The following is a 144,179-nucleotide window of genomic DNA, read 5'->3' as shown; positions in this document are numbered from 1 at the left end:
TATGAAAATGCTTTGTACGAACTCGGAGGAAACACATTCCTGGCATTGATGAAATACCAACAAAATCTAAGAGGGCATCCGCACAAAAGGCAGAGGAAGAACGATACAATCTCATGAATGATATTTACCCACCGGTGATGTTACAGCAGACTTTGAGTACAACACTATTTTTGCAATTCCAAAGACGGAAGAACGGATAAATGTGGAAATACCGTACAATAAGTGAAGACTGCATTAATCTAAAATACTGTGAGAGTACTTTATCGAAGAATGGAAGGGATAATTGAAAGCAGATTAAGCGGGGACTTGTTTGCCTTTAGGAAAAGAAATTTTAGCCCTACATTTAATAATAGAGGGCCAACATAAGAAAAACAACGAAACATGCAATGCATTAGTGCTTTTGGAGAAGGTGTTTGATAATACGCAGGGGAATATAACGTTTTCCGTTGTCAGGCAGTGTGATATTAGCTGTAGGAATAGAAGCGTAATCCACTCCCTTTATGCGAAATACGTGTAGTCTGGAATAGTCAGCAATGACGCCGATAATGAATAAGATGAGTGTTTTGATGTTAGGAAAGTCGTGACCTGCCTCATACCATTAAAACTTCGTGTCGTGTCCATAATAAACACATCAAAATAAGTTTTGCATCACCCCAGTTCCCAGAACTCCTGAAGAAAGACGTTGACGGTGGATGTTGTATCACAGACACAGTACCTTTAACTGTTCAAAGATGTTACTAAACCCGCCCGAAGATGTAAACAACCATGCATGAGCAGCGCCTGTTAGACGGAGGGAGTCCGACAGCCGATCAGTTTGTCATTCCACCAGGAAGGAGGTACACGGTGAGTGTTGTCTGTAGTTCAACGATGCCTAGACGGTCAATACCGCGGTTCGATCGCGTCCGCATTGTTACTTTATGCTCCCAACAAGAGAAATGTCCAGGCGTCTCGGAGTGAACCCAAGCGATGTTGTTCGGACATGGAGGATATACAGAGAGATAGAAATTGTCGATGACATGCCTCGCTCAGGCCGCCCAAGGGCTACTACGCTACCTACGGATTATAGCTCGGAGGAACCCTGACAGCAACGCCACCATGTTGAATAATGCTTTTCGTGCAGCCATAGGACGTCGAGTTACGACTCAAGCTGTGCGCAGTAGGCTGCATGATGCTCAACTTCACTCCCAATGTCCTTGGCGAGGTCCATCTTTGCAACCATGACACCATGCAGCGCGGTACAGATGGGCCCAACAACATGCCGAATGGACCGCTCAGGATTGGCATCACGTTCTCTTCGCCGATAAGTGTCGCATATACCATCAAACAGACAATTGTCGGAGACGTGTTTGGAGGCAACCCGGTCAGGCGGATCGCCTTGGACACACTGTCCAGCGAGTGTAGCAAAGTGGACGTTCCCTGCTGTTTCGGGTGGCATTATTTGGGGCCAACGTACGCCGCTGGTGGTCATGCAAGGCGCCGTAACGGCTTTACGATACGTGAATCCCTAGACCGATCGATAGTGCAACCATATCGGCAGCGTATTGGCGAGGCATTCGTGTTCATGGACGACAATTCGCGCCCCTATCGTACACATCTTGTGAATGACTTCCTTCAGGATAACGACACCGCTTGACTAGTGTGGCCAGCATGTTCTCCAGACATGAACCCTGTCGAACAAGCCTGGGAAAGACTGAAAAGGGCTGTTTATGGACGAAGTGATCCACTAACCACTCTGAGGGATCTACGCCGAATCGCTGTTGAGGAGTGGGACAATCTGGACGAACAGTGCCTTGATGAAGTTGTCGGTAGTATATCACGACGAATATAGGCATACATTAATGTAAGAGGACGTGCTACTGGGTATTGGAGGTACCGGTGTGTACATCAATCTGGACCGCTACCTCTGAACGTCTTGCTGTATGGTGGTACAACATGCAATGTGTGGTTTTCATGAGCAGTAAAAAGGGTGAAAATGATGTTTCTGTTGATCTCTATTCCAATTTTCTGTACAGGTTCCGGAAGTCTTGGAACCGAAGTGATGAAAAACTTTGTTTGATGTGTGTATTATGTTGCCTTCAATGTCAGAAAGATTGCATTCCCGTTATACTTCGTGCAAATCTTCGATAGGACTGCCATATGCGTAGTAGTATGAGTATGGCAGTGTTCTCTATGATGCTGTGTCCGAAATATTATGGGAATGGCAGTGTTTCCAAGGGGGATGGCAACTTTATATTAAAACTACAGAATTCAAAGTGTTAAAGATATAATTTGCTACTGAGATTGTGACTTGCTAGAACACGTTCTTTCTTATAACTTCTTTGCTTTTAATAATAAAACACGCCGCCGAGAACTAGTGCTCGCAATAGGAAATAATCTGGCTGGCACACTGACTGATAGATTTTGTTAATGACTAAGATAAGAGATTTTAATATGTATACAAGCATTAAAGATTAGAGGATTCCCTATGTTGACAAAATCACAACAGTGCTAAAGGTAACGCAAATGACATCGATGCTTTCATACATATGTCCCAAACTTAACTTCGCTACTGAAATTGGGGAAAACAGTTTTCTTAACCACTTGTTTATCTGACGATCACTAAAATTAACGTTGGTGTACGATAATACATTGCGTGCTGCTCCTTGTCACTCAGTGTAACAGTAAAGAGGTTTTTACAGTTCTATGATTTACGGAGTTGTTGGCTTGTCGTTAGATAGCTAGGAAATACACAAAGAGCTAGGCATAGTCAAACAAGCCTTAGCGGATGGGTTATCAGAAAACAAAGTTGTGCGATCGTACAACGGGTAAAGGAAAACAGAACAAAGCAAAAACTTTAAGACGACAATAAAGAATAACATCGAATTTGTTCGTACGAAAAACACCGAGGTGAGAAGTCATTGCCTAACGATATACACATACACAGATGACGGCAGTATCGCGTACACATTGTGTGCGGTGTACTGGCGGAGCTGTCGTTTATACTCAGATGATATGTGTGATTATGGCCCCATCACAGGAACTCATAGAGCTTGAGCGCGGAAGGGTGGTTAAAATTAAATGCATGGAACAACCCACTTCGGAAAACGTTAGGGAATTCAATATTCCGAAATCCACCGTGTGAAGAGTGTGCCGAAAATACCACATTTCAGGCATTACCTCTCGCCACGGACAATGCAGTGGTTGACAACCTTCACTTAATGGCCGAGAGCAATGGCGTTTGCGTAGAGTCGTCATTGCTAACAGACAAGCAACACTGCCTGTAATAACAGCAGAAATCAGTGTGGGACGTGAGTCGAACGTATTCCTTAGGACAGTGTGGCGAAATTTGGCGTTAATAGGCTATGGCAGCAGATGACCGACGCGAATGTCTTTCCCAACAGAAGCACCTCTCCTGGATTTGTGACGATGCTGGTAGGACTCTAGACGACTGGAAAACCATGGCGTGGTCAGATGAAACACGATTTCAGTTGAAAAGAGCTGAGGGTAGGTGTGGCACAGACCACATGAAGCCATGAACCCATGTTGTCAACAAGGCTCTGCGAAAGCTGATTGTGGCTCCATAAAGGATGTTGGCTGCGTTTACATGGGATGGACTGGGTCTTCTGTTTCAATTGGGTGGACTGGGTCCTTTGCTCAAATTGGACCAATCATCGACTGGAAATGGTTATGTTAGGCTACTTGGAGGCCATTTGCAGCCATTCATAGATTTCATGATCCCGTTGTTGTTGTGGTCTTCAGGCCTGAGACTGGTTTGATGCAGCTCTCCATTCTACTCTATCCTGTGCAAGCTTCTTCATCTTCCAGTACCTACTGCAGCCTACATCCTTCTGAATCTGCTTAGTGTATTCATCTATTGGTCTCCCTCTACGATTTTTACCCTCCACCCTGCCCTCCGGTACTAAATTGGTGATCCCTTGATGCCTCAGAACATGTCCTACCAACCGATCCCTTCTTCTAGCCGAGTTGTGCCACAAACTCCTCTTCTCCCCAATTCTATTCAATACCTCCTCATTAGTTACGTGATCTACCCATCTAATCTTCAGCATTCGTCTGTAGCACCACATTTCGAAAGCTTTTATTCTCTTCTTGTCTAAACTATCTATCGTCCACGTTTCACTTCCATTCATGGCTATACTCCATACAAATACTTTTAGAAACGACTTCCCGACACTTAAATCAATACTCGATGTTAACAAATTTCTCTTCTTCAGAAACGCTTTCCTTGCCATTGCCAGTCTACATTTTATATCCTCTCTATTTCGATCATGATCAGTTATTTTGCTCCCCAAATAGCAATACTTCTTTACTACTTTAAGTGTCTCATTTCCTAATCTAATTCCCTCAGTATCACCCGACTTAATTCGACTACATTCCATTATCCTCGTCTTGCTTTTGTTGATGTTCATCTTATACCCTCCTTTCAAGACACTGTCCATTCCGTTCATAGCAACGAAATTTTTGAGGATGATAATACGCCATGTCACCGGGCCACAATTGAAGGGCTGAGAGCCAGATTGACTAAAATAGCCGGCCTGAGTGGCCGTGCGGTTCTAGGCGCTACAGTCTGGAACCGCGCGACCGCTACGGTCGCAGGTTCGAACCCTGCCTCGGGCATGGATGTGTGTGTGATGTCCTTAGGTTAGTTAGGTTTAATTAGTTCTAAGTTCTAGGCGACTGATGACCTCAGAAGTTAAGTCGCATAGTGCTCAGAGCCATTTCAACCATTTGACTAAAATACACTTTTCATGTTTTTGGACCTGACGCCACCTGCAGATAGTTTGCTGAATTAAGTGTTTCACGAAACGGTTGTTTTGGTCCAAATCCCTGTAATTCGATATAAAACGGAATAAGGAAAACCGTCTCTACGAAATCGCAGTGTGCCATATCCAAGCAGCCAGTCAGAACAAACGACCCATGACAAGTGATGTAAACAGTCAGTATGGTTGAATAGTGCAAGAAAATAATGAAATAGTTCCAAAAACAAGGAAACATGTGCGAAATTGTCATAACCGGATGAAAAATATAGAGAAAAGGAAAAGAAACGTGGGTGAAGAGTGTGTTAATTCAAGAGGGAAGCGTGTATCTGCGGAAACATATAAGGATAGTAAATATGGCTTGCGTAAGTTGTAAAATCTAACCGATATAAATGAAATGGGATCATGGCTGTTATTTTTCCTGAAATCAGTAAATACAAAAGCTTACCATTTAATAACATATTCTGACACATGTGGGAAACAGAACCAGTATATAGCTTCCCCGTGGGACTGCCTTGCCCACCACATTCAGTTTAAGATAACAGATCTAAAACTTCTAGAATCAGGTCATTCTATCCTCCCTAATTTCAATGACTACGGTATTTTGAATCTGCTAAATGAAATGCCAAATCATTATTTTCAATAGATTATTATGTGGATGTCATAAAACACTGTAAGGGAAAGAATCCTGTTTCAGTAAAAAAAATGACTCAGACTTTTTTTATATGAAATACAAAACGTAAATTTTCAGTGCGCAAGGAAAGTGTAGATGGTGAAAATGTGCAATGCCTGAAAATTAAATGAATGGCGTTTGAAGTATCTGAACTAGTGAAAATTAAATGGCACTTTTCAAAAAAATGGTTCAAATGGCTCTGAGCACTATGGGACTCAACTGCTGAGGTTATTAGTCCCCTAGAACTTAGAACTAGTTAAACCTAACTAACCTAAGGACATCACAAACATCCATGCCCGAGGCAGGATTCGAACCTGCGACCGTAGCGGTCTTGCGGTTCCAGACTGCAGCGCCTTTAACCGCACGGCCACTTCGGCCGGCTGGCACTTTTCACTAAATGAAACAGAAAGCTGGAAAATTGACATTTCACCAGTGAAAAGGGGCAGAAACACTGAAGGTTATATCTACCGCTCCTTCCTCATGGCCTCTGCCACCAGCTTGTAAAGGAGCAGTTAAAATAATGGAAGTTAAATATGAAGACCTGATGTGTTTGCTACCTTGTATTCCACCAGTTTCATATGAGCCATAGTGCATCTCCAAGAGTCTGAAATAGGTACTACTCTGTCCTATTATTTCTAGGATAAGATATTTATTTTTCACCAATGTCTACTGTATATAATAATGTTAACAGTTTCAAGTAATATACATTCAATAAATTATGTGACTTACTAAACTTTTCTCAGTTTCAATAAAGTGGCAGTTGGGCCATTCTGGCTCTCAGCCTCACAATTGTTCATGACTGATTTGAAGAACATGCTGGACAATTCGAGCGAATTATTTGGTGACCCAGATCACCCGACGTAGGACATAATCGATGGGCAGTCCGGGCACAAAATCCTGCATGGGCAACATGTCGCAATTGTGGAAGGGTATAGAGGCAGTAGGGATCAATAGTTGTGCAGGGGACTTCCAACAATGTGTGCAAATTTTTTGATAGAGTTTTTGTTGCTTTTTAATTAATTCTGAACGACCTACGTTAAGTTAACTTGTTTGAACGTACCTCTGCAATGCCCAAGCTGAGTCAAAATCGTGTCTGTAGATAATAAGAATGAATAACGAAATACTTTTGGTGGGAACGGCCTTCAAGCAGTGGAGAAGTAGCCAGTGGCGGAACGCTGCTGGAGTGAAGTAGAGACGGACACGTTTTGATGGTGTGCTGAAGGGAGCGATTCTGGACACTTTTACGCAAGTTCTTGAAGGAAGATTGACTGTGGTAATGTGAGTTATTCTGTCATGTGGGTGAGTGATGCTGGCTGGTGAACGCCCACTCTAATACTTCAGCTATTGAAGGGGCTCTAATTTTCAGGTGGTTTTGATGTGCACCAATGCAGAACATAATCTTGCCCACTTATTTTACAGAATAGACGGATTATCTCTTGTGTGTTAATGTGTAGATCATCCTGCTGAACTCTGACAAGTTTTGAGGTGACGAATATTTCGTATACAGGGTGGTCCATTGATAGTGACGAAATAAGCATCAAACGAAAAACTACAAAGAACGAAACTCGTCTAGCTTGAAGGGGGAAACCAGATGGCGCTATGGTTGGCCCGCTAGATGGCGCTGTTATAGGTCAAACGGATATCAACTGTGTTTTTTTTTTAAATAGGGAACCCCATTTTTTATTACATGTTCGTGTAGTACGTAAAGAAATATGAATGTTTCAGTTGGGCCACTTTTTTCGCTTTGTGATAGTTGGCGCTGTAATAGTCACAAACGTATGAGTACGTGTTATCACGTAACATTCCGCCAGTGCGGACGGTATTTGCTTCGTGGACCGTTTACCAATTGCGGAAAAGGTCGATATCGGGTTGATGTATGGCTATTGTGATCAAAATGCCCAACGGGCGTGTGCTATATATGTTGCTCGGTATCCTGGACGACATCATCCAAGCGTCCGGACCGTTCGCCGGATAGTTACGTTATTTAAGGCAACAGGAAGTGTTCAGCCACATATGAAACGTCAACCACGACCTGCAACAAATAATGATGCCCAAGTAGGTGTTTTAGTTGCTGTCGCGGCTAATCAGCACATCAGTAGCAGACAAATGGCGCGAGCATCGGGAATCTAAAAAACATCGATGTTGAGAATGCTACATCAACATCGATTGCAACCGTACCATATTTCTATGCACCAGGAATTGCATGGCGACGACTTTGAACGTCGTGTACCGTTCTGCCATTGGGCACAAGAGAAATTACGGGTCGATGACAGTTTTTTTGCACGCGTTCTATTTAGCGATGAAGCGTCATTCACCAACAGCGGTAACGTAAACTGGCATAATATGCACTACTGGCCAACGGAAAATCCACGATGGCTGCGACAAATGGAACATCAGCGACCCTGACGGGTTAATGTATGTTGCGGCATTATGGGAGGAAGGATAATTGGCCCCCATTTTAGCGATGGCAGTCTAAATGGTGCAATGTATGCTGTTTTCCTACGTAATGTTCTACCGATGTTACTACAAGATGTTTCACTGCATGACAGAATGGTAATGTACTTCCAACAAGATGGATGTCCGGCACATTGCTCGCGTGCGGTTGAAGCGGTATTGAATAGCATATTTAAAGACAGGTGGATTGATCGTCGAAGCACCTTACCATTGCCCGCACGTTCACCGGTTCTGACGTCCCCGGATTTCTTTCTGTGGGGAAAATTGAAGGATATTTGCTATCGTGATTCACCGACAACGCCTGACACCATGCGTCAGCGCATTGTCAATGCATGTGCGAACATTACGGAAGGCGAACTACTCGCTGTTGAGAGGAATGTCGTGGCACCTATTGCCAAATGCATTGAGGTTGACGGACATCATTTTGAGCATTTGTTGCATTAATGTGGTATTTACAGGTGATCATGCTGTAACAGCATGCGTTCTCAGAAATGATAAGTTCACAAGGGTACATGTAGCACATTGGAACAGCCGAAATAAAATGTTCAAACGTATCTACGTTCTGTATTTTTAATTTAAGAAACCTACCTGTTACCAACTGTTCGTTTAAAATTGTGAGCCATATGATTGTGGCTATTACAGAGCCATCTATCACAAAGCGAAGAAAGTGTTCCAACTAAAACATTCACATGTCTTTACGTACTACAAAAAAATGGGGGTTTCTATTTTAAAAAACGCAGTTGATATCCGCCATCTAGCTGGCCAACCATAGCGCCATCTGGCTTTCCCCTTCAAGCTAGACAAGTTTCGCTCTTTGTAGTCTTTTAGTTTGACGATTATTTCGTGAGATATTTGGCCTGGTCACGATCAATGGACCACCCAGTATTGTGATGATGAAACAGGCTTGATTTTACCCTCGTCTTGGATGACTATTTCGCTTGTGAATCTGTTGCCATTCCCGTAAAACACTTAACACAATTTCATTGTACTGTGTAAAGTTAACTCTCTTACTGTATAATAACTGATTATCGTAGGATCACTTTCCGTCTATTTAAGATTTACTTTTTAAGGTTCAGTACCGCACTCCTAAAAACGTAACGCTTATAGGATCAGTTTGTTGTCCGTCTGTCTGTCTGTCTATCTACTTGACTGTTAAAAACCTTTTTCTGAGAAACGGTTAGAAGTATCAAGCTGAAATATGTGCCGCATGTGAAGGTCTACGACCGCCATTTATGTCACATACTCGTCTTGCGATACTCTCAAACTCACTCATCAGAATCTGTAGCGTACTTCCTGTTGACTTAGAATCATGAAATTTGGCAAGGTGTAAGGTTTCACAGTATAAGTAAAGGAAAAAAAAATCCGAAAATGGTTAATTTGTAATTATAAGATTGATCATTTCTTATCTGACTCTCTCTCTGTCCTCCCGCATTTAAGACCCCTTTTTCTCTGGAACAGGTGGATGTACCAGGTTGACAGCTGTGTCCCAAACTAAGGCCTCTAGTTTGTTGGCACTTTAATAAAAGGAAGCTTTTAAGTCAGTACAGCCAAAAGATACGATCATTTATGTCATATATATATTGATACTCGCAAACCAACTCGTCAATGTCTATAAGGTACTTCCCCCTAACCTAGAATCCAGAAATTTATGAAGTAGCAATGTTTCACAGTGAAAATAAAGTAAAAAATACGAATATTGTTACTTTGTAATTATATCACACGAAAAGAATCTTTTTTTTTTTGTCATTTGTCATCCGACAGTCTGTCTGTCCATCTGTTAAGATCTCTTCTTGTCAGGAATGGGTTGAGGTATCAAGTTGAAATTTATGTCATATACTGAGGTCTATGGCCCCGTGCCGATGTAATACGTTTAAGCTTCTAAGTCAATATAATGAAAAGATACGGCCATTTAATTCAAAAATTTTACAATCGCAAACTCACTCATTAAAACCTGGAATCAGAAGACTTGGGGAGAAGCAAGATATCACAGAACAATTGAAGGAAAAAATCCTAAAACGATTAATTTGTAATTACACTCCTGGAAATTGAAATAAGAACACTGTGAATTCTTTGTCCCAGGAAGGGGAAACTTTATTGACACATTCCTGGGGTCAGATACATCACATGATCACACTGACAGAACCACAGGCACATAGACACAGGCAACAGAGCATGCACAATGTCGGCACTAGTACAGTGTATATCCACCTTCCGCAGCAACGCAGGCTGCTATTCTCCCATGGAGACGATCGTAGAGATGCTGGATGTAGTCCTGTGGAACGGCTTGCCATGCCATTTCCACCTGGCGCCTCAGTTGGACCAGCGTTCGTGCTGGACGTGCAGACCGCGTGAGACGACGCTTCATCCAGTCCCAAACATGTTCAATGGGGGACAGATCCGGAGATCTTGCTGGCCAGGGTAGTTGACTTACACCTTCTAGAGCACGTTGGGTGGCACGGGATACACGCGGACGTGCATTGTCCTGTTGGAACAGCAAGTTCCCTTGCCGGTCTAGGAATGGTAGAACGATGGGTTCGATGACGGTTTGGATGTACCGTGCACTATTCAGTGTCCCCTCGACGATCACCAGTGGTGTACGGCCAGTGTAGGAGATCGCTGCCCACACCATGATGCCGGGTGTTGGCCCTGTGTGCCTCGGTCGTATGCAGTCCTGATTGTGGCGCTCACCTGCACGGCGCCAAACACGCATACGACTATCATTGGCACCAAGGCAGAAGCGACTCTCATCGCTGAAGACGACACGTCTCCATTCGTCCCTCCATTCACGCCTGTCGCGACACCACTGGAGGCGGGCTGCACGATGTTGGGGCGTGAGCGGAAGACGGCCTAACGGTGTGCGGGACCGTAGCCCAGCTTCATGGATACGGTTGCGAATGGTCCTCGCCGATACCCCAGGAGCAACAGTGTCCCTAATTTGCTGGGAAGTGGCGGTGCGGTCCCCTACGGCACTGCGTAGGATCCTACGGTCTTGGCGTGCATCCGTGCGTCGCTGCGGTCCGGTCCCAGGTCGACGGGCACGTGCACCTTCCGCCGACCACTGGCGACAACATCGATGTACTGTGGAGACCTCACGCCCCACGTGTTGAGCAATTCGGCGGTACGTCCACCCGGCCTCCCGCATGCCCACTATACGCCCTCGCTCAAAGTCCGTCAACTGCACATACGGTTCACGTCCACGCTGTCGCGGCATGCTACCAGTGTTAAAGACTGCAATGGAGCTCCGTATGCCACGGCAAACTGGCTGACACCGACGGCGGCGGTGCACAAATGCTGCGCAGCTATCGCCATTCGACGGCCAACACCGCGGTTCCTGGTGTGTCCGCTGTGCCGTGCGTGTGATCATTGCTTGTACAGCCCTCTCGCAGTGTCCGGAGCAAGTATGGTGGGTCTGACACACCGGTGTCAATGTGTTCTTTTTTCCATTTCCAGGAGTGTATATTATGTATTCCGAAATCAGATACTGGATTGTAAGGCGTACCCAGGAGCAGTTATAGACTCAGGTCACAATATAGTAGTGACGAAGAGTAGGCTGAAGTTTAAGAAATTAGCCAGGAAGAATCAATGCGCAAAGAAGTAGGATACAGAAGTACTAAGGAAGGACGAGATACGCTTGAAGTTCTCTAAGACTATAGATACAGAAATAAGGAAGAGGAATGGACATCTCTAAAAAGGGCCAACACAGAGGTTGTAAAGAAAAACATAGGTGCAAAGAAGGTAACTGCGAAGAAACCATGGAGAACAGAAGAAGTACTTGATTTGATAGATGAAAGGAGGAAGGACAAAAATGTTCTGGGAAACTCAGGAATACAGAAATACAAGTCTCTGGGGAATGAAATAAATAGGAAGTGCAAGGAAGCTAAGACGGAATGGCTGCATGAAAAACGTGAAGAAATCGAAAAATAAATGACTGTCGGAAAGACAGACTCAGCATACAGGAAAGTCAAAACAATCTTCTGTGAAATTAAAAGCAAGGGTGGTAACATTAAGAGTGCAACGGGAATTCCACTGCTAAATGTGGAGGAGAGAGTAGATAGGTGGAAAGAATACATTGAAAGCCTCTACGAGGGGGAAGATTTGTGTGATGTGATAGAAGAAGAAACAGGAGTCGATTTAGAAGAGATAGGGGATCCGGTATTAGAATCTGAATTTGAGAGAGCTTTGGAGGACTTAAGATCAAATAATCAGAAGGGGTAGATAACATTCCCTCAGAATTTCTAAAATCACTGGGGGAAGTGGCAACAAAATGACTATTGACGTTGTTCTGTAGAATGTATGAGTCTGGGGACACACCATCAGACTTTCGGAAAAATATCACCCACACAATTCTGAAGGCTGCAAGAGCTACAGGTGCGAGAATTATCGCACAGTCAGCTTAACAGCTCATGCTTCCATCTTGATGACAAGAATAATATGCAGAAGAATGAAAAAGAAAATTGAGGATGTGTTAGATGATGATTAGTTTGTCTTTAGGAAAGGTAAAGGCACCTGAGAGGCAATTCTGACGTTGCAGTTGATAACGGAAGCAAGACTAATGAAAAATCAAGGCAAGTTCATAGGATTTGTCGACCTGGAAAAAATGATCGACACTGTAAAAAGATGTTCGAAATTCTGATAAAAACGGGGGTAAGCTCTAGGGAGAGACGGGTAATAGACAATATGCACAAGGGCCAAGAGGGAATAATAAGAGGGGACGACCAAGAACGAATTCCTCGGGTTCAATCTGTACATCAAAGAAGCAATGACGAAAATAAAAGAAAGGTTCAGGAGGTGAATTAAATTCAAGGTGAAAGGATATCAACGACACGATTCGCTGATGACATTGCTATACAGAGTGAAAGTGATCAAGAATTACATGATCTGCTAAGTGGAATGGACAATCTGAGTACCGAATATGGATTGAGAATAAACCGAATAAAGACGAAAGTAATGAAAAGTAGTAAAAACGAGAACAGCGAGAACTTAACATCAGGGTTGTTGGTCACGAAGTAGATGAAGTTACGGAATTCAGCTACTTAGGTAATAAAACAACCAATGACAGCAGGAGTAAGGAGGACATCAAAAGCAGACTAGCACTGACTAAAAGGGCATTCATGGCCAAGAGAAGTCTACTAGTATCAAACATAGGCCTTAATTTGAGGAAGAAATTTATGAGAACGTACGTCTAGAGTACAGCATTGTGTGGTAGTGAAACATAGACTGTAGGAATACCGGAACAGAAGAGAATCGAAGCATTTGAGATGTGGTGCTACAGACGAATGTTGAATATTGGGTGGACTGATAGCGTAAGGAATGAGGAGGTTCTGTGCAGAATCGGAGAGGAGAGGAATATGTGGAAAACACTGATAAGGAGAAGGGAAAGGATGGTAGAACATCTGTTAAGACATGATGGAATGACTTCCATGGTATTAGACTGAACTGTAAAGGGCAAAACCGCTAGAGGAAGAGAGAGATTGGAATACATACAGCAAATAATTGAGGACGTAGGTTGGAAGTGCTACTCTGAGATGAAGAGGTTGGCACAGGAGAGGAATTCGTGGCGGGCCGCATCAAACCAGTCAGAAGACTGATCCCCCCCCCCCCCCCCCCAATGTATATATAAATATATATATATATATATATATATATATATATATATATATATATATACACTCCTGGAAATTGAAATAAGAACACCGTGAATTCATTGTCCCAGGAAGGGGAAACTTTATTGACACATTCCTGGGGTCAGATACATCACATGATCACACTGACAGAACCACAGGCACATAGACACAGGCAACAGAGCATGCACAATGTCGGCACTAGTACAGTGTATATCCACCTTCCGCAGCAACGCAGGCTGCTATTCTCCCATGGAGACGATCGTAGAGATGCTGGATGTAGTCCTGTGGAACGGCTTGCCATGCCATTTCCACCTGGCGCCTCAGTTGGACCAGCGTTCGTGCTGGACGTGCAGACCACGTGAGACGACGCTTCATCCAGTCCCAAACATGCTCAATGGGGGACAGATCCGGAGATCTTTCTGGCCAGGGTAGTTGACTTACACCTTCTAGAGCACGTTGGTTGGCACGGGATACATGCGGACGTGCATTGTCCTGTTGGAACAGCAAGTTCCCTTGCCGGTCTAGGAATGGTAGAACGATGGGTTCGATGACGGTTTGGATGTACCGTGCACTATTCAGTGTCCCCTCGACGATCACCAGTGGTGTACGGCCAGTGTAGGAGATCGCTGCCCACACCATGATGCCGGGTGTTGGCCCTGTGTGCCTCGGTCGTATGCAGTCCTGATTGTGGCGCTCACCTGCACGGCGCCAAACACGCATACGACCATCATTGGCACCAAGGCAGAAGCGACTCTCATCGCTGAAGACGACACGTCTCCATTCGTCCCTCCATTCACGCCTGTCGCGACACCACTGGAGGCGGGCTGCACGATGTTGGGGCGTGAGCGGAAGACGGCCTAACGGTGTGCGGGACCGTAGCCCAGCTTCATGGAGACGGTTGCGAATGGTCCTCGCCGATACCCCAGGAGCAACAGTGTCCCTAATTTGCTGGGAAGTGGCGGTGCGGTCCCCTACGGCACTGCGTAGGATCCTACGGTCTTGGTGTGCACCCGTGCGTCGCTGCGGTCCGGTCCCAGGTCGACGGGCACGTGCACCTTCCGCCGACCACTGGCGACAACATCGATGTACTGTGGAGACCTCACGCCCCACGTGTTGAGCAATTCGGCGGTACGTCCACCCGGCCTCCCGCATGCCCACTATACGCCCTCGCTCAAAGTCCGTCAATTGCACATACGGTTCACGTCCACGCTGTCGCGGCATGCTACCAGTGTTAAAGACTGCGATGGAGCTCCGTATGCCACGGCAAACTGGCTGACACTGACGGCGGCGGTGCACAAATGCTGCGCAGCTAGCGCCATTCGACGGCCAACACCGCGGTTCCTGGTTTGTCCGCTGTGCCGTGGGTGTGATCATTGCTTGTACAGCCCTCTCGCAGTGTCCGGAGCAAGTATGGTGGGTCTGACACACGGGTGTCAATGTGTTCTTTTTTCCATTTCCAGGAGTGTATATATATCGACGAAAAAATATTTTTTTAAATAATTTGTTATCTGATTATGTGTCTGTCCTTTTGTCAAGACCCGTTTTTCTCAGGAAATAGGTTGACTTATATCTTGCACACCGTCCTCAGGCCACAAGTAGCCCATCGGGACCATCCGACCGCCGTGTCATCCGCAAATGAGGATGCGGATAGGACGGGCGTGTGGTCAGCACACCCTTCTCTCGGTCGTTATGATGGTTTTCTTTGACCGGAGCCGCTACTATTCGGTCGAGTAGCTCCTCAGTTGGCATCACGAGGCAGAGTGTACCCCGAAAAATGGCAACAGCACATGGCGGCCGGGATGGTCACCCATCCAAGTGCCGGCCACGCCCGACAGCACTTAACTTCGGTGATCTGACGGGAACCCGTGTATCCACCGCGGCATGGCCGTTGCCTACATATATCTTGCCTATATCGATATCGAGAACAGGCAAAAATCGTCGGGATTCTCGATTTCCCTGGACGATGAACTGGCACTACACATAACTGAGTTTGTATAGAACCCTCATTGCGTGAGTTCTACTCGCTCTTATCGGAATTTTTTTGAATCAACGTTACTGAACATAATTCTGTGTTGTCATCTGCATTAATTAAAGGCGTTGGAATAGAATCTTTTTTATTAATTATTTGTGTATCTTTTTATTTTATTAATTCACTAATCTCAGCAGTGGATAGACTATTTGACTGCAGGATCACAGATTCAGATTGTTATTTGCAGTGAGTTAGGTGCTGGACATGAAAGCTGAGCTGTGCAGCTTGACCCTAGTTTTTCTTGAGTCATCAGTCTTCTGACTGGTTTGATGCTGCCCGCCACCTGCTGTGCCAACCTTCTCACCTGAGAGTAGCATTTGCAACCTCAAGTATTTGCTGGATGTATCCCAGTTTAAGTCTTTACAGTTTACAGATTTTATCCTCTATAGTTCTTTTCTAGTTCTATGAAAGTTATCCACTGATGCCTTAACAGATGTCCTATCACTCAGTCCATTCTTCTTGTCAATGTTTTCCATTTGTTTCTCTCCTCGTCAATTCTGCAGGGAATCTTATCATTTCTTGCCTTATCAGTCCACCTAATTCTCAACATTCTTCTGTGGCTTCCCATCTCAGTTATTTCGATTCTCTTCTGTTCTGGTTTCCTCAGTCATTGTATCACTGCCATACAATGCTGTGCTCCAAACGTACATTCTCAAAAGTTTCTTCCTCATGTTAAGTCTTATGTTTCATACTAGCGGACTTCTCATGGCCAGAAACGCCTTTTTCTCCAGTGCTAGTCTGCTTTTGATGCCCTCCTTGCTCCATCCGTCATGGCTTATTTTGCTGTCTAGGTAGCAGAATTCCTTAACTTCGATTATTTCGTTAACTCCAGTTGTAATGCTAACTCTCACTTCTGCTGCTTCTCGTTAGAGCTGTATATAGCCCAATTTCCTGATTGCGAGCAACATCAGGTAAAGTGGCAGTTGGTTAGCTCATATGGAATGCTGGTTCGAGAAACTGCTACTCAGCAGAATATCCGTCATGCAACAACGTAGATGCCTTCGGCCTGCATCCTCTCCATGATCCACTGCCACATTCCAAGTGTCCCTTCAACCAGCTTCACTTCAGTATGCTGTCTCCATAATCTTGATCCTAGCATAGTTTGTTTCTTTGGCTAGTCCTTTAGTTTGAATGATATCTATGAGGTATTTAAATTTTTGAAGTTAAGTGCCATTCAAAACACAGTATTGTACAGCTAGTTCATTATCTTGCTACATTACTCCTCTACCACCCGACACATTGGTGAGATGTGCGACTTACAGGTGGCAGTAAGACAAGGCCACAGGAAGTGTACAGATCTGCTTTCCTTATCAGTCAAGTTGCATACTTGTGGAGCCGGCCGACAAATGGCGATAAGGTAGTGCCAGAGGGAGTGTGCGGATCTCCGCCTTCCTTATCAGTCAAGGTGTATCCGGGTGGAGCTCGAGTTGTCGCTGTGGAGGGGAATGATGGTGACGCAGCACTTTTCCCCGAATCCGGAGATCGCGTCTATATAAAGGGAGTGGGGCCGGCCTTGGTAGTCAGTCGCATCAGGGTAGCCAACAGCAGCAGGCATGGGCATCGAGACGTACGCAGGCCGCGTCGCGCTGGTGACAGGCGCCAGCTCCGGCATCGGCGCCGCCATCACACAGGCGCTGCTCAGACACGGACTCACCGTCGTCGGCCTGGCTAGGAGGGTCGACAGGGTCAAGGTGGGCGTTTCCCAGAAAACACACCTCCCGTAACCAAACCACTCAGTCCGTTTCTTTCTGTACTCTCTCTCTTTCAACTACTAGGTGACACTCATTGCTCTCTTTCTTACCTACACTACTGGCCATTAAAATTGCTACACCAAGAAGAAATGCAGATGATACACGGGTATTCATTGGATAAGTATATTGTACTAGAAGTGACATGTGATTACATTTTCACGCAGTTTGGGTGCACAGATCCTGAGAAATCAGTACCCAGAACAACCACCTCTGGCCGTAATAACGGCCTTGATACGCCTGGGCATTGAGTCAAACAAAGCTCGGATGGCGTGTACAGGTACAGTTGCCCATGCAGCTTCAATGCGATACCACAGTTCATCAAGAGTAGTGACTGGCGTATTGTGACGAGCCAGTTGCTCGGCTACCATTGACCAGACATTTTCAATTGGCGAGAGATCTGGAGAATGTGCTGGCCAGGGCAGCAATAGAAGATTTTCTGTATCCGGAAAGGCCCATACAGGACCTGCAATATGCGGTCGTGCATTATACTGCTGAAGTGCAGGGTTTCGCAGGGATCGAATGAAGGGTAGAGCCACAAGTCGTAACACATCTCAAATGTAACGTCCACTGTTCAAAGTGGAACAAGAGGTGACCGAGACGTGTAACCAATGGGACCCAATACCACCAAGCAGGGTGATACGCCGGTATGGCGATGACGAATACACGCTTCCAATGTGCGTTCACCGCGATGTCGCCAAACACGAACGCGACCATCATGATGCTGTAAACAGAACCTGGAATCGTCCGAAAAAATGACGTTTCGCCGTTCTTGCACCCAGGTTCGTCGTCGAGTGCACCATCGCAGGCGCTCCTGTCTGTGATGCAGCGTCAAGGGTAACCGCAGCCACGGTCTCCGAGCTGATAGTCAATGCTGCTGCAAACCTCGTCGAACTGTTCGTGCAGATGGTTGTTGTCTTGCAAACGTCCCCATCGGTTGACTCAGGGATCGAGACGTGGCTGCACGATCCGTTACATCCATGCGGATAAGATGCCTGTCATCTCGACTGCTAGTGATACGAGGCCGTTGGCATCGAGCACGGCGATCCTTATTACCCTCATGAACCCACCGATTCCATATTCTGCTACCAGTCATTGGATCTCGACCAAGGCGAGCAGCAATGTCGCGATACGATAAACCGCAATCGCTATAGGCTACAATCAGACCTTTATCAAAGTCGGAAACGTGATGGTACGTATTTCTCCTCCTTACACGAGGCATCACAACAACGTTTCACCAGGCAACGCCGGTCAACTGCTGTTTGTTTATGAGAAATCGGTTGGAAACTTTCCTCATGTCAGCACGTTGTAGGTGTCGCCACCGGTGCCAACCCTGTGTGAATGCTCTGAAAAGCTAATAATTTGCGAAACACAGCAACTTCTTCCTGTCGGTTAAATTTCGGGTCTGTAGCACGTCCTCTTCGTGGTGTAGCAGTTTTAATGGCCAGTAGCGTATTAAACGCAAAATAATCATTCCTTTGTTCTGCGTACTGTACTTCTCCTTCCACATGCAGTTTTCTCTGTTTTACGCCTTCCAGTTCCATGTTAACTGTTACAGGTTACAGAACACAATAGCCATTGGCCCAATGACCTCCTAGATCTGTATCTACACTCCACAAGCCACCTTATGGTGTGTGTTGGTGATGCACTGTTAATAACGTTCAACCCTTCTTCCTTCTTCCCTTTGCGAATGGTGCGCGGGAAGAAAGACTCTTGTTAAGCGTCTGTTTGAACTCCAATCTCTCTAATTTTGTCTTCATCATCTTTCCGTGAGATATGCGTAGGAACAAGCAGTTTATTGGTTCATATTTCTACGAACGTAGGTTCCCGAAACTTTAATAATGAAACTCATCGTGAGCATAGTGACTCTCCTGTAACATCTGTCACTGGAATTGGATGAGTATCTCTGAGTAGCTTTCGCGCTTACTAAATGAACCACCGAAGAAATGTGCTCCTCTTCTTTGGGTCTTCCCAATTTCCTATAACAATCCTATCTGTTACCGATTCCATACTCACGACTGTTTTATGATTTATCTTCTATGTGGATGGAGCATACCTTCTGAACATCCTTCCACATAATAAATAGATGTGACTACTTCTAGTGATTGTTCTGCAGTCGTGCAGTAATACAATAATGCGTCTTTCCGCCTATTTATCTGCAGTAAGTTACATTTTTTTACGTTGAGAGCCAACCTCGGTAGGTCTTTCTGCATTTCGCTACAACTTTCTAGTATTTTCTGTAAATAACAGTATTGCTAGAGAAATGGCTCATGGAACTTTCATCGGTATCCACTAGATCGTTTGAACGTACTGTGAAAAGTAATTGCCCTTTAATAATCCCCTGATGTACTCATAAAGTCTGAAGTTCATACATCGTTAAGAATTGAGAATAACCTGTCTGAGTAGCTATAAATGCCATTCATCTGTAAAACTAAGTATACAACCGCTAGTTCGGTATGAAGGTGACTCTACGGCCCTCACATCGATGTATCTGTGCACATAACGAGAGTCAAGACCGTTGTTGTGTTTGATAGAGAAGTCCACGTACTAACAGCACCTATGAGTGAGTGAAAGCCAACAAATCGAATGGCCGTTGATAAGCTGCTACGTGAAAGAATACGTTGCACTCACTGGGAGAGGTAGCTGTAGTGGGGGATGGGTCGTTTTCATGCAGATTACATGGTATAAAGCAAACATTCACACCGACACACTGAAGAGGAATAGTGATTGTTAGTCTGATGGTGGCGAAGGAACAGTTCCGAAATGTGACGGCCACCAACTGGAGGAACTAAGAGTCACAGTGCATAAGCACATTCATCTTCAAAAATACCACGACAAGCGTGCTATGGAGCGTTGATGACTGGACATTGGACAATATTTATGAAGACTGTTACAACCACAGTCGATATTCTTTTAGAAAACTAATGGAGCGTGGTAGCTATATTCGTTCGAAATCTTACAATGAGGCAGGTTAGGCAGGGTGCAGTCCCCCCCCCCCCCCCCCCCCCCAAAGAAAGCTAAACACCAAAACTATAGACTTAGAGTCACCTTCAAAACTTTTGACACAGCTAGAGACAGTGGATCAGTATCGTCTAACTGTCACTTTCAAGAGTGGGCTCTGTAGGCTGGTGGAGCTGTTCTTTTGGACGACTTTAAAGCTCGTTAGCATTACGTGAGTGCCTTCAAAGAAGAATCTAACATTTTGTCTAGGCATATAACTGTGGACCTTCCCCCTAACAGATGGAAGAAGCCCATGTTATTATGCAGACAGCAAAAACATTTGTGGCAGATGAGAACATGTTCACCAAAGATGAAAACATAAGAAAGGAACGCGTGTGGTACAGTGACCAAACGTATTTTTTTATGAACTACCGTTGTAAGTTATCTATATTTGCGAAAACTGGATAAATTGATTTTAAAAAAAATTGTCCTCAAATAAAGTTTACTTTAGATGTCGTGTTCAGTTGCTGAGCAAAACTAACGGTTTTTTGGCCCTGTGTTGCACATGTGAACAGTGTTGGAAATAAAACTTTAAGCTTCTTGAAATGCAAAATTTGAAATAAAAAAATGTATCTAATTAACTAGGAAACTAATTGTGTGCTTAATCAAAACTATATAACTAAAACTCAGTACTGAAGTTCATTCTAAACGTTACGTGGTATGAAAAGAGAGAGGTCTATCACTTTGCAATTCCTGACCAAGACACAAAAACTGCAGTCCGAATGAAGAATGTTTTGCGTACTACGTCAGAGCTACTGCCACCAAAGAGAACCAAACACCACCGTCATGTGGCTGTATATTTCTTTACGCAGGACAACCTTTATGCCACACCTGCTGTTGATTTTATAATCTTCCAAACTGACAAACCGTGGGTCGATTTAAATGTTCGGTGTATCACCATTCGCCTTCACTCTGCTACCAACGATCAATTTCCTGCACCGAGATGAAGTGTTATGTTGTTATTAGCGCGCCAATGAACTGCTACGAAGTTGATGTTCCTGCTCCATTATTTGGCATATGATGCTTTTGATGCTGGATTACTGTAGTGCGGATACACCGAAAATGAGGCAGTATTCCCAGATGTTGCTCTTGTCAAGTCTGTATACTGTTTCATTCGAGTGTGTTTTAATCATTTCGTTGTAACTCCACATTTGCACCTCAGTGATATGTAAGGGCAGGACGTACAATATGGCAATTTCTACTTTGGGTAATATGACCCTATCAGTACTGCACGTGCTAACGGATTATCTCGTTTCTAAGAAATGCTTTTGTTCCCGCGACTGGTGCTATTAGACTCAACACTTAGTCAGGGACCGTACATTAATGCGGTGATTTGCATATAAATGCCCTCCGTGGAGGACAGGACAGACACAACTCCGTATTGTAGAACGGGAGGGTGGTCGAACTCACTTACCTCTGTTGTTAGATTTCCTTCGAAGTAAATGCATTCCCTTACATGTTCATTTCCTAGGTGACCTGTGCTCTTAATGTTTAATTCCATTCTGTGATACTGCATTTAAAATATTACGTCTTCCTTTTTCCTGGATTTTTCCTCACGGTTTCTTTCTGTTAAGCAGTACTGCGCTCCGGTTGTACGGCTTCAGTAACTTTTTGTCAGTTCTGTGTGAATATGCACTGTAAGAAAGGATCTTTTGCAGCAGAAATCTTTTCACGTGAGTGAATCTGCTCTAGATGTCCCTCTTGTCACGGGTTTCTATTGCTCTCTGGACACCAGAATTGCTTTATTTCTTCTACTATGTTTTCCCCATACTGTTGTATTTTCTACTCCTCATCTCTGCTTTCAGTATCTGGGCTGTCATCTCAGTCAACCGACACTGTACCATTCCTTTTTCAATATTGAGTTGTATTTGTTGTTTAACATTTTTTCATTGCTTCTTCGTCACGAAACTACAGCCATAACTGAGATCAGGAGTCAACCTGTATGACACTTTCTTCAAGTGGAAGGTTTCCCTGCAGGTAGGAAATGTAAACATTTGTAAACAGAAACCTTTACCGGACCGCTGTATTTCTGACATTACTCAGTATGTTGGTGGTAGTAGTAATCTTTGAAAGTCGATGGAGTTCTGAGTGAAAAGAGATTTCACTTTCATTTCACTTTTGACTTCGACTTTCACTCTGTAGTGGTTTGCGAACTCTGAGCACTGTTCCTGAGTACAGAGTAGGTAGTTGAGCTGTTCGCGAACTGTCTTGTTTGTTTTTTGACCTTTGACTTTTTGACTGAAAGCCCGATTACAATTTGTGGCCATTTACCGTATTTGTTTACACGGAGCACTGAGTGTAGCGAAGGTAACTAAGTCTGAAGTAGGAGTCTTATCATTATAAAGAGAAACATTTTTTGAATTTTATTTTGTACAATATCAGCTATTACTTATTACCGTTTAGGGATACGCAGTGGTGAAAACACTGTGTACTCATAGTTCAGGTAAGGCATATCGTTCAAGATATCGAAGCATTTATCTACTTCCACTCTAAAGTAGTCACTTCAAGCACTGGCTAAGGATGCATTCGACATTCCTTACTGTGAACCATGCTCAGCTGTTCCTCGCAGCTTTGACTCTTGAACCTTGCGAGACACACCGCTCCATCCGCTGTTTTTTTAATTATTTATTCATATATTTTTCAGGCATTAGCACTGAAGGACGCCCCTGGTAAACTGCACGCGATTAAGGGCGACGTAGCAGACGAGAGCAGCATCGTGGCAGCATTCAAGTGGATCAAAGAAAACCTTTCTGGTGTCGACATTTTAATTAACAACGCTGGCTTGGGCATTGACAGCGATCTGACGTGTAAGTATGCGATTGTATTTACGAAACCCTACAGCTTCGTGTAAGCAGTTCTACTCTCTCTGATAGAGAATGTCATACATTCGATTAATCTGATGTTCTCCTTCAGGCCGAAACAGGATTATTTCTACAAATAACTATGACACGGCCAGTTATGAATGTGTTTAAAAGTTAACGCAGCAGTGATGATCAGATCGATGTCAGAGATATAGGCCTATAGTTTTGCGCATCTGCTCGACGATCCTTCTTGAAAACTGGAACTACCTGTGCTCTTTTCCAATCATTTGGAACCTTCCGTTCCTCTAGAGACTTGCGGTACACGGCTATTAGAAGGGGGGCAAGTTCTTTCCGCATACTCTTTCCGTAGATGCTCACTAGAGAAGCACGTGAACATTCAACCAGCTTCGCCGTTTTCGAGATACTCCTTCAGAGGCTCTGCATAATAATAACCCGCCCTTTGTCAAAGTCACTTATCTCAATAAATTTCCCCAGTTGCAGCTTATATCTTTGCTAGCGTGTTCCTCCGTCCATGTCTACTTCGCTTGCATACTTCTTTTACTGCGTCACGTGCCCACAACGCACCAGGCGGCATCCGGCGTTGCGAGGGGGCAGTGGTCATAATGTTTTGGCTTATCAGTACGTACATCACGTGATCCCGTATGGCCCAAACGGGGATAGTAATAACAAATGAATTTAATTTCCCGTATAAAAAGTTTCTAGCTAATAGTGTTCTGAGTAAAAATTATTGCTTGTTTGTGTTACTGCACTCACATTTACAAGAGGTAGAGTATGTTAAAATTGTACTCTCGCCGATGTTTTCCTCCTGAAAAGCGCTTGTTTGTGTTGAAACAGCTGGCAAGACGGAAGACTGGAAGCGCATCCTGGACGTGAACGTGCTGGGTCTGAGCATCTGCACCAGGGAGGCCGTGCAGGACATGCTGAGCCGGGGCGTCGACGACGGCTTCATCATCCACATCAGCAGGTACGGAGGAATAGTTCTCTCATCTACTTGCCCAGCGTCTGTCAGCCCACCGGACGTTGTACTTGAGAGTAACACGACGTTATTTGCAGTTCACTGGCGTAGCCTTCTCTGTGGTATCCATTACTTGTAGCCTGCTCAACTACTTCAGAACACCATACATATTTAACAGTCTGGACGTAATAATTATCTCATACCTACTCCCATTAATGTCGTCGTTTCCCTCTGTATCTTACTGAGTGCAATATAGACATCCTCTGTAAATTTAATACTGATCTTACCCTCAGCATTTCATGGAATATGGAATGACGAGATACTGTACTCCATTGTCTCTCTTGTATCACTATTCTGTATCATCGCTGTAACATTAGATTACAGCAGTTATCATATGAATTTCCTACTCTTTAGCTGGCCATGTCTACAGATAAAATTATTGAAATTATTGGGTATAAGACCAGTCTATTACGGAAGACACTGTTTTTTATATCACCCATACATGCTTGAGCACCTTTGTAGCATCGTCTAAGGGTTTTATTCATTTCACATCTGTGAAAGGCGGTTTTAAGTGATGACTGATCCAGAAAATCGGATCTAAGGACAGTTTTTGTTTGTTGTTGCCATTACCTTAAAATTGTGTTACACGACTGCGCAGGAGCCTCTGTACATTATCATGTCATCTGCAACTAAATGATGCGGTTGACAAGTTAACACATCACTTCATATCTGAAGTAATTTCGCTATCTCAAGATAAGAGAATGAACAGTCCTTATCCAAACAAGACCTTGCAGAACACACAGATAGTGACCACATGCCATACACAACACATGCCATACACAAAAGAGCAACAACATACACGCGCGCACACACACACACACACACACACACACACACACACACACAACGAAGTGCCACATACTCACCTGCAGTAATGAAACAGTCCACAGAATAGGCAGTATATTAAAGAAACAGGGACATCAAATGGACACAGGAGAGACTGCATAACACAGGAAAAGCTCAGAACACAGGGTACACCCACGGATGAAATCAACATATCAGGCATATATGAGCTCACACGCAACACTTGTCGCTCAATATACATAGGACAAACATATAAGACCTTTACTATTTTCTAGGCATCTTTACGCGCGCATTGTGAGCTCATAACTGACAAGTTCGAAGTAACGCGATAGACAGGCTTACTGCAGACAATGCGCAACAAATCTGCACTAAGCTGCCTCGTACTTTCATTGTCGTTTTAATTTCATTGCCGGTCGGAGGTTGACAAAACATAGCCCTCATGAAATTAAAACTACTTTTGAATCATCCATTGTATGTGCTGGCACTTTTTCACAATTTCATTTTGAACGCTTTCTGCAAAATTCAACAAACTTTGTTTTATTCGATCACTAAACTCAATAATCTTTCCTATATTTAATAGAGAACATTTGAACCAAGAGGTGAAGTACCTGAGCTTTAACGACTAAAATACATTAAAAATGAGTACCATCAAGGTTATTTACCTGTAAATTAGTGTTTTTCTGTACAACAGGTATTTGAAAGTAAAGACTACAGCAGTACAAGCCGATGCATAAACAGCTTGTAACAAACGATAATGACCAGCAGATTCACAAGTCATAAGAGGTATTAGTTCATAAAAACTTAACAATTACCTCATATATGTTTCACAGCCGGGTCCAAAAATCGTGGCAAAAATCTGAATAGTGTGGTAACTGCAGCTTTTAACACCGCTCTCTTAGGCGTATATGCCGAAAATAATGCAACCTGCCCACAGGTTGACCAGTCATGTAAACATACTATTCCATTCTGCTGAGTTTTGATTACTCCACCGAAACACACACGTGTATGACGAATAGGGGAACAGCTTACGGTACCGCAGCAACTTCTATTTCTAGACACATCACTCTATTTGTATTGCATGTATTAACTTATGTCGTTTCAAGGAAATGTTTAGTTTTTTGTCGAACGATACTTCATTTATGTAACTCCTGTGAATATGCTCGTCATAATCGTGTGTTGCAAGGTATTGTTAGTTCCGCAACTTGTGCCTCTGCAGCTTCAAACGCCGACTGTATACAACTACAGAGTTTTACACACAAATGACGTTGATGAACAGACTCATCTCCGAGTCTGAAAATGATTTTCGTTTGAATTTTCTGTCGGTGCTTGTTAGAAAACGACAACAATATTAAACAGGAAAGACTTTCCTGATATCATGCAATATACACACATCAAAAAAAGTTTTGCGTCATCCAGGTTCCCAGAACTCCTGAAGATAGACGTTGATTGTGAATATTGTATTACAGACACAGTCCCTTTGACTGTTCAGGGATGTCACGAAACCCGCCCGAAGATGCAAACAGCCGTGCACGAGCAGCGCCTATTAGACAAAGGGCGTCCGACAGCCGATCGGATCCAGTCATTCCACCAGGAAGGAAATACACGGCTCTGTTGTCTGTAGTTCAACTATGCCCAGACCGTCAATATCGCGGTTCGATCGCGTCCGCATTGTTACTTTGTGTCAGAAGGGGCTCTCAACAAGGGAAGTGTCCAGGCGTCTTGGAGTGAACCAAAGCGATGTTGCTCGGACATGGAGGAGATACAGAGAGACAGGAACTGTCGATGACATGCCTCGCTCAGGCCGCCCAAGGGTTGCTACTGCAATAGATGACCGCTACCTACGGGTTATGGCTCGGAGGAAGCCTGAGAGCAACCCACCACGTTGAATAATGCTCTTCGTGCAGCCACAGGACGTCGTGCTACGACTCAAACTGTGCACAATAGGCTGCATGATGCGCAAATTCACGCCTGACGTCCATGCCGAGGTCCATCTTTGCAACCACGACACCATGTATCGCGATACAGATGGGCCCAACAATATGCCGAATGGACCGCTCAGGATTGGCATCACGACCTCCACACCGATGAGTGTCGCATATGCCTTCAACCAGATAATCGTCGGAGACGTGTTTGGAGCCAACCCGGTCAGGCGGAACGCCTTAGACCCACTGTCCAGCGAGTGCAGCAAGGTAGAGATTCCCTGCTGTTTTCGGGTGGCATTATGTGGGACCGACGTACGCCGCTGGTGGTCAGGGAAGGCGCTATAACGGCTGTACGATACGTGAATGCCGTCCTCGGACCGATAGTGCAACGATATAGGCAGCATATTGGCGAGGCATTCGTCTTCGTAGACGATAATTCGCGCCTCAATCGTGCACATCTTGTGAATGAGTTACTTCAGGATAACGACATGGCTTGACTAGAGTGGCCAACATGTTCTCCAGACATGAACCCTATCGAACAAGCCTGGGAAAGACTGAAAAGGGCTGTTCAGGGACGACGTGACCAACCAACCACTCTCAGGGATCTACACCGAATCGCTGTTGTGGAGTGGGACAATATGGACCAACAGTGCCTTGGTGAAGTTGTGGATAGTATGCCACGCCGAATACAGGCATGCATCACTGCGAGAGAACGTGTTGTTGGGTACTAGAGGTACCGGTGTGTACAACAATTTGGACCAACACCTCTGAAGGTCTCGCTGTATGGTGGTACAACATGAAATCTGTTGTTTTCATGAACATTATAAATGGCGGAAATGATGCTTCTGTGATCTCTATTCCAAATTTCTGTACAGGTTCCGGACCTCTCGGTACCGAAGTGATGTAAAACTTTTTTAGATGTATGTACACTCCTGGAAATGGAAAAAAGAACACATTGACACCGGTGTGTCAGACCCACCATACTTGCTCCGGACACTGCGAGAGGGCTGTACAAGCAATGATCACACGCACGGCACAGCGGACACACCAGGAACCGCGGTGTTGGCCGTCGAATGGCGCTAGCTGCGCAGCATTTGTGCACCGCCGCCGTCAGTGTCAGCCAGTTTGCCGTGGCATACGGAGCTCCATCGAAGTCTTTAACACTGGTAGCATGCCGCGACAGCGTGGACGTGAACCGTATGTGCAGTTGACGGACTTTGAGCGAGGGCGTATAGTGGGCATGCGGGAGGCCGGGTGGACGTACCGCCGAATTGCTCAGCACGTGGGGCGTGAGGTCTCCACAGTACATCGATGTTGTCGCCAGTGGTCGGCGGAAGGTGCACGTGCCCGTCGACCTGGGACCGGACCGCAGCGACGCACGGATGCACGCCAAGACCGTAGGATCCTACGCAGTGCCGTAGGGGACCGCACCGCCACTTCCCAGCAAATTAGGGACACTGTTGCTCCTGGGGTATCGGCGAGGACCATTCGCAACCGTCTCCATGAAGCTGGGCTACGGTCCCGCACACCGTTAGGCCGTCTTCCGCTCACGCCCCAACATCGTGCAGCCCGCCTCCAGTAGTGTCGCGACAGGCGTGAATGGAGGGACGAATGGAGACGTGTCGTCTTCAGCGATGAGAGTCGCTTCTGCCTTGGTGCCAATGATGGTCGTATGCGTGTTTGGCGCCGTGCAGGTGAGCGCCACAATCAGGACTGCATACGACCGAGGCACACAGGGCCAACACCCGGCATCATGGTGTGGGGAGCGATCTCCTACACTGGCCGTACACCACTGGTGATCGTCGAGGGGACACTGAATAGTGCACGGTACATCCAAACCGTCATCGAACCCATCGTTCTACCATTCCTAGACCGGCAAGGGAACTTGCTGTTCCAACAGGACAATGCACGTCCGCATGTATCCCGTGCCACTCAACGTGCTCTAGAAGGTGTAAGTCAACTACCCTGGCCAGCTAGATCTCCGGATCTGTCCCCCATTGAGCATGTTTGGGACTGGATGAAGCGTCGTCTCATGCGGTCTGCACGTCCAGCACGAACACTGGTCCAATTGAGGCGCCAGGTGGAAATGGCATGGCAAGCCGTTCCACAGGACTACATCCAGCATCTCTACGATCGTCTCCATGGGAGAATAGCAGCCTGCATTGCTGCGAAAGGTGGATATACACTGTACTAGTGCCGACATTGTGCATGCTCTGTTGCCTGTGTCTATGTGCCTGTGGTTCTGTCAGTGTGATCATGTGATGTATCTGACCCCAGGAATGTGTCAATAAAGTTTCCCCTTCCTGGGACAATGAATTCACGGTGTTCTTATTTCAATTTCCAGGAGTGTATTTCTTACTTGGGCACGAACCGGCTTTCCGCTGCTTAGGTCACCGTCATATGACAAATGAGTGTCACAGACGAAGATAGAATTACGTGTGACTCACGCTGATATTACTCGCATATATTTCACAGAACACCAGGAAAGTGTTTGCTATTTAATAATGATTTTCATGCTTTTTTGACCATTCGAGTTGGGGTGCTTTCCTAGTTTTTAAAATCTAAATGTCAAATAGTATATTTTTCTGTCTTCGAGCACGTATATAACAGCTGCTCCTTGCGTCCGCAGCTTACTGGGCCACGTGCAGCCATCGAACAGCGCCATAGCGATGTACACGGCGAGCAAGCACGCCGTCAAGACGCTTCTCGAAGGACTGCGGAAGGACCTGGTCGCCAAGAAGAGCAAGATCCGTGTTGGGGTGAGTCCACAGTCCCAAACAGCACACGGCAGTGATATCCGAGAGCAACTTACGACATTATAAGTATACGGGTAATATACAGACATACAAGAACCAAGAGAGAACAATAAGAGTGGGAGGCCAAGAATTAAGCGCTCCTATTAAAAAGGGTGTAAGTCATGGACTGATGCCAAACCCAATCTCTTCCATCGGGTTGTCACGGGGTACAGCGATTCGTCACTCCAAATTACTCGTTTTCAATCAACTACTGTCCGGCGGCGTCGCTGTTTATACCGCCTCAAGCGTAGCTTAGCACTGACTACCGACATGGGTGGCGTAAGACGAGCTGTTCGTCCATTGTTCCCCGTTCTTCTTAACTCTCTACGCACGGCCGTTGTGCTGGCCGGACTGCTGACGGGCTTTGAACTCACGAATGATTCCTCCCACTGGTTTCATGCGAGTTCTTAGAACCACCCTCCTCAAAGCTCGGCGGCCGCTGTCCGTCAGTACGTGACATCTGCTGGCCTTGATTTAGCTGCCCCTTCGGTTTCCACTTCACGATCACATCACCAAATGTCGACTTCAGTAACTTCAGAATAATGTCCCTTATGGATTTTTTGCGCACGTAACATCAAATGACTAGTTCGATTTTTAAGTCATCCTTGTGTAGTAACACATGTCTAAGACTGTGAGTGTTAGAAGTATCACATTACATTGACCTGTGAACAGGAAATGACAAGTGTCGTTTACTAAGAAATAAATGATTTTACTCTTGGCAGTTAGATTACTGTTTTAACCTTTTTTTTTAGTAAAAAAAGTATCTTATCCTTCAACAGGAAGTTTCTCCGGGAGCTGTGAAGACAGAGTTCATCTCGAACTTCAAAGGAGTGCCTCCGAACATATACGACATGATACCCTGCCTGGAGTCTGAGGACGTGGCTGAAGCCGTTCTCTACATGCTGTCGCAGCACCCTCGAGTCCAAGTAAGTACACATGTTTCTTCCCGAGAAGACTGGTACCGTGCATTGACGTTACAGAATTTAATTTCTCAATTCAGTAATAGAGTTTTCCGAGAATAAATATTAATTGATTCCTTCTGTAGTAAAATTCAGTAATTCATCTTAGATATCCTGTCATACACTTTTGTTCGTAGCTGCCTACAGGGAAAGAGTCATTTCATTGAAAAACAATCTCAGCACAACTAATGCCAACCATTTTCAAAAGGAAAAGCTTTATATTACAGGATTCTCTGATAAAAAGTAGGTTACATAAGTGAAACGCGGAGGTAGCCTGTCAGATAATGCTCAGTCGTCTACTTAGATTTCACTTTTCAAAATCAAACGAATACTGCATGCGGCTCAGCAAGAAATAATGGAAGTTCGTCAACAAAAAAATTAGAAAAGTAGTTCTGATGCTAGCATTTAATGATGCTTAAAATGCCTCATATAAGTTTGGGAACGACTGCGAGCTCTCAGGTGACTAATATTGAGGCTGTATGCACGAAAATCCACAGACCGATACGTCTGCTTGGGCCATTCTGGTACACAACATTTGTTGCGCTTTTTCTTTCGTGGTCGCCAACTGCACAGCGAAATTACTCTTCATAAGATGGTAGGCATTTGTTATGTAAATTTTTCTTGTTTACTATTATCCTCTATGAATATACAGTGTAATTATGAGGCTGGCAATTACAACTGATTGCAAAAAAATGGTTCAAATGGCTCTGAGCACTATGGTACTTAACATCTGAGGTCATCAGTCACCTAGAACTTAGAGCTACTTAAACCTAACAAACCTAAGGACATCACACACATCCATGCCCGAGGCGGGATTCGAACCTGCGACCGTAGCAGTCGCGCGGTTCCGGACTGAAGTGCCTAGAACCACTCGGTCACAACGGCCGGCAACTGATTGCAATGAATGCCGATAACTTTACAGTGTAGCCCTACGTGAACATTGCAGTGGCAGTAAATATTGCCTTTCAGAAGAACAATTATCCAATTTGTATTTAATCTTTCTGGAGTGTAGCCTTTATGGAAGTGAAACGTGGCCTATAAACAGTTGACATAAGAGAAATGATGCTTTTTAAATCATTTTGCTACAGGAGAATGCTATCTCATGAATAGATCAAATAACTAATGACGAGGTACTGAACAGAACTGGCGATAATAGAAATTTACGGCACAGCTTGACTAAAAGAAGGGCTCGGTTGATAGGGCAGATGCTCAAACATCAAGGAACAGGGACTCGTCAGTTTGTCAATGTGTGTGTGTGTGTGTGTGTGTGTGTGTGTGTGTGTGTGTTTGGTGGGGAAGTGGGCGGGGAGGGACCGTAGATGGAGCCCAAGCTTTAAGTAGTGTAAGCAGCTGCAAATGGACGCCAGTTGCAAAAGTTATGCAAAGAATGCACTCGCGTGGAGAGCTGCGTCACACCAGTCTTCGGAGTGAAGAACACAGTAACAACGTTGTCTTCAATGCGTTGAACGAGAGTTATCTGCCAAGTGACTTTCACTGGTGCCGTGATTAAGATCACGACTAAATCTCTAAATAGCAAATCAAATCACCAGCTTTCCACACGAATGTCGGCCCACCTGTGTTCCAGGTTGTGACTCGATTCACGTTATTACCCTGTACGGATAACTAATTCAATATTATTTTGTAACAGCTTATAAATCTTAGGCGACATTTCGCAAAATGGTTTGCACAGTGGTTCTATGGTTAGGTGAGTATACGTCAGAGTTTAAGCGCTAAGCTTCAGTGATCGATCCTCAGATGGCCGCAGGATTTTTCTGTGACCTCTTCCATCTACGTGAGTGATCTGTTAAAAGATGAAAATACCAACTTACAGCCGGCCGGAGTGGCCGAGCGGTTCTAGGCGCTATAGTCTGGAACCGCGCGACCGCTACGGTCGCAGGTTAGAATCCTGCCTCGGGCATGGATGTGTGTGATGTCCTTAGGTTAGTTAGGTTCAAGTAGTTCTAAGTTCTAGAGGACTGATGACCTCAGAAGTTAAGTCCCATAGTGCTCAGAGCCATTTGAACCATTTACCAACATACACCATGGTTTGGAGTCTACGTTCCACTGTAGATTCCCCCCTTTCCGGCTGGGTAAAGTCAGTTCATAGGCAGGAAGTAGGACCAGGCATACAACCTTCAATACTGGCACTCCTAGTAATGCGCGATAGTGTTCAGCCTAACCTTCAGGTTGAGTGCAGCTTTATTTTTAATGCTCCTATAATTGTTTTTGTAAACTTGTGAATATGTAAGCAAAACGTTATTTGTTTCAGGTTCATGACGTCCTTATCTACCCTACTGGCAGTCCCCAGTGATGCCGCTGTGTATCGTGTCAACAAATCAGCTGTTATTTTTTAAATTTATTTGTGTTTAATAAATGTAACTTAATTTAACGTTTCAGTTAAAAGTGTGTGTTTTCATTAACCCCTGAGGTCTCTATTACACTGTAAAAGATCTTTGTCAAATGTCTTTTATAAAATATATTTCCTAAAATGTTTGACGGTGTACACGGGGATAATTTTAATATGTTTCATAAAAATTAAGCGTGGACCAACGTTTTGAAAAAGATTTGTCAATGAAATTTTGGCAGTGTTTGTATGAACCTATCAGTAACGATGAAATAGCATAAAAAAATCGAGACACTGTATCTCGTCGCATTTGCTGATAACACATAAACGTAAACTAAAAGGTGTAGGTGAAGCGACAGTAAGCCATTTTGCCAGGACAGAGTAAACGGAAGTAAAATGCGAGGAAAACTTACATTATACACACCATTAGCAATTGAAAGTTCCGATGTACTATTAAGTAGATTGATACGAAGTATCCGTCATGTTGTTGGTACAAATACTAAGCGCAGATTGGTACGATTAGGCAAACAGTATGCCATAAGAAAACAATTTGGGTACCACAATTTGGATGTTGAATGGCATTGTAGACAGAACCTGCACATAATTTAATACCAAGTAAAGAACAGTCGTTTGGAATGTCTTTGACTCACTGATGTGCTATACATTCCTGAAAATTGTACTGTATGTACAATTAATAGATAAGGCTGGATGCTTTAATATAAATGATGACGAACAATTTGAAAACAATTCTGCAAAGCCTGATATATTGTTGTCACATAAAGCCCTTTCCAACTTTTGCGTAGAATCAGTGAAAGGTGTGTAACAAAAATCACTATTTGTCTTTACCTTTCTTACCAGCTGAGTCACACTTGCTACCTCCTGTGCGGGTTAACGAAAAATTCTGTAGGTATTGATTCTGAGTGATGGAGACCTAATCTTTCTGCAGAGGCTGAATGTGCTCGTCCGAAGACGCAACGTTCGCTGACTAAAAGGCTCATCTTGATACAGGATTCATCTGACCCAATAATCGGATTACATTATTCCTTAGCACAACGGATTACTCAAAGTGAAGTGATCAAGCCAGGAAAGGTAATGTCTCGTAAGCTACTCTAGGTTCTGTCATACACAACTAGCCATCTAGAATGCAGCACCAAGAAGGGTGGGAGATATATCACAGACAAATTGATTTTCGAGATAAAACATTGTACAAAGATCACGTGATTGAAAATACAGCCGCCTGTGAAGCGAGGAAGATGATGAAGCCAGTACTGAGTGCTGCCACACTTGCTGGCTAAAACCGCTGCTACACGACTCGGCATTGAATCGTGGTGCAGGCAGAATCGGTATTCGTCGGTAAAAACAACATCGATCCATTCTGTTGTCCATGTTCGTCGTTCATCGCTCCATTGTCGGCGCAAACACCTGTGACGCTGATGCAGAGCTAAACGCAGCGATGGATGGCTTGCGGAGAGTCCACTCTGCTGCAAACGACGTCGAATGGTACGTGCAGACATTGCTTGTTGCGCAAGAGACAGAATTTATCGTGATATGGTTCGTGATGTGGCAGAGCGATCCATCACTGCCATGCTCTTAACATGCCTGCCATCACTTGTAGTGCTGCAACGAGGTGGGTGCATTCGATCCTGTTGCTCCGTTGTTCCGTCCTGCGTCCAGCGATTACAGATCCTCATCACAGTTACTTGGTTCCGTCCGACACGATCACCGATTACTCTGAAGGATAAAGTGCAATCCTTATAGGCAACTATTCTTCCTCTGTCGAACTCCGAAACGTGCTCGAAAGACGCTCGCTCTCTTCTACGAGGCATACTGAAGCAGCATACGCAAAAAGGCCGCACAGAAGGACAATTCCAGTATGTCCACAGGGCCGGCTGTTTCCCCTTACAATTTACAGGTGCCTCTAATGGCGCCCGTGATGTGAACCTTCGCTGAAATCCTAATCATATGCACGCTGCCAATATCACCTGATTTGGATGCTTCCTTCAGGGTGTTGCATCTTGGATGGACAGCGGTGTATTACAGGTTCGTGTCTCCATTCATTACTTCCCTTCTTGCCCAGTTTCACTTTGCTGATATACTGATCTCGTGGGATACAAGAATGTCAGCGTAGCAGGCAATAGTACGGGTGATGGAAAATCATTCACGTAACCAAATGGATTCCTTTTGCGTTAATGGCAGAAATTTATTTTCCTAAAGCCATTGAGGTGGCGCTAACAATTTGGAAAAACATTAATACATTCATCACGTAAGCAGGCCATTAAATCATATGAGAACAGATCATTCCTTAAAATGTGACTGGAATAGAATTACCTAGATACACAATGGGCAATCATCACCACTCACCGTTACACGATTCAGATGCTCACAATCACAAAATCACTCACGCAATTAGTAATTAGTGTGCAATATACAAAGTACTGGCTACTGGGAGCAAGCTAAGCCATGGGCGAATGCAATGGGCAGTGGAGACAGCTGATACCAAAGGCACACGCACAGAGTTTTAAATAATAAAAAAAAAAAGGTAACTGAGTTATAATTCGTGCAGCATGTAGGCAGTCGTCCTGCAAAGATTTTAATCTCATATGCGATGCAGAAAAAATTTTCATTAGCTATGAAACTGTGAACGCGTGAATTAGTGGAGAATAGAGGTCGCCGTTATATTCAAAAAGAAATAACCATTTAAAGAGGGTCAAACTTTCACACAAACTTTTCTCTTATCTTTACTGATACAAAACTAGGAATAAACATAGTACGTGGTGGAACGAGTTTACATCCTATCAACGAAAATACTGAACTTTCGAAAAAAACAGTCACCAAAAAATTCGTATGGGATGCAGGTAGCCCTCCTACGGACATATTAATGTACGTACTTCACAATGCAACGTACCATGGCATACTAGCTGTGAAACCATGAACACGTGGATAGTAGTGAGCAAAGCTTGCCGTAGTGCTCACAGAGAATGAATCATTTACTTTGAGTCATCTGTCTTCTGACTGGTTTGACGCTGCCCGCCACGAATTTCTCTCCTGCGCCAGCCTCTTCATTCCAGAGGAGCTCTTGCAACCTACGACCTCAACTATTTGCTGAATGTGTTCCAATCTCTGTCTTTATAGTTTTCCCTCTCTACAGCTCCCTCTAGTACCATGGAAATCATTCCCTGGTGTATTAATAGGTATCCTATCATCCCGTCCCTTCTCCTTATCAGTGTTTTCCACATATTCCTTTCCTCTCTGATACTACGCAGACCCCCCTCATTCCTTACCTTATCAGTCCACCTAATTTTCAACATTCATCTATAGCACCACATCTCAAATTCTTCGATTTCCTTCTATTCCGGTTTTCCCACAGTCCATGTTTCACTATCATACAATATATGCTCAAACGTACATTCTCAGAAATTTCTCCGTCAAATTAAGGCTATGTTTGATACTGTAACCTCCCCGCAAATATTTTTAATAAATGTTAATTTGAAATGGAGCCAAGTGTAACCTCCCCACAATATTTTTTATTAAATAAAAAATGGAAATGGAGCCAAGTGTAACCTCCCAACAAAAATAATGTTTAATAATAATGCAAAATGGAACCATGCGTAAACTTCCCACACAAAAAAATTAATGAATGAAAATTGTCCTTGAACCACACAATAATATTAATTGAATAATGAACCATGAATGAAATGTAACCTCGTAACAGAAATAATAATATCTGGTAAATTTTATAAGGACAGCAGCGCTGACCTTCGGCCCTGTATTCTGAGTAACAAAAGCAAAATTCTTACCTCAATAAAAACTGCAGCTATATCTGCTCTTATTTATCGACACAGCTTCGTGCAATGCTGGCGTATATATTCTTTTTTTGATTCTTGGAAGGAATGATAATGCATTGGAAAAATTCTTTAAATCAAAATGGATGCTTTTTCTTCAAAAGAGTGGAAAAATTCTTTAAATTGAAATGAATACTTTTCTTTAAAAGAGTTACTTTATAAAAAAATTATTATTGGGGCATTTTTTTCTGAACAAATAAAATTACAATCAACGTACATTATTAATTATGCGCAAGGCTGCTTCTTTACCTTCTACAACAATACTCATCCTCCAGAGTCCTGACCAGAGTCGCGACCAGACTGCCGACACGCGCAGGCACGCGCCGACCGCCAACTACCGTATCCGATTGACTACTACTGCCGACTCGCGCAGACAAGTGCAGACTGACTTCTACTGTCGACTCGCGCAGACTAGCGCAGACTCGCGACAAGCAACAACTAACAATAAACTACTCTCTGGTCAGAGATTCTGTCATGCCTCGCCCATCGCCGGCGAAGCATACACCTTACAATACTAGTAGACTTCTCTTGGAGAGGAATGCCCTTTTTGCCGGTGCTAGTCTGCTTTTGATGTCCTCCCTGCCCGCCCGTCATTGGTTATTTTGCTGCCTAGGTAGCAGAATTCCTTTACTTCACCTATTTCGTGACCGTAAATCATGATGTTAAGTTTCTGCTGTTTCTCATTACTTTCGTCTTTCTTCGATATACTATCAATCCATATTCTGCGCTCATTAGATTGTTCATTCCATGCAGCAGATCGTGTAATTCTTCTTCACTTTCACTCAGGATAGCAATGTCATCAGCGAATCGTATCGCCGATTTTATAGTACCCGTCTATGCCTATAGCTTACCCCTGTTTTTCTTAAAATTTCAAACATCTTGCACCACTTTACACTGTCGAATACTTTTTCAGGTCGACAGATTCTATGAACGTGCCATGCTTTTTCTTTAGTCTTGCTTCCATTATCAACTGCAACGTCAAAATTGCCTCTCTGGTGCCTTTACCTTTTCTAAATCCAAACTGATAGTCATCCAACACATCCTCAATTTTCTTCTCCATTCTTCTGTATATTATTCTTAACAGCAACTTGGATGCATGAGGCGTTAAGCTGATTGTGCGATAATTCTCGCACTTGTAGGTCTTGCAGTCTTCGGAATTGTGTGGATGATATTTTTCCGAAAGCCAGATGGTATGTCCCCAGACTAATGCATTCTATACACCAACGTGAACAGTCATTTTGTTGGCACCTCCCCCAATTATTTTAGAAATTCTGAGGAAATGTTGTCTATCCTTTCCACTTTATTTGATCTTAAGTCGTCCAAAGCTCTCTAAAATTCGGATTCTAAACTGGATCCCCTATCTCTTCTGAATCGACTCCTGTTTCTTCTATAACATCAGCCAAATCTTCCCCCTCGTAAAGGCCTTCAGTGTACTCTTTCCACCTATCCGCCCTTTCTTCTGCATTTCACACTGGAATTATCTCTGCACTCTTAACGTTACCATCCTTGCTTTTAATTTCACTGAAGATGGTTTTGACTTTCCTACATGCTGAGTCGGTCTTGGAAACTGACATACGGCCGGGAGAGGGGTGTGCTGACCACATGCCCCACCATATCCGCATCCAGTGACGCCTATTTTCTGAGGATGACACGGCGACCAGTCAGTATTGTTGGGCCTTCATGGCCTGTTCAGGAGGAGTTTAGTTTTTTTATACGCTGAGTCAGTCCTTCTGAAATCATTTCTTTTTCGATTTCTTCACATGTTTTACGCAGCCATTTCGTCTTAGCTTCCCTGCACTTCCTGTTTATTTCATTCCTCAGCGACTTTTCTTTCTGTATTCCTGAACTTTCCTGAACATTTTTGTACTTCCTTCTTTCGTCGATCAACTGAAATATTTATTTTGTTACCTATGGTTTCCTCGCAGTTACCTTCTTTGTACCCACGTTTTTCTTTCCAATTTCTGTGATTGCCATTTTTAGAGATGTGCATTCCTCCTCAACTGTACTGCCTACTGAGCTATTCCTTATTGCTTTATCTACAGCCTTAGAGAACTTCAAGCGTATCTCGTCATTCCTTAATACTTCTGTATCTCATTTCTTCTCTTATTGATTCTTTCTGACTAATCTCTTAAACTCCAGTCTACTCTGCATCCCTACTACATTGTGATCTGAATGTATATCTGTCCCGAGGTACGCCTTACAATTCGAACTCTCACACAAACTTCTACTTTATCTTTTCTGTTGGAGCCAACCAGGCAATAGACATGGTGTGAGGTGAGTGAAGTCCATATCAAAGACACACTATCATCAATATCAAATCTCAAATAAACGGAAAAAAGAGACACAGTTAATAGTTCATGTGAGTTATAGATAGTTGGTCTACAGAGATTTTGATGTGCTACACGATCCAAAGTGCCTTGATCGACTAGTTGATCATGATTATATGAGGATGATGGTGACCAAAAAGCTTCATATTAACCACAAAGAGACGATTACAAATGGGAATAATTTCACCTGCATTTCTATGTGAGTTGTCTGTGACCAGATGTTAACAAACTATGAATCCATAATGCTTAAGACATTGCATATGTAGGCACATATCGATGGTTCAGTCTCACCCACAGTGATGACGTCAGAATAAACTCTTGCAGAGAAATTTAATGTAAGAACGAAAGTTAGCGAACCTCGACTCACTTTCCTAACCATATCTCACTCACAGAAAGAGAATTAGGGGATTCTAAAACTAAGTAATGCGTTCCAGTACCTCTATCCACAACTGAGACGAGACAGCCCTTGGAGCATGTCTGCTGACTTACCACATAGAGGCCAAATGGATATCGGGCGGACGCCAGGAAACGACTCCACTTTCAACAGACCTGTTGGGTCTGACCTCTACTGCCCAACAAACTTTCAATCTGCTGTATACTTTTGACCCATTTCCTCCTGATGACGTTAAATTGGCAATGGATCTACCCTACTCATGCCTCTGTAGCTGTCCTCATAAGCATTCAGACTTACGATATACTCACTGTTATTCACAAAAAGAGAAGACAAGGACCGCGCAAATAGTTAATTTAGTTAGTTACTTTCATGTTCCTTGGATCATTTTCACGTCGAATCGTAAAGATGTAGAACGGATAATTTCACATACACATCACAATTTTTAAATAGTGTTCAAGCCGAACGTTTATAAAGATTCTCCTCTTCTTAAAAATATCTACAGATGTGAGTCAGCAGTTCGTACCCACCAGATTTTACAGAACCTGCAGATAACACTTTACAGTAACAGAACTTCTTCTACAGAATAGTAGACATTGCCAAGGAGAAACTTTTTAGTTTGTCTTCAAATTTAACTCTGCTATCTGTTAGACGTTTTATATTCGTGGGTAAGTTATCAAAAATTTTTGTTGCAAAATTGTACATCCCATTTTGGTAAAGACAACTTTAATGTAAAACAATGAATGCCATTTTTCCTTCTGGTATATATATCATTGCTCCTTGTGAACTGCAGTGGATTATTACAAGAAACTACATGAGGGAATAAATATATTGTGAAGCAGTAGTCAGAATGCCCAACACTTTAAACAGTTGTCTAAAAGAGATGATTGTGAATGCGCACCACATACTACTCTTTCAGCATTATTTTGAGCAGTGGAGACTTACTTTCTTAAAGATGAGTTATTCCAGAACATTATTTCAGATGACATTTCTGAGTGAAAATATGCAAAATACATCAGCTTACTGATTTGTCTCTTCCTAGGATTTGCAGTGATCTAAGTACAAATGTCGCTGAACTGAGTTGTTTTAGGAGTTCCAAAACGTGCCTTTTTCAGTTTCAATTTTCGGAGAAGAAGGAAGGAGATTACAGTTTAACGTCCCATCGACAACAACGGTTAGAGATGGAGCAGAAGCTCAGATTAGGGAAGGAAATCGGCCGTGCCCTTTCAATTGAACCATCCCGGCATTTGCTTGAAGCGAGTTAGGGAAATCACGGAAAACCTAAATCTTGATTGTCGGATGCGAGTTTGAACCGTCGCCCTCCTGATGCGAGTTCCTTGTGCCAACCACTGCGCCATACCACTCGGTCAGTTTCAACTTGCACACCTAAGAATTTTAAAATTTCCGCAATATCTGTTATTTCCTTATCATGTGTTACACTTATCATAGATGTAATATCCCTAGATGTGCAAAACTGAATATATTGTGCCCTGTTAAAACTGAGGGTGAAACCACTTGCTGAAAACAAGTCAATGATATTTTTAAGAACATTGCTTACTATTTCTTCCGCTTCTGTGTGTATGCTTGGATTGATTACAAAACTGGCGTTAACTGCAAAAAGAAGTAATTGCATTTGTTTATTAGGTGGAAGAAGATTTACATATATGAGGAACGACAGTGTACCTAAGATTGAGCCTTGAGGAACCCCAAACATGATTCTCCTCACTGAGTTAATGTCCCCAGACTACATTCGTTGAATTACTAACTTTCTGCATTATTTGGTTCAGATATGAAATCATCCACTGATTGGCTATTCCATTAGTCCCACAAAACCTAAATTCATCTAGGAGAATACTGCGATTCACAAAGTCAAATGCCTTAGATAAGTCGCAGAAAATACCAACTGGCACTATTGCGTTGTACAAAATTTGGTGAGTGAACATGTAAACGGTATTTTCAGTAGCACTACTCTCCTGAAATCCAAACAGTGATTTGCTGAAGATATTATTGTCCCTCAGATGAGTTACTATTCTAAAATACATCACATTCTCAGAAAGTTTGAAAAATGTTGTCAGCAGAGAAACAGCTCAGTAGTTACTGACCTCTCTCCTGTCACCTTTCTTATGGAGGGGTTTGACAATGGCACGTTTCAGTCTCTCTGGAAAAATGCCTTGCATCGGTTATGGGTTACATATTTCAGACAAAACATTAAATGGAAACAAATCTTTAGTACTCTACTAGATACACCATCAATACCAGACATGCTTTTAGGAGAAGAAGAACTTCTTAGCCGAGATCGTTATAAAAAGCTTTATTGTAGAAAACTGGTTTTGGTAAAACTAAGTTACTATCTTCAGATCTTCATAAAGGTTATTACGAACATCTTGTGCCATTTACACACAAAAACTTTTCATTGAATTTCTAGGTACGTAAAACAGAAAATGAGCGATGCATTGGCACGTCAAAATTAAAATTACTGTGTACATCATAATTCGCCGAAACATCGATCCCATAACATAACACGTCCTGTCTACCGGGGCGCCACAAAACTGTCAATAGCGATTGCATGCGTTGTATCGAAAAACGACATAAACGGACCGATACATGCATAAAACGTCAGATCTCCACCAGAGGCAGAAAAGAGGTATGATCAATACGCTCGTAGCGCGAGCAAGACGAATATGTGAACCGCAACACCTCAGACTCGTGATGCAACACCTGGAAAGTCTTCTGAGGAGCAATGGGTACTCCTCCACTTGTGTAAGGAGTGTAACAAACACTCGGCGAAGGGACACATCGGAAAAAGAAATGTCGGGTACGGCCTTTCTGCCATATATTCCTAGAGTGACGGACAAAATCGACCACATCTTGCGCAAACGCGGCGTAAAGACTATTTATAAACCGACAAAGAAGATCAAAGAGTGTCTCAGATCGGCAAAGCAGGAAAGGGACCCTCTCGCAATATCGGGAGTATACCGCGTACCATGCACATCCGAGGAAGTTTACTTCGCAACGTTGGGGCAGGTGGGGATATCGGTCGTGGCAGAGCACGCGCGCGCGCAGGATTCAAATGGCTCTGAGCACTATGCGACTTAACTTCTGAGGTCATCAGTCCCCTAGAACTTAGAACTACTTAAACCTAACTAACCTAAGGACATCACACACATCCATGCCCGAGGCAGGATTCGAACCTGCGACCGTAGCGGTCACGCGGTTCCAGACTGAAGCACCTTTAACCGCACGGTCACACCGGCCGGCGCGCGCGGGATTAGCCGGCGGTCTGTGGCGCTGCAGTCATGGACTGTGCGGCTGGTCCAGGCGGAGGTTCGAGTTCTCCCTCGGGCATGGGTGTGTGTGTTTGTCCTTAGGATAATTTAGGTTAAGTAGTGTGTAAGCTTAGGGACTGATGACCTTAGCAGTTAAGCCCCTTAAGATTTCACACATTTATTTATTTTTAGAGCACGCGCACTGTGAGGCCGACAACACAGTAAGATTCGCCGACATGGAAGTTCTGGCTGTAGAGTGAGCCATCACATCCACTTATTCAGAGAATGTATAGAAATATCACAAAAATGAGAAAAGCTTCAGCAAAATAAATGAAAGTCTCAAGGTGAACGGATCCTGGATTCCAGTGCTGCAGTGAATGAACATTGCAAGTAGCAAGAGGAGAACCGCACCGGAAATGACCACGAAAAAGCCTTTGGGCGTTGGCGCGCCAGGTACACATAATCTACTGCCGCAAGCTCTGGTCTCGCGGTTCTAGGCGCGCAGTCCGGAACCGTGCGACTGCTACGGTCGCAGGTTCGAATCCTGCCTCGGGCATGGATGTGTGTGATGTCCTTAGGTTAGTTAGGTTTAAGTAGTTCTAAGTTCTAGGGGACTGATGACCACAGCAGTTGAGTCCCATAGTGCTCAGAGCCATTTGAACCATTTGAACCGCAAGCTCGACCCCAGTCCACCACCAGTAATGGAGGGTGAAGCTCTGACAATGTCAGCCACTCGTGCTGGAAAAACGTCAGAGAAACCATCAAACGAACGTCGGCCGAAGAAACAGAGACAAAAGCCAACAGGCAGTTTGTTAATAAGTGGCCACGAAAGCCTTAACAATTTTGTAATCCTAAAGCTCTCTCTTCTTTCAACGTCTTTTTTCTCAATTTACGTAACTTATCTGAGTAGAACATACCCTCTGCACTCTAAAAATAAAATTCTCCAGCTCTCTTTCGGCGTAAGCTAGCCTCCTAGGGTAAAAAAGGTCATTTCACTATATCAACATATTTCGAAATTAGGCATAACATAAAATGATCCTTAACAAGGACATTCTTATCTGAAGACATTGCATTCCGAAAAGAGAGGAGCATTACACATCAAACATGACATTGAATCACAAATAAAGCACTAAAGAGAGAACCTAATATATCTAAACAACCACTTATTTCTTTAAGATGTTCACATTTGCAACATGATACAAACCACGTTGTAGCACCAGTAATCGATAGGTTTATGTATATTCCGTATAAGTTCTCTGCTGGCATTGTACACTACTGTATCTGCATAGTCAAGATCCATGGTTACGTAAATATGTAATAATTATGTTAATTATTTCGGCGTTTCAAGAAATTATATTGTAACTGCACCTTTAGTTTTATTTGTAATACTTTGTGAATGTAATAATTTGTAAAAATTCTGTATATTTTACTGGTCCGTAAGTAGGAAAGCTAAGTGTGAAACCTGTAGTAACGCCCAGCCGCTCTGGAAGTAGTTTGGCGGTACTGGAAAAGGTGGACACGGCGCGCAAGGCGCTTGATTTCTCTGTGGCGAGTGTCATATTCGAGTTCTGACTGTGCTACGGAGTGGTCAGCGGCAGCCTTGGTCGGCTGTAGTGGTTCATTTAGATGTATAAATTGAGGCAAGAAGAGCTTGCGAGCACGTAAATTAGCCTCGAATGTTATGCAAAGTGGCCTATCGATCGTGGTGTCATTATCAGCCCTGTTTGGTTAAATTCACAACGCCAAGAAGAGTTATATCAGGGCGTGGCTAACATAAAGAACCAAATTTGCTTTACCGCCAATTTTACAGCCACTGTAATTTGCCACAAGCGCCACCACCTTCAGCAGAACTGTTGTTTAAATTCGTACATCCAATGGACCAGGTATTATGTATTGAATAATAACATTTTGTGGAGCTTCTAAATTAATGTGTAAACCCGTGATTATCACCAGTCACATTCCTAGACAGGGTCTTTTCCAGGTGAATTAATTCCGAGTATCCTGTTTTTATTAAAGTGATAATTTTGGCAGTGAAACATTTTACAGTTTCATTAACTTTGTGGAGTATGTAGTTTGGTTAGTTGGTTAGTACAGCAGTAAATGATTTGTTGCATATAATTTTTCCTCTTAAAGTTCGTAAAGAAAGCTTTTCATTAAATAAGATGTTGCCATTAAAATAATCGATGACAAAAATATAAAGTGCTTATAGCTGCCTGTCAGTAGAAGATATAAAAAGACAGCACTATTATTTAACTTTGAACAGGTTTGTGAACTTATAATTGTTTGTTTCTTTGTATATTTTGTTTTAAAGAAGTTTTTCAAGCTGTGTAGTCATTTACAAAGCCAGTTTGACTTTGAGTCCAGTGAGAGATTAGCCGCTAGGTTTCCTTTGTAACTGTTGGAATACTTTTGCATTATTAATGATACTTATAGTTGTTACAAATGCATTTGCCATTTTCTTAATTTTGTATGTTACCATTTACAACTGATTATGGTTCTTCCACCCTTAAACAGGTATGGTTTGAAGAACCATAAGAAGAACCATAAGCTACTTAGCTTGTGTAATAAATGAAACTAAAGTCTCCTTTTCAGGAAGTGTAGCAATCGGTACAATTATTTATTCTGCACCAAGACTTTTCTTATATCTTGTATTTGTATTGCCCATTTGTGTAGATTAGCTTCATGTGCAAATTTCTGAAGCCCATAATTAATCAGTACTCTTTCAAAACATGACCTCTTTTTGTGACAGTTAATTAAAATAATAGCAGTTCATGCTACTGCCAGTCAGATTTTGTTAGAAGGTTCATATGTCCTTCTGCACTTTTTCTTTGTACTGCATAGCAGTTATTGCCAACAGTTAAGTTTTATAGTGAGACAGTGTGTACTGCTGCATTTATTGGCCATTGTATGTTCTGCAAAAGGATTAACTGGTGTATTGTTTACTAGGGCAAGTTGCTGTATACTACTGAGAGTAACTGTGTTGGAAGAGATTACGTAGGGTATCAAGTGAGGTTAGTTTTCTTAGGTGAAGTTTATTTCCGCTTTGCCATAAAACTTGACACCGTATTGCATAATTAAGCTGGCGATCGCATGTATATGTAACTACAGTTTGTCTTCGTGTTAGTAGAACGTCAGTTCGAAACATGTTTGCTTTGCTGTTGTTACTGTTACACTTACTTCGCTATTACGAAATTATAGCCCGATTCCTTTTCATTAGATACAGTGACGGTCAGGATAAACCCTTCAGAGAAGGTTGACATTATCGGCGATTGCCAATTTGGTAAGGACCAGTAGTATTACAACGTGATTCTTTGTCCTTATCGTTTCACTGTCCACAGTATTTTTATGTAGTACCTTTTGTATGTGGAAAGAACCAGCGTATTCGTTGAAAAACTTAATGCACAAAAATTGACGTTTTATTGATAGCATATGCGATGTGATTAATACCTTGTCTCTTACTTTTAGGTTAAGCTGATGTGCCTGTCCCTTCCGTCTACTTTTTCTGTTCACTGAATCCTTCTTGTTTTGTTCAGTCGTGATATGAACAATTTCTGCATGTCGTTGTCTTCCAGTGGGTGGCGAATTCTTTAGTTCTCTTACCTAATTAGGATGCGGCTGGTTCTTCGTACCGCTATAGAGTCCATACCAGTAGCCCCTTTTGGCATCTCGTCATTACATTTTGAAACTCATTAAGAAACGCCAGCTACAGGATGATGTTTCGAAACGAATACCGATTTTATTTGTCCTCTTCAAGATGGTTTGCCATTACTTTGATCAAAACTGTGGGCCATTATCTAAGGTCACCTTCTTGACACGCCCGACTTGTTTGAGGATGCGACTGGTGAATGCGTTGCAGTCTGTAATGGAATGAGTGTGACACTTCGAAACAAGCTCTACTGCAACAAACAAACACTGGAATCCATGTATTGTTCTCGTGAGGGAGACAAACGAGTCTGTGGCTGCTAATTTTCTTAGCTGAGCTGAAATAATAGGGTAGAGAGAAACCCGGTATGAAATAGTGGCAGGCTTCACCTTTGACACACTTTTCAACTACTGCGTCTGATTCGTCTCTTCACGTTGTTACAGTGCACAGACTCACCCAGTTCCTTAAAACATTTTCATGCTCTAAATGCTCATACCACATTAATTTGTTGATTAGTTCATCTGGGATGCACACTACCTAACTTGTCTTCTCCATATTCCTTCTATAAAACAGAACATCGTCTTTCACAGATAAAATTTCCGCAAAGTGGTTTCTCTATCATTCCAAAGCCTTGATTTTAGTAATCTCAAGATAGGGTCTTTGGCCTGCTCTATCCATCCCTACATAATTTTCAAAAGCTACTTGTGGATGTAGATAAAGTTATATCGATTCTCATTTAATTCTTCGTCACTTCCCCGAATGAATATAACAAGACCACTGGATAGCAAGGCCGTTACTACATTTTGTGGTCGCAGAACATATATATAATTTTAAATTTACATTCTTCGAGGTAAAGAGCTCAATGTGTCAATCATCCATGTGTCAGTCCTGCTAACATTAAGAACTGCAGAGTCTTATGAACTGTATTTACTTTGATTCAACGTCTGAAAAAATATCTAAACTTGGTGAGGCCTCATGCTGTGGTTAATGCCTCAAGCTTAGTAACAGTGTAATTCATATCTGTTTTACTGTGAACACAACTTGCAAATCCAGCTGTCTGGGGCACAACTACAAAATCTTCTTCGTACTCTTGGAAGAACGTCAGACCTAAGCGGTACTGAGAACTGTCTGATGATATGCAAAATTCTGGGTAAATCAGTAGTGATAATGTTCACTAGCAGAGGAGGCCCATGGTTCACATGCGGTCCGTTTTCAGCGAATCGCTGCCTATTATTAGTGTAGGAACATTGTTCCCATGATTCAAAACCATGATTCCTGCTTCGCTATCCAAAATTTCGGTTCTGCAAAAAAACCACCCTTCAGTTCCTTCATTCGTGACTACAGTTTTGAGATGGAGCTCCCTCAGATTTTCTCAAAAAATACGAATTATTTGACTTTCAATTGTATCCTACCCCTTGTAACAAGTTTTGAGAAGAGTTCAAATCCTCCATATCGCTCTCGGCAATTACTAACTCCCATCACAACTTCTGCGTCATGCGAATCACTTCGGGCAGATCATAAGGAGCATCCAGGCGTTGATTATGTTTTACCACGTCTTTGAAAAATGTAATGAATTTAGGATCGTCAGTATAGTTATAATTCTCCTCCGTAAGGATATTCAAGTTTATTTGGTATAATGTGCTTTTCGACCAATACATGTTGCGAAAATTTGTGTGAAAATTATTGTATGTTGCATATTTGCACATCAAAATTTGCAAATCTTCTTCCTGCAAATGGCTACAGACGAATTTCGTATTTAGAAAGAGTACCCAGTAAGACGGAAGCCAACGGTCAAATTGTTCATGCCACAAACTCAGAGGCTGTTCATTTGTCACATCTGGAAGAGAGAATAGTTTAGCACTGATACAATGTGTCACCTGAATTCGTGGCTGTGAACCGCTACAATTTCATTACGAGTAGAAGAGGCCACAGAGTCTAGAAACTAGCGAATGTTACATAATCTTTCTTCTAATTCGCATAATGCTTACAAATCCTTCCATCTCCATTTCCTGTGCCAACCTGCACATCCGATCTCATGGATCTATCTCCCCACCTGAGTTTGTCCGTTGCACCTCAGCCAACATTTTCTGATTTCTCCTGTTAATTCTGAGTTATATTAACTTAAACCGCACGAATGATTGTAATGCTTTACTGTTGTCTACTGGATTATGTTGTGTTTGGTCCAACTCTCCTTCACTCCATAACAAAATCTACTCAACTGCAATCATCAGTGCATCCAGGTTTTCTGTTACCTTACCGGTCTCAGCTCTCTGTTTCTCCAATACTTGTGTTCTTTGATGATACACGTGGTCAAGAATATTTAGAATAACAAAAGACATCTCAGCCACTACCTCCTTTTTATGGCCTTTATCTGGTGCTACTCCATTACAAGTCAACAAGTCGTGCTCGATCGCAACCATGTAGCTCCTGAGTTACTCTGCTAATTCTCTCTGGCTGCTCCGTACTTTATCAACTTTCACTGCTATTTCATCTTTACAGTAACTAAGTGTGCTGACCTCTGCTGTATCTTGCTTACGTCATGATGAATATGTTCAAAAGACATCCGATTTTCAGGAGCTGATGCATCTTTTGAGGCCCTCAGTTCCATCACATATTTTTTTCTTTTCGTCTAATTTACTAAGTTGCTCATCACACCTTTTATCAGTTCCCCTTTTTTCCTCCTCATGATTCCTATTCAACGCTGTTTGATCTCTGCTTTACTCATCTAACTTTTTCTTCATGTCGTCGCTTAGACTTTGCAAAATTAGTGGAGAGCTTGTGTATGTGTCAAAGTGGTCGTTGTTTGCTGTATGTGAACGCTGGCTGGCGATACCATACCAACAGCAGCCCTCTTGTTCCGGATGTACGTTTCTACATTTTGGGAGCTCTGAAGGGACTCTTCAACTTTCCCCAGCTTCGAACACTTTGTCCTCTAGAGTAACCGGCTGCGCACTAAAAACGTCCTACAAGATCCTTCCCCTCATGTCGCCTCAGCAAACTCGCCCCTCCTTTCTGTCTCCTCAAAAGCATAGCTCTGTTCACCCAATCCATCGTTACAAAACTCTCTGTCCTGGACCTCGTTACATTATTCACTCTATGTATTTCCTCGCTACCGATCATAATATTAATACTCTAACCTTACAGACTTCAAAGAAAAGAAACATCACTGTTATCAAATCTTCATTACAAACTCGTAAAATATTGGAGAGTTAAATATTTCACATGCACATATCTATATGAATAAGTTTCCTGCAAAAGAACAACACACAATACACTAGGAATGAAATGAGAACAACACTATTGGTCAACTAACGGAATTGTGCGAAACCTGAAAGAAAATTTAATGGTTATTACTCATCAAAATGTGGCTGCTTCTCAAAAACATCCTCATATTCGAGTAAATCCGTGACAGGAACCACCACATGAAAGATGAGTGTAATAAAAATTAGTTTACATTTCTTTACGTGTTGAGTCATACTTTCTACCTCATACGAAGGTTAATGAAGACCTCTGCAAGTATGGATCCTAATCGGGAAGGGGAGCGGAAGGGGGGGGGGGGGACTAACCTTTCTGCAAAGGCTGAAGGTGCACATCTGAACACATAACGTTTACTGACTAAAAGGCTCATACTGATATAGGATTAATACTAGCAAAAAATTTAATTATATTAGCTCTTAGCCCAACGGAGAATGTTAGTTCATATGAGCTAGTCGGGGATGGAGCCATAAGCTACTATATACTCTTATTACCGATTCCTCTCTCCATTCATTACTCCACCTATTGTCAGTCTCGTCACTGCTGACATACTGGTCTCTTGGGATAAAAGGATCTGCGTGTAACAGGCAATGTTTTGGTAATGGAAAATTATTTACATAACCAAACAAACAAACACCGTCCGAAAAGGCCTTGAAGACCCGACGGTATCGACCGGACGTCGTGTCATCCTCAATCCTTGGGCGTCACCAAATGCAGATACGCAGGGGTTCCTTTTTCATTAATGTCAGATGTTTGTTTTCTTAAAGACAAAGAGTTGGCGCGAACAATTTGAGACAAAATTAATACATTCATCACGGTAACGAGTGCATTAAATCATACGAGAAAGGATGGTCCTTTGATATGTGACTTGAATAGAATTATCTTAGCACACAATGTATAACAGGGGCGAACATCACTGCTCGCCATTGGCAGATTCAAGTAGTTAAAACATGCAAGCACTCATGTAAACAATAAATAGTGAGAAACTAAACGAATTTCTGACTGCTGTGAGCAAGCAGAGCAGAGGATGGCAACTAATTAGTGTTTGAGGCAGGACGTAGGTAACCGTACTACACAGAGTTTAATGATCTATACACATAGTTTTCAACATTTTTGATTTCGGGGCTCCCCTGAACAGCTATGTAGGATACATTGTAAAAAATGAAATAATTAAGTGATGCAGAATGGAAGATCTCACTTATAAAACCAATATTTAAGAAAGGAGACAGATCAAAACCCGAAAATTATAGAGGCATATCACTATTAAATACAGTGTATAAGATCTATGCTAGAATGATAACCGAAAGACTAAAACCCATAATGGAGTGCCTGCTGTCAGAAGAACAAAATGGATTCAGAAAGGGGAGAAGCTGTACAGGACAACATATTTATTCTACAGCAAATTATAGAAAAACATAAGGAATTCAATAAAGGAACACACATCATTTTCGTGGATTATGTAAAGGCTTTTGATAAATAGGCAGGTATTATGGGAATTTTAATAACAAGAAGGACACCAATATACATTGTAGATATAGTTCAAAAGATCTATGCCAATACAAGAATCCAAATAATTGGGAATAATGAAGAAACAACAAAGGTTGTTAATTTAGGAGATCGACAACGCAGCAGCCTCTCTTCACTGATTTTTAATGTATACATTGACGACATTATACGGCAATGGAGAATGAAACAGAAGAACTATACATGTAACTTCAACCAAAAAGATTACACTATGACTTTCTTATTCGCAGATGACCAAGTGTTAATTTCGAATAATGAAGATGGACTGCAGAGAGCTGCCTACGAACTATACCGAACATGCCAGATATATGTCAATATCAATACAAGAAAAGGCCATGGCTTTCTGTGAAAAAAAATCCATTAAGAACAAAAATAATTGTACACAACAAGATTATAGTGCAAGTAGACAGATTCAAATTTCTAGGAACCTTGCTGTCGTACAGGGGAGACCTAGATCAAAAAGACAAAATTGAGAAATTTAACTACTATATGGAAGTGAAACTTGGGTAATGAAAAACAAAGAGAAAATAAATTTAAAAGGCAATGAAATGAAATTCCTCAGGTAAATTGCAGGATACACCAAGCTAGACAAGAAATACAGATATCAGGAAGGAATTAAATATTTTCGATATAAACAGGAAGGTTGACAAATACCGACAAGAAAGAATATCCGGTCTGTTACGAATAGACAAATCAAGATTACCACTACATTTTTGGCGATATACTCCGCAAGGTAAAAGATGCATTGGAATACCTGCAAAAAGTTGGAAGGGCCAGGTATATCTGCAACAGGCTGAGGGAAAGCCTAATGCATGACGGAAGAAGAAGAAGAAGGAGAAGAAGGAGAAGAAGGAGAAGAAGGAGAAGAAGAAGTTATGCTAAAATACTTTTCGTTACACAACTTGTCAATTCTTGGCAGCAAATGGCATACAGCTACACTCATTTCCTTCTTCACACAAAGTCCTGATCTGTATTTGGTTTTCATGACAGCCACTGCTTTCTTGCCCAAGACTGATGAATACCAAAATGTTGGCAATGTCACTGGTGGAAACTTCACTTTTAGTAAAGAAAAAAATGTTCAAATGTGTGTAAAATCTTATGGGACTTAACTGCTAAGGTCATCAGTCCCTAAGCTTACACACTACTTAACCTAAATCATCCTAAGGACAAACACACACACCCATGCCCGAGGGAGGACTCAAACCTCCGCCGGGACCAGCCGCACAGTCCATGACTGCAGTGCCTCAGACCGCTCGCCTAATCCCGCGCGGATTTAGTAAAGAATCTGATGAAAGTTCTGTTACCTCTTCCTCTTCCGCACTACTAAACTCAGAAAGAGAAACATGAAAGAAGGGATTTTGAACGCACTGAACCCTACCACACTTTTCAGGAAAGTATTTTTCAAAATGAGCATGAAGTTCAGATGAAATGTTTTACAATTATAGAAACAATATCTACTGTAAAGCCTGTGTAATTGTCGTTTATAAAATGTTGCAAAGAAGGAAAGTAGTCCACTTCTCCTCCATCGTTCTTTTCTCTCTTCAAAAGAAGAAGCTTCTTTTTGAAGGTCGGTACTTTGCCAATCAGCTGAGTGAAATGAGTTTCACTTTCCTGCAGAGAATTAACTAGTGATTTAAACTTGTCAAGTATATCACTTAAGTCTGTGACTTTTAATAGAAAGTCAGTATGTAGAAAGCACTTGGCACTGTAATATTTTCTTCTTCCGGATAAGAACAGACTTCTCGCCCAAGGTCAGTATCCTGAAAGTACTTAGCACTGTATGAGTTTCTTCTTCCAGAGAAGAACAGATTTCTCGCTTATGTTAAAAAATGCACGATAACACATTTCCCCGGGAAAGTCTGCGAATGATGCTACTATAAAATAAGAAATATATTTATTCAGCAAATCCAGCTTTCTGAGGACGAGTTTGAATAAAGTTCATTACATTAATGACAGTTTGCAGTACCTGATCCAGATCAACACTCAAGTGTTGCGAAGCAAGTGCTTCTTTATGGACAACGCGATGTTGGACATAATATCAGGAGCTTTGTCATGGATAAGTACTTTTGTAAGCTATTTTAACGCGCCAGCATACAGCGCATACTGTCGATACAGACACCAACACAGTGAGCCTAGACTATTGGATTTTCTGTCATGAAGTTGTCCTCTATTTCGAAAAAACTTTTCCTGTCGTACCCGCATTTATTTCCTTGAAAAAAAGATCATCTTTCACCATTTCGTTACTTTTTCCAACAACAAATCGCACGTAGCAAATAAATGAGCATCTCTACCGCTGTCAATGGCCTCATCAAGCTTCGAACCGAAATCCCTCCCTGTAATCTCTGTGTATGAGAGGCAATGTCCTGACTGAGTGACTGACTGACTGTCCATCATAGCCCAGCACAAACCACTAGCGATAGAAAATTGCAACATGGAGAAGGTGTGGTGGAACTTATACTGCAGGCGTCGTTTAAGAAGGGATTTTTCGAAATTCCAATCCTAAGGGAATGAAATAGGAGATGAAGAGATTTTTGAAAAAAATCGCTATTAAGGTAATTTTGTAGCTCGATCTACGAAGATTGCTATTTGATTTCTCAGTCAGAAATAAAGAAGTACGTGTTTAAGCGTATTGGAAGTTTAACCCTATGGGGATGAAATAGAGGGTAACGCTTTTTTTTTTTGAAGATATGTCGTTATTAAAGAACTACTAAGCTATTTTAAAAGCTACGTCTATGAGCATTGGTATCTGATTTTTCGGTTACAAATAAAAAAAAATGAGTTTCAGTGATTTTGGAAACTGAATCCCTAAGGGGGTGAAAAAAAGGATGAGACTTTTTATGAAAACATTTTATTATGAAGGCATTTTTAAAGCTAAATCTATGAAAATTGAAATTTGGCTTCTCTGAAATAAAAGAAAAAATTAGATGTTTCACTGTTTGTGGAAATTCAGCTTCCATAGGGTGAAACGGGGGTGAAAGTTTATATTGAAATATTTCGTTGTGCAAGTCTTTTTGAAGCTGAATTTATAAAAATTTGTATTTGGCTTTTCTGTTAGAAAAGAAACATACACATATTACTGCTTTTGGAAATTCAGTCGCTAAGAGGGTGTAATGGGGGTGAAATGTTTTATGAAAACAATGAAAATATGTCATTGTGAAAGTATTTATAAAGTAAAATCTTTGGAAACTGGTGATTGGCTTCTCTGTTAGAGATAAAAAAAATACGTGTTTCAGTGTTTCTGGAAACTCAACTCCTAAGTTAGTGCAATACAAGATGAAAATTTGTAAGAAAATATTTCGTCACATTAAAAACATTTTAAAGCTAAATTTGTGAAAAATTGGTATTTCACTTCTCGGTTAGATATAAAAAAATATTTATTAAAGGATATAAGTTGCTATGGAAATATCTCCACAAGAACGCAAAATGCGTAGTTAACAAAAACTTTGTACTCTAGCTACCAGAATCGTTTATTGGTCAGAAGTGCATTCGGGAAAGAACATGCTTATATGGCGTTAATTAACGTGAAAATCTTAGATGGTGTTCCAAATTGTGAACAACGTAAAAATTCTATTAAATAATAAGAATCTCTGCGGTCCACACAATCTGTGCGAGCGAAGGAGCAGGCACTAAGCTAGTGCTTTCTATAATTTTTTTTCAAAAAGATCCTCTCTTAAATCTCTAATTCGACGACTAATTGTAGTGTTAAATAAAGGAATGGGCAAAAGCTGCTATGTCAGGGACTCTCCAAGCATAATGGATACCATGTCAATAGTACATGGTAGAATTAGTTGTTTTGTAATCGTATGGGCTTTCTTACATTTTGGTAATAGGTAAGCTACACTGTAAGTTGCTAGAAGTGCTTTACTGAAAATTGTCACCTGCTTAGAAAACTGTTTTTGTTCATTCACTGGACTCAGTTTAGTAGAAAAATATTCTTTTGGTTTGACTTCGTCTCTTTTATAAACACTTTCTAAATTATGCTTTAATTTTGTAGGTAGCATATGTTTCTACGGAAAGTGTTTCGCCATAACGTGCAGCGTCGGCACGACGATGAAGAACGGAATAATAGAGAGGGCTGTGAGACGACGTCAGCCAACAGAACGCCGACAGACCCCTGTCTAGGACGACACCGAGGCAGGAGCGGCATCTAGAGCCGGCCAAGAGAACATAAACGCCGCTCCGCCTGGCCGCGCCCCGAGTTGATGAGCCGTCCTACGAACGCTACAGCAGTGACTGTATGGGTTCACATGTATTTCGAATTGTACATACTGAAGAGCTTGCTTATGCTTGGCTGTCGCCCCTTGCTTGCGACACATCTGTATGTCACAAACTTAAGTATTGTTGTAATTGGCTTTTGTAATAAACTCCACTAATACGATTTGCTTGCATTGTTGTCTAGCGATCCGAGAAAGCAGCTTTCCTAGGCGCCCTATATTAGACCAGTGGGCAGAACACAGCAGAAAGTACTTTCAAATACACTGTGGATGCTCTTCATTGTTCACAACATTAGACGTCGAACCAAAATCTAAGTAGCTATCGTTGAATTTTCTGTACTTGCATCTCCTATCTTTCCCTGGTTCAAATGGTTCAAATGGCTCTGAGCATTATGGGACTTAACATCTGAGGTCATCAGTCCCCTAGAACTTAGAGCTACTTAAACCTACCTAACCTAAAGACATCACACACATCCATGGCCGTGGCAGGATTTGAACATGCGACCGTAGCGGTCGCGCGGTTCCAGACTGAAGCGCCTAGAACCGCTCGGCCACTCTTGCCGGCTCCTTGGTGTCCTTAGCAAGTTTTCGCTATTTACTTCCACTTGACAAATTTAAAAACTTTTCCATAGCATCGCCTTTATCAGCTTCATAACAGTGACAATATAACAAAAACTGGTTGAAACACACAACAATCACTGCTGCTGCTAAGTGTAACATGTGACGGTTCAGCTTCGAGGTTATGACTGCTTAACCAGGCAGACGATGTGTAAAGTGGAATTCCTCCAAGACCACACAAGTTGACAATAGAAATTAAATTTCCTTCAGCTGTGTTTTTGTCACTAACTACGAAAAAAATGCACTGCGCCACAGAAGTCATTCTTAGTGCTTCAGGACGCCATGGTTCTATATAATCTAGGTGGCTATAGCTCAATAGCTACGAACCCGCGGACGCGTGGGACGTTGGCGAATAGAGGTCGTCTCTATATTCACAAAGAAATATTATTTAAAGATGGACAAACTCTCAAGCAAACTCCGCTTTTACCCTTACTCTAGCGATCCAAACCGACGAATAGAAGTGGTGTGTGCTCGGTGAAGCCTATGTCATCTTCAACAAAAATATTGTATAGTCAGAAATATAGTCACCGAATAATAATTCATTTGTGATGCAGGTAGCATTTTTTTCTTTTTTTTTTGTTGAGACATCTGTCTCCTGACTGTTTTGATGCGGCCCACCACGAATTCCTCTCAGAGTAGCGCTTGCAACCTATATCTTCAATTACTTTCTGGATGTATTCTAATCTCTGCCTTCTACTGTTTTTACCGTCTATAGCTCCGTCTAGTTTTACGATGGGTGTTAGTCCCTGATATCTTAACAGATGTCCTGCCGTCCGGCCCCTTCTTCTTGACAGTATTTTTCTCATACTTCTTTCCACGCCGAATCTCCGGAGAACCTCATCTTAAGAGTACGCCTAATTTTCAAAATTTTTCTGTAGCACCATGTCTCACGTGCTTCGATACTCTTTTGTTCCGGTTTTCTCACAATCCGTGTTTCACTACCATGCAATGCTGTGCTCGAAACGTATATTCTCAGAAAGTTCTTCCTTAAATTAAGGCCTCTGTTTAATGTTAGTAGACTTCTCTTGGCCAGGAATGCTCCTTTTGCCAGCGCTGGCCTGCGTTTTATGTCTCCCTTCCTTCGTCCGTCATGGGTTATCTTGCTTCCTAGATATAAGAATTCATTAACTTCTTCTCCTTCGTGGTCACCAATCTTGTCTCGCTGTTCTCATTTCTACTACTCCTCGTTATTTCTACTACTCCTCGTTACTTTCGTCTTTCTTCGATTTATTCACGGTGCATATTCCGTACTCATTAGACTATTCATTCCATTCAGCAGATCCCGCAAATCTCCTTCACTGGCCGCGCGGGTTAGCCGCGCGGTATTGGGCGTCTTTGTCACTGTCTGCGCGGCTCCCCCCGTTGGAGTTTCGAGTCCTCCTTCGGGCATGGGTGTGTGTGTTGTTCTCTGCGTAAGTTGGTTTAAGTTAGATTGAGTAGTGCGTAAGCTTAGGGACCGATGGCCTCAGCAGTTTGGTCCCATAAGACCTTACCACAAATTTCCAATTTATTCTTCACCTTCACTGAGGATAGCAATGTCATAAGCGAAACTTATCATTGATGTCCTTTCACCCTAAATTTTAATTCCACTCTCGAATCTATATTTTATTTCCGTGATTGCTTCTTCGATGTACAGATTGAACAGCAGGGGCGAAAGACTATATCCCTGTCTTACACTCTTTTTAATCCGAGCACTTCGTACTTGGTCTTCCACTGCAATTGTTCCCTCTTGGCACTTGTACATATTGTATATCATCCTTCCTTCTACATAGATTTTAATATATTACACAATGCTAACAGTGTTATTATGAACACGTGGTCTGGTGGTGATCGAAGAAGAATTAATCATTTTAAAAAGTCCGAGTTCTCATACAAACTTCTCCTTTATCTTTACTAGTGAGCAAAACAAAGGAACAGACATGGTGCGTGGTGGGTGAAGTCCATATCAAAGACAAACTATGAATAACACATATCATGAATAATTAATCAGATCGATAGTCACTGGTTAATAGCTCGTATCGGATGCAGGTATTCCTTCTACGTGGATTTTAATGTACTTCACAGCCTAATGGTTGTGAAATCAGGACCAAGTGGAGCTTATGGCAAACATCTTGATACTAGCCACAAAGAAACAATAGTAGTAGTAAATTCATCCAAATTTCTACGCGAACTATCTGTGACAAAATATTAGCAAACTTTAAGTTCGTAAGGCTTAAAGAGTTGAATACTTCAGCACATAGCGATGATTCACTCTCACACGAAGCGATGACCGACAGACTTCAAAATTTCTGCGAAATTTAGTAATAGAATAAAAAATGGGGGACCTCGATTCACTTTCCTAACACAGATGATACTGAAAGAAAAAGTTCTGCATCGAGTGCTACTGACTCGTGAGCACTTTCACTATCTGCCGCTTAGAATGAGGCGCTGAAAGCTGCGTACTCCGTCCTATGTGATAAGCGAAAACTGCACATCATCCTCAGTTGTCAGATATTCCCCAGTTACCGTAACTGTAAATAGCTGTCTCATTGTGCTACAGCATTTCGAAGACCTTGAATGATATCGTGGTGTGTAAATTGCCGGACTTGCCACTGTGAAACGATAAGCAGAATCTGAGTGTCATCCTTACCTGTCGAAACTTTATCTGTTACTATCATAAGAAAACACTGCCATTGTGGTGCAACATTGTGGCAGGTATGAAATTTTCTCTCCGTTCGTCAGCAGAGTGTAAATTTAAGCTCTATGAATAGACTTTCTATTAGCAGATTTTCTTCAGTTTGATGACTTACTATATTATGTGGGTAAGTCCAATAATTTCCCGTTGACATTCTTTCATCGGCAGCCCTCACCAGTTCGTTGTCAGCTACAGCGTTGAGTCATTGAAATTAACGTTCAAAAATGCTTCCAGGTCCATACTCAGGCAAAGTCGAAAGCTATTTAAATCTTGACGCCGCTCTACAGCCAGAATAATATGATTCAAATTTACTCCCGCTGTGAAATGGTTCAAATGGCTCTGAGCACTATGGGACTTAACTTCTGAGGTCATCAGTCCCCTAGAACTTAGAAATACTTAAACCTAACTAACCTAAGGACATCGACCGTAGCGGTCGCGCGGTTCCAGACTGTAGCGCCTAGAACCACTCGACCACCCCGGCCGGCCCCCGCTGTGAAAGACGACGAACTATTTTCGTTCGAATTTTCAATAACAATCTGAACAAAATATACCTCACTAAGAGTGAAATATACTGAGCTTCATACTATGTAAAATAAATTGTCACTGACGGTTTTTGTGTGCAATTCAGACATCAGTCATATGGATGTCAACAGCTTAGCCTAGGTGCCGGCACGATAGCTCAGCGTTTTCTGTCAGATGGCTGGCTGACCATTGGAGGAAAAAAAAAGGTGGATGCACCCGTTCTTATCAGATAAGCACTGTTGGGTGTGGCTAGTACTTGGATGAGTGACCGTCCATGTAAGCCACGTGCTGTTAACACATTTCCCTTTGCCTTTACGGCAAATAGGACAGGAGGGATTGTAGCGCAAAGTACCTGATCACCAGATTTTCGGCTAATGTCGCGGATTCAGTTCCAAACCTCTGCAAAGTGCCTCATGAAGTGAGGACATATGACACTCTTAATGGTGATCCGTCCGTCGGATGGGGACGTTCCGTTCGGCGGCAACCTTGGTGTTCAGAGCTGTGAGGACGGGGCGTGAGTCGTGCTCGGGTAGCTCATATGGTAGAGCACTTGCCCGCGAAAGGCAAAGGTCCGAGTTCGAGTCTCGGTCCAGCACACACTTTTAATCTGCCAGGAAATTTCAACCTTGCTGTTCTTCAACAGGAATAAGCTACGCATAGGAACCAGGTTTCACCCTGCCCCTTCTGTCGCCGTCTCCAACACATACATGACACTAGAAAACGAACACACTCATTATAGTCATGTGCAGCTAACAGATACATACAGACCGCAACAGGAAATGAAGAGAATTGCACAGACGGGAGTAGCATGTGCAGCTGTAGGAAACCTGTCTTTGGACCGAAGACCACAAGAACAACAAGTACAGATTCTAAGAGGCAGTCAAATAAAAATGAGACAAATGGAAAGAAGTAAGTAACCAGTTTGTTACTTCAAAAGTAATCGCCATAACTGTTAACGCATTTATCAGAATGTGAGACAAGACTTCATGTGACATTGCACAGAGGTTTGGAACTGAGTGCATGACATTGGCACAATGACTGGCTTCATGGAAAAAATGTTTGCCGTTGCCTACAAAATCATGACTGCACACAGGCCGACCCACACGTTGCCGAGGTTGTGTTGACAACGCAGCACGAGTATCTCTGGGAAGCCCTTACACATCTTCGATACAGTCCTGATCCCTCCCCACGCGATTTACATATTTTTGGAGCCCTGAAGAGACATTCGGCCCGGTCAATTTCCTTCGGATGAACAAGCGCACGCCTGGGTACAATCATGGTTCCGTCGGCAATCTGAAACACGTATGTAACGTAGCAGCGATGGCGAGACATTGCAGCGTCTGACCAGAGAGTATGCGCTTGACCGCGCGAGTGTTGCGAGCAGTTCGCTTGTTGTCGCTATGCAGAGCAGTACTCTGTCAGTAGTCGTTGCGAGTCGGTAGCTTGATTTAGTTGCGAGCAGTTCGCTAGTAGTAGTCGTGCAGTGCAGTGCAGTAGTAGTCGTCATGTAGAGCAGTTCATTCGAGTGGAGATGTGTGTGTAAGGAGTCGGGTAGCGTCGACATGGCATTCTGGTCAAGAGGCTAAATGAGGTATATTATTAAATTAAGGTAATCAACAGATAATGTAAAGTTTATTTATTGTAATTAATCTCCAACAAATGCCCCAATAATAATTTTTATTTCAAAAGCATTTTTCAAAAAATTTAATTTTTTTATTGAACTAAAGATTTAATTGCACTTCCCCTTTCATTCCACTTCCGTTAAAGAAAAATTTCAGTAAAATCACAAAAAAAAGGAATATTATTATTTGCAATGCAGTTCCTCCAAGCCGTGCGCACGAATAAGAGCAGAGATTTGACATCCATTTATACTGAGGTAAGAATCTAATTCTGATTTTTTTTGCACAGGGCCAAAGACCGATATTTCGGTGTAATTGAATTAACAGTATCGGTGAGATTTTGTTGTCACTGAATTGACTTTAATTTTTGTGAAGAATTTACATTTGAGTCAGATTGCTAATTTTTGTTTAATTGTCATTGTCAGTAGATTTCATTGTGGCGAGGTTACAATTAGCGCAATGTCCATTAGGATTTCTAAATAATATTGTATTTTTATTTTATTTAAAAAAATTTGTGGGGAGGTTACACTTGGCGACACCCAGTCCAGGATCGAATTTCGTTGAGAGTCTTTTGAACAACAGTCAGATATCTGCTCTTATTTGCTTAGATATAATTAGGATTTGGCGCAACGCTTTTACTAATCTTGTGACTTTCTTTCTACAGGTCAACGGCAATTCGTTGCTTTGTTGTATTTGTGTGTTGTTTTTGCATTTGTGCTTATTGTTTTGTGAATAATTGTGACCACTGTAAAAATGTCGCGAAAGACTGTGAATAGTGTATCGCGAAGTATTATGAATGAAATTACCGACTTAAACAACGTGACTGATAGTAATTGTGACACGCAGTGTAATGATGACAATCCTGCGTTCACTGACAATCAGTGCATTCCAACCACTAGTGATGACTTTTACCTTAATGATGAACAAACGAACCCAATTGTCTCGTCTGTTAATTTAACGACAATTGATGACGCGGAACGCTCTATTGTAATGAGCGCTGCCCAGCTTAACATACCCGGTTTGGAAAATTCAAGTAACATACAGACAAATTTGTCTAACGAAAATGGACAGTGTACTGACAATACGACGGATTCATTTAATTCCGAAATAGTGTCTGACAGTGTACATCCGACTGATAATCCTTTTTGTAAATTACGGAATGACCAAATGGTCACACAGAGCGTGACAATTGCATGTACTCCATCACAGATCACTGAGAATGCAACTGCTACTTTTGATTTGAATCAATTTATGGCAATAATGCTACAATTTAAGAACGACCTTACTGTAAATTCCAAACAACAGAGTGAAGATCTCAAACAACAACTTAATGAACAGGTCAAACAACTTAGGGAAGATAACAAACACTTAAATGAGAAACTTGACAATAATGACGAAAATCTCAAACAACTTAGTGAATAGGTCAAACAAGATAATGAAAAACTCAATCAACAGTTAAATGAAAAATTAGACGACAATTCTAGACAGCTTAGCGAACAAATAAGAGCCGTTGCCGCGCAGTGTCATGACACCAAGGAACAGTTGCGAGTGGAAATTGAGGCTTGTTCACGAAAAAATAGCGAAGAAATTAAATCTGTTGCGCAAGAGTTAAGAGAAATGCAAACAGCCGCAACAGAAACACTCAGAGACGAAATTAGTGGAGTCGCTAAACAATGCTCTGAAAAGGCTACACAATTACGGGATGAGTTTAAAGCAATGACGGTAGAACTTTCGCGCACAGTGGACGCAAAGATAGACGCGAAATTCGAACAGCAGAACACTCAGATTAACGAGCGCTTTAATCAGCACATACAGAACAGTGATACGCGTTTCCACAAATTTATTCAAGATCAAAACAAAGTAAAACGACAAGTCATGGAAACAATCACTGCACAAAGACAAGAGGACAAACGTAAAATGTTCGCGAAGGCGAAGACGTATGTAGACAATAATATTACTACAGTGTCCGACAAAATTAATACCATAGAACAATTGAACGCGGAATTACGGGATGAAATTTCTGATCTTAAATCAAAAACAGATACACACACAGTAAATATTCAAACAGTGACAGACAGATTAGAACAATTAGGACTAGCACATGATTCAGATGTCGTCAAAACTGACGTTAAAAAACTGAATGAAACTACGCGTAAATTGCAAAAACAGATTAATGCCACTGACACTAAAACCGATGATCAGGCAAAAATACTGACTGAAAAATATGATGAATTGGTCAGTCGTATTGATGCTATCGAAAGTGCTAATGACAATAAATCAGACGATACTTCACCGGTTTCATTTAACCAAACACCTGAATTTCAAAATTTACAGCAGACAATTAATGAGATCGATTCATCTAACAACACGTTGCGTAGGAAGTTGTCAAATTTGCAACAAGAAGTAACAGAGATGAAAAGCATTTCAGTTAATAATAACATACAACAGACGCCACTTTATGAACATTTGTCTGACTCACGCAGCGTGTATAATGTGAGCAATTTACAGCAACTACGCGACTTAAAATCCGAAAAGCCACGCGACTTAAAATCAGAAAAGCTATGCAACTTGAAATCCGTAATTACACAGACGAACAGATTCACACACAAACCTGAACGTGTTATCAAATTCAGTGACGAGAAGGTTGATTATAAGCAATTTGCATTTGTAAGAAAATGTAAGGAAGTTAATAATGACAGAACACAGGTACACGCTTTCAGCTATATACGACAATTTGTTTTTGTACCTTCACCGCTATTGCATGTAACGCAGAAGCTAGCTTTGAACCAGATGCGACAATTTATTTTTGTATTTACAACAGCATTGCCTATAATGCAGAAACTGGAATTAGCAAGAATAGAGCGATTTACTTTTGGAATTTTACCGCTATTGCCTGTAACGCAAAAACTAAAATTTATTCTCAGTGCGTAATTGACCTCAGGGGATTCATTACGCTTTAATGAATATGTGCCGTAGCGAGCATAGGGCCCCGAGCTGTAGTAGTGCTGTTTCATCTTTAGTTTTCTGCACTGCTGCTTTCTCTTCTACTATCCTTTATATCTATCAAAATAGCTCTTTAACTATCGCTCTATGTAGAATTAAGAAACGTTGTAATGAAAACCCGATAAGACAAATTTTTACCGAATGTGACAATTTTCATTAGGCACTCCAGAATCACGAGAATTTTAATAACGGACAAAATCGTAATCATCAGTATGTGTAAAATTAACAGCAAACGCATTTTTTGGTAACAATAGATGTCTTTCACCACAATAGCATGAAAGTCAGCCGCTTAGCATACCTAACCAACAATGCAGTCTACAAGGTCAACCATGCTATACTTTGTAACTAGTAAAAGAAGGGTACTGATTCTATGTAAAACAATTAATGAACATTTTTCTGTAATACTACATACTTGGTACAGAAATGTTCAATAACTGGGCTATGAATGCCACAAACTACTGATGAAGACTGTAATTGTGAATATTATGTGACTTAATGTCCTTCACCTCATAAGCTAACTACCCTGAATTACTGCAATGTCCATTTGTCCTGTTTATCCTAGTGATCATGGAGCACTATCTTTGGTTTTGCACTAATTCTACGTTGGTGTGCCTTGTAAGAGAGTGGTGTTGACACGACATGCTGTCCACCACCGTGAGCAATGAATACGTTATTATGGTCCCATTGTTTGGTGTACCTAATGTACTGCCAAAATGAAAACATGGAATATTACTACGACAGTTCAGTGTCTTGGCTACACTGATAAATTCTGAGGGGAAAAGAACATCAAGTTGTGTCACTTGGTGTTGTACTTCTGTGGAAAGATATGGACTTTCAGAACAGCTGTGTGCAATCTAAAGTGCTACAACCATGATGCAATCCTTCCCTTTCCTATCCTAATTCTTGTCACATAGTGAAAATCGTTTTTTTGCTAACATTATTTATGTTCATGGCTATACATTTTTTTCAATTCGCTGAACTCCAGTGCAAGTACACTTATGTCACTGGTCGACATGATGTTTTGCCATTATGTTTATTTGTTGTGAAAATGCTAAAGACATTTTTTTCGATTTGTTCTGAAGTACAGTATATGTACACTCTTGTCTTTTATATTGTATATACATTTTTTTTTATTTTAAGGATATGTTCTGAACTACAGTGCATGTGCACTTCTGTTAGGTGTTAATATGTTTTCCACTGAACTTCAGTGCCTGTGCATTTTTCTCATTTTTCAATATGATTTGTACTCATTTCTGTATGTTCAGTACTTCAGTACGTATGCACTTATGTCATTTCTTACTCATTGTATGTTCTGAACTTCAGTGCATGTGCACTCATGTCACTTGTCAACATAATATTTTTTGCCAGTCTGTTTATTTGTTCTGAATATGCCAAAGAATTTTTTCAGTGCCTGTGCACTTTGTTATCTGTCAAATAATTTGTATATACATTTTTCTGATTTGCTACTATGTTTTGTACTCATATCTTGTCTTTGTCTTATATATTTTGTACTTAGTGCGTGTGCACAACATTTAATTCATGTACTACATCTAAATATTCTGTAAATTGTAGAAGTTTATTAATTAAAGAAAAATTTTGCCGCGATTGGCAAGTCCAAATGACTCACCATCGCTGCCAAATTTTTGCCCCCCCAGTGGAGGGTTATGAAACACGTATGTAACGTAGCAGCGATGGCGAGACATTGCAGCGTCTCTGACCAGAGAGTATGCGCTTGACCGCGCGAGTGTTGCGAGCAGTTCGCTTGTTGTCGCTATGCAGAGCAGTACTCTGTCAGTAGTCGTTGCGAGTCGGTAGCTCGATTTAGTTGCGAGCAGTTCGCTAGTAGTAGTCGTGCAGTGCAGTGCAGTAGTAGTCGTCATGTAGAGCAGTTCATTCGAGTGGAGATGTGTGTGTAAGGAGTCGGGTAGCGTCGACATGGCATTCTGGTCAAGAGGCTAAATGAGGTATATTATTAAATTAAGGTAATCAACAGATAATGTAAAGTTTATTTATTGTAATTAGTCTCCAACAAATGCCCCAATAATAATTTTTATTTCAAAAGCATTTTTCAAAAAATTTAATTTTTTTATTGAACTAAAGATTTAATTGCACTTCCCCTTTCATTCCACTTCCGTTAAAGAAAAATTTCAGTAAAATCACAAAAAAAAGGAATATTATTATTTGCAATGCAGTTCCTCCAAGCCGTGCGCACGAATAAGAGCAGAGATTTGACATCCATTTATACTGAGGTAAGAATCTAATTCTGATTTTTTTTGCACAGGGCCAAAGACCGATATTTCGGTGTAATTGAATTAACAGTATCGGTGAGATTTTGTTGTCACTGAATTGACTTTAATTTTTGTGAAGAATTTACATTTGAGTCAGATTGCTAATTTTTGTTTAATTGTCATTGTCAGTAGATTTCATTGTGGCGAGGTTACAATTAGCGCAATGTCCATTAGGATTTCTAAATAATATTGTCTTTTTATTTTATTTAAAAATATTTGTGGGGAGGTTACAAATCGCAAACATTTTTCCTCGAAGCCATTGACCGTCTTGTCTCACAGTGAAATAAATGAATTAACAGCAAGGGTTATTACATTTGAAATAAACAGCTTAGCTCCTTTATTCCATCTACGTAGGTTGGAACTTAAATAGTGGCAACAGTGCTGTGGAGACACTATGAAATGGAATCTACTATTGTCGCTGATAGCACACGTTGTTGTCGTACCTACCTTACCTCCGAGCAAATGGACTCGCCCGTTCCACGTCACCGGCGGGTGCACAATCGAGGGAAACACAGTCACTTGTGAGCGAGCGGTCTGACGTAACGGTGTCACTGTGTTTTCGAAATAGGAACAATGGAGTTGGATCAAGATTGAATGTGCCAGAAGTGGTACAGTACGATGGTGTCGTCAAGGTCTTCAAGAGACGTGCGGGGTATCGGCATTGCTGTACAGAACAGTTGTACGTTGGGTAAATGCCTTCAATGAAAGTCGGCGAACTGTGGCAGACATGCATCAGGCAGGTCATCCTAGCGTCTCTCAAGAAGAATTGCATGCTGTTGCCGCATTAGTGGACAGAGATCGACGCCATTCGTGAGCTCGCTCATGAAACCAGATTAGCGTATACGACTGTGCTTCGCATCCTGAAGGAACGCCTGGGAATGCAAAAAATTGCATCACGATGGGTTCTGCTCGACTTGACGGAAGTGAAGAAATAGATGCGTTACGACACTACTCAGACGCACTTGGAGCGCAATGAGCGCGAAGGAGAGGCTTTCTTATGCCGTATTCTAACACTGGATGAGACATGGCCCACATCGTACGAGCAAAAACTGAAACACCAATCCAACGAATGGTGTCATTATGGGTCGCCGCGAAAGTCGAAAGTGCGTCAGAGCCCCAGTATGGTGAAAGTTATGGTGATTCTCGTTACGACTGTGATGGTGTTATCCTAACGCATTACATTTGTCCATGGCAGACCGCCAATGCACAGTATTACTGTTCGTTTTTGGAGCATCACCGGCGACCAGGTTAGCGAAAGAAGCGGCGATACTTTCTCCGCAACCCACCCATCATTTTGCACGACAATGCGAAGGCGCATACAGCGCAAGCTGTGGCTGCTCTGTTCGGTCGCTGGGACTGGGAAGTTCTGTACCATCCACCATACTCCCCGGACTTAAGTCCTTGTGACTTTGATTTGATTCCGAGGATGAAGGAACCACTTCGTGACATTCGCTTCAGAACTGTTCCAGAGATTCGACAGGCAGTAGACCGCTCCATTCACACCATCAACAGAACAGGCTCTGCTGACGGTATACTACGCCTTCCACATCGCTGGCACGGGTTCTACACAATGCTGGTGACCACATTGAAGGACAGTAACAGGTGCAAACATGTAATACTTTTGTATCGGTTGCGAATAAATAGTTGCCACTATTTAAGTTCCAACCCTCGTATCTTGTGTTCAAGTTATAATTAAATTGCAGCTACTCACGGAGGTCCAGTATGGGTTGTAATTATCGTATACAGCGAAACTTGGTGTATATACTAATGCATTAAAGCGAACCGATTTACTTTGGAAAACAAATTAGTTCCCGTTTTGGTTACCATGAACAAAGCTGCCATTCTACACTGTTAGTATGACACTGTCATCTGAAAAGTCATAACGTAAAAGTGTGGCTATCGAGAAAAGAGACCGTGAATTTCTAGTGAAACTGTTTTATGTGAAAGACAGCAATTACAGTATTGCACTGAGAGACTATCGCCAACTGAAATGTCAGAAGAGGGGCTGCGTTTCATTAAACTGTTTAAAGAAAAAACACGGGTGAGCTTGGTGTGACACCTGGAAGAGAAAAGTGTCCTGTCCAGGTGGAAGCTATTGGCGAGCTTGCTGTTGCTGTAAGTTATTATTCAGCACGTGCCCTGGGCAGTGCTATTCCTCGTGCAGTGTCACGAGAATTGTACATTCCACGGTCAACAGTACGGTATGTTTAGTGGTCTATTTTACGCTGGCAACCCCAACAGATCCAGTCGGTGCAACAACTGAAATATCAGCAACGTTTTAAACTTGCACTTTGGTTTCTGGCACATGTCGAAGTTGATGACATGTGGCTGGGCAATATTCTATGGAGTTACGGGCTGCAGTGAGCAGACGGAATTGCCGAATTTGAGGTACTATTAAACCGCACGTTATGCATGAAGAGCCACTGCACTCGACGTATGTGTGATGTGAATTTACAATCACCTTCACTCTCGGTCTATCCTTCTTTGAAGAGACTACAGCCAGGGGGCCTGTCAGGTGCATCGTGACGTCTACATGTTATCGAGACCTCCTTGTATAGCATATGATGCCTGCTTTGAAAGAGCTCAACTATGTGTAATCCACTGTTTTCATACAAGATGGGGCAACACCTCATGTCGCTTGCCCAGTGGAAGATTTGCTTAATGCAACCTTCCACGAATGTGTTACCTCCAGACGTTTCCCACATGCATGGCCTGCCATATCACATGGCCTAAACCAGTGTGACTTTTGGCTCTGGGAATACCTAAAAGAATTCGTTTAATAGGGATACATTCGGTCTCTATGTGAAATGAAGGCCAGTAAAAGGAACACGTTGCTCCGATCCCGCTGCAGCTGCTGCCAACAACTGTTGATGACGTCGTTTTATGGATGTAGCATCTCGTCGACGTCGCCATTGCTCATAATGAACAGACTGTGTAAGTGGTGGTTAATAATAAAATAAACATTATGCTTTTCTCACTTGTTTGACTTTTTTTGCCCACAGCCCTTTCCTAATCCATTACATATGGACACATTGCTATCTGTTTTTCTTGCATTTGCAGCGCCAGATTTGCACCTGGTGGTCAAAATTGGAACTATTTTTTTCTACTGTAAATCGGTTCCTTATTAACGCATTAGAATATCTACCGATATTCCACCCGCACTGCACCTCTATGAGTAGCTACATTTTAATGATTGAGGCCACAGTCATTAAATCTCTACAAGCACCCTTATTTGTACAAGCCTGTTATCCACAAGTGACCAGTATGTCTCTGTTTATAGTGATTACTAACTTGAATGATTTTTATCCATAGTGGATGCTGTTGAACTCCCTCCGTGACTGTTCCTTTATAGGTTGTAGAAAAATTTCCGCTACCAGTCACAATAAAAGGTTATTTATTTGTCACACGACCGGATTCGGGCTTGCGCCCATCCTCAGGTGTTTATACATTCGTGTACATGCTTATATTGCTGGAGATCACTGTATAAATACAAAAAAGTATTTGCTAGTGACTAAACAGATTACAAGTGGGACAATTGTAAGTGGCAAGGCAGTATTTGTCGAAAATATATGTGTACTTACATAAAGTTGAAGCATCATTATTATAGTTACGCTGTGGTGACAGTTTTTCCACTTAGTTACACACTTATCATTTTCACGTCCATATTTCAGTTTTATAAAGTTTAGCTGCGTATTTCACTATTACGATGTGCACTCGTGAAATACACTGTGTGTACATACAAACATGTGGGCTGCGGTCAAAGAACTTAGGCATAGCAGGTGTAAAGATGTTGCTCATACAGAAACATGTAGCTTATGGTCAAAGAACTTAGCCACAGGCTCTAATGAATTAGAGAAAAATAATTAGGTTGGGATACGACGAGCACTAAAATTAACAACAGGCAGATTCGCATTTTTGTACAACACCTATGTTCGCCGATAATATTATCGGTACCACATCTTATCACTGATTGTAAAACTAGCGAACTTTTTTCACTTCTGTGATGTACAGTCTTGTTCACTTGCCCTTTAGACAGAGGGGAAATACACAAAGAGCTAGGCTTAGTCAAACAAATAGCCTTAGCGGATTGGTAAATGGAAAGCCAAACAGTACGACCGCATAATTAGATAAAGAATAGGAGAATAACGCAAACATTTTATATCACAGACGACAATAAAGAATAACAAGAAATTTGTTCCTATGACATATTATGGTAAAATTTTCTAACAGATAAAGCAACAATTTGAAAACATAATAATATTTCCAAGCTTTGACTCATGAATATAAAAAAGTAAAAACGTAATCAGGTATTGGATTTTAAGGCGTACCCAGGAGCAGTTATCGAATCAGATGACAATTTAGAAATGATGAAGAATAAATTGAAGTTTAAGAGAGTCGTCTGGAAGAGCCAGGGTGGAAGGAAGAGCGATAAGGAATACCACAGTAGGCAATCGAGTTGAAGAGTGGATTTGTCTAGAAAGGGCCATCAGAGATGTTGCACAGACATACATTGGTACAAGGAAGGTAACCGCGAAGAAGCCTTGGGTGGGACATGAAATACTTCAGTTGATCGACGAAATAAGAAGCACGAAAATGTTCAGGGCTAAACAGGAATAAATCACTTATGAATTAAATAAATAGGAATTGTGGGTAAGCCAAGGTGAAATGGCTGTAGGAAAAGCGTGAAAAAATTAAAAAAAGAAATCATCGCCAGAAGAACTGGTTAAAAGTAGAAAAGATAGATAAGTCAAAACAACCTTCGGTGAAACGAAAAGTAAGAGTGGTAACATTAAGAGTGCAGTGGAGTCCAACTCTTAAACATGGAACAGAGAGCAGATAGGATTGAAAGAGTACTTTGAAGGTCTAGTTGAGGGAGAGAAATTGTCTTATGACGTATTACAAGAAACAGTTGGAGTTGATATGGAATAGATGGGGGTCCTGTGTTAGTCAGAATTTAAAAGAGCGATGGAAGACTTGAGATGAAATAATGCAGAAGGGATAGGTAACTTTGTAACCTCCCCACAAAATAAAATAAATAATATGAATAATATTCTAATTTAGTGTAACCTCAAAATAGAAAAATTCCTAAACTTCTCAACAGTAAAAATTATAATTATGTCGTTCACATTCAGTGTAACGTCCCAGCAAAAAATAAATTCAGTAACCTGGTAATAATACAATGTAACTAACCTCTCAATTTAATTGTCGCTCACTTACAACTTTTCAATAATTGACTGTGAATTTAACCTGGCATATTTTGGACGTCAGCAGTGCTGCGTCATGGCCCTGAAAGATCATTCTGAATAAAAAAGAGAAAAATTCTTACCTCAATGAAGTCGCCGGATAACGCATATATATCTGCTCTTACAATAAATTTTTCTGGCACAGCCCTGTGCAATGCTGGCCGACAGATTTGTCATTTATGAAAGGAAACAACTTATTCTTCTTTTGCAATAATCGGGATGATCATGGATTGGAGAAATTAGTAAATTCTTTAAATTGAAATGAATGGTTGTTAAAAGTTATTTTTTATGAGAAAGATTATTATTACAAGATTTTTAAAACATTTACATGGGACTTGAGATAACATTATTACATATGCGCGAGGCTGCTTTTTACCTTATACAATAATGCTCAGGCTCCGGCATCGCTGCACGGCGACCGGCCTAGCCAACACGATACACCAGACCAGACCAGAGCAGACTGCTCACAAGCAACAACTTACTGCTGCAGCTACACAGTTCCTATTGCAGTCAACACTGCTCTCTGGTCAGAGATTCTCTTATACCTTGCATATCGCAGGCAGCGCATGAGCAATACATCGAAATTACATCTGCTCGGACCTCTTACAACTTTTCAACGGACTTTCTAAAATCACTGCGCAAAGTGGCAATCGAACGAATATTGAAGTTGCTGTGAGACAGCCGACGTAGCATCCGACTTTCCCAAAATTATCATCGACACATTTCCGACAACAGTTCGAACAGGTAAGTGCGAAATCTATCGTACAATCTGATTAACATCTCATGCATCCAAGTTCTGACAAGAACAACATGCAGAAGAATGGAAACTGAGAGGATCTGTTATATGAGGATCAATTTGGGCAATCCTGACGTTGAACTTTGTAGTGAATGCAAGAGTGAAGAAAATTCAAGAAACTTTCCTTCGATTTTTCGACCTAGAAAAAGCATTCGACAAAATAAAGTGGTGCAAGATGTTCGAAGTTTTGAGAAAAACAAGAGTAAGAACGATAGGTAAAACACAGTACATACAAGAACCAAGAAGGGACAATAACACTAGTAGCCCAAGAATGAAATGCTGCAATTAAAATGGGTCTAAGAAAGGGACCCATAACAGAAATAAAAGACAGGTTCAAGAGTGGGATTAAACTTCAGGGTACAAGGATATCAATGATAAGATTCGCTGATGATATTACTGTCCTATTGAAGGCGAATAAGAATTATGGCATCTGTTGAATGGAATGAACGGTCTAATGCGTACAGGATATGGACTTAAAATAAACGGAAGAAAGACTGAAGCAACGAGTAGTAGCACAAATGGGAAGAGTGAGAAGCTTAACATCAGAACTGGTGATCAAAAAGTAGACGAAGTTAAGGAATTCTGCCACCTTTGAAGCAAAGTAGCTCATAACAGACGAAGCAAGGAGGATATAAAAAGCAGAATAAAACTAGCAAAGATGGCGTTTCTCGGCAAAATAAATATAATATTATGAAACACATGTCTTCATTTGAGGAAGAAATTTCTAAAAATGTACGTTTGGAGCACAGCATTCTATGGTAGTGAATCATGGACTGTGGGAAAACTTGAATAGGAGGTGATCGAAGCATTCAAATATGATGATCATAAGAAAGTCGAAAATTAAATTGACTGTCAAGATAAAGGATGAGGAAGTTCTCTGCTGAATCTACGAAAAGAGATACAGCACCGGAATTCGTTGTGGGGCGCATCAAACGAGTCAGAAGACTGATGATTAAAAAAAAGTAACTTTAATGGAGAGTTAATTGTTTGCTCGTTTGGTCATTCCAGTCTTTTGAATGATTTCTCCGAGATATTTAGATTTTAGGACTTCATTGACGTCCAAAAGTGCGCATTTCACAGCTAGTTCGTGAACTTGTTATTTTTTTGCCTATCATCCGGCAGATCGCGGCGGCGCGATTCCTTCCGTCCCTTTAAGACGAACCTGCACCTACCTGTGAAAATTGTCTCAGCATATCATCAGTAGGGATGCCGAGCGAAAGCTACTGTACTTCGACGTGAAACAGGCTGCAATTAAAGTCACTAATCTACGTTACGGGAGAAAGTTTTCACACGAAATGAAAGGTTGGAAATGTTGTCCTTAATTAATATATTCTGAAACTTAGATGAACAAGTATCACTGCCAAGCCCGTGCTAGTCTTAAAACAGTCACTCACAATCCCTTGCACTCACGTTAGCAAGTTTATGGTGTTGCATTTCCCGAAAACGTAATAGCTACAAAAATACTGATTGTTTTTGATTGAGAATGCTCGCCAAATATTAAGTCTGTCGGTACCAAATGCAGTCACAGTTTTTTAGCCACCGACCTACTCAATACGCCACGCGGAAGATATGTCTTTTCTCGTCAAAAAATTCCGAAATTTCTACACGCCCGTCGGAATAATTATGCTCTCACTTTACCACACTTTTGATGTGTGAAACACTGTTAGATCCGACAACTTAACCGTTTCCATCGGAACTACTACTACACACGTCCGATCTGTTTCATGGCTAGGCTCCCACACTTCTCTAGAATACCTCTGTCTTCTCTACCAGCAGAGAAAGGCGCGCGAAGAATATTGCTTTACCATTCGTCAGTTTACTCAACAGTCAATAGCAAAACAACATTCTCCCGCGCCAATCCGCGCTTTTCTTCAATAACCAATCGCAAAATAGTAAACCTAACGACTGCACTTTTTACCGACGTCATTATCTAATATGCTGAAGTTTTGTTTATGCATAAAATTATTTGTACCTGAATTAACTTTCCCTTTACCATAAACTTACGTAACAAATCTATTCTACAAAAATCCCCTTTGTCAATATCCATACTTCTTCGAAATGTTCCCACACTAAATCCTACTACATAACTCGTTAAACAATTATCTTCATATTAACCTTAAACCACACTCACGCATCATTCATACCGCTAAAACACATTCACAACATTTTACATACACAAAAAGATATAATAACACTTTATGAAAATACTAGAACAGTCTATGAAAAACATTCTATTACTTTAGTGCACTCTAGTGGGCACAATCGAAACTAAAATCTCAGTCCCCCTATCCAATATTGTCCTCTATCGGCTGATACATAAACTACGTGCGCGTCCAATCTCGCGTTACCATCTGTCACTATCCAGCTCTGACAAAGACACATCTCCCACTTAACCGCCTCCAAGGCAGGATCGTTATACGGCGCTACACCTCAAGATCAACGAGAAGACGAAGTAAATGGCGATAAGGTAGTGCCAGAGGGAGTATGCAGATACCAGCCTTCCTTGTCAGTCTTAAGGTGTATCCGCGTGGAACACGAGCTCTCGCTGCGGAGGGGAATGATGGTGACGCAGCACTTTTCCCCGGCGCCGGAGGCCACGTCTATATAAAGTTAGTGGGGCCGGCCTTGGTAGTCACTCGCATCAGGGCAGCCAACAGCAGCAGGCATGGGCATCGAGACGTACGCAGGCCGCGTCGCGCTGGTGACAGGCGCCAGCTCCGGCATCGGCGCCGCCATCACACAGGCGCTGCTCAGACACGGACTCACCGTCGTCGGCCTGGCAAGGAGGGTCGACAGGGTCAAGGTGGGCGTTTCCCAGAAAACACACCTCCCGTAACCCAACCACTCAGTCCATTTCTTTCAGTACTCTCTCTCTTTCAACTACATAGTGACTGACAGTCATTGGTCTCTTTCTTACCTATTACACGAAAAATCACCATTCCTTTATTCTGCATATGCTCCTTCTCGTTTGAGATCCCATTTTCTCTGTTATACTCCTTCCAGTTCCATGTCAGCAGTTCCAGAATACCGCAGCACTTGTCCCACTGACCTATTCTTGTTTTGTAAAGGGTTTTTACATAAAAGACAAGTTCTAAAGGGTGAAACTGACTGGAAACGCGCTTAAAATATAACTATGAGCATACAGCTACATCTGCGAGGGATGTAAGAGATGTACTGACACTGTTTGTATTATCTACCAAAGTTTTTATTATTTTTTTTTCAAACAATAATATTGTTACCTTCAAAATCCTTTCTGCAGTTATACACCAGAGGAGTAGTAGTTCCCATCCTTGCTTGCAGCGCTGAGAAGCTTCAAGTGGTAGAGCCTTTAACATGCTGGTCACATTCTTTTCAATCTTTTCCAGAGTCCCAAAATGACGTCCTTTGAAGACATTTTTCATATTCGAGAAAAGAAAAAAGTGGGTGGTTTTGGGGAAGGAGACCAGACAGCGAGGTCATCGGTCTCATCGGATTAGGGAGGGATGGGGAAGGAAGTCGGCCGTGCCCTTTCAAAGGAACCATCCCGGCATTTGTCTGGAGCGATTTAGGGAAATCACGGAAAATCTAAATCAGGATGGCCGGACGCGGGATTGAACCGTCGTCCTCCCGAATGCGAGTCCAGTGTCTAACCACTGCGCCGCCTCGCTCGGTAAAGAAAAGAAAAAAAAAAGTCACAAGGACTCAGATTAGAAGAACAGGGGTGCTGTGGAACACCAGGCATGCCTTTTGAGGCGAAAAATTCCGTCGTGGAAGTGGTGGTGTGACAGGGGACATTGTCATGATCCAGCATTCACTTGTCTGCAATGTCAGTCTCACTCGACTGGTCCTTTTACAGAACATTTCAAGGATATCTTTGCAAAACGCTTGGTTCACAGTTTGTCCTGGAGGAACAAATTCATTATGCCCGATACCCCTGCTGTCAAAAAAGCAAATCAGCATTGTTTTGATCTTTGATCTGCTCTTTTGAGCTTTCGGTCCAGGAGATGTCTCAGTGTGCCACCCCTGACTTTGCGGCTTTGTCTCATGACTATACTAAAAAATCCAAGATTCATCACCTGCGGTCACACCACTGAACCATTCGTGATCATTGGCTGTCCTTTCAAGAAGATTAACGCACGCGTTTCTCCGACTGTTCTGCTCAGTTGTGAGGTTTTTCGGCACATTTTTTGGCACAAACTTGGCATGTGCAAATTTTTGGTCAAAATTTGATATGTGGTGAAAGAGTTTAACAGGTCACATATCATCCTTATTGTTAATCGTAGGTCTTATCTCACAAGAGCACGAACGTTTTCGTCGATTTTTGAAACTGAAAATTTCCCTCAGCGAGGTTCGTTTTCAACGTATACTCGGTCTTCCAAAAATGCATTGGGCCAGCGAACAACTTGTACATTTGGTTAATAATGTTCCCTATAGGGCTTTTCCCACTCTTCAAAGGTCGCAGTCGCGGATTCCCCAAGTTTAACACAGAAAGAATGAAATGAGCGTATACAGCTTCGTTGGCTGTGAGGCCCCATCTGGGAAAGTTCGGCCACCAAGTGCAAGCCCTATTTCAGTCGGCGCCACATTGGGCGACTTGCGCGCCGGTGATGAGAATGAAATGATGATGAGGACAACACAACAACCACTCCCCGAACGGAGAAAATCTCCGGTATCGAACCCGCGCCCGCTTGCATGGGAGGCGAGCACGTTACCACCTAGCTAAACAGGCGAACTTTGACACATTACTTGGTAGCGTATCACTGCTCTAAATTCCGCTGTTCCATTTTCGTAACACCAAACAAAACACAAAAATCATCACATGGCAGAAGCGAGCTGAAACGCGGACTATGCCTGACTGTGGAAGGGATGAACACACTGGTCTACACAAATAGAACAATACAGTGTTGCCACATTGCTTGCACTGTTGTCAGTCTCATTACTTTTCTCACACATCTCGTGTACTCTAAGTGTGGCGGATGATACCCCTTCCCTGCTCCAGTCACCAATAGTGTGAGTGAAGAAGATAGTTCGTAAGCCTCCTTGTGAGCTCGCATCTCTTGAATTTTTGCTTCAGAGTCTTTAGAGGGAATATATTTAGGGAGAAGCAATGTTTCGGTTGATACTTCTACTAATGTACACTGTCGAAATTTTAATAATAAAACACGCCTTCATACAGAGAACTCTCTTGCAACATCTGTCACTATTGGGCTGAGCATCTTTCCCTATTCTTTCGCGTTTACTAAGTGAACCAGTGGAGAAAGCGCTGCTCTCCTTTCGACGTTTTTCACTTCCTCTGTCAGTCCTATCTGGTAAAAATATTTACACGAACTGTATTCGCAGTCCCGAATGGTGACAACCATCAGCTATATAAGGCAATGACAACAGTGAAAATTTTTACTCGATCGGCACATGGACCTGGGTTTCCCACTCTGCTCGAGTGGTCACCTTATCCGCTTTGGCTATTCGTGCACGACTCATAGCTAGACTCATATTTCTATATGTCGTCCTTCCTGCGTCGCAGTCTATACTCATACACACATTACGTAATTCCTACACAGGGGAGGACATTTTAATTGAATGTCGCTATCTGATGCCGGCAGAAAAATATGAATTTACAGTGCCTGTGTTGCTAAGAACATGCATGCATGTCTGAAGGAACATTACACCGTTCTTCTCAACAATATAGGCTAGCTTCGTTGTGGATGGAGTACACCTTTCAGTATATCTCAGCCTATCATCTGCCTTACCTGCGGTTGGCTTTATGTGGGTGTTCCTCTTTAAATCAATGCTGACGTGTACTGGCACGTATTATTAAACGGACTTGATGCTTCCAGTGTTCGTTTTGAAATCGTGCAATCATGCAGTTACGGATCTTTCCGTGTGTTTACGCTCAGTATGTTGCATTTGTGTATGTTGAGGATAAACTTCCGACTCCAGCGCCAAGTGTCGATCCTCTGCACGCCGTCCTGTATCTCGCTTTGCTTTTCTAGCGCTCCGCCTTCTCTGTACATAACGCAATCAAGCGCGAAAAACCTCATGGAACTTCTGACGATGTCCACCCCGTCATTTATACATATTCTGGAAATCAACTGTCCTTTAACGATCCCTTGGGATACGCCTGAAGTCACCTTTACGTCTGACGATTTCTCTTGGTTTAGAAAAATTAGAATGACCTCAGCTATTAATGCCACTCATCTGTAAAAGTGGCCACTGCATAATAGCTTTTTTGTCAGTCTTTGGAACAAAATACACCACTGATTCTGCGTATCAGGGATCCGACAGTGTGTTGGTAACTTTCTGGAAATATTAGGCATTAGATGTCTACACATAGACAGGCCTAGTGTAATTCGCGTACGCGATAATGGCGCTCGATAGCGACCCCTATGGGTTCTACAGGATTTACATCAGGCGAACTTAATCGCCGAGACATCAATGCGAATTCACGATAGAGCTCCTCAAACTCCGGTAGCACGGTGGTGGCTCCGAGACACGGAAAATTATACTGCTGAAAGATAACATGGACGTCGGGGAAGTCATCAAGCATGAAGAGACGCAAGTGATTCGCAGCTGTCAGCGTATCATCGATTGATACCGTGGGTCCCATATAAGCGGAGAATGTCTCCCACAGCATAATATTGCTTCCAAAAGCTTGCGTCCGTTAAGCGTTGTACGTTTCGAGCTGCTGTTCAGCTCGATGACGTCGTTTGTGGAGACGACTATCGACCTAGAGTATCGAAAATGTGATTCACCAGAAGAGCTAACAGGTTTCCATTGATCGACGGTCGAATTCCGCTGGTCCTGTGTCCACTGCAATCGTTACTGACGATATCATTGGGTCAACATGTGAACACATAGGCATAGTCTGCTGTGGAACTCTACATGCAACAATACACGTTGAATGGTGTGCTCCTAAACACTTGTGATTGTATCAGCATTGTGCTCTTTCGGCAGAGAAGCCACAGATCTCCATCTATGTTACTTCACAGGATAGACGAGCCTCCGATCCCCAAGTTCGGGCAAAGGCTTGCTGGTTATTGGGAGCTCCAACGATCCCTTGGGATACGCCTGAGGTTACCTTTACGTCTGACGATTTCTCTCGGTTTAGAAAAATTAGAAAGACCTCAGCTATTAATGTCACTCACCTGTAAAAGTACATATGCATGTGACAACGCCATCTGCAGGTCACAGTACTAGCCTCGCTCTTTTGTATCTCTGTACACAGTGAGAGAGGGGCTGTTACTGTGTTTGATAGTGCAGCGCGCGTACAACGGCAGCTGTGAGTGAGTGGAAGCCAATGAATCGTGTGGGCGTTGGCAACTGCTAAGTGAAAAGGTGAGAGGAGTGGAGTAGAGGATGAGTTGTTTTCATGCACATTACATGCACAATTCAAAGCGCAAAAATTCATACAGGCGCTTTGGAGAGGAATAGTGATTGTGACACTAATGAAGATGAAAGAGAAGTTCCGAAATGTGACGTCCAGTAGCTGAAGGAAACATAAGGCAACGTGAATGAGCACCTTAATCCCCAAAAACACCACGACAAGCGTACTGTGGCGCGCTGATGAGCGGACACGGGACAGTATTTATGAGGACTGCAATAGCCGCAGTTAGAATTCTTTTAGGAAACTAATGGGTCGTGATAGCTGCTTTCTTTCGAAATGTATCTAGGAGGTGATTACGTGTTGTGCTAAAGGCAGGATGCATGTCCGTCGAAGGAAACTTAACACCAAAACTGAAGACTTTATAGGAATAAGACTTTAAAGGAGTAAGAGCATGATTTGATACAGATAAGAACAATGGATCAGTTGTGCGTAATTGGCACTATCAAGTGTGGACTCTCGAAGCGGCTACAGCTGTTCTTCCGGACTACTTTAAACCTCGTTGCGAGTACGTGGGTGCCTTCGAAGAAGAATGTGTAGGCACATTATAGTCTTCGCTAGCTAACACATGGAAGAAACCCGTATTATAATGCAGACAGCAGAATCATTTGCAGCAGATGTGAACATGTTTATTAAACACGAAAATATAAGAAAGGAACGCATGTGTAACAGTGACCAGACTCATTTTTTATGGACTACCGTCTTCCTCAACGCTTCCAGACATAGTGGAAAAAGCAGCTGCTGCGATAAAGTCTGGTCCTAAAGTCTACACATAGTTGAATAATAGCTGCGCCGGTATTCAGGAGTGCAGACGTAGAGTTTCAATGAAGTGTTTAACAAATTTTACATTTGTTTTCAGGAAGCACAACAGACGTTTAATCCGAAGAAGCAAAGAAACTAGCAGCAACTTACCCATGGAACAACCGTGTTAATCGAGTAATAGTGCATTTCACAACTCGTTTTCACTCTGTTGCCAACAACCAACTTTCTGCACTAGAATACATCCTTTTATATGAGTGTCAAAGTTTTCATTACTAAGTTCATATTCCTGTTGTTGTCACATTTCATATCTGATAACTGTGGTCTTTAATGTTGGACTACTGCAATGTGGATGCACCGAAAATGAAGCAGTATTCCTAGATGTTGCCCGTGTCAAGTCTGTTCACTATTCCATCTACCTGTGCTTTAATTACTTCACTGAAACTCTACGTTTGCACTTCGATAACGAATAAAGGAAAAATGAACAAAACAGCAACTTCTATTTTGGGAAATATGGCTCTGTCAGTACAGCTTATGACGTTCAGTCTCTAACGAAATTTGGACTTATGTCAAATAATAACTTGGTGATGACTTGTGACTCTGATGGCCATTATTGTCGGTGACATGGAATCGTTTCTCCAACGGTTTGTGCTGCTATACTGCAAACTGGCATTGTAAACCAATGCGGAGATTCATAGACAAATGACCTTCATTGATGGCAGGAGAGGTACAACACCGAATTTTAAAACGTGTCATTCGAACTTGTTAGATTCCCTTCCAAGTGAATTCTTTCCCGTACGTGTTCACTTATTACGTCACCTGTGCTCTTCATTTTTAACTCCCTTCAGTGATGCTGCATTTAAAATAATACCTCTATCTTTTCCTGTGGATTTTCCCCCATGATTTAGGTTGTATTATGCAGTACTGTGCTCTCATCGTACACTACCAATAACTTCTTTGTCAGTTCACCCTTTACATTCGATGCAAGAAAGCATCTTTTGTAACAGAAACTCTTTCTCACTCAGTAATCTGCTCCTTACGTGCCCTGTACTATGGTATTCTTTTACTTGATGGATAACCGAGTTCCTTTATTTCTTCCGCTGTGTTTTCCCAACCGCCGTTGTAATTTTTACCACACATTTCTACCTTCATCCAACCTTTGTCACTGATCTTTTGGGTTTCATCCAGTCAGTGGCTCATTAAAGCATTCCTTTCTCGCTATTGCAGTTGTATTTATTGCTTAACGTTTTGTCATTGCTTCTTCGCCACGAATTACAGTCATCATTGCGATAAGTGGGCAACCTGTATGACATTTCCTAAGACTGCAAACAGCTTTTCTTGCTGACAGGAAATGTAAACATCTGTAAACAGAAGTAGTTACCTGACCACTGTTTTCCTTTCGTTAATCAATGTGTGTCAGGGTGGCAGTAATAGTCCAAAATCTGTGGGATCCTAAGTGAAAAGAGATGGAAACGCGTTATTTTCACTTTTGATTTTGACTTTCACTCTGTGGATGTTTGTGAATTCTAATGATTGCGCGAAACACAAAGTGCAGTGAAGTTAGTTCAGCTTTTAGCGAACCAATTTTTTTTTTTTTTTTTTTTTTTTTTTGGGTGATAGGCAGGAAAGCCAGCTTTTAACTTGCGGCATTATACATTGCTGCACGTAACACTAACTGTAGCGAAGGTAATTAGACTGTCTCAGGTAGAAGTCTTTTCATTATACTGAGCAATATTTTTCTAATTAATTGTATTGTTTACAGTGTCAGCTGTAACTTATTACCCTTTAGATATATTTAGTGGTAAAAACAGATAGTCGTTCAGGTATGACATACCGCAAGAAGCGTTTAAGCACTTTCACATTAAAGTACTCACTTTAAGCATTGTCCAAAAGAATGCATACGACATTTAATCATTACTGATTTCCTACTGTGGAACGTGAGCACCACTGTTCCTTGCGGCCCTGGCTCTGCTAGAATCCTGTGAGTCACAGCGCTTCATCCGCTGTTTGCTTCTTTTCTTACAGGCACTCGCTCTGAAGGACGCCCCTGGTAAACTGCACGCTATTCAGGGCGATGTTGCAGACGAGAAGAGTGTACTGGCAGCGTTCAAGTGGATCAAAGAAAACCTGTCCGGCGTCGACATTTTAATCAACAACGCTGGCGTGATCACTGAGGGCGATCTGACGTGTAAGTATGCGAGTGTCTTCCGAAAAGTTCTTACGAAACCATACAGTATGATGGCTGCAATTTTTACTCATTCTGATAAAAGCATGAGTCTGTTAAGCTGCTCTCAAGATCCGCCGATGTTGTCAACCGTTGGAGCGCAACAAGATACATGTTGTAAAATGCTCATCCACAGACACTACTTTCATCAATTTTGATGGAACTTATCACAGCGAAAGTACACAGTTGATGGTCAAGACAGTGTCGCACAATAACATGCTCACGACCATTAATTTACTAGTAAAAGGGAACTTTCCTTTTTTTATGACACATTTAGATAATACAGTCGTCTGAAGGCGTACTGAAATAAATAAATGAAACATGACTTTCAAACAACGCAAGAACAAACAGTATAAATACTACGGCTCCAAGTAACATTTTAGCCGGCCGGAGTGGCCAAGCGGTTCTAGGCGCGTCAGTCTGGAACCGCGCGATTGCTGCAGTCGCAGGTTCGAATCCTGCGTCGGGCATGGATGTGTGTGATGTCCTTAAGTTAGTTAGGTTTCAGTAGTTCTAAGTTCTAGGGGACTGATGACCTCAGATGTTAAGTCCCATAGTGCTCAGAGCCATTTGAACCATAACATTTTACAAAACAAAACACATGTGTAGTAACAAATTGGCTCCAAAAATTCTAAAAGCTAAATATGGAAAAAGCGATAGACTTGCTCATTCAGGAAAGTGGTCTGAAAAACACTGGTTACCAAATTCGCTGTTACAAAGTGGAAATAGCTTTCGAGATTTAAAAAATATCTGTAACAAAATATTCATTTCAAAATACACGAAACTGTGACGTTATAACAGACTCATCAAACCAGATGTTCCTTAATCGGGCCCGTAACACCCATTTTAAACAGAAAGATGGACATTGAAGAAATCCGAAAGAGAAAAAGAAAAGTTATCAGGAAAACTGTAGGTCTAAATTATACTAAAGATGGTTCAAACAGACCAAGAGCAAACAAAGAAATTGAAAAGTGTACCAATATTTATTCGGACACGAATAAACGGAGGCTAAAATTCCATTGAAAAATTTGAAAAAAAGTAATCAACCAAATCAACTAACGGTTTCTGGAATAAAAGTCTCCGTCAAGTTAAAACTGAAACAATAAAATGAATCGGCGTTTTAAAAGAAAACTTGAAGCAACCAGGAATAATACATCTACATCTACATACATACTCCGCAATCCACCATACGGTGCGTGGCGGAGGGTACCTTGTACCAAAGCTAGCATCTTCTCTCCCTGTTCCACTCCCAAACAGAACGAGGGAAAAATGACTGCCTATATGCCTCTGTACGAGCCCTAATCTCTCTAATCTTATCTTTGTGGTCTTTCCGCGAAATGTAAGTTGGCGGCAGTAAAATTGTACTGCAGTCAGCCTCAAATGCTGGTTCTCTAAATTTCCTCAGTAGCGATTCACGAAAAGAACGCCTCCTTTCCTCTAGAGACTCCCACCCGAGTTCCTGAAGCATTTCCGTAACACTCGCGTGATGATCAAACCTACCAGTAACAAATCTAGCAGCCCGCCTCTGAATTGCTTCTATGTCCTCCCTCAATCCGACCTGATAGGGATCCCAAACGCTCGAGCAGTACTCAAGAATAGGTCGTATTAGTGTTTTCTAAGCGGTCTCCTTTACAGATGAACCACATCTTCCCAAAATTCTACCAATGAACCGAAGACGAGTATCCGCCTTCCACACAACTGCCATTACATACTTGTCCCACTTCATATCGCTCTGCAATGTTACGCCCAAATATTTAATCGACGTGACTGTGTCAAGCGCTACACTACTAATGGAGTATTGAAACATTACGGGATTCTTTTTCCTATTCAACTGCATTAATTTACATTTATCTATATTTAGAGTTAGCTGCCATTCTTTACACCAATCACAAATCCTGTCCAAGTCATCTTGTATCCTCCTACAGTCACTCAACGACGACACCTTCCAGTGCACCGCAGCATCATCAGGAAACAGCTGCACATTGCTCTCCATCCTATCCAACAGATACAGTTTGATGCACCACACAGTAAAAAGTTGGCCTGACAAGTACATTGACAGAAAAAAAAATTGCAACACCAAGTAAGACGTTGTGCCACCTAAACGAAAGTTGGTAGGCGTTTTCCTACAGTTGAGAGATGATGTATATTCAAATTTCGTGCCAGTCGCATAATAGTGCCGCCAATAGCGCCACTATGAAGATGCAAATCAGGTTTGTTTTAAATACATGCTGTAACGGTCGTTAGCGTTAGGTACCTTTGATATTGGATTTGGTGGGATGCTGTTAGTCAAGAACGCCTTTGAACCAACAAAGACACCATTGTCTGTACCTCGCATAGTTTGAACGAGGTCGTGTAATAGGGCCACGAGAAGCTGGATGTTCCTCCTGCGATACTGCAGAAAGGCTTGGCAGAAAGGTAGCCGATTGGTGGAACGGTGTTCGTAAGAATGTAAGATCACAAGACAAGCTCCGGACGACCACGTGGCACTACCGAGGCAAACTCATCGTTTTCGGCGTTTGGCTTTGGCGCACTGCACTGCATCTGAAGCGGCAATTTGAGCAGCAGTCGACACAACAGTGACACAACGAACTGTTACAAATCTGTTATTTCAAGGACATCTCCGAACCAGGTGCCCTGTAGCGTGCGTTCCACTGATGCCAAAACACCGCCTTTTGCCACTTCAGTAGTGCCAAGCGAGAACTCATTGGATAGAAGCGTGGAGATCTATTGTGTTTTCTAATGAAAGCCAGACCTACCTTAGTGCCAGTGATGGCCGTGTGTTGGTCAGGACGAGGCTGGTAGAAGACCTGCACCCAACATGTCAGCGTGATAGACCCGCTTGACCTACTCCTAGAGGTGTGGTCTGAGATGTGATTTCGTATGACAGTAGGTATATTCCCGTGGTTATCTCACGCACCCTGACTGCATATTTGTACGTCAGTCTGGTGCTTCGACCTGTTGTGCTGTCATTCATGAGCAGCATTACAGGAGGTGTTTTCCAACAGGATAACTCTCGCCCATATACCGTTGTTGTAACAAAAACATACTCTACAGAGAGTCAACATATTTTCTGGCCTGCTCGAACGCCAGATATGTCTTCAATCGAGCGCTTATAGGACATCATCGGACGACAACTCCAGCGTCAACCACAAACAGGATTAATCAACAGTCCCCGTACTGCGGGACCAAGTGCAACACGCATGGAACTTCATCCCACAAACTGACATCTGGCACCTAAGCAACACAATGCATACAACACAATGCATGCGCGTTTGCTCGCTTGCGTTCAGCATTCTGGGGGTTACACTGGTTATTAATGTATCAGAATTTAATTATTTTTTTCTTTTCCCGTTATCAGTCTTCTGACTGTTTTGATGCGGCCTGCCACGAATTCTTCTCTTGTGCCAAACTCTTCATCTCAGAATAGCACTTGCAACAGACGTAGTTAGTTATTTACTGCATAAAATCCTTCCTTTACAGTTTTTACCCTCTACAGCCTCCCTCTAGTACTATGGAAGTTATCCCATGTTGTCTTATCAAGTGTCCTTCCATCCTGTCTCTTCTTCTCGTCAGTGTTTTTCACATATTCCTTTTCTCGCCGATTCTATGGAAAACATTCTCATTCCTTACCTCGTCAGTCCACCTAATTCTCAACATTCCTCTGTAGCACCACATCTCAAATGCTTCGATTCTCTTCTGTCCTTGTTTACCAACAGTCCATGTCTAGGACAAAAACAAAATAGTGTTTTGCTAAAGGCGGAACCCACTAAAAAACATATGTTATTGTTAAAGCAAACACAGGCAAAAGAGCTGCAACATCAAGATGATGAGTCCATGTTTCACTAGTGTACATTGCTGAGCTCCAAACGTAGTAATTTTTCAGTAATTTCTTCATCAAATTAAGATCTGTGTTTAATATTAGGAGACTTCTCGTGGCCAGGAACGCCCTTTTTGCCAGTGGTAGTCTGCTTCTCATGCCCTCCTTGCTCCATCCGTCATGGGTTGTTTCGCTGCCTAGATCGCAGAAGTCCCTAACTTCATTTACTTAATGATCACCAATCCTGTCTCGCTTTCCTCATTTCTACTACTTCTCATTAGTTTGGTCTTTCTTCGATTTCCTGTAAATCTATACTCTGTACTAATTTGCCAGTTTATTCGGTTCAGCAGATCCTGTAATTATTCTTCACTTTTACTTAGAACAGCAACGTCATCAGCGAATCTTATTATTGATATCCATTCACCTTGAATTTTAATTCCACTCTTGAACTTTTCCTTTATGCCAGTCATTGCTTCTTCGATGAACAGTAGGGGCGAAGGACTACATCCATCTCTTACACACTTTTTAATCCGTAAACTTCGTTCTTGGTCTTCCACTCCAACAGTTTCCTCTTGGCTGTTGTGTATATTGGATATTACCCGTCTTTTCGAGTAGTTTATCCCTACTCTTATTTTAGAATTTCGGACGTCTTGCTCCCTTTGACATTGTCGAACGATCTTTGCAGGTCGACAGATCCAATAAACGTGCCTTGATTTTTATTTAATCTTGCTTCGATTATCAACTGCAACCTCAGAACTGCCTCTGGTGCCTTTATCATTCCTAAAGCCAAACTGCTCGTCGTCTAACACACCGTCAATTTCCTTTTCGATTTTTCTGTATGTTATTCTTGTCAGCAGCTTGGAAGCATTAGCTGTTAAGCTGATTGTGCGATAATTCTCGCACTTGCCAGCTCTCGTAATCTTCGGAATTGTGTGGATGATGTTTTTCGAAAGTCAGATGATATATCGCAGGACTCATCCATTCTATAAGCCAATGTGAATAGTCGTTTTGTTCCCACTTCCCTCAGCGATTTCAAAAATTCTGATGGACTCTTATCTATTCATTCTGCCTTATTTGATCTTAATTTGGTTGGTTGGTTGGTTTGGGGAAAGAGACCAGACAGCGAGGTCATCGGTCTCATCGGATTAGGGAAGGACGGGGAAGGAAGTCGGCCGTGCCCTTTGAAAGGAACCATCCCAGCATTTGCCTGGAGCGATTTAGGGAAATCACGGAAAACCTAAATCAGGGTGGCCGGACGCGGGATTGAACCGTCGTCCTCCCGAAGGCGAGTCCAGTGTCTAACCACTGCGCCACCTCGCTCGGTGATCTTAAGTATTCCTAAGCTCTTTTAAATTGTCATTCTAACTCTGGATCCCCTATCTCTTCTATATCGATTCCTGTTTCTTATATTACGTCATCAGAGAAGTCTTCCCCCTCGTGTAGTCTTTAGATATACTCTTTCCACCTATTTGCTCTGCACTTCACAACGGAATTCCCATTGCATTATTAATGTTGCCATCCTTGCTTTTAACTTTACCGAAGGTTCTTTTGACTTTTGTGTGTGCGGAGTCAGAGTACTTTCGACAGTCATTTCTTTTTCGATTTCTTCACATTTTTCAAGCACCTATTTCGCCTTAGCTTCCCTGCACTTCCGATGTATGTCGTTCCTGAGTGACTAGTATTTCAACATTTCTGACCGTCTCTCAACGTTTTGTAATTCCTTCTTTCGTCAATTAACTGAAGTATTTCTTCTGTCACGCATGGTTTCTTCACAGTTACCTTGTTTGTACCTATGTTTTTCCTTCCAGCTTTGTAAGTGCCTCTTCAACTGCACTGCCTACTGAGTTATTCCTTATCGCAGCAGCTATAGCGTTAGAGAGCTTCAGGTGTATCTTTTCATTCCTTAGTACTTCCGTGTACCACATCTTTGCGTATTGATTCTTCCAGACTAATGTCTTAAACTTCAGCCTATTCTTCATCACTGCCAAATTGTGAGCTAAGTCTGTATCTGCTCCTGGGCAGACCTTACAAGCCAGTATCCTATGGATATCTTATCAGGTGGAAGAATGGCTCTGAGCACTATGGGACTTAACAATCCCCTAGAACTTAGAACTACTTAAACCTAACTAACCTAAGGACATCACACACATCCATGCCCGAGGCAGGATTCGAACCTGCGACCGTAGCGGTCGCGCGGTTCCGGACTGAGCGCCTAGAACCGCTAGACCACCGCGGCCGGTCAGGTGGAAGAATCGTAGGGAAACTGGAAGATGGACGAAGTCTGACGAGTGTTACCCAGAAATTGGCATTACTCACGGTATTGTTTGACGTGCATGGCGAGCGTTCCGGAAAACAAGCATTGCTGCCTGAAGGAGAGGAAGTGGTCCACGGTCAACTACAGCAGCAGATGGCCGGCCGCTGAATTGTGTAACAGGCAAGGAGGGACCCACGTCAAACGGGGCGTGCAGCTGCGATCACAGTTAAGAGGACAACAAGTTGCGATGGTACGTAACAGTTACTGCGGGTGTAGTTGCTCTTCTAAACATCATCCGATAGGGGGAAACCAATTGCCTCTTTACCTGCGGTTACTCGTACTTTAGGTATTTTGGCTATGCACCGTTCTGTTTAAAAATAACAGGTCAATGTAGTCATAGGTTCGAGCAGCGCATGTCTGCTTTCTTGTGACGCAGATAATTCGCTGCATTTTGTAACGTGTAGCTGTGATCCATCAGTCAAATAATCTAAGCATTGGGTAAATTGCGAGTTAATAAAATACACGCAAGTACAAAATAAAAGTTAAATGAATAATTTTGTAATAAGGTTTCCATTCCAACGTCTGTAATTGGCGTCAACAAAAGAGAATTATGTCGAATAATGTTTATTCGAGGAAGGACATCTTAAATAAGTGTTCCTATGATATGCAGTTAAAATAAGAACAGAAAATATCCTTATCAAATGCAGTAAAGTTATGTTAAGCATTACGAGAATAGTGATAAAATCACAAATTTAAGTAGTCATCGAAAATACGTGAAAACTAAGTCCATTTCATAATCATAGTACACGAAATATTCCCTAGCTAAAAACAGTTCATAGTTCAACATGACGATATACAAATTAACACACTCGAGATGACGAGTAGAAACGTATACTCTCTGTCCTCAGTTCTGTAATACAAGCGGAAAAAGTTAGCAGGAAGAAGATCTCTCAAAATACAACATAAAGTCTCTTCAAGCGAGTACTGTAGCCGCCGTTCACCGCCCAAAATCTGTCACCTACTAGGTCAGATATCACCCATTATCATAAGCAGGTCTGCCTCCTTCCAGAACGAACATCCAAGTGCCCAGAATTGCTCCCTTGAGCTCTTCATTCGAAAAGTCCCGGTTTCTATTTGACTCCATTAGTGTTCTGCTGCTGTCCATTTTAGCACTGAAGGCTATCCCTACCAAAATACATCGTTCTTAAGTTCTACATGCATGATTTGACTCAGCCTGACTACTTCCCAGACTAAAATAATATATTATTTATTATATTTAAATAAAAAAAGCTTTTAAATATTTCGTCACATTCACCTAAATGGCAATAATTACACATAAAGGTTTGCTGGTAGATAACTTAGTTAGTATTTTTGTACAAGTATGCTCACATTAAATGCCAATTAATTGTCATTAAATATTTATAAAACAGTTTACGCCTTCTTGACAGGAGTTTATCTTGTTCCTCTTTTCTGATAATGTCTGTTTTTCCATTGGCTGATGGCCATCTTCACCAAAAATACTGAACATCATTCTTAAGCTGTACAAGCGTGATTTGATTCAACTTGAACATTTACTGGACTAAACAACTATATTAGATCAATATTTAAATAAAGGAATTTAATACATATACAATCACACTCAGATCATTCACAGTATTTCGAAATAAAGATTTGTTCATAAATAAATATCATTCTTGCGCAAGCGTACTCACTTTAGATGACAAAGAACTGTCATTAATTTTTTAACCAATTATTTATGAATTCTTGACAGAAGCGTCTTCTGGTTATCTTTTCAGTTGTGGTATCCACTAACACATGCGATTCACCACTCTTAAATTAGCACAGGTTTTGATAGCATTTGCAAGCAACATTTAAATAAAGTTACCAGCAAAATGGTAAACTGTTCATTAAATAACTACACAAGTACGTTAAGATATGAGATATTCATGATACATTCATATGCTATATAAATGTGGAGAATACTACGTTCGACAAACATCTGTGTAATAAAAAAGATATAAAAGAAGTCATAAGTAATAAATACAAAAGATACAGATGAGTGGCTTTCTGGGGTGACAGCTATTGTGCAATACTATAGTCTGAAATATTTGCTGAAATCGCATTAAGCCGTTAACAGTTGTTAATTCAGAGGTTCATTGTGAAAATGTTTGGTCACTGTGAAATATTAACTTCTGTAGTTTTAAAGAGATTGAAAAATAATGTGTAATTGGATGTGCCTCACTTTTCTGAGATCCCAAATGTATTCAGATTTGCTTTAATACTTGGCAGTACATAATTAAAGATTCTCAGAGAACTGTAAGATGCCTTCTTTCAGCTTGTCTGAAACTCCGCCGTTTTTGATGCACCTGCTGCAGAAAGGCTATCCGAGCAACAGCAGTCAAAATTCCCAGCTTTTTGATTTATCCATTTCTGCCGACGCTGCTCGTCTTTGTACCTGGATTCTGCCATGCCGGTCACCTAGCTGGAACTGCCATGGCACTCTTGATACCTCGGCTGCTAGCGTTCAGCCGTACAAGAAATTCATCTTACCTCGTACCAGTACTGGGTGGCCAATTAGCTAGCCTACATATGCGTAACTTTAAAAGGCACACAATCTCGAACTCCCCTGAGGTACTGCACGGTGGTGGTCTCTTTCTCTGACGATCGTGACATTGTGTTCTGTTAACACTCGCACATCGGCGGCGCCGTTTGCGAATTTTCCAAGCGCGTAGGGAATTGACCAACAAGGAATGGGGTAACCTGCTCTTATTGGATGAGAACATATTCTGAGTAGTAATTCGGGACTTACCCTCTTAATGTGGGATTGCGTAATACAATCAGGACCACTGTCGAACATGATCATTCTGGTGCTCCAGGTGTTACGGGGTGAGGAGGAATAATGTCACAGAGGCGCACTGCCATTCAAATATTTGAGCACACTACACTCGCCAGTCAACATTATTGTGACTGCCACTTCTCCATATGCGTCTCTTTAGGGATGCACTCAGTCCTAATACATTTTTAGGGTTCCATACCTCATTTGGCAAAAACGGAATCCTAATAGGATCACTTTGCTGCCCGTCTGTCAGTCTGCCTTCCTGCCGGTCTGCCTGTCTGTCTGCCAGACTGTTCAAAATCTTTTTCTCAGCAATAGACAGACGCGTCATGCTGAAATTTATGTCACACATTTTGGTAGCCCGCCCGGCTAGCCGGGTCCCCAGCACGAATCCGCCCAGCTTATTACTGTCGAGGTCCGGTGTGCCGGCCTGCCTCTGGATGGTTTTTCAGGCGGTTTTCCATCTACCTTGGCGAATGCGGGCTAGTTCCCCTTATTCCACCTCAGTGGCACTGTGTTGGCGATTGCTGCGCAAACACCGTTTCCACGTATGCGTACACCATAATTACTGTACCACGCAAACATTTGGGGTTACACTCGACTCTCGTCTGGTATGAGTCATTCCTGGAAGGGGTTGGGGGGGGGGGGAGGGGGAGTACACTGGGGGCCGAACCGCACAATAACCCTGGGTTCGGTGTGGGGCGGAGGTGGGGTGGGTGGACTGCTGTGGCCTGTTGTGGGGTTGTGAACCACTGAGGGGTATGGTGGGACGAAGCCTCTCCGTCGTTTCTAGGTCCCCAGTATAATATATACATACATACATATATTATGGCATGTGTCCTTTTTTGATGCATAAAAGTGAAGCATCTAAATCAATGCAATTAAAACAAGCAACCATTTATATCGCCATTTTGACATTCGCAGAGCATTCGTCTAAACATACAGGCCACTTCTCGTTGACCTAGAACCATGAAATTTGGCAATAAGCAAGGTTTCACACCATAACCAAAGGAAAAATTCCAAATATTGTTGATTTGTAATTACATCACACGAAAAAAAATTTCGTTTGCTATCCGACTGTCTGGATGTCTATCCATCGGTTAAGACCCCTTTTTCTCAGGAACTGGGAGACACATCAAACTGACTTTTATGTCAGATACTGAGGTCTATGGTCCTTTGATGTTTTAAAAATATTACGCTCCTAAGTCAATTCAGTCGAAGGATTCGGCCGTTTATGTCACATAATTTGATACCCGCAAATTCACTCATTAAAACCTGTAGTATTCTTCCCCTTGTACAATCATGAAATTTGGCAAGAAGAAACGTTTCACAGTACAATTAAAGTAAAAAATCAGAAAACTGCTAATTTATAATTATATCACACGAAAAAATATTTCTTTTGTCATTTGTTATTGGACTTTATACATGAAATTAAGTTATTCTGGAAATTTTCGCGTCAGTAGGACCAATATCTTGCCAGTATCGATGTCGATAACAGCCAAAGGTAGTCGAAATCCTAGATACCAGAAATCGATGAGCTGTCTACATACGTAATCACGATTGTATGGAATTCTCTGTGCGTGAATCCTATTCGCATGTGCCAAATTTTTATGGATTACAATGAGGGACCAAATCTTAAGGAGCGGGTGGAAGATCTCTTGAAACGAGATGATATTCAGCAAATTGACTTGTCTGCCCGTTCACCCGACTTAAGTCCCTTTGGGAAGGTGTCGGTTGCGGCGGGAAGACGTACTGCAACTGCAGCACGTCCACATGCGCCAGTGAACATCCAGCGACTCTCAACTGCCCTGATATCGGAATGGAACACTCTACCACAAGAGCTCCTTACCAGACCTGTGGCCAACATTTGAGCATGTTGCAGAGCATGCATTACGGTCCGTGGTGACCACATACGCTATTAAAAACCATGTCACTTTTGTAATGTCAAGCGGACCGTCATGAATCGTCCTGACTTCAGTGTAACTTATGTATTTGAATAATAGTGTCATTTCTGTTCGTCTCATTGGTTATTTATCTCAGTTACCTTCTGTACTATACTGTAGCAGTTCCTTATATGTATGGTCCAAGTTGCATCGATCTGTGTTACTTGGAAGTGACACATAATGCGAAAGTTACTTTCGTTCTTAAGTTTTGCGCACCAGGGTATGCTGATGAGCCAGGACATTATGACCACCTGCATAATAGCTTTTTTGTCAGTGTTTGGAACAAAATAGACCACTGATTCTGCGTATCAGGGATCCGACAGTCTGTTGGTAAATTTCTGGAAATATTAGGCATTAGATGTCTACACATAGACAGGGCTAGTGTAATTCGCGTACGCGATAATGGCGCTCGATTGCGACCCCTATGGGTTCTACAGGATTTACATCAGGGCGAACTTAATCGCCGAGACATCAATGTGAATTCACGATAAGGCTCCTCAAACTACAACAGCTGGCAAGCACGGTGGTGGCTCCGAGACACGGAAAATTATACTCCTGAAAGCTAACATCGTGGTCGGGGAATGACATCAAGCATGAAGGGACGCAGGTGATTCGCAACTGTCAGCGTATCTTCGATTAATACCATGGGTCTCATGCAAGCGCAGGAGAATGTCTCCCTCAGCATAATAGCGGTTTCACAAGCCTGCGTCCGCCAAGCGCTGCACGTTTCGAGCTGCTGTTCAGCTCGATGACGTCATTCGTGGAGACGACTATCGACCTAGCGTAGCGAGATGTGATTCACCACATCAGCTAACAGGTTTCCATTGATCGGCGGTCGAATCACGATGGTCCTGTGCCCAATGCGATCGTAATTGACGATATCGTTTGGTTCAAAAATGGCTCTGAGCACTATGGGTCATAACTGCTGAGGTCATCAGTCCCCTAGAACTTACTTAAGCCTAACTAACCTAAGGACATCACACACATCCATGCCCGAGGCAGTATTCGAACCTGCGACCGTAGCGGTCGCACGTTTCCAGACTGTAGCCCCTAGAACCGCTCGGCCATATCGTTTGGTCAACGTGTGAATACGTAGCGTTGGTCTGCTGTTGAGCTCAATGTGCAACAATGTACGTTGAATGGTGTGCTCCTAAACACTTTTGAGTGAATCAGCATTGTGCTCTTACGGTAGAGAGACCACAGATCACCATCTATCTTACCTTACAGGCTAGTCGAGCCTCCGAACCGCAAGTTCTGTGAAGAATCACGGACGTGTAAACATTTAGTACCTAGTGGTAGTTGCACTGTCCTTTCACCTCTTTCCGCAGTTTCTCACGACAGTAGCACATGAACATACGGCCAGTTTCATCGTTTTCGAGATATTTGTTCACAGGCTCTGTGTAATAATAATCTGTCCTTTGTCAAAGTTGTTTATCTGGATGAATATCCCCATTGGCAGCCCATAGCTTCGCTGGGGTGATTCCCCGTCCGTGTGTGCCCCTCTTACACACCTTCACACCTTAGTTACCGCATCACGTGCCCGCAACACCACCAGGCGGCATCGAGCGTCGCGGTGGTTAGTGGTCATAATTTTTTGGCTGATCAGTTTAAGTGTATGTTGCCGATGTTCCCCTATTGAAAAGCTCTTGTTTCTATTTGAACAGCTGGCAAGACGGAAGACTGGAAGCGCATCCTGGACGTGAACGTGCTGGGTCTGAGCATCTGCACCAGGGAGGCCGTGCAGGACATGCTGAGCCGGGGCGTCGACGACGGGTTCGTCATCCACATCAACAGGTATGGAAGAATAGTTCTCTTATCTACTTGTCAGTCCACTGTTTTTGTCCTGTAGCCTGTTCATCTACTTCAGAAGACCACACATATTTAACAGTCCATCTGAAATTATAATCTCATTTGTATTCCCAGTAATGTCATCCTCTTACTCTGTGTCTTACCGACGTGGAGAACACGGCAAGTGCCATAACCCGATTTCCCAGGAACTTCGCTCAGTGGAAGAGGGGTCAAAACAGTGAATATGTCTCTCAGGTTATCTCTATATATCTGATAGTTTCTGATTAAACGACGGTCAAAGTTTTTAGTGTAATGTAGAAGCATTTTTGTGGGGCAACACTCCAACCACAGTGACGGCATTTTGACCAACGTCGCGGCTTCACACTTTTGCGCCTCGTGTTCGAAACCCGATTATTATTTTTAGATTTGGTTTTCATTTATTTATCCATGTCCGTTGAAGATTAACGCACGAATGTTTTCCGTGGAATACTGAAATAACGTTGTCGTTATTCGTGTACTAAATGTATGCCTGGAGAATGAACTTAAAATGGAAAACAATAAATTAATGTAAAAAGTTTTTGAAACTGTTTTCGTTGAAATTACTCTAGTGTACCTCATAATCGATGGCAAGCGCCAGCTTTCGCAGAAGTGGATCGTTATGCATGGTTTGCCACGAAATTATTGCCAATGCATGAAATCTTCAGCAGTGTTAAGGACGTTTCTTTCCCGAGTGAGATTCATATGAAGAAATGTTACTGTGACAGCCTTGCCTTTGCGATATCCTCGTGATGTTCGAAATTTCTATGTTTCGAATGTTTCTATGTTCATTGTCATCTGAGGAATGCACCAAGCTTTCTGAAGAATAAACACAACAATAAAACATAAGAATTGATATAAGAATGAAATATAAGACTATGAGAATAAAAAAGATTGTAACCCTGAAAAAACCATGCACAGAAGTTTTATGTAATAAAAGGAGAACAATTATTGTGAAACCCAGTTGTAATTTTACAATTAATATAACGCCCTTCTGATATGGAACATCGTGTAGCGACCTTCTACAGGTATGGGTGGATAAGTGAAAAAACCAAAATAAAGACAAATAAAATAAATAAAAACAATGATCGAGTTTCAATAACGGGACGCAAAAGTGAGAAGCCGCGATGCCACCAGTCGCGCGCTAAAAGCCATTCAAATTACATCGACAACTTTGACGATCGCTTTTCCCGAAACGGTAGAATATCTGCAGATAACCCGAGACACGTGTTTGCTTATTTTGTTCCTGTTTCACCGAGCAACGTTTCTAGGAAATTAGGCTGTGGCACTTGACGTGTTCTTCTCGGGAGTCCAACATTCTTCTGCATGCTTTTAATATTGACCTCACCCTCAGAATTTCATGAAACAGACTATGCCGAGACACAATGCACCATTCTCTTCCTTCTTTCCTATTCCACGTCGCCGTCATAAGAGTAAAATATAACATTAAAAACCAGCCGGAGTGCCCGTGCGGTTCTTGGCGATATACCAACCGAGCGACCGCTACGGTCGCAGGTTCGAATCCTGCCTCGGACAAGGATGTGTGTGATGTCCTTAGGTTAGTTAGGTTTAATTAGTTCTAAGTTGTAGGCGACTGATGACCTCAGAAGTTAAGTCGTATAGTACTCAGAACCATTTGAACCATAACATTAAATGTACTATTCACCTATTAAAGTCTCGTAAAGAGTACGAGTCATCGTAGCGCAAACTCAGAAACGATGTACGAAGGATGAATAGTTAGTTTAAACTTGGAGTTCACTATGACAGAAATGTAGGTAGACAAAAAAGGAATATCAAAAAAAGGTTTCGGGCGACTGTCAACAGCATCGATATCCTTGGAGAAATGCGTGGTACACGCTGTTTTGTATTAAAAATATATTTATTCATAACCTGTTTCGATCACTGGTCATCTTCACAGTGGAAAAATATTGTGACAACTGCACGTCATATATTCTATTTAACCAGAAAAGAGGCTACACCTGACTTTCAAACATCAGAAAAAGGTCCTTCACGTCGGTATCTTTTACTGAGGTTTTGGCATCTTTTGTGGTTAAATAGCACGTATGACGTGTGAAGTTGTCACAATATTTCTCCACTGTGAAGATGATCAATGATCGAAACCGATTGTGAATAAATAAATTTGTAAGACAGTACAGCATGTGCAATACATTTCTTCAAGGGAAAAAAGACACAATGAGAACATGGATACTACTGCCACTTCAGATATTTCCAGGATCAGCAATCATGGTTCCATTCTTAGAACTTACTGAAACGACATTATTTGTGTGTGAGTGAGTAGCTTACGATGACTCTTGTGTATTCGTGGACCTGGGAATAACAGATAGGCAGCCTATCGATTCCGTTCAACAAGTTTACTAATTCTTCCTCACCTCCGGAGAGAAAAATAATTTAAAATGGAAACGTCCCCGTTGACATTTGTCTTCCTATTACTTTTGTATCTGCTGTGAATACTGGTTTCACTTCCTGCATTGCGCCTTCGGTCTAAAAGTTAGCAAGAGTTACGATAAGGTGCTACATTGCTTCATATCCTCCTTTATGTTCCCCTCTTCATTTTTCATTTCAATTATGGCCATTTCCTTTAGTAGACTCATCCGTCTCTGCATTCTTGTCCATTTTTATACAGAACTCCGTTCAATGTAACTGTTTGCTTCATAAGAAATCGATATGACTTTGTTTCATTTGACCAGGTTTTAATTTTGGTATTTAGCACATGATCCTTCACAGATTGCTGCCGATTAATCTGCTAATACGTCTTACTTGAAGCGTTTGAGAGTGTTGTTTGCTGATTTTAGACGCATCCTTTTGAGCTTACTATTTTAGTGCTACGACTCTTGGCCTCAATAGCTCCAGGAAAATCCCGGGGTGATCCTTTTGAAAGGGCAAAGCCGATTTCTTCCACATCCCTGAAACAGGCCGAGCTTATGCTCCCTCTGTCGTGACCTCGATGTCGTCGGCATGTGAAACTCTTACCTTCCTTTCTTTTTTCTGGGTCTTCATAGTTACATAAGTATTAAAAGTAGAAATATTTTTTGAGTCATCGTTGTATGTGCTGGCACTTGTTCACAATTTTATTTTGAAGACCCTTTGCAGCTTTCAACAAATTATACGTGACGTGTTCAATAAGTAATGCAACACATTTTTTTCTCGGCCAACTACGGTTGAAAAAATTTGGAATCTGTTTTGAGACGTCGTGTGGAATTTTCCTATAGTTTCATGAAGTTTCCCTAGGAGGCGAAGCTATACACAACGTTTAAAATGGTGCCGCTAACAGAGGCGCGTGCCAAGCAGAGAGCTATGACTGAGTTTCTTTCGGTGGAGCACCAGAGCATCGCAGATATCGTCCGCAGCACTTGGTCTAGGGCCTAGCGTTGCTACCTCTGGATACCGGGTTGGATTCCCGGCCGGGTTGGGGATTTTCTCTGCCCGGGGACGCGGCGTTTGTTTTGTCCTCATCATTTCATTATCATCATCATCATTTGTGAGAGTGACTATACTGGATTGCGAAAAGAGAATTGACTGTGTAAAATTTGGGACTTTGTACGGGCACTGATGACCGCGCAGTTGAGTGCCCCACAAACCAAACATCATCATCATCGCAGATATTCATAGGCCTTACAGAATGTCTACGGAGACCTATCAGTGAACAAAAGCACGGTGGGTCTTTTGGGCGAGGCGTCTGTCATCATCGCAACACGACAGCGCAATACTATCCTATAACACGCATGCCGGACGGCCGTACAGGGTGAAAGTTCTCTTTAAATAATAATAATAATATCACAGACGTACTCTATTTTGAATAATAATAGCTGTGCAGAAGTACTTAAAGTGAACTGCCATAATGAGAAGGCATGCCTTTGATACTGATAAATTGAATAATCTAACTGCAAGTATTTTGAACAATATATACTGCCTGAATAATGAACTTTGACATAAAACCTACAATAATTAGTTTTGGAAAACTGGTCCCAGATCCCAGAACTAAAACTGGTATACAACACAGAAATATTCAATTGTCTCTGAATGACATAATTTGGCCCTGATTGAATTTAAAAAATCAAAATATTTTGTCTTAAGGAGAGTTAAACGTCAATATTAAAAAAAACGATATACTTTCTATGATAGAAACAAATAGTAAGAAAAGAAACTCACGAGGTTATTACAAAATATTTAGCAGACAACACCAAAGATATAACCCCCAACACCAATGCTAAAAGATAAAAAGAATAAGATGGCCCATAGTGATAAAGGAAATTCAGAAATTTTAGCAGAAACATTTAACGAACTACTAAATTGCGAGGTTCCTTCTGAGCATCTTGAAATAAACACAGAAGCTTCAATAAAAACCCCACCAGAAAATATAAACCCACCGACAATTCAGAAAGTCTGCAAAGCTTTGAAAGAGCTCAATAACTGCAAAGCAAGTGGAGAAGGTCAAACATTTGCAGAACTCTGGAAATACGCAGCAGAACCCGTGAAGATATCATTAGATCAATGAATAGTTAAAATCTGGATCGGAGAAGAGCTACCAGAACATTGAACTATAGCTATCATACACCAATTACACAAAAAAGGAAAAAATAAAATCCGAACAACTGCAGAGGGATTTCCCTATTGGATTGCACATATAAAATATTGTCAAGAATTCTCTACAATCGCTGTAAAGATCAAATTGAAAAGGAGCTAGGAGAATATCAAGGAGGAGCCCTGGAGAAGCCGCCCAGAACAGATCATCACATTAAAATTAACAATGGATGCCTACAAAAGGAGACAGAAGCAACTAGTCATAACCTTTGTAGACTTCAAAAAAGCTTATAATTGCATCCACAGATCTTCTATGCTGGACACGTTAAGAAATTTTGGACTTCATCCCAAATTAATAAAAATGTAAAATTAACCCTTACAAACACCAAGTCCAAAGTAAAATTCAGAGGAGAACTATCTGAGGAATTTACGAGTAAAACAGGGTTAAGTCAAGGAGATGGTCTATCACCACTGCTCTTCAGCTGTGCTCTTGAATACTTGATGAGAGAATGGTACAAAGAGAATCCTAAAAGCATAACAGTTGAAACCAAGAAAGATGATATAAACCTAAATTGTTTGGGATTCGCAGATGACTTAGCATTACTAGCTAATAATGTACAAGAAGTTAGAAATCAAATAATGAGCCTGCAAAATGTAGCGCCAAAAGTAGGACTCCAGATATCTTTCGAAAAGACCGAGATGATGGTAACAGATCCTCTAGTAATACACCACGTAACAGTAGAGAACAGAAAAATTAAAATAGTGAAGCAGTTTAAATACCTTGGAGAGATTTTAGCATACAAGTCGGATGAAAAACCTGCTTTGCAAGAGAGAACCAATAAAATGATAAAAGCTCAAAAACTAATATGGTCTGCATACAATAAGAAATGTCTATCAATTCAAACAAAATTGAAACACTACAAGACGGTGTTTCAGACAGAGGTAATATACGCAAGCGTGACTCTTTTTAAAGTCACTCAGAGAAACAGAGTCGACAAAATACTAACAGCAGACAGAAGAATAGCTAGAACATGGGTAAATAAAAAATACCAGAAGGAAGGACAATGGCGGATAGTGCCGAATGAAGTAGTGTACAGGGAACTGTTGCCCATCAGAGATACTATTCGCAAAAAGAGGATTTCTTTCTTTGGCCACATAATGAGGACGCCAGAAACCAGATTAGCAAGAAAAATTATGCAGAAACTGTGGAATCTGATGCAACAAGTAGGATGGATCAAGGAAATTAAAGAGGATATGGAAGAACTAGACCGAAAATTTCAAGAAACTCAAAGACAGGAAAATAAGATTTAACCCAAAAGTAAACAAACGACACACAATGAAAAGGGTATTTACAGGTGATGAAAGACAGGAAAAATCAGAACGAATGAAAAGATACTGAGCAATTAAGAAAGAACGAAACGTGCGCTTACTGAAGAAAAGGACCAGGAAACGATTGACTAAAGTGGTCCAATGAGGCCTTAAAAGCAAATAATAATAATTTACTCTTTACCTCTATTCCTCGTAAATCTGGATAACGCGTTGCAGTACTGCTTTGTCTTGCGCAACGCTATGCTAATCCTGCAAATTACTATATCTACACAGAGACACTCGTGAGGTGCAATGAGTCCACCGTTAGATGCAAATCGATGTAATTTTGGAACACACTTGGTTCAATGATCAATTAAAAATTGTAAAAGAAAGGCAGGTGAAAAATGGCGCTGCAATAATAAAAGAGTGACTTCAAGAAAATTACCTTATAATTCCTCTTCACGTAAATAAAAGATTCCATTACACTTCCTCCTTCTCAGATCAATTACATTACATAATCATCTTATTTAAACACGTCGATAAATTGATACTTTACATTTGAAACATAACATTACGACTGCTTCCTCACTTTAACACCTACGCGCACACCAAAGATGTAACCTAACGCTGCGATACAGCTAACAACATCGCTGTTCGCTCACATCTCACTTGTAACAGCTCGAGAGCAAAGGTATGACGTTATTGTACAATCGATTAATACTCAAATGACACCATCAACGGCTGCCGCTCCTGCAGTGTTGTATACTCCCATTCGAGGTGATCGACGGACTGCAATTGAACACATTGCTGCTTAACGGGACGTCTGTTGATAAGGCTGACGCACTCGTCCTCCCTCAACTTAGGAAACTGAAGAAACAACTTCAGCATGTTACTCTCCACAAAAAGCAAACGAATTTCTTCTCCATGACAACGCAAGGCCCCACACACATCTGGGCACCCGACAGGAGCTCACAGAACTTCTTTGGAGTGTTTTACAAACGTCACAAATGACATATAATTTAGTTAAAACTTAATAGCTACTTGAAACATACTGGGTAAATCACTTACAACTGACACCGCAAATATTGCGCAAATGGAAAGTGCAATTGCTATGCGGTTTTGCAAGTGGTTCAAATGGCTCTGAGCACTATGCGACTTAACTTCTGAGGTCATCAGTCGCCTAGAACTTAGAACTAATTAAACCTAACTAACCTAAGGACATCACACACATCCATGCCCGAGGCAGGATTCGAACCTGCGACCGTAGCGGTCGCTCGGCTCCAGACTGTAGCGCCTAGAACCGCACGGCCACTGAGAGGTTTTCACACAGTGGGTTCGTAGTCGGTGTCTTGCATTGTTAGCCCATAAACAGATCAAATAATACTTAGAAAGTGTATTTCTCGTGCAAACATACACTTTTTAAAATGGAACGATGCCTGTTGACATTAATAATCTAAAAGTAGGGTAAATCAGAATGTCGGTGGTGTTTGTTACAGGATTCTAGTGCGGGTCGTTTATTAGATATCGTATTGCGAAAAGTTTCTACTCCGACACTTGTTTGTGCCATTCGACCGACGTATTTGCTAGGTACGGCGTTGTTATGTTTGCTTATAGTGTGCTTGTGTGTTCCTTGAGTGCACTGCGACTTGCTAGGCAGTGTATGACAGTCCAAATGGTAGTCGTGAGTGGACGATGGGATTTACCAGTACAGAAAAAGTCGGTCTATGGAGAGTGCAGGAACAAAGCATTTCGTTGTTGTACGGTGTATGTGGCAAGATGCCGCACCCAAGACACGTCAACCATCTCGCCAATTATTTATCAGCCTCCTCAACCGCTTACGTCAAAGTGATAGTGTAACACCTTGACAACGTACCAGAAGGAAACAAGTGACGATAGAAGAGGAGGACATTGATGTTCTTGCTGCTATTGCAGTATTGCAGTTTATCCACACGTTACCTCCCGTGCAATCGCACGAGGAAGTGGCATGTGTCAAGCAAGTGTCGTATGCATTCGCCATCGACGTGGAAGCAATTATGAGAATCGTCTTAACTTCTGTGGATGGGCATTTAGACAGAATACTTCATATGTATCACGTATCTTGTTTGGTGACGAAGCCACATTCACTAGTCTTGGACATATGAACTGCCGAAACATGCACTATTGGACTGTTAACAACCCCTACTCGCTTCGTCAGGTGGAACGTCAGCGTCCATGGAATGTAAACGTGTGGTGTGGGATAGCGAACCATCAGGTCAAAGGCCCGTTTTTTATAGTCCGAAAATTGAACGGACACAAGTATCGCAGCTTCCAAACAGACCATTTTCCACGGTTGCTAGAATACTTTCATTTGCAGACCACGAGGAACAAGTTGTACCAACATAATGGCTCTCAAGCCTGTAGTGCACGAAGCACTACAGCATATGTTCACGAACTATTTCCAAATCGTTGGAATAGACGCAGAGGACCTATACCTTGGCCGGCCCGTTCTCCGGATTTGACGCTGTCGATTTTTTTCTGTGGGAGTAAGTTGAAGGACGCTGTCTGCAAGGACGTACCAACTACACCCGATGCTATGCAACACGCGTTACTGCAACCTGCTCGGACATCTCCATTCCAGACTGGAAGCGTGTTTGGTCAATACCGGCGAACGTTTTGAACACAACATGTGAAGGTCAGTTGTATTGTTACTAGTCAAAATTCACATAACTTGTCTGTGCACTTGCTTTATTCTTTAATGTATGCTACCGCATGTATTGTACATATGTCGGTGTGGAAACTTTTCGAAATACGATACCACGCAAAAGACTCATACTAGAATTCTGCAACAAATACCACTGACATTCTAATTTATTCTAGTTTTAGTTTTTTAATGTCAATAGGCATCGTTCCATTTAGAAAAGTGTATGTTTGCATAAAAATATACTGTCTAAGTACCATTGCGGTCTGTTAATTGGCTAACAATACGAGCCCCTGATTACCAATCCGTTCTGTGAAAACCGCATGTCAATAGCACTGGTAACTGCAGCTTTTGATATCATTGTAGCTTATTCAGTGAAGATAAGTCTGCATGTCCACATGTCGACCTCGTCAAGCGAGCATACTCTTTCATCCTGCTTCGTTTTAGTTACGCCATCGAAATGCCTTATTTGCTTTTGTAGAACGTAAAATGGACGAGCCTACGATAGCACAGGAACTTGTGTTTCGAGAAATATGACTATGTGTACTGCATGTGTGAACATACGTTGTTACAAGCAAATGTTTAGCTTTTTGTCAAATGATATCTGATGTACAACTCCCGTGAAAATGCTGACCACAATCGTCTGTTACAATGTATTGTTTACTCACCTACTTGTCCGACGAACACATGACGGCGTTTTATTACATTAACTGAATTTTCCGTCGATGCTTGATAGAACATGACAGACAACAACATTAAACAGGAAAGACTTTTGTGATGTTATGCAAAATATTACTTCTATGCTTAAATGGCTTTCAGCTTATTAGGCCATGGTCTGGTGACAACTGAATGTCGCGAAAACGGACAAAATGTCGTGTGAGGCAAGTATATATCGATCGTACAGATTTAACAGAGCGCCAGAAAAGTGTTTCCCGTATAATGTTGATTTTCGTTCGCTTCCATGGTCATTGAACGCTAAATGTCAGTGAATAAGTTTTCCTGTCTTCTCTTTGTGTACACAGCGTAGTGGGACACGTGCCGCCAGTTAGCAGCTTCGCAGCGATGTACACGGCGAGCAAGCACGCCGTCAAGACGCTTCTCGAAGGCCTGCGGAAGGACCTGGTCGCCAAGAAGAGCAAGATCCGCGTTGGGGTGAGTCCACAGTCCCAAACAGCTGGCGACAGTGATATCTGAGCGTATAATGTTATGTACATGGAAAGTTACTTAGCACCACAAATTTTTGATGCAGTCGAGACTATGAAGGACGATCGGAATTAGCTGGCAAATAATTTTTTCTCGGAGTGTCAGATTTTACTCTACGCAAAAGTTCTTGAGTAATGTCAACTATTTAAACATATCCACACTTGTTTATTGAAAACTTGGTGATGTTGCCGAGGTATTTCTAAAGAAACACTGGACAATAATGTTGACGGGCAGTTCAAAGAAGGGAGCAGGTCAAAGTGCGAAGGTATAGCTAGCATCGGCATTTTAGTTGAGAATAATCGTAGCTCTGTTGCGAAAGAAGCAGAGCACTGAAGCAGAAATCTTTAAGGTAGCGGTACTGAAGGTTAGCTGTAGCAGGAGATAAGTTGAAGCAGAGAACCTAACTATGTACAGACAAGATAGATTAAATTCAGTTGGCCGGCCGGAGTGGCCGAGCGGTTCTAGGCGCTACAGTCTGGAACCGCGCGACCGCTACGGTCGCAGGTTCGAATCCTGCCTGGGGCATGGATGTGTGTGATGTCTTTAGGTTAGTTAGGTTTAAGTAGTTCTAAGTTCTAGGTGACTAATGACCACAGCAGTTAAGTCCAATAGTGCTCAGAGCCATATGAACCAATTTGAAATTCAGTTGGTAGCGGAGCGTTTGGGCTGTTAGGAGCAATTTTCCAGAGTGGAACTAAAACAAGTACTTTCTTCCAGTTGTTATAATAGTATAAATAAATAAATTAATAATTAGTTCATTTTACCGTCAATGCGATTCAGATAGTATACTTGCTGGAAGGTTCGAGATAAATTGAGTCTCGTTTCGAAGATGTACCCGCTTCCTACAATTATAGTAGGTGGAGACTTCAATATGCCCTCGATGTGTTGGCGAAAATACATGTTTAAAGTCGATGATAGGCAGAAAGCGTCCCAAAACACTGAAAAATATTTTCAGCAATCAGGTATCCAGTTCGAGTGCAAATGGTTGCGATAACATACTCGACCTCCGAGCGCCTAACATTCCTGAGCATACTGAGAGCTTCGTTGCAGCGAGACTGAATACCACAACAAGCAAATTCACAAAAAATCAAAGTACACGGGGTGGACACAAGTATGGCAACATTAAAAGCACATGACCACTGGCATTCAAAACAGCTTCCAGTCGTCTCGGAAAGGATACGTACAGGTCCTCTGTGTTTTTCAAGGCAGTCTTATATCATGCTTCGTGCGAAACAGTGGCAAGCTCAGGCAATGATGATGAAGGTGGATAGCGATCACACACCGTCTCCAAACTAGACGACAAAGGCCCAATAATATTCATCCTAACGCTTACGAAAACATTCCTGGACGATACAAGCTGTTTGAACAGGAGGGGAGGGGGAACGAACTCATAAGCCAAAATGAGCACATAATCTTTGGCAGTATGCGACCTTGCAGAGCATCCATGGATCCCACGTTGTACTACGATACGGCTGCCCAATTCATTACTAAACCCTTGCCAACTTTCACTCTTGAGACGTAAAGTAGGCCATAAGTTCAAAACAGTGCGCAACAAGACTCTTCCAAACAAGTGAATTTCTGCCAGTGCTCCATAGTCCAGGTTTTACGTCCTCGGAACCAGGTTTACCTGTAGCAGATATTTGCGTCACTGATGAGTAGTTTTGAAATTCCAGTTCGCTCGCAGGTCCCAGCTTCTGCGGCTGTTTTGTTTTGGTGCTGACAGTGTTCGAAAGTGCGACATTCAATTCTGCAGCTGTCGACCTCTTATTTTTCGTCACAGTCTTTTTCAATGACCGTATGTCACTATCACTCAACACGTACTTTTATCTGCAGTGTGACTTAGCGGATGATGTTTTTCCGCTTTCCCTGTATGAGCTGTAAAAATCTGCGATATGGTGCCTCTTAAAACACCAAACATTTCGGACGCCATGGTTACCGAAGTATGCATTTTACCAGCACCAACCATCTGCCCACGTTTGAATTCATATAGCTCCACCATAATGCACTCACAACTACAAAGAACACTATTCTGACCACGACTGAAATGAGGACATTTCACAGGTGCCGTACGTGATCAAATACAACAGCACCACCTGCAGGCTTGGGTGGCATTTGCATTTATCTACAGGCATGCATTTCTCCCCGTATTACCATATTTTTGTCCGACCTCTGTATATATTTTTAAAAATGCAGAAAAAAATTTGCTTGATGTCTTCCTAAGAGAAACTCACCATTCCTTCCACGTACGTCAAATTGTGACCAGTGGCGATGGCGGAAATTGAGAGTCTTATACCAAGTAAATTAATAAAAACCGAACAGATTTCCCAAGTTACAGAAAAAAAGGTCAGGAACACTGCTGCAGGAACAACGAAAAAATAAGCTACATTTAAAACAACGTATGATCTCTAAGACTGGTTGTAGTTTACAGATTCTCGAAACTTAGTGTCAAGTAGCGAGGTGATTTCAATAGATTCCACAAAGAAACTGTCTCGAAATCTGGCAGAAAATCCAAAGGGGTTCTGACCGTATGTGAAGTAGACCAGTGCAAGGTACGATTAGTGCCCTCATTGCACGTTACCGATGATAGCGCACTGAAGAGGATCTACTGAACACGGTTTTCCGAAATCCTTTAGTCAAAAATGATGTATAAATATTGCAGAATTCGAATCTAGATCAGCTGCGAATATGCATCATCTGAAAATAGATAGAGTCGACCTAGTGGAGCAACTTAAATCCCTCAATAAAAGGAAACCCTATGTTCCTTGTTATATAACAATTAGGGCCCCATCAGAGTTATCTGATGAAATAGCTTCAATTTTAGCAATTATGTACCACATCTCACTCGACAAAAGATCCCGAAGAGTGGAAAGTTGCCAATACATAAGTAGAAAACTAAAAGCAATCCGCTGAATTATAGACATATGCCACGGTATTACATGCTGTTAATACCGAGAACTGTGTAGGTGCACAAGTCGTCCTGCATGGTCCATCAGTGTTCTGTGGTGGGGTCCTGAACTTTACCCTTAGCAACAATGATACCCTGCAGCATGGTAACGGATGGGTAACCGTAGGGCTAGAAAGTTTTAACAGCAGGGACGTCATCGTTTATCGGACATTTCACATCGCGGAGGTCTACAATAGAGATATGGGTAAATCATATTTCCTGTCATTCATGCCTTTAGTTCTCAGGACCAGAAACCATAGTAAAATAAATGAATCTGAATCTGTGTCAGTGTGGGTTAAAGGTGCTGACAATTGTAAAAAAATTAAACCTTACCCATTATTATAGAAATTAAATAAATTCTTTCCTTTCCTTAAACCCTGTCAAAAATAATACACCAAACAAAACAAAAAAATAATTAAGAAAGCTATTGCATCAGCCACATGAGAGATACTGTGTGTGAGCGTTGACCTTGATCGTTACGCAACCACTTATCTCTCCGTGTTTACAAACATGACAAGCCAAAAAGAGACGCTCTGAATTATAGACATCAATCTGTATTAGGATTCTGGAACATACAACGTTCAAACATTACGAAATTACCAAAGAAATCCGCCTGTTCACACATAACCAGGACGGATTCAGGAAATAACGTTCTCGTGAAACATATCTGGCTCTTTATTCACTGCGGCATGGGCACGGATCTCTAGTCAGTCCATATTTCTAGATTTCCAAAAGGTTTTTGAAACAGTTCCTCCTAAGCGACTTCTGCCAAAATTCAGGCCTATGCACTATCATCTCAGTTACGCGAGTAAATTCGTGATTTCCTGTCATAAAGATCGGAGTGATGGTGGTGGTGGTGGTTAGTGTTTAACGTCCCGTCGACAACGAGGTCATTAGAGACGGAGCGCAAGCTCGGGTTAGGGAAGGAGTGGGAAGGAAATCGGCCGTGCCCTTTCAAAGGAACCATCCCGGCATTTGCCTGAAACGATTTAGGGAAATCACGGAAAACCTAAATCAGGATGGCTGGAGACGGGATTGAACCGTCGTCCGCCCGAATGCGAGTCCAGTGTGCTAACCACTGCGCCACCTCGCTCGGTGATCGGAGTGATATCTGTGGTCAGTTAAAGAAGCGTCTTAAGCCCTATTCTTAATCTTTATAAACAATTAACTGGGAAAAGTGGCAGTTGACCACAAATCAACAGACAGTGTGAGGTCCTCCAAATCACTGCTAAAAAAAGTCAGTTAAATTTACTCGATAAATTACACAAATTTAAATATTCTCCGTTCAACTAAAATATCTAGGGATTACAGTTACGAACAACTTAAATGGGTACCATTAAAAAATTGTTGTGTGGGAAGCCAACCAGTGACTGTGATTTATCAACAAAATACGTATAGCGTCCTGTTCTCGAGTACCGCTGCGGGATCCTTGCTTCACAGGGTTAGCGGAGACATCGAAAAAGTTCAAAGAGGGCAGCTCGTTTTGTACCGTCGCGAAAAAGCGGAGAGAGTGTCACGAATGTGATAAGCGGTTTGGTGTGGTAATCACTGAGACCAAATTGTTTTCTTTGCGGCCAGATCTTTTCACGTAATCCCAGTCCCCAGCTTTATTCTCGAAATGGGTGGAAAATTTTGTTGATTCGCACCGACATAGGGAGAGATGATCATAATAATAAAATAAGAGAAATCTGAGTTCGCGCGGAAAGATTTAGATCTTCGCTCCCCCCACGTGATTTTAGACGGTGGAATACTAGAGAAATATTGTGTATGGGGTTGTGTGGGCCATCCGCCAAACACTTAAGCGTGAACTACATGGGATTTTCCAAATTGCAATGTGTACTTCCTGCCCAAAAAAATAAAAAAAATGTTAAGTATCCAGAAGACACTGTCGGATGTAAACATAAGTTCGTGTGCGTACACGCCGTCGGCGGTATGTAAATGATTAAGGGTTGCAATTCCCTGTGACTGGTAGATAGCCACTAGGATGCAGTAGCGTGTTCATGTTTCGTGTTGTTACCAGGCCTGTTAGGACGTATAAAGAGACAGCGTTAGCGGCACCTGACAGATTTTGAAAGGGGCCTCATTGTGGCTCTCCATTTCGACAGCTTGTCGGATTGTGCGATATCCAGGTTAGTGGGAAAATCGGGAGTGACAATGGCCCCATGTAGGACTGCATGAGAACGTGAGGCAGGCCCGCTCGTCATCGAGATTCCGGTCGAATGCGCCTGATCACTAACGCTGTCTCTTTATACGTCCTAACAGGCCTGGTAACAACACGAAACATGAACATGCTACTGCATCCTAGTGGCTATCTACCAGTCACAGGGAATTGCAACCCTTAATCATTCACATACCGCCGACGGCGTGTACGCACACGAACTTATGTTTACATCCGACAGTGTCTTCTGGATATTTAACATTTTTTTAAATTTTTTTGTAGAATTTTAGAACATGTTTTTTGCTCGAGTATCATGTCGTTTTTGGAAACCCAGAATCTACTATGTAGGAATCAACATGGAATCCGGAAACAGCGATCGTGTGAGACCCAACTCGCTTTATTTGTTCATGAGACCCAGAAAATATTAGATACAGGCTCCCAGGTAGATGCTATTTTTCTTGACTTCCGGAAGGCGTTCGATACAGTTCCGCACTGTCGCCTGATAAACAAAGTAAGAGCCTACGGAATATCAGACCAGCTGTGTGGCTGGATTGAAGAGTTTTTAGCAAACAGAACACAGCATGTTGTTATCAATGGAGAGACGTCTACAGACGTTAAAGTAACCTCTGGCGTGCCACAGGGGAGTGTTATGGGACCATTGCTTTTCACAATATATATAAATGACCTAGTAGATAGTGTCGGAAGTTCCATGCGGCTTTTCGCGGATGATGCTGTAGTATACAGAGAAGTTGCAGCATTAGAAAATTGTAGCGAAATGCAGGAAGGTCTGCAGCGGATAGGAACTTGGTGCAGGGAGTGGCAACTGTCCCTTAACATAGACAAATGTAATGTATTGCGAATACATAGAAAGAAGGATCCTTTATTGTATGATTATATGATAGCGGAACAAACACTGGTAGCAGTTACTTCTGTAAAATATCTGGGAGTATGCGTGTGGAACGATTTGAAGTGGAATGATCATATAAAATTAATTGTTGGTAAGGCGCGTACCAGGTTGAGATTCATTGGGAGAGTGCTTAGAAAATGTAGTCCATCAACAAAGGAGGTGGCTTACAAAACACTCGTTCGACCTATACTTGAGTATTGCTCATCAGTGTGGGATCCGTACCAGATCGGTTTGACGGAGGAGATAGAGAAGATCCAAAGAAGAGCGGCGCGTTTCGTCACAGGGTTATTTGGTAACCGTGATTGCGTTACGGAGATGTTTAGCAAATTCAAGTGGCAGACTTTGCAACAGAGGCGCTCTGCATCGCGGTGTAGATTGCTCGCCAGGTTTCGAGACGGTGCGTTTCTGGATGAGGTATCGAATATATTGCTTCCCCCTACTTATACCTCACGAGGAGATCACGAATGTAACATTAGAGAGATTCGAGCGCGTACGGAGGCTTTCAGACAGTCGTTCTTCCCGCGAACCATACGCGAGTGGAACAGGAAAGGGAGGTAATGACAGTGGCACGTAAAGTGCCCTCCGCCACACACCGTTGGGTGGCTTGCGGAGTATAAATGTAAATGTAAATGTAAATCACCGATGGAGGATCGCCATAATTTGCACCAACAACACAATAACCTCTTCATATGGACCCTTCACATCGCTCCCTCCTATCGGAGAATAAATGATGGACACTCTGCAGTATTCTGCGTCATCTTGCACTATTAGTCGGAGAATAGCAGCAACCTCATTATGGAATTACCGTCCCATGTATAGACCGCCGTCAATAGACCTACACAGACGGCTGCGTTTGGAGTGGGTCTGTGACAGGAATCAACAACCGCTGGTGAATAGTGTCGCATGGTCTTCAGAGATGAATCGTGGTTCTGGACTACCCTGGATGACCAAATCGGCGATTATGGCAGGACTCTGGGGAGAGGCCCCAGTAATCCACAGTTTTGTAGAGGCACAAGAGTGTTACTCCTGACTTCATCGTGTGGAGAGCCATCGGTTATGAGTAAGGATCATAGCTAGTAATGACTGAGGGAACTCTGACGTCACTGCAGTCCATCACGGAGATCCTGCATCTGCACATGTCTATAGACGGAGGTAATATTTTTGAAGTTGAGGGCTTTATCATTCTTTAGTGGTAAAGATAATCTGCATTTTCTGTAGCGTACAGAGTTCATCATAATATTTTTCTGGTTTTAGTCGTAGAAACGCCAAGCGGTCCACCCAGTAATTAAGAGTGTTTTTTCTGAAAATTAACACTGGCTTCAATTATAAACAACTCGACTCATCCAGGGTCACTAGTACCTTATCAAGCCTAAAGCAGCAGGTGTACAGCAAGGTCCACTGAGGCACTGAGGTTGCCAGTAGCGACTGATTCTGTCCACACCAACAAACATCACAATGAGAGGCTGTGCGGCTTTTCTTTAATAATGGATGTCACCCAAGTGTCTAGCGTCACGCTGCACAGTGGCTGACGAAGCGTGGCCATGGCTCAGGGCTACAGAGGATAGGCGGCGCACCCCAGACCCGGGTTCAGGAACTCTCGGCTCTACAAAGCTGCCCAATACCAAGATCGGGTCGAGTTACCTGTGGTGCTCGCCATTTGATACTAACCAAGAGTCACGTGCTGTGACGGGTTGTAACGCTCTGAATTTCTGTAACTGCAAGATCTGAAACTCTTTGCAAGAAAAAGCTGAAAATATTTACATGTCTACGCACAGAAGCACTTGTACCTGCTTTCTTCTTCCGTGGCGCCTAAATATAGTTGAAAGGTGAAATACGGCGAGTCGACAAAAGTGATGGAATAGCGATTTGCAGATGTATAGCCGGCTGCGGTGGTCTAGCGGTTCTAGGCGCTCAGTCCGGAACCGCGCGACTGCTACGGTCGCAGGTTCGAATCCTGCCTCGGGCATGGATGTGTGTGATGTCCTTAGGTTAGTTAGGTTTAAGTAGTTCTAAGTTCTAGGGGACTGATGACCACAGATGTTAAGTCCCATAGTGCTCAGAGCCATTTGAACCATTTTTTGCACATGTATGCAGATGACGGTAGTATGCTGTACACAAGGGATTAAAGCTCAGTGCATTGACGAAGCTGTCATCTGTACGCTAGTGATTCATGTGAAAAAGTTTCCGATGGGACTATGGCAGCATACCATGTAAATATACCAGAAAAATCCTTGTCAGGGATGTTGTTCTGCTCACCCGACACACTGACTTAAATGTCAGTTACGCCGTCAAAGCGTCGACCGTTCCTGTGAATTTCTGCACTCTGTCGTTTCGCGGTAGGTTCGTATTGACAACACCAAGTTCTGTCACCCGTAATGATTTTTTCAGAAAAAATAATGTCAGCGTTTTACATTTCAATCAATTCTGGAAAACGTCTTGCATGTACTTGATTTGGAGATGTTGCTCCATTACTATTTGTGACACAACACCATAGACACAATACTCCAATCTGCCCGCTACTTAACATCGCCTGCTCACAACTAATTTGTCTAATGCGTCTGTTGTTTACAGTTGTTAGTTGAAGATGACACCGCAGTTAATGCGCTGACGTTGCTTCTACTCTCGGAATAAAATCAGCCTCGTAACTTTTCGGACGGAAAGCATGTGAAGTATTATTCCACATAAATATCTGGCAATGACCACGACAGGAAGTGCAGAAAAATTAGAGCCCAGTGGAGGGTTACCGGGAGCCATCTTCCAATGCACCATTCGCGAATTTATCAGGGAAGGGTAGAAACGAAAGTGGTACCAAAAGTATCCTTTGTCACAAACCATAACGTTGTTTGTGGAGTACAGATGTAGATATGGAAGTAGATTATGGTGGATTTGATGGAATACTTGGATCAACTGTGCGGTAAACTGAACTCCCCTTTCTGTAGTAACACATGTCTGATGCCCTGAATATTATAAGTGTCGATGTTACGTCGACGTACGACCACGACTGACAATGATATTTAATTATAGTTTACTGGAAAATAGCTGCTGTATCTGTTTAGTTTGTAGTTAAACAGTCTTTTTCCACACTAATTATTTAGATCAAAAATATTTTCTCCTTCAACAGGAAGTTTCTCCGGGAATCGTGAGGACTGAGTTTCTGTTCAATATGACGTCGATTACACCCGCTGTTTACGACACAGTACCCTGTCTGGAGTCTGAAGACGTGGCGGAGGCTGTTGTCTACATGCTGTCCCAACACCCTCGAGTCCAGGTAAGGTAGTGCAGCCCTTGAATTTTACTTTAGGTTTCGAATACTTTTTCCCCACCATTTGAGATGCTATGGATCGTGAAGAAACATTTGCTAGTAAGCTTATAATACCATCGTGGGTAGCTCTTTGTTTCACTGTATGGTTTATACCATCTGCCTGATCCTGCTTTCCCTTGCCTTAAACCGGCCGCTGTGGCCGAGCGGTTCAAGGCGCCCGCTACGGTCGCAAGTTCGAATCCTGCCTCGGGCATGGATGTGTGTGATGTCCTTGAGTTACTTAGGTTTAAGTACTTTCTAAGTCTAGGTGACTGATGACCTCAGATGTTGAGTTCCATAGTGCTTAGAGCCATTTCAACCTTGCCTGAATTGTAGAGTAACGTTTCTAGTAAATCAGATCCGAGGATGTTCCATTCAAATTACTGTCATAATGGAGATGCGCAATACGCTATGACTGGTTGTACGTTTTTTGCACGATCAGTAGTAATTCTGGAAAGAACAAAAATTAAGTTTGATTCTCTCCTAGTTTTTTAAATTCTAGCTAAATTTCTTTATTCTGACAGTGGGCCTTTATTTCAGTATACATTACATTTCTAACACGCATCTCTGAATACACTTTAATTAGGAAGTATGCTTAGCAATCACTTTCTTTTTACCCTTTGGTAAGTGAAATCCCTAAACACAGAGTGGGGTAGGACAAGAAAAGCATGGAAGGGCGAACTCAGAATAGCAGTGTCACTTTAACCATCACATAATATCATGAATAAATAAATACAATAACCACAAATAATTATGACTGACAAGGTAAGGTTAATTACTTGATTACAGCAATAATCGGCTTTGAAGTTACAAAAACAGTGCTAGAGGAAATATAAAACAATAATTTTTTTAAAGAAAACTACTTTCCTTATAAAACGGAAGCTGCTCGAAGGACAACATCAAAGATACTTTTAAGACAATTTAAAGAAAGGTCACTTGAAGCGTTCAAAGGATTTTCAGCTTTTTTAAAACTGAAACAGGCCCTTAACACACAAGTCGGCAAACATACAGCTAAAATCAGCTTAAAATCTACTGAAAATCAAGTACCAAAACAGAAAAATAGATCAAGGTTGTCCACAAGTAGTGAGTAAGTAAAATCCCAGTTTAAGCTAAAACCAGTAATTACGGTTAAATGATTCGGAAATATTCACATAGCATAATAATCAAGACTTAAAAAAAACTTTGCTACCTCAAATTCATAACATGGGCAATAGAAGCACATTCCAAGGGAGATGTACAGCTTCAAGTAAAACTTTAAATAAGTCTCCATAGACCAGAACTTTAAGTGATATACCCAGTACTTAATTTAAAATTTATTAGCAGGTAGCGCGAATGAGGGAACTAAGGCAATCACGGATGCCCCTCAGAGGCAGCCAATAAACATCAAGGCGTTGCGTAACTGTAACACGCAACCACGGCCACTAGAGAACCAGCCACGAAGCTCAGAAGATAAATTACGGCTGTTAACAAACATCACGTAGGTGAAACGTAGGCCAAACAAAGAAGTTAAGGAAATATTAATGGTAACCATCTCGAGAAATGGTCAACATAAGGCCTTTTAATATTATCCGAATTTCAAAAATTTATCTCTAAGCAAATTTATAAAATATTAAGAATAGATATTAGTGGCGAGGGTAATGCGTCTTGAATAATTTAGTTGTATACAATTTGATACAAGAAAATTTAGTAACTGCTTAGAGAATGTGACAGTAATTTAGCCAAACGACATGGCAAGTAACCTTGGGTGAAGCAAACAGTTATGTAAGGAAAATGACAAGCTTACCTCTATGAGGTGGTCCTTAATAATTAGATCTTACAAGCTATGCTTGATTCTGTGGTATTTAGACAAGGAAATCTGCAACACAATTTTACCACATACATTAATAACAGGTAATTTCTGTTAAAGCAAACAATATATGAAATAAGAGATTGAATGCAAAATGCTTAAAACAACTTAAGATCAGAATATGACCCACAAAACTTTTGCCACAGCTTATTGACAAAATACTTTTACCATATCAATGGTAAAATCTAACATTGAGGTTAACCACGGAATCTAGCCTTTCACACTGCGTGTAGCCAACACAAATACACTACAATGAAGCTGTCAGTGGTACACAGAAATCACACTCACAATTGTATACATAGCAAAATATTCGACTGATCAGACATATAATCTGAAGCAAGAGAGCGTTAGCTCAAATAAATACGCTCAAACAAATGTTCAGGCAAGCAATCAACAGCAGAGAATAGAGATGGGCGTAGGAGAATTTTGGTGGGGGTGGGATGGGGGGGGGGGAGAGGGAGTCAGCGAGTGAGCCGACTAGAGGACATAAAGGGCCGAGTTCTGGACATAGTGGGTCAGTTGGCCGTTATCTCCGTTTATGTCAACACTTGGTGTAACTGGTGGAGTTGGAGTTACAACAATGAGTTGAGTAGATGTCCTTCAGTCCGCGACCGCTGATTTGTCCAGCTTTGATATTCCATGCTGTGCAGGACTGGGTGCTGGGAGGTGCACTGGACGTTTGCAGGATTATCAAATATCTGCCACATCGTCCGTTTATGATTGTGTAAAACTTCCAACGTTTCGGCCACTATTGCTAGTGGCTCTCATCAGGGTGTTTCTTTTTTTCTCCGGCAGTCATTAGGAAGCAAGTAGACGTAGACAGCGCTGCGTGACAACTGCTGCCCATTTCCCATCCGTCTATTTCCACCAGGGGGAAGCAATAAAGCAAACATCAATGAAGAAGGACTACTTCCATCAACGAAAAGAAATAATGAAAATACCAATAAATGACGTCTAATGCCCCTCCTCCTCATCCTCAGTAGCCTGTCAGATTTCGATAACAGCCTCTTCCCTTAGTATGTAAGAACCAAACTTTTACTTGAGGAATGCCACTTGCAGTAGTGACCGAAATGTCGCAAGTTTTACGCAGTGACGGTGCGGTCACAGGTCCACAAGGAATTTATTTATTCAATTAGCTGCTTTATTCTGCAATATAATTAAATAATTCATCTTAGATATCCGATCATACACACAGTTCGTGGCTCTCAATAGCAAACTAGAAAATTAATTCAAATAATATTCTGGACAAAAAGCGACAATCATTTTCAAAAGGAAACTGTATTACAGGGTGCTGTAACCTCTAAGCTCCATCACTTACAAAAAAAAGCAGCATGCGGAGGAGCCTGACTGTCAAATAACTGATATTCTACATCGATAACATTTTTCAAAAGTAAACAGTGCACGTGGCTTGGCAAGAAAATAATGAAATTTCGACAATTAAAAAGAAACCCTTAGAAAAATAGTTCTGTTGCTAGTATTGAATAGTCCCTGGAGTCATCTAGATAAACTTGAGATCGACTGCGAGTTCTCGTGAACGTCATCCGGTGACTAACGTTCAGAGTGTGTTCATCAACACTTCACAGGTCCATGCCCCTGCTTGGGACATTCTGGCACACAAAGCACAGTGTACACACTCTTTCCTACTCTGTTAACTGCATAGCTAAATTAGTCTTTGTAGACTATACCCGATGCATTTGTTTCGCAAATTTCTCTCGTCAGCTACTTTTCTCCATGAATAAACAGTACAATTGTGAGTGTGACATTTACAACCGACAGTGCGGAATGCCAATAATCTTGCAATGGAGTCCTATGTAAACACCATATTGACAATAAATATTATTTTTCACATCAACACTTATCCTGCTTGTACCTAATATTGTCTGGAGTGTAGCCTAGTGTGGAAGTGAAACGTGAACGATAAACCATTCATAGAAGAGAAACGAGTTTTTTTTTTTTTTAATTTGTGATGCTGCAGAAGAATCCTGAAGTTCAGATGAGTAGATCAAATATGTAATGAAGACATACTGGACCGAAATGGGAAAAGAGAAATTTATGGAACATTTTGACTAAAATAAGGGATCAGTTGATAGGATACTACCTGAAACATCAGGGAACTGTAAGTTTGGTAACTAAAGAGAGTGTGTGTGTGTGTGTGTGTGTGTGTGTGTGTGTGTGTGTGTGAGTGTGTGTGTGGGTGGGTGGGTGCATGATGGACTGGAAAGCTGGAAAGGGGGGGGGGGGAGTTAAAATTGTTGAGAGGCGCCAAGATTTGACTACAGTAAACAGGTTCAAATGGATATCAGTTGCAGCACTTACGCAGAGAGGAAGAGGCTTGCACAGACCAGACTAACGTGAGAGCTGCATCAGTCATCGAACTGAAGATCATAACAATGTTATCTTCAGTGCTCTGAACGAGACTTATTTGGTTAAGCGACTTTAATTGGTGCAGTGACTAAAATCACGACTGAATCTCTAAATAGCAGATCAAATCACCACTTTCTACATGTATGTCGACATAGCTTACATTCAAGTTGAGTTTTAGGTCATGACTCGAATCTGCGTTATTACCTTGCATCGATAACTGATTCATATACTATAAGGTTGGTGCACGACGTCGTAGAGTTTTTACATAAGTTTAAAAAACACAACAGATAGACATAACAAAGACTTCACTCATCAATAATGTATTTTCCTTCACTATTTACATCACTCTCCTAACGATGGGGTAATTTTTCTATTCAGCAACTGTAGAAATCACGTGGTTTTGAGCCGAAGAACTCGTCAAGCCATGTTCGGAGCGTATATTCATCCGGAAAAGAAGTTCCTTGAAAGTTGTTTGATAGAGAACGGAAAAGGTGAAAAATGTGAAGGCGCAAGAACAGGTGAAAAAGGTGGGCGCGGAATGACTTCTCCAACCAACTTCTGTACAGTAAACAGACTACGGGCAGGCATTATCGTGGACTAACAACACTTTAAACAGTCTTCCTGGTCTTTGGCCTTGGATTGCTTCCGCAAGAGTTTTCTGTTTTTGACAATAAATGCCAGTAGTTATGGATACACCTCGGGGAAGCAATCGTATGACCTTTTCTGGGTCTACTCTGGTCTATGTACGAAGAGTTGCTGCTTTGTTTGAGCAATCATTCCTTCCTTTTCCTTACGTTAGCATAGCGACACCATTTCTCGTCGTCAGTAACGACGCAGATAGGAATGGTCGGTGTTGTTCGCAAGCCAGTTACTGACGAGCACGCAGAGATGCACATATAGCCACCCGCTGATTTTCGTAATTTTGGCTTATAGCATACATTACCCATACACCAGAATTTTGAGCCTTCCCACTGAATGCAAATGTCGGGCGATGAAAGAATGATAACAGTTCATCACGTTTGCCAGTTCTCGAGTACACTGTCGTGGATCATTGTCGATTAATGCGTTTAGGTCTTGCTGAACGTAGAGAGTCACTGACGTCGAATGATCCTCCTTAAATGGGAAAACCATTTTCTTGCCCTGCTCTGTCGAGTGGCATAATCTCCAACTACGGCGCAAATGTTTGTGATAGCCTCCGGTGCTGTCACCATCTTTTGAAATCAAACACAAAAATATGTCGGAAATGTTCCTATTTCTCTACTTGGCACTCCATTTTGTAGCATCCACAACACCACTAAGTATGTCCAGTTGACGATGACAATGTGTAAACTGATGCAGCTACAGTGAACTACAAATAATATATGACAGTTGATGAATAAACCGACAGCAACCGAAATACTGACGTGCAAAACCAACGTTGGCACCGCTTATAGATCTTAGGCGACGATTCGGGAAATAGTTTGTACCAGTAAACCCGCGATACTGTAAAGAATAGAACTCCCATATATAAAACAGCTTCAAACGTCTGATTGCTTTAGAAAATGAGTCAGAGTGTTAAATATTCTGCGTTAAGGATGTAAACGAGAAAATATTCACAAAAGCTTTGAAATTATACGTCTAAAGTTTGTCGGAAATCATTAAGTAATCACATTATGAAAGATAGATGAGTATAATCTGAGTAATTTATAAAAGCATCACAATGTTCACACGTAATATCTCCCGAGTTATGTGTCGTACAGTGACATAATTTTGCAAGTACTTTCAGCAGTATATGGAGGTAATGTGTGCAACACATGTTATCAATAGAATTTGTAGCAAAGAAGTAATAAATTAAAATATCGTGCATGATGCTGAAGTTTTACTGCACGAACAACGAAGATATTGTAAGGAATAAACTTGTTTTATTTCATCATTTTGTGAGGGCTTGGGTGTCAGCGAGGAAGACTTACATTAAGATATGAAGTTATGTACGTATAAAGTTTGTTGTACTCTCATTCTCAAATATTGGATAAATACATTCTAACGAGAAGAATACGACAAGTCCCCTAACCTGATTTTCCAGGAACTCCGCTCAGTGGAAGAGGAGTGAAAATAAACGAATATGTGTCTGGGCTTATTCGTAGATACTCGACTGTTTCTGAGAAAACAAAGGTCAGAATTTCCAGGTTCTTTATGTACCTTGTAGCGAGTAAATGGTTCAACCAAAACTGTGGCATAGTGGCTAGATTCCCGGCTTCAAAACCCGATATTTATTTTTGTTTTTCATTATTTTACTAATGTCCGTAGATTATTACCACTCTAATGTTTTCCTGTGCATATTGAAATAATATTGTCCTTTTTCGTCTACTAGTTGCATGTTTGGCGAATGGATTTTAAGAAAATTTAAAAATAAAAGTAACAAATGAATGAGGAATTATTTCAAATTCTTCTCGTGGAGATTTCTGTTGTGTATCCTGATTCATAAAACGCCAATTTTCGGTAAAGTGTTGTGTCATGTCTCGTTTGCCGCAAAATTATTTCCAACATGTGAAATCCGGCTGTTTCTATGATCGGTATCATCCAAGGGAATGCACCAAATCTTCCTGAAAAATATGGATAAGAATAAAACATAATAATGATCATAATAATGAAATATCAGAATATCAGAATTTAAAAAGGTTATAACCTCTGAAAATACCATACACTCTTATATTAACGTATGAAACAGTGAAACCATGTTGTAATTTTACAGTTAATATGACGCCATTGTATCGCCTAACCTGATTAGAAACATTCGTATGGGGTAACCTTCTATATGGGGAAATAAATGAAAAAGAAAGAAAAAAGAAAAAAAGAAAACAATAACCGGTTTCGAGCACGGGGCGAAAAAATTAGAGGCCCCAACGCTGCTCACAGGGCCACCATTTCGGCTGAGAACATCGCGCGATGTAAAGCATCTAAATTACGTAGAAATCTTTGACCGTCGTTTACTCAGTGAAGACCAAGGAACTACGGATAAATCGAGACACGTTTTCGTTTACTTTGACTCCTCTTCCACTGAACGAAGTTTCTGGGAAATCGGGATATCGCACTTGCCGTGTTCTCCTCGTAAGTAATAGGCGCACCGCGAGTTACGCTGCCTTATGATTTCTTCTGTTTCCACCTACAGTACTTGTCTTACTGTGTTAAACCTTTAACATTAAATTATAGCTCCCAACGTGTAGATTGTGACAGCATATTTATTTTTAAATTCAGTTAATAATTTTATGAAATACTGAAAATCAAATTTTTATTGCCACTGGAATCCGTTCGATAGGCAAGCTGTAACTGTACCCGCACCGTGTTAGTCGCTCAGTGAACAGTAAATGGCGCTTTGGCTAGGTAAGCCAGCCTGTGACAAACGATAAATTGTAAGCTCCGGAGTTTGGTCATCAGTTGGTTCTAGGATTTTCCTGTGTGACTTCTTTAACCCAAGATTTGTTAATGATAAAAATGCCAACTTACAGGATGGTTCAGATTCAGTGTTGCTTTGCAGATCCTCCTATATCTCAGTGGGTAGAGCCAGTTGCTAAGTCAAAAGGACAATGCATACCACACCTAGTAAAGTATTGGATGTTCAAACTGATCTTCAGGTTCAGGATATCTTTATTTTTAGTGCCCTTAAAATCTTTGTAATAGCCTTGTGACTATCTAAGTAGAACGTTATTTGTTTCAGGTACACGAGGTCATTGTCCACCCTACTGGAAGTTCGCTGTGACGACGATATGTATCTCGTCAAACAAACCAGCTGTTATATTTTACATTTATTTGCATGTAATACATGTAACCTAATTCAACTTTCGAACTAAAAATTTGTTTCTTTATTAATCTCTTACATCTGTATTACACTGTAAAAGATCTTTGTCAAATATGTTTTGCAAAAGACGTATCATAAAATTTTTGCTGGTGTACTCCGGCACATTTAATGTATCTCTTACAAAAATTTTAACTTAGACCTAGCTTTTGTAAAACGTTTGTCAAAGAAATTACGCAGTGTAATACGGGCCTTACTGAAACGCTATTTTCTTTATCCATGTAATTTAATTGCATATGTGTCTTAAACGGAATTATTTTACTAATTTGCATTTTACTAATTCACTGACATTTTTGGGTCACTGTCCGTATTCAAAAAGACATACAAGGACAAAACATCAGATAAACTGTTATGCTTGTATTAGAAAACATGAAATGACATGAAAAAATCAACATAAAGTATCTTGCCAAGATTGTTAATACGACGTAAGTGTAAACTGAAAAGTATAGGTGAAGTGGCCATAGGCCATCTTGATAAGACAGTATAAAAGGAACTAAAGTGGGAGAAAAACAATGGCAATTACAAGTTCAGACATACCATTAAATAGACTGATACAAAGTATCTTCTCAGTGTTGTTGGTACAAATACTATGCGCAAATTTAAACGATTGGGCAAACAGTATGCCGTAATGAAACGATTTTGACACCACAGTTCGAATGCTGGATAGAACTGCAGATCACATGATCTGTTGGTAATGTAAAGACTTGGTGCATCTTTGACACACTGATGTGCTACAAATTTCCGGAGGCTACGTCGTATAGATAATGGTGGATACATTAAATGAATGATGAAGACGAACATGAAACCATTACTGCAACAATTATTGTGTTATAGCAATATAAATCCCATAGGTCTAATGTGTAATTGTTAACTTTTGAGAAGAACCAGGAACACTCACAATCACATGAACATCCCAGCATTATCAGATTACGTACGTATATTAGGTTTATACCTTACACAAAGCAGTTTTGGGACAACGCCATCTATAAACTTAGTAATTGAACCATTCAAATCATGCGGCAAATATCAATTTACAAGCAATAACTACCATTCCATAGATACTTTTGATGGAATTTATTTCCCTAAATGAAGTAAAGCACAAAAAGCCCGTGGCCCAAAGAATGATAAAAATGCGGCAAAATTTTTTTTGCATTATCTAACAATGATACCCATCAGTGGGTTTACTGGAAGGTCGCACTTACACGGTATGGAAATTACAATCATGTATTATTTTAACATGAAGAGAGAGGAGACTGAGAAATAAAGTTTCAAACCCAAAACCCACAACGGCAGCAGAATTATTACTTTTAGAGGTGTAGGTGTGGTGAAGAGGGGGGAGGGGGGGCAAGGTAATTCAAGGCTGAAACGTACAACATTCTGAAATTTACCAACAAAATGGCTGTTACTTTAGCAACCAGTACCAATTTTATGATGTAGGTTACATCAAAAACTAAAATTTTTGTTTTCTTTGATACGATTATCCACATGAAATACCGAAAATAACAATTGTTGTACCTCATAATGAAAACTATGATTCAAGTTTAGGACTATATACTTAATGCTGCAAAAATATTGCACTATTATTCCATGACTCAAAAAAGCTATTGTTCTATGACTCATAAGAGTGTATAAATATATTCGTCTCTTCCGCGTTTACCGTATCCAAATTGAAACTCTGACAGAAGTTTTGTAACAGCATCACCTAGCAGTAAAGCGTTGGATAATTTACTAATTCCTTTGCTTTCTGTCGTTTCTTTTTCTTTGCGGTAATTGTATCAATTTCAATCCCAGCAGTACCCGTTTTGTTTCCCCTTGTAACCTTTTTCGTTGCCAGGGTAGAAAATGATCAGTTTGGCACGGATTTTTCGTAAGAGGTTCAGTTAAGTTAAATCTAAATAGCACATGTTGCGCAACTTAAGGACTTTTGATGTTGCTGCCATCTCTGACCGTCAGTCTCCGTTAGGTTACCAGATATTCGTGGGATGACCCGATTGTTAGGGGCATAAGCCATACACGGAACGCCAAATGTCCCGGCTTCTGAATACTGCTAACAATATGAAGTATAATCCATATTCATTTCAAAACTGTGTGTGTAAAAGTTCCCAATTGAGTTTCTGAGTGCGTCGATGGTGGTATCCAAATGGAAGTTTATCCGGGCAAGGACACCAATGCAGCAGTTTGTAGAGGGGGTATGGTGCATTTTTAATACTTTGGAAGATGGGTGGTGACTCGTAAATATCCATAAAAATTTTCAGATCCTACAGTGTTAAAAACGCCAGTTTGTGATCCGCCGATGAACTAAAGACAAGCGCGAATTGTACAGTTCCATTGTTGTATTATTATCGGCACGCCGCTGTTTTTTGCGTCATCGGTCTTGTGACTGGTTTGATGCGGCTCGCCAACCTCATCACCTCAGAGTAACACTTGTCCCTGCGTCCTCAATTATTTCCTCCTGGATGTGTTCCAATCTCTGTTTTCCTCTACAGTTTTTACCATCTACTTCTGTGGAGAGCTTCCTCATTTCTTATCTTATTTGTCCATCTAATTTTCAACATTCTACAGATAGCAGCACATACTTCGATTCTCTTCTGTTCCAATTTTCCCACAGTTAATGTTTTGCCACTATGCAATGCTATGCTCGAAGCGTACATTCTCAGAAACTGCTTCCTCAAATTATGGATAATGTTTGATACCAGTATACTTCTCTTTGCAGGAAGGCCCTCTTTGCCTGAGCTAGTCTACTGTTTATGTCTCCTTGCTTCGTTAGTCATGTTTTTTTTTCTTTTTTCTTTTTTTGCTTCTAATGAAGCAGAATGTCGTAACTTCGTGTATTTTATGTTAATTAATTTTATCGTTATGTTTCCAGCTATTCTCTTTCCTGTTACTTCCTGTTACTGTTGTCTTTTTCCAGTTAACTCTCGATCCAAATTTTGTACTCTCTAGATTTCTCTTTGTACTTCCATTCCGTGGAGGTGATCACATCTCGCACAAGCGTACTTCTTCGATTCATGCTTTCGTCTGTAGAGAGATACAAAAGGCGATGACTTTCAATTGTGTGAACAACGCCCGTCGATGTTCTCAGTTCATTCGGTCGGTGAAAATACAAACAATTTGAAAAAGCTTTATACAGTTTGTGAGTATTAAGTAACTACACTATCAGCCCTAAACACAGACCCATGTGATGTCATAATGTTACATTAGAATTCTCAAGAAATACAAACTATACACTTGTTAATTATGCGTGTTTTCTTCCCATACAACTCTTTAATGAGCAGTTATTTGTAATGAGGAATGTTTGTAGAAGAATTTATCAATTATAGATGACAAGAAGACTTTTTGCCAAAAAACAGCCAGATACTGGTATTTTTTATGAACAGAAAAGTACTTTTGAGTGCAGTTGTACCATTGTACTACTTTAGTTCGTAACATGTTATAAAACAATACCTAATGACCAAAAATTACTTCCTTTCTTCTGTCCTAACGTTTGTGTTTTTGTCCCACCGAATTGTTGAACCACAGGTCCTAAAATAGCGATTTTCTGCATGTTGGATCTAGCAATAATAGTACCAACACACACAGGCGGGACTTCTGCTTCAGCCATTTAAACCACAGTTGTGAGCGCTTGGTCCCACATCGCTGTCCCACAAGCTGCTGGTTTTCTCCGCAACTCTGGCAAGAGAACGTCACAGGTTAGGCGTGCTAAAAGCAAGGTCAACTGGACAGAGGCTTCTTCAAGGAGATACAGTAACAGGGAAGAGACAGTAACAATAATGTAGCAAACACGCAAGATTTTAATTCATTTTTAGCATTTTAAACAGCTCTAAACTTCGAAAAAGAACTATTATTTTAGCCTCTGTATTATTGGAAGATGAATGTGCTCGCATCCAACTAAACGATCGCGTTCAGCCTCTCCATATGATAACTCTGAACTGTATGAGGAAGTTAACAATCTTTTGAATGATGACGAGTCTGGCAATATTACCAGTTTTTCAAGTCGCAATACTTTAGAAATATAAAAGCCCACGGCGTTAAAAACTAACAAAATTAAGTACAGTTCATTGCTGCTATTTTTCGAGAATATCTGTAAAGTAAAAAAGGAATATAACACATAAAATAAGTGTTTTCAAAAGTATGGTATAAACGTTCTCATTGCGAGATCAATTTGAAATTAAAAGACAAGTGCTTGCCACGGCAACTGCAGAACAAATAAGAGCTGCTAAAGAATCGCGACTATGTGTTCTGTCGATGTGACGACCAGTGGAAACAACTACAAGACTTAAGTAAAGAAAGTAATTCCTGCATCCGGCGCAAGTATCGAGGGGAATCATTTAGCCATTTAAATTGTTGCTGTGGATAATTTATGATGGAAGTGAGTTCAAACTTGTAATGCGGTAATCCATGTAAAAAAAAAAGTAATTATTTTTAATTTTTGAGAGCAATTCTCGTGGAGAACAGCCGTTGTCCTTAGTACTTTAAAATGAACATTAACAGTCCCGACCGCCAGAAACCTCTGTATTTGTGCAGGCTGTGGCGGTGAATAGGGCAGGCGTCAACTGCTACACAATTATCGGAAGTCACAACACCTCTCAGGAATGAGCGCAGTGTGTGGCTTGTTATGCCGAAGCGAAATCACCGCAGGCCCTGGTCTACGGGGGGGGGGGGGGGGGGGGGGGGGAGGGGCAAACCGGGGTATCTGCCCCAGGTGACTATTTCAGGGGGCGCCAAATCCATATTCTTGAGGAAAAAAAAATACCTTGCCACTTCTTTAAGAAAAAAAAAATTTGTTTCACAAAGCGCCTAGCATCCAACGCACGTTGGTCTATCTAGAGTTCATATGATTTTGAAACGCGTTCCAGTTTGTTTTTGAACATTTTTGAACACATTCTAAGTTCGTTTCTAAACGAATCGTAAGTTGATTTTTGAATGTGTGCATAGTGTACATGATGTCACTGCCAAGGCACCCCCATAACATTTGGAAAGAAAAAGTTTTCCCGCAGACAAAATAGGACGGGGTTATACTAGATGAACTGAATAAATAAACCCGAACGGGTTACTGCCAATCGCTGTTTGTTTACTTAGTTGATTGGGTAAACGAAATCCTTAGATACGGATTATCAGAATGGAAATAAAGGACTAACAGGAATAAGAAGTAAGAAAGATTACTTATTATCTTCTCGGTTCATCCAGATCGCTACACTACGAGTAGTACAGTCCCCGGTTAGCACCCACTTCAAGTTCTGTTCTCGGAATAGCGCGGGAAACTTAATACGGCCTAAGCGGAGAATAAACGTGGTATAACCGTACGTGTGATCCTGGCAGAGAGGAAAAGTTTTGACAATGGAATAGTTACAGAATTGGTGAGGACAAGATTGTTTGATAGAACGAGGAAGGAGAGGAAACAGGGACATCACACAAATTATATAGAAGTATATGACAATTACAAATTTATATAAAATTTTGTACTACTGCATCTCGATCTCATGCTGAGAAACTGAAGGTGGCCGAGCGGTTCTAGGCGCTACAGTCTGGAACCGCGAGACCGCTACGGTCGCAGGTTCGAATCCTGCCTCGGGCATGGATGTTTTTGATATCCTTAAATTAGTTAGTTTTAAGTAGTTCTAAGTTCTAGGGGACTGATGACCTCGGAAGTTAAGTCAAATAGTGCTCAGAGCCATTTTTTGGAGAAGCTTTTTTCGTCACTGAGACCAAGAGATTCAAAGTTACCGTGTTTATGCAGAAAACCGCAAAAACCAAAAACTTGTTTTTAGCACTTTTTGAACTGTGGGCCACAATTACCTAAACAGCTACTAACTACAGAAAATGCCTCAAACTTTAACTGCACTTTCCTTAGACTTTTATCTAGAAACATCATTTACCCATTTTCGAAAATCTTTTTTCGTTTTCAAGATATATCCGAAAAACCATGATTTCTGTGCACCAAAAGTAAAAGTTGTAGGTGTGGATACTTCTACAATTTCTCTTCAAGCCAAATTGTCGAGATTCTTACTATATGTTCTTGGGGTAAGTATAAACGATTTTGGACATCATTATCCGTTATCGAGACACACCGTACTTTTGCATGTAAAATACGCTAAACAACCAGAACATTATGAACACCGACCTACTGTCGATACAGACCCTTCCAGACGATGGCAGCGTCGCCTGGTGACGAATGATTGCTAGTCCGACACATGCACGGTGCTAGCAGTATCAGTGTTCATGCTGTCCATATGTGGGATGGGGAAGATGTTTGATCTGAGCTTGACCGAGGGCAGACCGTGATGGCCAAGAGGCTTGGCACGAGCATTTCGGAAATTGCACGACTTTGCAAGGCAACGCTTGCTTCAATCATAAATATATCTCTGAGTGATGCTAAATGTTATTATCTTTACATAAAAAAGTATCATCTTCTCAATAACTTTCAAATCGTGAGCAATTCCCTTAATTTTTATATATGGGCTTAGTAAATTTACTCATAGCACTTTTGTTGCCTTGTCTGCTGCCTCTTTCAGAAGTCAAATTAATAATCAAATTATCTAATTTAATGAGATTGAACCTTGAATTGCTGGTTTACTTATGTATCACGATAATAAATAAAAACAGTGAATAGTTGAGGGGGTATGACTGAGAGCAGTGGCGTAATTAAGCTTGCAAAAATAATGACAACTTTTCATTAATACTTTTATAACTACAAAGAGCTCATAAATGTTACAAAAAATTATTAACACATATCAGAAAAGGGATGGTGCTTGATTGGCAAAGCATTCATTGGTTTGCAAATTCTCCTCTGAATTAATCACTTTTTCAATGCAATCTGACATACTTTACATGAATCCACTGTGAGGTCCAATTCTGTTCAATTGGAATCAACTACGACCAAGAAGTACTCCACAAGCTACGGTTCACTGAAAAACAGGGATGTAAATACCATTTGATAACCCCCCTTTCACCCCGATTCAGGCGGCTGCAGAAAACGGCGCGCTGCGGGCGAGGAGTGGCGTGCTGTGGCAATTTTAATGTTGTAACGTGTCCAGAAAACTTGCAAACTACACAGTCTGGTGTTATGATCATTAGAACGTGGGAAACTTCCCTCTCAGAGCCCTGAAATCCCAGCAGATTTCAGTGTGATGTGCACCCGTCCACTGGTCTGGCCAAAACTATTTGACTCACAGGCAAGATAGTGCATGCTAGTACTGTCAAATGTCACACGGCTGACTCAGGACGAATAAGGTCACGATATGTCCAAGATGATATGCAGTTCCCCTGTTGGCGCGGTTGGGAACTGCGAGTGGCTCTTAGTCCACCACAAGATACAGACCACAAGTCTCCCCCACTCGGGAAAGACCTGAAATTCTCCATCAGGGGAAGACCAGAAGACGAAGAATGCCAAGAATCTTAACCACTTTCACCAAGCCCCGGTATGTGAGCCGAATTAGCACAAAAAAACTGCTTCTACATTTACAAACCAACGAACTATTCTCGTTCACTGAATCTCTCCTTTTGTCTGTTCTGTTGGACATCATTATCCGTTATCGAGACACACCGTACTTTTGCATGTAAAATACGCTAAACAACCAGACACAGCACTGGGGTTCCCATGCTAGGGGAGCAATTCTCTGCTTTGCATATACTGAGAGGAGCCAATCAGCGATTCAAAATCTCTCTTGTCTCAAAAAAGAAGATTCTGGACTAGAGCATGACCACGTTTCGGCAAAAAAATGTCTACCCAGACGGGACCACAGTCCCTCATTTATGGAGGGATCTAATCTTTCCAGGCAGATCATTTCCAATTTCTGAAAGAAGGCTGTTAAACTTCCCAGATAGTCGTGCCTATGAGATATATGTTTTTGTGGCTCACTAAAAGAACCTGGCGACTTTCTGGTGTCAGGGGAGTTACAGTTTTGCTGCTTTGTCCGTATCATCGCAACATCTAACATGAGAATACTCAGAGTTTTGTGACCTTCCCAACGTTTACGCAAAAGCTCGGATTACAGCAGTGGCCGAAGTGGCCGTGCGGTTAAAGGCGCTGCAGTCTGGAACCGCAAGACCGCTACGGTCGCAGGTTCGAATCCTGCCTCGGGCATGGATGTTTGTGATGTCCTTAGGTTAGTTAGGTTTAACTAGTTCTAAGTTCTAGGGGACTAATGACCTCAGCAGTTGAGTCCCATAGTGCTCAGAGCCATTTGAACCATTTGAACCATTACAGCAGTCTCCCTTAAATGGCTTCCTCCACCCACTTTCTGCCAACTGGCCACCTTTGCGGTAAACGGTTGGTTGGCTTAGGTAAAATGTTTTGCAAACGGTGCCCTCTTCGCCGACCCTAAGCTGAAAGAGGTACAATCCACAGAGCACTGGTTCCCAGAATCATTCGCTCAGGGAGGTCACTGGACGCAGCATTTATAGCCCGCAATCCATCTCTCTCCCTGTTCTCCTTCACCTCTACTATGGCCCCTCGCGTACAAGTTCTCTACAGGCTACACATGCAGTTATATGAAAATTCTGCCCTCAATTTTCTCATCTAATAAAGTCATAAACCACACATACCAAATGCAGTACTGGGGAACATCGAGATCATGACCTAAAATATGAATATTAATCTAACTGACAATGTTGTTAAAGTGAGAGAGTGGCGTGTCAACCTCTCAACTCGTCGGGTATTTGAGGATTGTTAAGGTGAGTGTCTTCAACATTTGGTGAAACCAAGATGAAACCATGTCAGACAGCGTGGGACTGGGCAGCCAATACAGATTTCAGACATCGTAGGATGGGCAGACTGGTGAAACAGAACAGGCAGCCAACTGTGGCAGAACAACATGAGACTTTAGCAGTGGATGGAGTACAAGTGTGTCTGACCACACAGTACACCAAACACTCCTAATGATGGGCTGCCGCAGCCGACGTCCCACGCATGTGCCAATGTTACATGGGTGTCTATGGATCCAGTGGAGCTCATCCAAGGCACCATGATGGCCAAGGAGTAGTGTACACTGGTTGTAGACCATATACACCCCTTGATGGGGATCACGTTCCCTGACGGCAGTGGCATTTTTCAACAAGATAATGCGCCATGTCACAAGGGCAGAAGTGTGATGCAGCGGTTCGAGGAACACAGTGGCGAGTTTCAAGTGATGTGCTGGCTCTCCAACTCTCCAGATCTGAACCCAATCGAACACATCTGAGATGTGATTGAACATGACGTTAGAACCTGTCGACCCCCTCCTAGGACTTTACGGTAACTAGGTAACTTGTGTGTGCAAATGTGGTGCCAATCTCCTTCCAGTGACCTACCAAAGCCACATTGCGTCCACGCCACTATGCGTTGTCACTGTTATCCATGCGAACGGTGGACATACTGGCTATTAGGTCATAACGTTTGGCAGAACAGTGTATGCACGTAATATCCAGTTTGAGACGTAAATGTTACTTCAGCTGACTTCGTTAACAATGCATGGCATGGGCAATACAGTCATAGCTATGGTTTTGAGGTTACCTAATTACGTGTTTAGTAGCCGTTTTTCACCAATAAATCTTTATTCACACTGTCTATTGACACGGCCAGTCAGAACGTAATAACGGTTTTAGAAATAAGGTCAAGGGAACGTGGAATAGCTAGGCAAGGTCCACGGAAAACATCTTTCACCTTTTAGTTTAAACACGTTATTTAAACAAGACCCAAATTTTTTTAACAAGAAACCATTTCCAGTATCTTAATTAATACAGTAACAGGTTTTAAAGAATTCAAATAAAAAAACCACGTTGCATGACTAAAGGGGTACTCATGCGATTGAAAAAATTTGTCACTGCCCATTTCTTAAAACAAATGTTAACCACTTAAGAGAAAAAAATTTAAGGGACTCCCTAAAGACGTGTTTTCAAATCCATTAAAATTCCCAATGAGTCCAGAATGTTAAGCGATGAACAAACAACAGGGTTTTCTTTATTAAAAAGGAATTAACCATTGAGGAAAAAGGCTATTTGAGGGACACCCTCAATGTCTTTCTAAAGCAAGGTTCCGATTATGTACAATTACTTTAAAATATTAAGGTCTCAGTGATTTCATCACACTTTATAAAATCGTAGAATCTCTTTCAATTAAACAAACATGAAATTTCTTAAGGTATTATCCACTTAAAAAAACAGCCTTTGAAAGACCCTCCCCCCCATACTGTACTTTCAGGGCAAACTACCAATTATGTATAATAGCTTTAAAATATTTCGGTATCAGTGGTTCCATCATACGTACTTAAAGCTTACAATTTCTTTTCAGTTAAAAAAAGAGAAAATTCTTAAAGCATTTACCATTTAGAGAAAATTTTCAAACGCATGTAAATTGCTTTACATAACTTTTTATTCTGTCATCCATTTGCAGAGCTTAGTCCCTTGGTTGTCACAGGGCTGAGCATCTTTCCAGTCCATCAAATCGGCGTCGTCTTTTGCAAGGCCCTCACGTTGGCAAAACTGGAATACACTAAGGTGTATGTTAATGGTCGATTCCATACCTCTTGTTCTGAAGTAGTTTTAATGAATATACGTGGGAGGGGAGTATAAGACCAGCGCGAAATAGCTCAGTGCGAAAGAAACGAGCTATCAGGAACTCAAAAGGCAGGCAGGAACCGAGCCCACAACCCCCACGTGGCCATATCGAACCAAAACACAGGACAGGCGGTACAGAGACCCAGAACAACTCAAGATGTGGCAGACAGACGCAACGCCTAAATCAAATAGCCATCCAACTAGTTCAACATCAGAGAAGACAGCAACTTGCACACTTCAAGGATGGAGTTTAAGGATAAACACCCATTACCTCGAAGATGTCAGTAAATATGTAGAAAAGAACACCGGATGGACCTTCAGATTAACTGAACAAATATGAAACAACTGTCACTAAGGCGGCACTATCTAGGTTCATTCTTTCAGAAACTGAACTACACTAACAGTCAGAGTTCTGTAACTACGATCAAAATTAATGTCCGGGATCACAGTACTGCAGCTACTCCACTGAATACCAGGAGTTGAAGATCAATAAGTAGTGGAAAACGACCAGGGTGGACGACGATCCCCTTCAATTAAACTTAAACACCTGTGGGCCTCTCGATCTGGAAGCCAATGGAGTCTCCTCCTGTCCACTCTGGCGGCCGTGTACTAACTCTCACTGTCACTTCCATCCAGCTAGAGCCACACCACCCAACTGCTTGCATCCATAACTCCTTCCGCCATACTGCTGACCACGCCCTCCGCGACCACCATCGCTGAAATCGAGCTGCTGCCGCGAGGCCAGCGCCTCTAACAAAGTAACAACGTCTCAGAAGCCAACAAACAAAGAGAGACAGTTCTGGAAATTAGAAGGAAGCTGAGCCACGCGACTCAACATCCCCTGCCAGATCAGCAGAATCCTCTCCTCTCTTTGATGTGTTGAGTGTTCAGGAAGAAGGTTAGTTCCCATTACGTGGGAGACATGAACCCTGAACAGCTTCCTGATTCAAGATCGAGCACAAGTTAGTTGACCAGTCCAAAACTTGAAGATCTCAAAAGACCCAAAAACTGATATACTAACTTACTAGAATTGCCATTTCCCCCCTTTATGATTAACATTGGGGTTGCACACCAAAACCTGATGGCCTACCTTACCCATAAATGCTCTGCACTCCTAACTATAATTATTGGCCAACATATGATGTGCCCATGGAATATTTTGGTGTGACTTCCTCCAGTTGTCCTGCAGAACATTAGCCGTCGATATGCTCCGAGAGCAAATTGTTAACTGACTGCAAGCTGGACAGAGGTGAATTAATTCCATTGCCGAACACAAGGGAATCAGTGGGAGGAGCTTCTAGTGACTCATGTTCGACCATATTAAAGGCAAAATTAAGCAACCCCACAGAGCGGTCCCACTTAGTCTCTAAATTATTAAGGAAGGCAATAGGATCCCCCTTTCAAATTTCACTTAACACTTCCATAAAAGTTGGTTGAGGATGTGGCGGATAGCCTGCTCAAAACAAAACTAGTAATTAACCAACAGAAGCGTGAGAAGGCATCCACCAACATAAGAACATACCAATTACCATTACGAGTGCACGGAAAAGGTCTAATATAATCGATGAACCACTTATTTATGGGATACGTTTCCCTAGTGAGTTGCAAAGGACCTTTACTGGGGCTAAAAATTGGTGTCGCTCTTTTTCAGACTTCACACTCACTCACCAACAGCCGGACATCCATGTGTACGAAGGCCAAAACGCATGGCACTTAATTTTAGTGATGGACACCTAGATACCGTCCAACCACCGTATGATGGACGAGTTGAATGGGCAAACAGATCCAGAGACCATCTAACCCTGCCCGATGCCAACAATCCAGTCCTTTATGCTTGGGATGACCGGCTACCTGTTCCCCATTCAACAGGTTATTCTTAATAGTCTTAATCACTAGGATCACTGTCCAGTCTTTGTCTGAGGTCACCAGAAAGTTATATGACTTCCGATAGTATCTCATCTACACAGTCCTCCATACCAGAATATTTTTCCGACTGATGAACCCCAGCCTCAAACATCCAACTCAAGGCATCGGTTACTTGATTGTCTGTGCCATGTATATGCTTCGCCTTGAATTGGAAAGCCGAATTTCGGAGGATCCAGAGAGCTACAAGACCCATCTTATGTGGACGCGCCAACGCCCAACTGACTGCTTGATTATTAGTTTCAAGCTAAAGTCCGCGGTGCTCAAGGTAAAACCTAAACTTTTCTAAAGCGAGAAGCACCACTAGCGCCTTCCATTCGTGGGGGAATACTTAAGCTACCTTCTAGACGCATAGGCCACCAGTCTACATTCTCCGTCCTGCTCTTAGACGAGCACTGCCACCATCCCACAGTAGATGGCCTAGAAAGGTAGTCTGCGGTGCGCAAAGGTGACCTTAGGATTTTTTACGGTCAAACCTACCTCCCTAAATCCCTCTAACACTGCTTCCAAATGCCACAAGTGTTCCTCAAATGTGGGGCTATGGATAGCAACACCGTCCAAATAATTGTATTCACACTTAAAATTTAAGGCGCCGAGCACCCCATCCAGTAACCTCGATAAAACAGTCTCTCCTGTCGACAGACTAAACGGAACCCTATTAAATTCGAAGAGATTCCAATCAGCACAAAAAGCGTCTGACAGCTGAATTTGATAATGGGCTTGGTTCAAATCCAAAATGGTGAAATACTTTGCTCCAGAGAACCATGTCAAACAGTGGTGAATATCAGTCAAAGGCACAGATTCCAAGATAACCTTTTCGCCCACCAACATGTAATTAACTACCGGTCGGATCTCCCCATTACTAGCATTTGGAACTAAGAACACTGGTGACGTGTAGGGGGATATAGAAGGTCTTATGACCCCTTCACGCAACATGCTGTTAATCTGTGCACCCAAGCTCTTCATCTTGGGGGGGGGGGGGGGGGGGGGAGGGGGGATAATCTGTAGGGTGATTGACGAACCGGAACATCGTTAGTCAACCGGATTTTTTACTGGGTTTTGTTAGCGATGCCAAGCACATTGGTGAGGACTCCCAGAAACTTACTGAGCACTCGCGACAATTGATCCCGATGTCGTGGCTACAAATGACTCAGCTCATAACACTCAGTAGCAAGCAAAATAGAATACACCAGCAATGAAATGTTACACGAGCATAAACCGATTTGCTCCACAGGACAAAATTTAAAATCAATAGCGCGTTGTTGACCATTTAACATTCATCCCGCGCAGGATATAAAATCATAGGCTAGGATCAAATTAACGGATAAGTTCTTAACCACTAATAACCTTACAGGTCAGAAAATCTTTGCAGTACTCAATCTAACCACAAAGTCGCCGATTAAAAGCAACTGATAACCTCTGATAGATCGACGCTCCGAAAAGAAGTTTGTAAGCGAGCAAACTTATATAAAGATCGGTACTCCAGATACCAATGACAGTCTAGCAGAATCAACAAGGCGCCAACTGGCTCATGATTCAACTAAGGACACACAAAGGTTAAGAGAGCACACACTACACCCCCTGTTCGACGACAACGCCTACGAAAGGAAGATATGTACTTCTTTCTCGAATTCCGACACCATCAACTGTCAGCCTCCTCTTTCGCCGAAACGGACATCCACGAACAAAATGTTCACCTACTAGCAACGAAAACAGAGTTTAGATCATTGTTGTGGGACATTATCGAAATTAGGTTGCACAGAACAGCCACTAGCTCCCAAACAACCAAAAGATGATCGAACTCGCTGATTATCACGGTAACTAAGTCCCTCAATGTTGGAAACCAAAGCACGTAATTGATCACAGGTAAAGGGTCTACTAGCAAAGGTTATGTGAGATTGGTCCTCAGGCGTCACCCCTTCTAATATGTTATCGACAATTTTTTTCTGGTGAACTTGCAATTTTAAAGACAAATCTGCCATTCTGACCCGCTCAATATATTTATTCGAGGGTTTTAACGCCTTTCCCTCGTGTAAAATGTCAACAAAGATTTGACTCAGTGTCCCATTAGTTAACGGGTAGAACAACTGAAGAACCTGATCATGAGGCAAATTCAACTTGTGACAGATGTGTGATGGAACAACAGCTTGCCGAAATGACTCGTTTGTCATTGGGTAGTGTGGTATTACACTAAGGTATATAAAAACCTTTGCACATTGTGTGCCTAGCTTATTGACAAGAGAAGTTAAAACGATGAGGAAGAATGTGTACAAGGTTCTCATGAAGACCTTTACTGAAGACTGGAAACAGTGTTTTGATGGTGTCATTACTCAGGATGAATCATGGTTGTTTTTGTCCGAACCTGAGAGCAAAACGCAATCTATGGAGTGACGTCATCAGGGCTGCGTCCGAAAGTAAGCCGATTTTGTGACATATTGCAAGTTCCTAATAAGGAGCAAATACTTAGTCTCACCTTCGTGCTTTGTTAGGTCAGTTTTTGAATCTCTCCGTATTAGTGTAATTTATTGGACACAGTTCTTGCATTTTCTTCAGTGACTACAGTAGAGTTCCACAGCATATGTAGATAGTCCGTTTGTCTGTGTATGGGTATGGACTGAGATCGCTGAGTGCAGATATGAGCCAAGTTGGTGACACTTCACTCTCAGCTCCAGGCTGTGATGGCTTCAGTTACACAGCTTGAAGCTGCAGTGGCTGGGTGTCACTATTGTGGACTGGCTGTGGGGATCAAACGGACATCCAGCACGTCTGAGTCCTCTGCTCGATATGCACTGGTAGCCATCCCAGTTACTGCTCGCACTGATGTTGGCCCCTGACCCATAGTCAAGTGGGAGATCGCCTTGGGACGTGGCAGTCAATGAAAGACTTCCAAGGGCGCTGCAAGTAAGACCTCCCTGGTTAGTCTGTCAAACAGATTCCAGGTCCTGTCTGTAGCTGACACTGTCGCTCAGCCACATGCACTTGTCTGTCATGTTTCACAGGAAATCTGTTAGCCTGCAAGATCTGGGCAGTTACAGAGAGTGGGATTGGTGGTAGTAGAGAGCTCCAATATTAGGTGTATTATGGAGCTCCCTAGGGATATGGCTGCCAAGGAGGGGAAGAAAGCCCACGTGCCCTCCATGTGTACAAAAGGTGGAGTAATTCCAGACATGGAATGAGTACTTCCGGATGACATGAAGAACACAGGATGCAGAGAACAGCAGGTGGTGGCTAATGTTGGTAAAAATGAAGTGTGTGTCTTTGGATTAGAAGAGATTCTTTCTGGATTTTGATAACAGAAGTGGTAAACGCTGCCAGTTTACCTTGTGAGATGATAGGAGAACTCACCATTTGCAGCATAGTCGACAGGACCGATTGCAGACCTTTGGTCAGAGCCGAGTGGAGGGTTTGAATCAGGCGGTTCTGCGACCGTGCAAGGCTGCAGATTCCTCAACTAGCGCCGTAGGGCGGTTAGGTTTCTGGTTCCACTGATTAGCTCAGTCCACTACACGCAAGGGGCAAGCCACACAGGCAGCAGGGGCTGTTTGGCGTGGACTGGGCGTTTTTTTAGGTTAGACGGTCCCGGAAAGAAAAAGAGCTTCAGCCTCAAATGGTGTACGTCGAACACAGGAAGAACGTAGATACAGGAACCATCGGTATAACAGTTGTAAATTGTCATAGCTGTGTTGGGAAAGTACCAGAGCTCCAAGCTCTAATAGAAAGCACTGATACTCAAATCGTCATAGGCACTGAAAGTTGGCTAAAGCTGGAGATAAGTTCAGCCGAAATTTTTGTGAAGAACCTAACAGTGATCCGAAACGATAGGCTAAATACAATTGGCGGTGTCGTGTTTGTTGCTCTTACTAATAGTTTATCTTGTCACGAAATTGAAGTAGATAGTTCCTGTGAGTTAGTATGGGCAGTGGTCATTCTTGGCAACCGGGATAAACCAATAATTGGATCCTTTTACCGATCTCAAAACTCAGATGATATAATTGCTGAAAGGATCGAAGATAACTTGATATTACTTTCCAGCACGTACCCGACTCATACAATTATAGTTGGTGATGACTTTAATTTACTTTAGATACGTTGGCGAAAAAACTTGTTTAAACACGGAGGTACGCAAAAAACATCATTTGAAATTGTGCAACACGCATTCTCTGAAAATTTATTCGAGCAGTTAGTTCATGAACCCACGAGTATAGAAAACAGTTGTGAAAACAAATTTGACCTCTTAGCAACAAATAATCCAAAGCTAATAACGAGCATCAAAACGGATACAGGGATTAGTGAATACAGGGTTGTCGTAACGAGACTGAATATTGTAATCCCCAAATCCTCCAAAAATATACGAAAAATATATCTGTTTAAAAAAGCAGATAAAATTCAATTGACGCCGTCCTGAGAGACAGTCTCCAATCCTTCCAAATTAACAAAGGCAATGTAGACCATATGTGGCTTGAATTCAAGGAAATAGTGACGACAACAATTGACTGATTTATATCAAGTAAATTACCAAACGACTTGGTTGATCTTCCTTGGTACACAAAAAGGATCACAAAATATTTGCAGAAATAACGAAAAAAGCATGCCAAATTTAAACGAACGAAAAATTTCCAACATGGGCAGTCTCTTCCAGAAGCTCGAAATTTAGCGGGAACTCCCATGCGAGATGCTTATAAGAGTTTTCACAACGAAACTTTTTCTCGGAACCAGGCAGAAAATTCACAGATTGTTGTCACATGTAAAGCAATTCCTTCTCTGTGCGATAGCAATGGAAATACTATCGACGACAATGCTGCCAAAGCAGAGTTTTTAAACACATCCTTCCGAATATCCTTCACCAAAGAAGACGAGGTAAATATACCAGAATTATAACCAAGTACCGCTGCCAACATGCGTAATTTAGAAGCAGATATCCTCGGATTGGTGAACCATCGTAAATTACTTAATAAAAGTAAGTCTTTCGATCCAGACTGTATAGTAGTTAAGTTCTTTTAAGAGTATGCTGATGCAATAGCTCGGTTGACGAAAGATCCGTACCCTAAGATAGGAAAGTTGCACAGTCATACCAATATTTAAGAAAAGTGGTAGGAGTAATCCACTAAATCACAGGCCCATATCATTAACGTCGATATGCAACAGGAGTCTGGAACATAAATTGTGTTCGAACATAATGAATTACCTCGAAGAGAACGATCTATTGACACACAGTCAACACGGATTTAGAAAACACCGTACTTGTGAAACACAACTAATTCTTTACACACACGAAGTGTTGAGTGCTATTGACAAGGATTCCGAAATTGATTTCGCATTTCCTGATTATCAGAAGTTTTTGACACATGTGCATTGTAGTTAAATTGCGATAAATCAGTCACATCTAAATCTTCTAAATTCAGCTAAATACCAAGGAATTACAATTATTAACAACTTAAATTGAAAAGAACACACAGAAAATGTTGTGGGGAAGGTAAACCAAGACTGCATTTTATTACCAGGACACTTAGAAAATGTAACAGATGTGCTAAAGAGACTGCTTACACTGCGCTTGTTCGTCCTTTTTTACGGTAATGCTGCCCCGTGTGGGATCCTTACTAGGTAGGATTGAAGGACTACATCGAGGGAGTTCAAAGTACGGCAGCACGTTTGGTATTATCGCGAAATAGTGGAGAGGGTGTCACTGACATGATACACGATTTGTGGTGGGCATTATTAAAACAAAGGCATTTTTCGTTGCGACGCAATCTTCTCACGAAATTTCAGTCACCAACTTTATCTCGCTAGTGAGAAAATATTTTGTTGACGCTTACCGACACAGGGAGAAACAGTCATTATAATAAAACAAGGGAAATCTGATCTCTCACGGAAAGATGTATTTGTTCGTTTTTTCCGCGCGCTGTTTGAGAGTGGAATATAAGAGAATTATTGTGAAGGTGGTTCAATTAACTCTCTGCCAGGAACTTAAGTGTGATTTGCAGCGTATCCTTGTAGATGTATATAATAACTATATGGAATATACTAGGTGACCATCATACAAACAGCACACAATTTTCATAATATGTGTTTTATATGACTTCAATCACTTGTAGTTTTAGCAATTAAAATCATCCCTAATACAAATTTAAGTTATGAGAAAAGCGATTGAACTATCAGAAAGGAGAAGCAATTATCTATCAGGCTGATGTGACACGTAGTGAGGTAGTAAGAAATCGTAGGCGTCATTAACACCTTGTGAAACTGTACCATCCCACTCATTATATTTTGATAAACTGTGTGTGAACGACCATCACACAACTTATTATTGAGAGTTGGCAATACTCTCTTAGGATTTAAAGGTTGGCTACAGCGCGCATGCACAAGCTCTGGAATCTAAGATATTGTTGTCGCGCTTCGCAGCGCACGGATTAGTTAGTGGCAGTTTGGAAGCCAGTGTAGGAGCCCGCCTGCTGTGGTGCACACGTGTATTGGGCGAGGGATCGTCGCCGAGCCGCCGCCGTACTGCCGTGTCCGCCAGCAGCGACACAGGGTTTGGTATTGAGTTGATATTTGTTATAATTTGCAGCGCCCTTATTAATTTAAAGAAAAGGGTTTGCCTATGTGCATAGCAGCAGACGGTAATTTTGATAATGATAGGAGTTGAATTGTTAAGGGAAACCATTGTTAGGCAAATAGATTAAGTATTGATTTTTGTCATTGGTTTCTTTTGTAATTGTCAGGGAATTGTTTCACTATGTATTTAATTGAGAAGTATTTCAGTCTATCTCAAGAGTTTGATTAATTCGTAATATTGCTTTAATGCCACTGGAAACAGATTTACATACGAAGCGATTGTTCTAAGAGCTTCTAGCGTTTTATTAATTGAATGAGCAAGAATCGCTTTCAGAATATAGTTTTTGAAAAAAGGAATTACTTGCTTGGGTTATCATTTATCGAATTTAGATTTTACCAAACCCTTTCCCTTGAATTATATGTAGTTGTAGTAAGCAGCAGCCGCCGCAGCAACAGCAGCAGCCGCCATACAGAACATGCCTCGCACTCAGCATGAATAATAGTTTTTTTATGTTTTTGTTAAATAATGGAATGCAGCAGATCAAGCAGTGGGAGCAGAAAGACCTGCGCACACGACCAACAAAAAATAAATAAAGTTTAGGCGATCTCTGTAATAGTAAAGTTAACAAGAGTACAAGCACGAGATTTTCAGTAGAAAACACGAGATAAGAAATTTTGCAATGTTATATACTGTGTGTGAGAGGGGGCTCATAAATCAGTCCATGCACTTCAACATTTTACTTTATGCACACTTGGTGCTGGACTTTGCCGCTAATACTAAACAAGGCGCATAATAGGTACCAATCAAAGTTTTAACATTTTCTATGGAACTCACTTAAATAAACTTGTAGTTTTATTACAAAGCACATGTGTGAGCCACAGTAATTTGTAGTAGCTCTGCGTTTCACAGTGATTTATTTGTGCATTTACAAGAAACTTGGTGCAGCTTATTTATTAACTGAAATTAAAGGCGTTGATGTTACCACACTTCTAGGCAATGTACAGCCGTATACGGCACTTAAGTTAAATTCCAGTGGACAGTACATATATTAATATCAAACTGGACGATTCATTTTCATACGGTTTCACCATCAAAAAACATTTTAGCAGTTCGTGAATTACGTTCATTTGAATGTGAAACTTACAGTCGAGATGGAGAGGGACGGAAAATTAGCTTCCTTGCAAGGGTTGTACCCTAGGTTAGACGGCAAAGTCCAGCACCAAGTGTGCATAAAGTAAAACGTTGAAGTGCATAGACTGATTTATGAGCCCCCTCCCCCCTGTCACACACAGTACATAACATTGCAAAATTTCTGTGTTCCAAGCGCCAAATCTCTGGCTTAATAACAGCCCCGACTGTTCCTGAAACGACAAAGGGACATGTGTCTTGACCACAGCTAACTCGCAAAAAGACAGGCATCATAGCTGGAAACGGCTAAGTTCTCAGAAATGCATTCGAGAAATCGGAAACGCCTGCGAAACTGTCAAGTAAAGTTGGAGTCCAAAATGGGATTCAAAAATTTCTTATGAGAGAGGGCATCCGTCTGTTCTGCAACCCATCAAGGTCACTTATCTGTAAAACTCAGAATTTTATGCCGTATAAAGATTACAGCAGCACATGCCGCTAAAGAAACAAGACAGTGTTACAGAAAATTACGATCAGCAGCCTCACAAGATTGTAAATGACGTATTATTTGGCAAGAAGCTAAAGATTTACTTGAAACATATAATAACAAATTTCCGAAAATGCATGCTGCTGTGTTGTACGATCCGCGTTTATTTGTCATCGGATTTCAAATTTCCAGATTCAATGAAGTAATGAAAATACACTGAGATCAAATTCTTTAGAAGGGAAACATATGGAAATAATGCAACATTTTCAGCGTGTCCGCATAGCACTAGTCCGATATAAAAAGCCACAGTGATGATATTATGTTGACATCTGCCAAGAGGTGTTCAAATCTGCTGTGTCTGATGATTAATAAGCGGATGAATCAATAAAGAATGTTGTACTGTTGTCTGCTGTGCCATTTGAGCTTAGGGAAGCAGGATAGAGAAGTGACACGATTAATCGGAGGTCAATAAGTGTTTGAAAATTAAGTTAGTTTTCTGACGGTAAGCAGTTCTTACATTGTAGTGAAAAATTGATGTCACGACTACGGAGATTTGTTAGAGTGCTTGTTGACGTTGAAAAGATGGCTGCTTCGTTGTAATATTCTAATAAACCGAGTATTGTCGCCGAGAGCGGGTCATTAGGTGATGTGATGGATGAGAACAGCGAGCTCTGGTTTCTTAGGAGATGGCTTGACTTTAGCCGGATGTACTACACACAAATTAGGATTTCAGGTTGGGTCATTTTTCTTATAGGCATTGGGATTTGCAAAGAAGACACATGGCAGGATTTGTGTACTCATGGTTCCGGTTGTCATTACACTGGAGGAAGCTGAGACAATTGGTAATTTGGAATTGTGCTTTACATTGTTTTACATGTTTGGATAATAGACCAATGAAGGTTTCATTTTGCATGAGATAGTTAATGGATACGGCAAATTCTTCTATAACACTCTCTGTCGTGATATCGGGACCAACACCCTTCACAGGGGATGTCGTTATTTGGGAGGGAGAAGCAAATAGGAGTAAGGTTGGCATTGGTTTCAAAGCCGGCATATGATGGAGAAGTGTGATTAAAACTATTGTCTCATGGATTGACTGAGGACAACATTTTCATGGTTGATAGGTTTAGTGATACTGTGAGTATCGTAATTATGGTTAGGGTTTTGTGATTAAGTAGCTTTGGGTCAGGTATAAAAAGAAGAAAGATATATGTGTTAGGAAAGGTAGGCTGGCAGGAAAGTGAAAGTAGGCTGAAGTGAAGTAGTTGAGAGGGTTGGACTTAGTCGGCAATTA

General features: G+C 41.8%; 2 protein-coding genes and 1 pseudogene across 2 annotated transcripts; 2 read left to right on the top strand and 1 right to left on the bottom strand.

Moving 5' to 3' along the window:
• Positions 1–15,280: 15,280 nt before the first annotated feature.
• LOC124778706 lies at positions 15,281–15,398 on the bottom strand (annotated as a pseudogene).
• A 1,672-nt stretch (positions 15,399–17,070) lies between these two features.
• On the top strand, positions 17,071–32,966 carry LOC124777667 (dehydrogenase/reductase SDR family member 11-like). The gene is made up of 6 exons (XM_047253147.1): positions 17,071–17,225; positions 22,927–23,089; positions 23,939–24,068; positions 29,475–29,604; positions 30,420–30,566; positions 32,869–32,966. The coding sequence occupies exons 1-6, from the start codon at positions 17,088–17,090 to the stop codon at positions 32,908–32,910; spliced, it is 750 nt and encodes a 249-aa protein (XP_047109103.1). The 5' UTR covers positions 17,071–17,087; the 3' UTR covers positions 32,911–32,966.
• A 41,823-nt stretch (positions 32,967–74,789) lies between these two features.
• On the top strand, positions 74,790–122,278 carry LOC124777370 (dehydrogenase/reductase SDR family member 11-like). The gene is made up of 6 exons (XM_047252753.1): positions 74,790–74,971; positions 82,310–82,472; positions 95,023–95,152; positions 104,732–104,861; positions 114,043–114,189; positions 122,127–122,278. The coding sequence occupies exons 1-6, from the start codon at positions 74,834–74,836 to the stop codon at positions 122,166–122,168; spliced, it is 750 nt and encodes a 249-aa protein (XP_047108709.1). The 5' UTR covers positions 74,790–74,833; the 3' UTR covers positions 122,169–122,278.
• The last annotated feature ends 21,901 nt before the right edge of the window (positions 122,279–144,179 follow it).

This window comes from Schistocerca piceifrons, chromosome 2, assembly GCF_021461385.2.
Source record: "Schistocerca piceifrons isolate TAMUIC-IGC-003096 chromosome 2, iqSchPice1.1, whole genome shotgun sequence".
In the NCBI taxonomy this organism is placed as follows: domain Eukaryota; kingdom Metazoa; phylum Arthropoda; class Insecta; order Orthoptera; family Acrididae; genus Schistocerca; species Schistocerca piceifrons.
Note: the sequence above shows the minus strand (reverse complement) of the source record. Positions and strands in the feature narration are given on the sequence as shown.

Bases quoted from the DNA above. Each gene is read 5' to 3' on its own strand.
- LOC124777370 (XM_047252753.1), top strand. From the start codon at position 74,834: ATGGGCATCGAGACGTACGCAGGCCGCGTCGCGCTGGTGACAGGCGCC. The intron at 74,972-82,309 runs GTGGGCGTTTCC...CTTTTCTTACAG, and splicing joins GGAGGGTCGACAGGGTCAAG to GCACTCGCTCTGAAGGACGC. The intron at 82,473-95,022 runs GTAAGTATGCGA...CTATTTGAACAG, and splicing joins CACTGAGGGCGATCTGACGT to CTGGCAAGACGGAAGACTGG.
- LOC124777667 (XM_047253147.1), top strand. From the start codon at position 17,088: ATGGGCATCGAGACGTACGCAGGCCGCGTCGCGCTGGTGACAGGCGCC. The intron at 23,090-23,938 runs GTAAGTATGCGA...GTGTTGAAACAG, and splicing joins CATTGACAGCGATCTGACGT to CTGGCAAGACGGAAGACTGG. The intron at 30,567-32,868 runs GTAAGTACACAT...TATTTGTTTCAG, and splicing joins CGCAGCACCCTCGAGTCCAA to GTTCATGACGTCCTTATCTA.